The sequence below is a fragment of the Leucopleurus acutus genome (genome assembly GCF_964270905.1).
Source record: "Leucopleurus acutus genome assembly, chromosome: 5".
NCBI classification, from domain to species: domain Eukaryota; kingdom Metazoa; phylum Chordata; class Mammalia; order Artiodactyla; family Delphinidae; genus Leucopleurus; species Leucopleurus acutus.
Window position 1 is genome coordinate 103740275 of NC_139147.1, and position 144179 is coordinate 103884453.

Genomic DNA, 144179 nt, shown 5'->3' on the forward strand with positions numbered 1-144179 from the left:
GTTTTGAAGAGATGATCCAGTGGACAAAAGAGAGGAAATTGTGGGAGTTCCCAATTAACAATGAAGCAGGTTTTGATGATGATGTTTCAGAATTTCATGAACATATATTTCTGGATAAATACCTGGAGGATTTTCCAAAACAAGGACCAATTCGCTACTTCATGGAGTTGGTGACCTGTGGCCTTTCCAAAAGGCCACAGGTCACCAACTTTTTTTTTTTTTTAACAAACATTCAACACACTTTATTGATTTAGGGGCCAAACAGGCAGCATTTGGACAGTTAAGAAAGGCACCTCATTGAAAATAATATATCACAGTGCTGTTGAGTGATCCCAGTCACAGAATTTGAAGATGGAAAGGACAATCTCTAGATAATGTCGCTTAGGACACTTGCTCATTTATTAAAAAGAGTCCTTTCACATGACATGGATGGAGGAAGGCAAGAGTGTAGGACTATGGCATATGCTGGGTGGCTGTCGAGAGCTTACCCACGAGAGCCGGTGGGCTGGTACATCAGTGGTAAGTTGGGAAGGAGGTGAGACCAGCCTGCTCCACCTGCCCCATGACTCCAGTAAACCTGATTTGCTGAGCCACTACCCCCATGAACACACTCCACATCTCTTTCAAATGCGGAGATGACTTTTTGATCTCATGGTATGGGGAACCAGGGTTAGTGGTCAACTCCCGCCCTGCTCCAAGCTACACGACAGACAGGACAACAGTGTGATTTCCTGGCTGGCATGAGGTTCTGATAAAAGCTGAGGTCTTAGGGCACTGGCACTCTAGAGTTGGAGTATTAATTACTAGCTTATCAAGATTTTTAGATATTTAGATTTTTACTTAATTCTAAGTTTTACACTAGTGAGAAATCTCCTGGCAGGCATTTCAAAAATACCCATAAACTGTCACCAGGAGCTGTACTGGAATTAGACCATCTTCATGGAGCCATGGCACACCCCAGCCTCCCACTCATGAAAGGCTGAGCCCATAACCAGCTTTCTTCACCAACCAGGCAGGAGGCTAATTGGGCTGTACAGTTCCATCTCATGCCTGTGCTTGACAAACTGAAGAGCTCAGTTGTCGTGTCAAACCTACAACTTGATGACTTTGTGGAGCTGATATGAGGATCAATTTTGCTGCCTTGTCCTTCCTCTCAAGCTTACAATGAAATAATAAAGAGAATCTGCTCACGTCAAATTCCTGCTTAAAATCTTCCATTGACCTCAGAATAAAGTCCAACATCCCAGCATATCATAGAAGCTCCTTGGCTTTCCAGCTTTCTCTGGCCCCTTCTCCAACCCTAACTCCCAGTCTCATATCAAAATATTTGCACGCCCAACACTTTGCCATATTCTCATTTGGCCCAGTGCCTTTGCATATGCTGTCACCCTTCAAGCTTGACTCAGGACAAATCCTACCTGGAAAGTTCTCTGTGACCCATCATAGTCAGGTTAGGGGTCTCTCTGTGTTTCCTTCTTCTACAGTTAAATCTTACCTGTGTCAAAATTCTCTGTTGGGGGGCTTCCGGGAAGATGGCGGAAGAGTAAGACACAGAGATCACCTTCCTCCCCACAGATACACCAGAAATACATCTACACGTGGAACAACTCCTACAGAACACCTACTGAACGCTGGCAGAAGAACTCAGACCTCCCCAAAGGCAAGAACCCCCCCCCCCAGGTACCTGGGTAGGGCAAAAGAAAAAAGAATAAACAGAGACAAAAGGATAGGGACGGGACCTGCACCAGGGGAAGGGAGCTGTGAAGGAGGAAAGGTTTCCACACACTAGGAAGCCCCTTCACGGGTGGAGACTGCGGGTGGCAGAGGGGGAGAGCTTCGGAGCCACGGAGGAGAGCGCAGCCACAGGGGTGTGGAGGGCAAGCGGAGACATTCTCGCACAGAGGATCGGTGCCGACCAGCACTCACCAGCCCGAGAGGCTTGTCTGCTCATCCGCCGGGGCGGGCGGGGCTGGGAGTTGAGGCTCTGCCTTCGGTCGGAGCGCCGGGAGAGGACTGGGGTTGGTGGCGTGAACATAGCCTGAAGGGGTTAGTGCACCACGGCTAGACTGGAGGGAGTCCGGGGAAAAGTCTGGACCTGCCGAAAAGGCAAGAGACTTTTTCTTCCCTCTTTGTTTCCTGGTGCGCGAGGAGAGGCGATTAAGAGCGCTGCTTAAAGAAGCTCCAGAGACAGGCGCGAGACACTAAGGCTGCTGCTGCCACCACCAAGAAGCCTGTGTGTGAGCACAGGTTACTATCCACACCCCCCTTCCGGGGAGCCTGTCCAGACCGCCACTGCCAAGGTCCCGGGATCCAGGGACAACTTACCCGGGAGGACACACGGCGTGCCTCAGTATGGTGCAACGTCATGCTGGCCTCTGCCGCCACAGGCCCGCCCCACACTCCGTGCCCCTCCCTCGCCCCGGCCTGAGTGAGGCAGAGCCCCTGAATCAGTGGCTCCTTTAACCCCGTCCTGTCTGAGTGAAGAACAGACGCCCTCCGGCGACCTACATGCAGAGGCGGGGCAAATCCAAAGCTGAGCCCCTGGGAGCTGTGACAACAAAGAAGAAAAAGGGAAATCTTTCCCAGCAGCCTCAGAAGCATTGGATTAAAGCTCCACAAACAACTTGATGTCTGTGGAATACATAAATAGACAATGAATCATCCCAAATTGAGGAGGTGGACTTTAAGAGAAAGATTTATGCTGTATAGCTTTGCTTCCACCATTTGTCCTAGGGTTCTATCCGTCCATTTTTTTGTTTGTTTGTTCGTTTTGTTTTTCTTTTCTTCTTTTTAAATTTTTTTCTTAATACTTATTTTTTTATTTTAATAATTTTATTATATTTTATCTTACTTTATTTTATTTTACTTTATCTTCTTTCTTTCTTTTTATCCTTCCTTCCCTCCTTCCTTCCATCCTTCCTCCCTCCCTCTCTCCCTCCCTCCTTTCTTTCTTTCTTTCTTTCTTTCTACTTCTACTAATTCTTTCTTTCTACTTTTTCTCCCTTTTATTCTGAACCGTGTGGATGAAAGGCTCTTGGTGCTGCAGCCAGGAGTCAGTGCTGTGCCTCTGAGGTGGAAGAGCCAACTTCAGGACACTGGTCCACAAGAGACCTCCCAGCTCCACATAATATCAAACGGTGAAAATCTCCCAGAGATCTCCATCTCAACACCAGCACCCAGCTTCGCTCAACAACCAGCAAGCTATAGTGCTGGACATCCTATGCCAAACAACTAGCAAAACAGGAACACAACCCCACCCATTAGCAGAGAGGCTGCCGAAAATCATAATAAGTCCACAGACACCCCAAAACACACCAACAGATGTGGACCTGCCCACCAGAAAGACAAGATCCAGCCTCATCCACCAGAATGCAGGCACTAGTCCCCTCCACCAGGAAGCCTACACAACCCACTGAACCAACCTTAGCCACTGGGGACAGACATCAAAAACATGGGAACTACGAGCCTGCAGCCAGCAAAAAGGAGACGCAAAACACAGTAAGATAAGCAAAATGAGAAGACAGAAAAACACACAGCAGATGAAGGAGCAAGGTAAAAACCCACCAGACCTAACAAATGAAGAGGAAATAGGCAGTCTACCTGAAAAAGAATTCAGAATAATGATAGTAAGGATGATCTGAAATCTTGGAAATAGAACGGACAAAATGCAAGAAACAGTTAACAAGGACCTAGAAGAAATAAAGATGAAACAAGCAACGATGAACAACACAATAAGTGAAATTAAAAGTACTCTAGATGGGATCAATAGCAGAATAACTGAGGCAGAAGAACGGATAAGTGACCTGGAAGATAAAATAGTGGAAATAACTACTGCAGAGCAGAATAAAGAAAAAAGAATGAAAAGAACTAAGGACGGTCTCAGAGACCTCTGGGACAACATTAAACGCACCAACATTCGAATTATAGGGGTTCCAGAAGAAGAAGAGGAAAAGAAAGGGACTGAGAAAATATTTGAAGAGATTATAGTTGAAAACTTCCCTAATATGGGAAAGGAAATAGTATCAAGTCCAGGAAGCACAGAGAGTCCCACACAGGATAAATACAAGGAGAAATACGCCAAGACACATATTAATCAAACTGTCAAAAATTAAATACAAAGAAAGCATATTAAAAGCAGCAAGGGAAAAACAACACATAACACACAAGGGAATCCCCATAAGGTTAATAGCTGATCTCTCAGCAGAAAGCCTACAAGCCAGAAGGGAGTGGCAGGACATACTGAGAGTGATGAAGGAGAAAAACCTGCAGCCAAGACTACTCTACCCAGCAAGGATCTCATTCAGATTTGATGGAGAAATTAAAACCTTTACAGACAAGCAAAAGCTGAGAGAGTTCAGCACCACCAAACGAGCTTTACAACAACTGCTAAAGGAACTTCTCTAGGCAGGAAGCACAAGCGAAGGAAAAGACCTACAATAAAGAACCGAAAAAAATTAAGAAAATGTGAATAGGAACATACATATCGATAATTACCTTAAATGTAAATGGACTAAATGCTCCCACAAAAAGACACTGATTGGCTGAATGGATACACAAACAAGACCCATATATTTGCTGTCTACAAGAGACCCACTTCAGACCTAGAGACACATACAGACTCAAAGTAAGTGGATGGAAAAAGATATTTCATGCAAATGGAAACCAAAAGAAAGCTGGAGTAGCAATTCTCATATCAGACAAAATAGACTTTAAAATAAAGACTATTAGAAGAGACAAAGAAGGACACTACATAATGATCAAGGGATCGATCCAAGAAGAAGATATAACAATTGTAAATATTTATGCACCCAACATAGGAGCACCTCAATACATAAGGCAAATACTAACAGGCATAAAAGGGGAAATCAACAGTAACACATTCATAGTAAGGGACTTTAACACCCCACTTTCACCAATGGACAGATCATCCAAAATGAAAATAAATAAGGAAACACAAGCTTTAAATGATACATTAAACAACATGGACTTAATTGATATTTATAGGACATTCCATCCAAAAACAACAGAATACACATTTTTCTCAAGTGCTCATGGAACATTCTCCAGGATATATCGTATCTTGGGTCACAAGTCAAGCCTTGGTAAATTTAAGAAAATTGAAATTGTTTCAAGTATCTTTTCTGACCACAATGCTATGAGACTAGATATCAATTACAGGAAAAGATCTATAAAAAAATACAAACACATGGAGGCTAAACAATACACTACTTAATAACGAAGTGATCACTGAAGAAATCAAAGAGGAAATAAAAGAATACCTAGAAACAAATGACAATGGAGACACAACGACCCAAAATCTGTGGGATGCAGCAAAAGCCGTTCTAAGAGGGAAGTTTATAGCAATACAATCCTACCTTAAGAAACAGGAAACATCTCGAATAAACAACTAAACTTGCACCTAAAGCAATTAGAGAAACAAGAACAAAAAAACCCCTAAGTTAGCAGTAGGAAAGAAATCATAAAGATCAGATCAGAAATAGATGAAAAAGAAATGAAGGAAACAATAGCAAAGATCAATAAAACTAAAAGGTGTTTCTTTGAGAAGATAAACAAAATTGATAAACCATTAGCCAGACTCATCAAGAAAAAAAGGGAGAAGACTCAAATCAATAGAATTAGAAATGAAAAAGGAGAAGTAACAATTGACAGTGCAGAAATACAAAAGATCATGAGAGTTTACTACAAGCAACTCTATGCCAATAAAATGGAAAACCTGGAAGAAATGGACAAATTCTTAGAAATGCACCACCTGCCAATACTGAATCAGGAAGAAATAGAAAATATGAACAGACCAATCACAAGCACTGAAATTGAAACTGTGATTAAAAATCTTCCAACAAGGGCTTCCCTGGTGGCGCAGTGGTTGAGAGTCTGCCTGCTGATGCAGGGGACACAGGTTCGTGCCCCGGTCCAGGAAGATCCCACATGCTACGGAGTGGCTGGGCCCATGAGCCATGGCCGCTGAGCTTGCGCATCTGGAGCCTGTCGTCCGCAACAGGAAAGGCTGCAGCAGTGAGAGACCCACATACGGCCCAAAAAATAAATAAATAAATAAGCTTCCAACAAACAAAAGCCCAGGACCAGATGGCTTCACAGGCGAATTCTAGCAAACATTTAGAGAAGAGCTAACACCTATCCTTCTAAAACTCTTCCAAAATATAGCAGAGGGAGAAACACTCCCAAACTCATTCTCCAAGGCCACCATCACCTTGATACCAAAACCGGACAAGGATGTCACAAAGAAAGAAAACTACAGGCCAATATCACTGATGAACATAGATGCAAAAATCCTCAACCAAATACTAGCAAACAGAATCCAACAGCATATTAAAAGGATCATACACCATGATCACGTGGGTTTATTCCAGGAATGCAAGGATTCTTCAATATATGCAAAACAATCAATGTGATAAACCATATTAACAAGCTGAAGGAGAAAAACCATATGATCATCTCAATAGATGCAGAGAAAGCTTTCAACAAAATTCAACACCCATTTATGATAAAAACCCTGCAGAAAGTAGGCATAGAGGTAACTTTCCTCAACATAATAAAGGCCAATATATGACAAACCTACAGCCAACATCATCCTCAATGGTGAAAAACTGAAACCATTTCCACTAAGATCAGGAATAAGACAAGGTTGCCCACTCTCACCACTCCTATTCAACATAGTTTTGGAAGTTTTAGCCACAGCAATCAGAGAAGAAATCCAAATCGGAAAAGAAGAAGTAAAGCTGTCACTGTTTGCAGATGACATGATACTATACATAGAGAATTCTAAGGATGCTACCAGAAAACTACTAGAGCTAATCAATGAATTTGGTAAAGTTGCAGGATAGAAAATTAATGCACAGAAATTTCTGGCATTCCTATACACTAATGATGAAAAATCTGAAAGTGAAATCATGAAAACACTCCCATTTACCATTGCAACAAAAAGAATAAAATATCTAGGAATAAACCTATCTAAGGAGACAAAAGACCTGTATGCAGAAAATTATAAGACACTGATGAAAGAAATTAAAGATGATACAAATAGATGGAGAGATATACCATGTTCTTGGATTGGAAGAATCAACATTGTGAAAATGACTCTACTACCCAATGCAATCTACAGATTCAGTGCAATCCCTATTAAACTACCACTGGTATTTTTCACAAAACTAGAACAAAAAATTTCACAATTTGTATGGAAACACAAAAGACCCTGAATAGCCAAAGTAATCTTGAGAACGAAAAACGGAGCTGGAGGAATCAGGTTCCCTGACTTCAGACTATACTACAAAGCTACAGTAATCAAGACAGTATGGTACTGGCACAAAAACAGAAAGATAGGGCTTCCCTGGTGGCTCAGTGGTTGAGAGTCCACCTGCTGATGCAGGGGACACGGGTTCATGCCCCAGTCTGGGAAGATCCCACATGCCACAGAGTGGCTGGGCCCATGAGCCATGGCCGCTGAGCCTACGCGTCCGGGGCCTGTGCTCTGCAACGGGAGAGGCCACAACAGTGAGAGACCCGCATACCGTAGAAAAAAAAACAAAAAAGAAAGATAGATCAATGGAACAGGATAGAAAGCCCAGAGATAAACCCATGCACATATGGTCACCTTATCTTTGATAAAGGAGGCAAGAATATACAGTGGAGAAAGGACAGCCTCTTCAATAAGTGGTGCTGGGAAAACTGGACAGGTACATGTAAAAGTATGAGATTAGAACACTCCCTAACACCATACACAAAAATAAGCTCAAAATGGATTAAAGACCTAAACGTAAGACCAGAAACTATCAAACTCTTAGAGGAAAACATAGGCAGAACACTCTATGACATAAATCACAGCAAGATCCTTTTTGACCCACCTCCTACAGAAAGGGAAATAAAAACAAAAATAAACAAGTGGGACCTAATGAAACTTCAAAGCTTTTGCACAGTAAAGGAAACCATAAACAAGACCAAAAGACAGCCCTCAGAATGGGAGAAAATATTTGCAAATGAAGCAACTGACAAAGGATTAATCTCCAAAATTTATAAGCAGCTCATGCAGCTCAATAACAAAAAAACAAACAACCCAATCCAAAAATGGGCAGAAGACCTAAATAGACATTTCTCCAAAGAAGATATACAGACTGCCAACAAACACATGAAAGAGTGCTCAACTTCATTAATCATTAGAGAAATGCAAATCAAAACTACAACGAGATATCATCTCACACCAGTCAGAATGGCCATCATGAAAAAATCTAGAAACAATAAATGCTGGAGAGGGTGTGGAGAAAAGGGAACCCTCTTGCACTGTTGGTGGGAATGTCAATTGATACAGCCATTGTGGAGAACAGTATGGAGGTTCCTTAGAAAACTACAAATAGAACTACCATATGACCCAGCAATCCCACTACTGGGCATATACCCTGAGAAAACCATAATTCAAAAAGAGTCATGTACCAAAATGTTCATTGCAGCTCTATTTACAATAGCCCAGAGATGGAAACAACCTAAGTGTCCATCATCGGATGAATGGATAAAGAAGATGTGGCACATATATACAACAGAATATTACTCAGCCATAAAAAGAAACGAAATTGAGCTATTTGTAATGAGGTGGATAGACCTAGAGTCTGTCATACAGAGTGAAGTAAGTCAGAAAGAGAAAGACAAATACCGTATGCTAACACATATATATGGAATTTAAGGGGGAAAAATGTCATGAAGAACCTAGGGGTAAGACAGGAATAAAGACACAGACCTACTAGAGGATGGACTTGAGGATATGGGGAGGTGGAAGGGTAAGCTGTGACAAAGCGAGAGAGAGGCATGGACATATATACACTACCAAACGTAAGGTAGGTAGCTAGTGGGAAGCAGCTGCATAGCACAGGGAGATCAGCTAGGTGCTTTGTGACCACCTGGAGGGGTGGGATAGGGAGGGTGGGAGGGAGGGAGACGCAAGAGGGAAGAGATATGGGCACATATGTATAACTGATTCACTTTGTTATAAAGCAGAAACTAACACACCATTGTAAAGCAATTATACCCCAATAAAGATGTAAAAAAAAAAAAAAATTCTCTGTTGACTTGTCTTACTCCCTCATGAGACTAAAGATAAATTGTTCCAGCCGTGTAGTAGGCGCTCAACAAATGTTTCTTACATGAATACACTTATTTAATTCATGATAAGGGATATTTCTCAAACACCTGTTATGTGCCAGATACTGTTTTCTACGTGGAGATATAGCACTTTACAAGGCAGGCAAAACTCCTTCTTTCTTGAAGCTTATATTAAAATAAAGGAAGGAAACAATAAATAAGTGTATATTAAAGTTTCAGGTGTGATAAGGTATGTGAAGAAAATCAAAGCAGAGTGAATGGGTGAATGAATGAAGAACTCGGACCTAGGAATCAGGCCATTCAAACTGCTGCCATAGAAGCCAATCTTACTGCTATCCATGGATTTATTTTTTAATTTGTATACATTTTACAAATATTTATTGATTGTCTTCTAGATGCCAGCCATTGCTCTAGGTCTGGGATACAGCAGGGAACAGAGCAATTATTTAGTTAGTTAGTTAGTTTTGGCTGCATTGGGTCTTCGTTGCTGCTTGCGGACTTTTCTCTAGTTGCGGTGATTGGGGGCTACTCTTCGTTGTGGTGTGCAGGCTTGTCATTGCGGTGGCTTCTCTTTGTTTCTGAGCACGGGCTGCAGGCACACGGGTTTCAGTAGTTGTGGCACGTGGGCTCAGTAGTTGTGGCTCATGGGCTCTAGAGCACAGGCTCAGTAGTTATAGTGCACGGGCTTAGTTGCTCCGCAGCATGTGGGATCTTCCCAGACCAGGGATCGAATCTGTGTCCCCTGCATTGGCAGGCGGATTCTTAACCACCACGCCACCAGGGAAGTCCCCCAGAGCAATTTTTATTAGGAATTTTACTCCTGTCCTTGCAGAGCTTACATGTGAATGTTAGCAAGTAAATATATAATATTATCAGAGGCTGGGAAGTGCTTTGAGGAAAATAAAGCAAATTAAAAGGCAAAGAAATTCTTGAGTGTAAACTAGACTAAGAGCAGGCAGACCTGGGTGTGAGACCTGGGAACCTCACTTATGGTTGTATGGCTTTAACCAAGGTTTTAATCTCCTCAGGTCTCCGATTCTTCATTTGTACAATTAATGCCTCTCTGAAAGTATGGTCATGCTACTCCAGCAGGATGATGGACTCTATAAAGTATTACGAATATCACTTTTAACTATTTTCTCATATACCTTGTCTTCTAAGATTGCCAGGAAAGTTAACTAGATCATTAGTGATCTAGTTATGATGATCTAGTTATGATGAAGAAGCACTCATTATATCTAAATGCAACATGAAATTATAGAATTTTCAGATTCTTGTAGTATGTTCGCGTTATGTAACTATTTATATAATGTGACTTAATTAAGATGTTTTCAATCTTAGTATTTCTTAAAAGAGCTATCATTTCTGACCACTAACAGTATCTAGACTTCCTATATCATTCAGATTAAAGGTTTTTTGTTGCAATATGCATATATCCTTTGTCAAATTGACTTTAATTCCTGATTCTAGACATTAAACAGATTGTTCTTTTCATAATTTTATGATTTAAAAGAGCTCCTATCATTTTTAATTTAGATAAGCATAGTTCAAAGGAAGTTTAAATTCAAAGAGGCTGGGGTCCGAGCCTCCCGGATGTCTGGGACAGGCCCAACAGGGATACCTGTTTTTTGTTGGTGACTAAAACAATGGGGAGGATTTGATCTGGCGGGACAGTTACGCAAAAGGTGACTTAAGTTTTCACTATGATCCCTCACTGGAGTTTTATACTATATATTATTATAGACATATACGGATTACAATATAATTACATATACAAAACTACATTTGTGTATGTAATGGGTAATATAAAGCATTTTAAAGTGTAATTTTGTACTATACGAGTCTTTCAGGAAACAGTATAAGCATACATAAAAAAAACAATTCACAAGATTAGGCAGCATGTGACAACTGACATACAGGTGGCACAGACAATAGAGGATGGAAGGACTTCAGAGAAGGAAGGGTAGTTTACTAAATTCGACAATCAGGAAAGGCTTTGCAGATGGCTAGGGATTTGAGTTAAGGACATATGATTCAGAGATGGATGAAGAGGATGAAGACATTTCCAGGAAGGTATGGGAAAGGCCCTGAGATGGTACCCACGGAAGGATGTTTGAAATTAAAACAATGTAGCAGTAACTGAGGGCAGATCTGAAGTAAAGGCTTTATACAGGAACATATTTGGAATAATTTAGGTGGAAAGAAAAGTCAGGAAAGATGTGGAAGGCCTTGAATGATTTCATCCCTGATACACTGTTGGTGGGAGTAGTAAATTTATACAACTTTCTAGTGAGCAGTTTGGCAGTATTTCTCAAAATGCATATAACTTTGATTTAACAATCCCACTTCTAGGAATTTATTTTAAGGATATAATCAGAGAAGATCTCAAAAATATGCGTAAAAGGATGTTTACAGTAGCATTATTTATAATATAAAAATAAAACTAACTATCTCACATACCAAATTGGTAATAAATAACAGTGTCTCCACCTATGGAATCCAATGCAACAATGCAAGCTGGTTTTTCAGGATTACTAAGGAGATGGAAAGACAATGTAAATATGAAGTGAAGAAAGCAAATCACAAAATGTCTTTATACAATATGATTCTGCAGGGGCAGAAAACTTTTCCCTTCTTCCCTTCCAGTTTCTTTGCCTGGCCTAATAATTAAATTGACATAAGATAGATTAACAGGAGAAAAACAAATTTAATTTCGTAAGTACAGGAGCCCAATAAAATATATAAGACTCAAAGAAGTGACCAAAGCAGGCAGCTTTTATACCTGCTTGACAAAGAAACAATAAATTTGTAAAGAATTGACAAGACAAGGAGTTTGGGCCTGGAGTAGTAAATTAGTGAAGAAGTAACAAGGTTTGTTTATATAGCCGTCTCAGCCCTAAATTCCCTGTCTCTGGTGATAAGGATGCCTTCTAGCCTCCTGGTACCAGGAGGGTTCCTTTCACATAGGATATTTATTTCCTGCTTTCAGGGGTACAAAGGAGGGTCAGAGTGTTCTTGCACCAGCTGTTTCTTAGGTAACTTTAATCCAAAGTAATTGATACAACAAAATGGCATATTTGGGGGTAGCATATTCTACTTTCCTTCAATTCAAAATTTTTAAAGGTTGTATAAGGTGGGCAAGGAATACACCAAAATGTTAACTGTGGTAAATGGGTGCTTTTTTTTTTTTAAACAATCAATGTTTACCTGTCCTGTGCTCCATCCCCTCAGGGCCAATCTGATAAACTGTGATAAGTGGTGGAGGACACTCAGTGCGGTGCAGTATAGTGCGGACAGCTGCCTCTCCCAGGGACAATGGCTCTCTTACAAACAGAGGCTTCCTGAAACCAGTGCCTGAAGTCCAAGGCTCAGCAGAAGGCTTGCAGTGCAGACGTTTTAAAGGGAAGTAAGCTTTCAGTTTCTCAGATCACACCAAGTAAGAACAGGGGCTTCGGTTAGTGTTTACTTAGATGCCAGGCATTGTGCTAGTGTTTCTCATAGATGGTCTCATTTAAACCAACAGTCTAATAAGTTAGGTACCAGTATTCTCATTGTATATATGAAGAAACTGAGGTACAGAGAGGTTAAATAATTTCCTCAAGGACACACAACCAGCAAGAGATGGAACCAGGATCCAAATGTAGATAATGACTCCAGAGTCCATACTGACCACTACACTCACCCACCCATTTTAATGGAAGACAGAAAAAAAAAATCCATCCTATACAGCTCCTCATCCTAGGGTCACCTGCTGTAATGTCCTTGGTGGTGGAGTTAGGCAGCATATGATCCAATAGAAAAATTCTGGATGGGGCCTGTGGGAGCCCTCTGGTACTGGGTCTGGCACCTATGAGCTTTGTAACTTTGGGCAAGTCATAATGCCGCCAAGCCTTGACTTTCGTACGCATATAAGGCAAATAATATTCCTTGACCTGCAGGCCTCCCAGGATGGCTATGAAGATCAAAGGAGACAAAACACATGAAAGTCCTGTGAAAACTATCTAGTGCCATACAAGTAAAAGGTATTATTAGTCATAATACTAGCATGGAACTCTCAGAGTCTTAAGATTGGACACCAGATTGCTCTGAGAAGCTCCTCCAAGGGTCATTCTCAAGGAGTATACCATATGACAACACAGACATTTGCTCCAGCTGTGGCCTGACAATCGTGATGTGCTATTTGGAACAAAGCACCTGATTTGCACCACAGTGCAACGCACTGTGTAGTAACACCTACCCATGACTAATGGACAGAGGTGAGCTGAATAATGTCATTCACACAATCCAAGTCCTGGCCTGGAAAGCCATTCAGAGAACTTACTCTGAGATTCAGGCCTAGTAAGGTCTTTCTTGATTCACAAGGCAGAACATAAGAGGCAAACAATTGATGGTGCCCACCACAGACCAGGCCCCTGCCTGTGCTAGGCCCCTTAAAAACATCTTCTCTAAGCCTCAGAGCATACCTGCTATTATCTGCATTTTACAGTTAAGAAAGTTGAGGCTCAGAGAGGTTAATGGGCTTGCCTACCAGAGAGCTAAAGGGATAAAGAGAAAATTAAGGTATACTGACACAATTTTGTTCCTCCATTTCTGTTCCAGTAAAGATATCTAAACTCTTTTTTGGTTCAGTCCCTCCAAAATGAAGATAATTAATAAATCAAATTATCTCCTGGGTTTCTCTTGACATGTTAGGTGAGTAAAACTGACATTTATCCAAAATATTTTATTATAATATATATCAATATTTTGAGACCAATGTATGGCTGCCAGACTCTTATAAAAATCATGTGAATTTAATAGAAAGTAGTTTTGTCTAACTTTTTTCTCAAATAACAGGGAAAGGCTTTTGATTTTTAACTGAGAGAAATGAAAGGAATATTTACAACAAATATGGCCCATTCCTAATGTCAGTAATAAACTCATGTAATTCTATAAGTTTGTTTAACACATAAACAAATTGCCCCCAAAATGAGCAGACAGTTCACAAAGGAAGAAATATAAATTTTTATCAAACATATGGAAGCTCACTAATAATGAAGTAAATTCAAAGTAAAACAATGATATCCCACATTTTATATGTTGAATAAGTAGAGATTTTTAACTTTTTAATATGTAATGTTGGTAAGTGTGCATTCTCATGAACTGCTGGTAGAACTGCATATCAGCACCTTTTTGGAAAGTGACTTGGTAATGTGTATAAAGATCCTTCAACAATATGCTCTTTTTTAAAAAAAATTTTTTTTTATTTTTGGCTGCCTTGGGCCTTTGTTGCTGTGTGTGGTTTTCTCTAGTTGCAGCGAGTGGGGCCTACTCTTTTGCTGCGGTGAGCGGGCTTCTCATTGCAGTGGCTTCTCTTGTTGCAGAGCACGGGCTCTAGGTGCGCGGGCTTCAGTAGTTGTGGCACGTCGGCTCCACAGCGCAGGCTCAGGAGTTGTGGCGCTCGGGCTTAGTTGCTCCGTGGAATGTGGGATCTTCCCGGACTAGGGCTGGAACCCGTGTCCCCTGCGTTGGCAGGCAGATTCTTAACCACGGCGCCACCAGGGAAGTCCCCAATATGCTCTTTGACTATGGTAGATTAAATATGGCCACAAATTCCTTGTCACTTCCCCCGCCTCTGGAATCTGACCTGTGACTACTTTGACAGAGAGCGCATGGTGGAAGAGACTCTGTGCCAGTTCCAGGCCTAAACTTTAAGAGGACTGGCAGCTTCCACCTCCTCCCTCTCTGAACCCAGTGGAGACGCCCACCTTGGAGGGGAACTGAGGCCCCAGCCAACAGCCAGCACCAACTTGTCAGTCATGTGAAAGTTACCTCGGAAGTGGATCCTCTAGCCCCAGCCAAGCCACCCCAGCCAGCTAACACGTGGAGCAAAGACAAATTGTCCCCAGATTGCAAGCAAATGAATGATTGCTGTTTTAAGTTTTAAGTGACTAGGTTTTAAGTTTGGAGGACATGTTACACAGAATATTGACCTGATATTAATCCAATAATTTTGCTTCTAGAAATGTATCCTCAGGCACTAATCAGGAATGCAGACAAAGGCTTACACCCAAACATTTCTTGCAGAGAAGTTTCAAAGAATGTTAATGTCTAAATTAGGAAAAATGATCATGTAGGTCGCAGTATAACCAGTATGAAAGTAATTCAAATGTTAGCAATATGGTAGAGTACTTATGATAGACTTTTAGGTGGAAAAAGTCATAAAAAGAACTATGAATATAAAAAGGAAAAAATTAAAAGTTAATAGTGGTTATTTCTGGGCAATAGAATGATGAGTGATTTTATTCTGACCTTCACATTTTTGTGATAATTGCACAAAATAGAAAAAATAAATCTTAAAAATGAGAAAACTATCAACTTGTAAAATCTGTCCATAGATAAACAAATAAATAAAGCTCCCGTTTAACTATAGCTTCAAACTTTTTCATAAAACCATTTTACCAAGGCATTCAGCAATATTGATGTTGAATCATCTGCTATTTCTCATAATTGACAGGCTGATAGGCAGTTACACTGCAATTTTAAAAGTCAGCAGGAGGAATAAAGACGCAGACGTAGAGAATTGACTTGAGGACACAGGGAGGGGGAAGGGTAAGCTGGGACGAAATAAGAGAGTGGCATGGACATATATACACTACCAAATGTAAAATAGATAGCTAGTGGGAAGTAGCCACATAGCACAGGGAGACTAGCTCAGTGCTTTGTGTCCACCTAGAGGGGTGGGATAGGGAGGGTGGGAGGGAGACGCAAGATCAGGGAGACATGGGGATATATGTTTATGTATAGCTCATTCACTTTGTTATACAGCAGAAACTAACACACCATTGTAAAGCAATTATACTCCAATAAAGATGTTAAAAATAAATAAATAAATAAAAGTCAGCAGGAGACAGACTTATTAGCAAAGGGCTTTGATAATCCATAAACTGGATGTAAAAAATCCTGAATAATTAAGCAGTTCTAATGATGTGGCAGAAAGCAAAATAACTGAAGAAAAAGCTTCAAAAAATCAGATTAACATCATTGAAAATCTGTTACCTGCCAGGAAAGTTCTTAGAGCCATGCCACTTAATCCTCTCAACAGCCTTGTGAGGTAGGTGTTATTCCCATTGTACAGATGAGGACGCGGTGGCCTTGATGGAACTTCCTACAGCCTCCAAATGCAGAGCCGAGAGTTGGGTTCAACGCACATGTTTTTTCCACAGTACCGGGCCATTCCACTCCAAGGTCAGGGTTCAACATTCTTACAGGATGAAAAAAAAAATATTAAACATATAAGCTTTTTGAAAAAGCTTTTCTTTCATTCTAACACAATTCATTAAAATATATTTAACTGAACTTTGTGAGCTTCTTTTGCAGGATCATTTTCTTCTTGCATAACTTGAAGTAATCCTTAAAAAGTCAATGCCAATTCTGTAAAAAGCCTAGACTATTCTCGAGCAATTAGAAGGTGTTGCGGGGAGGAGGACAGGCTGACAAAGCGGAGGTACTTGTCCTCTCTCTCACAGCATCTCTGAGAAACCCTGTCTTTAGCGTGACTGAGTCTTTTAGTAAGTTGGAACCTGGCTGTGCTCGTTGGTTTTATTCACTCTTCATACCTGTTTTATTCTGTTTCCAATAGGCCATATCCATTTTGGGAGCCAAGATGGGAGGGATCAGTACCACAGAGAAGCCCCACAGGGCATCTGGCAGGATAATGTGGAGAGCCAGACTTCAACCAAGCCCAGGGGTTTTTGTTTGTTTTTAAAGACAGTGGTTTGTTTTTAAAGACAGTAGTTTGTTCTGTTTGTTGTTAAAGAAGAGTAACTAATGATAATAACATCTAAGATTTCCATAGTGTTTACATGCATCAGCTCTGTGCTGTGTACTTTGTTTGTGAACATTATCCTACTTAATCCTCACAACTCTAGGAGGTAGGCACTATTTTTACCTTCATTTTACAGATGAAGATGTGAGGTCTCAGATCCCAGATAGGTGGTGGTCAGGGTATGAATTGTTTGTCCCATCTCAGTCTATGCTCCTAACTGCCACATGAACTGTAGTAGTCAGGCTGGAGTTTCAAAGAGAAGCCTGCTTCTGTCCCTTTCTGTCAGTTCCTGAAGGAGCCCCGAGTATTAGCAAAAGGAGAAGGGCCATAGCCAGGAGAATGGAGAAATGGGAATCCTAGTCGCGCAAGGCCAAGCTGGAGGGTGGTTCTTCCCAGAGCCACCTAGTTCCAAACTTCTAAGGACTCTGAGTCTTCTTTTAAATGTACTTCTATTCATTCATCATTCCCTATATCTAAAGGGATATAAGGGAGTTTACAATGACAGACAAAATATAACATGAAGTAAGAAAGAAAAATAAGAGTGGTAAGTATTCAATGGCCGACATAAAATCATGATCAGTAATCATCACAGATCACAGTGTTCAGTAGATTGAAATAAACCAGTGGCTCAAGACAAGCACAACTAATGCCAATATTAAGATCAGTAAAATATTTCCTCCTGAAAGCAAAGGGGCACAGTGCAGTGTGATGAGCAGTGCCCCCTGCATCTCCAAATGATTAAACACCAGGCAGCAAAGCGCAGTGGTTGAGCACACAGACTCTGGAGCCAGACTGCCTGGGTTCCACCACTTTCTAGCTGAGTAATCTTGGGCAAGTTATTTAAGCTGTTTGTGCCTCAGTTTCTTCATCTATAAATCGGGACTGGGGAAATATGGAAGACTGAATGAGATAATGGATATAAAGCCTTCAGAACAGTGTGGGGCATGCGGGAAGCACTGTATCTGTGTGCTGTTATCATCAGTCTGGTTTGGAAAATAATAGACACTTCCTACCTCAGGACCCCTGTCCTCACTGCTCCCTCTGCCTGGGACAACTTTTGCCCCCATTATACAGATGGCTCACTCCTTTCTCTCCTTCAACCCTTTGGTCTAATGTCGCTTTCTCGGTGAGGCCTTTCCAGACAACACTATTTAAAACTGAAATGCCTTCCCTACTTGTCTCCATCAAACCAGCAAGCTACATCTCCTTCCCCAATTCAATTCTCTCCTTCTCATGAGCTCTTCTCATGCTCAGATAACCAATTACTTCACTTCCTCTGTTTTTTGTCTATCTTCCATCACTAAATGAGGGCAGGTTTCTGTTTTATTCACTGAACAATTACCAACACCTACAACAGAGCATGACAGAGAACAGACACCCAATAAACCCATGATGAACAAACTAACCAACACATTCATCATTGTACAACTGCAGGGTCCTTTTGAAACACCTGTAAGGGCAAGTCAGTCAGTCAAAAAGAGAACCTGTAAATTGTCTGGACTTTTCAATCTTCTGATAATAATTTGAGAAAGACTTTGAGAGGCTTACAAAATTTTATAGTGACAAAGGTTACTCCACTGAAATTTTAGGTGATGTGTACTGTTTTATACTCTTGGAGTGAGTTTAGAATTAGTGACTAAGAGTCACTTCCAGCAGAGGAACAGCTAGAGGGAATTGTCAAAATGCAGAGTAAGAATAAAGCATTACTGGAATTAAGTCATCACTCTGTCAGTTCTTAATGGAGCCAGTCCAAATAAATCATAGGTTTTACTATCCAGTTCTCTCCTGACAGCAAAGCAAGGACAGGAAAGCTGGTTATTAATGAGACATCGTATTTCATGCCTCAGAGGAACTCAAAATTCTGAATTTCCTAAGACAAAGGCAAGTGTTGAGTGCAGAACTTGGGGAGAGACATCAAGACATATGGGGCTCCCACTTAGTACTAAGACTTACATGACTGCACAGGCCTAAGTGGTGACTGGCCGTCTTTCAGTCACTGAAGGGCAATCTAGCAGAACGGAAAACATGCCACAGAAAGGGCAACAGAAGGCAACAAGGTGAGTCAAGCTCCAGGTGAAGCTGGGAAACTCTCCCAGTCCCAAAGGCAGATTGATCTATGTCATCCACATGTGGTAGAAAGCCAACCTCAAAGGAGCAGTCATTTCTATACACCACTCTTCGGTCAAACAAAAGAGTTTGGGCGTACTCTTAACTTTCCGATGGCTGAAGTACGAGAGCCAGGAATACTTCCATGAGATATTCTTCATAAGGTTTTCAGAAAAAGAAAGTTGATTGACTACGCTGCAATTCTGGCCATTCTGTTGTTGTCCTTACCTGTTGTCATGGAAATTGTGGCCTGAACACAGATCTCACTGAGGTTCCCAACTGAGAGAACTGTGTGGCATGGATTGCTGGCTGTGAATGAGGCTGTGCTTGTCTCTTGTTACCCTTTTTGGTTTAAAGTCTATTTTGTCTGATATAAGTATAATATACCCCTGCTCTCTTTTCTTTTCCACTTGCATGAAATGTTTTTTTCCATCTCTTCACTTTGAGCCTATGTGTGTCCTTAAGGCTGAAGTGAGTCTCTTATAGGCAGCATATAGTTGGGTCTTGTTTTTTAATCTATCCAGCCCCTCTGCCTTTTGATTGTTGAATTCAATCCATTTACATTTAGAGTAATTATTGACAATTAAGGACATACTAATGTCATCTTATTAATTGCTTTCTGGATGTTTTGTAGTTCCATTGTTCCCTTTTTCCTCTCTTTCTGCCTAACTTTGTGAATTGGTGATTTTCCATGGTGGTATACTCTGATTCCCCTCTCTTTATTTTTTGTGAATCTACTAAAGGTTTTTGCTTTTGGGGTTACCATGAGGCTTACATAAAACATCTTATAGCTAAAACAGTCCATTTTAAGTTGATAGCAACTTAACTCCAATCACATGTAAAAGCCCCACCCTTTTACTCCTCCCCCTTTTTTGTTTTTGATGTCACAATTACCTCTTTTTGTATTGTGTATTTGTTAACAAATTAAGGTACCTATAGTTACTTTTAATACTCTTGTTCTTTAACTTTTACACTACACTTAAGTGGCTAACACACCATCATATTACAGGTATTAGAGTATTCTGAATTTAACTATAAACTTACCTTTACCAGTATATTCTATACTTTCTTTTTTTTATTGAATTATAATTGACATACAATATTATGTTAGTTTCAGGTGTACAACATAGTGATTTGATGTTTAAATGATTACCATGATAAGTCTAGTTACCATCTGTCACCATACAGAGTTATTATAATATTTATTGACTATATTCCCTATGTTGTATATTATATCCCTATGATTTATTTATTTTCTAGCTGGAAGTTTGTACCTATTAATCTCCTTCACTTACTTCACTGCTCTTCCCCACCCGCTTCCCTCTGGCAGCCATCAGTTTGTTCTCTGTATCTATGAGTCTTTTTTTTTTTTGGCTATGCCACATGGCTTGCAGCATCTCAGTTCCCCAACCAGGGATTGCACCCGGGCCACAGCAGTGAAAGCCCAGAATCCTAACCACTAGGCCACCAGGGAACTCCCTCTATGAGTCTTTTTTGTTTTGCTTTGTTTGTTCATTTGTGTTGTTTTTTAAATTCTACATATGAGTGAAATTATATGGTATTTGTCTTTGTCTTACTTCACTTAGCATAATACCCTCTAGGTCCAACCATGTTGTCACAAATGGCAAGATTTCATTCTTTTTTATGGCAGAGTATATATAGATAGGTATATACCTATATATGAATATTGCTCATTAATAGACATATGGATATATATATATACCACATCTTCTTTTTCCATTCATCTATCAGTGAGAGTTTAGGTTGCTTCCATGTCTAGGCTGTTGTAAATAATGCCATAATGAACATAGAAGTTTATATAATTTTTTAAATTAGTGTTTTCATTTTCTGCAGATAAATACCCAGGAGTAGAATTGCTGGATTGTATGGTAGCAGGCATATTGTATGGTATGAATTTTTTGAGGAATCTCCATACAGTTTCCCATAGCGGCTGCACCAAATGTGTTTGTTGGCCATCTGCATGTCTTCTTTGGAAAAATGTTTATTCAGATCCTCTGCCCATTTTTAAAATTGTATTGTCTGTTTTTTTGATGTTGAGTTTTTTATATATTTCAGATACATATCAAATACATCATTTGCTAGTATCTTCTCCCATTCCATAGGTTGCCTTTTCATTTTGTTGATAGTTTCCTTACTATTACTGTAGCTTTGTAGTATAGTTTGAAATCAAGGAGGGTGATACCTCCAGCTTTGTTCTTCCTCAAGATATATTTGTCTGTTCAGGGCCTTTTATGTTTCCATATAAATTTTAGAATTGTTTGTTCTAATTCTGTGATTTTGTTCTAATTCTGGTATTTTGATAGGGATCACACTGAATCTGTAGATTGCCTTGGGTAGTATGGTAATTTTAACAATATTAATTCTTCCAATCCAGAAGCATGGGTTATCTTTCCATTTGTTTGTGTCATCTTCAATTTCTTTCATCAGTGTCTTACAGTTTTTTTGAGTATAGGCCTTTTACCTCCTTGGTTAGATTTATTACTAGGTATTTTATTCTTTTTGATGCAATTGTAAATGGGATTGTTCTCTTAATTTCTCTTTCTGATAGTGTTGTTAGTGCATAGAAATGCAACAGATTTCTGTATATTAATTTCATATCTTACAACTTTACTGAATACCTTGATGAGTTCTAATATCTTTGTGATGGCATCTTTAGGATTTTCTATGTATAGTATCATGTCATCTGCAAGCAGTGACAGTTTTATTTATTCCTTTCCAATTTGGATGCCCTTTCTTTCTTTTTCTCATCTGATTGCTGTGACTAGGACTTCCAATACTATGTTGAATAAAAGCGGCTAGAGTGGAATCTTTGCCTTGTTCCTGATTTTAGAAGAATGCTTTCAGCTTTTCACCTTTGAGTATGATGTTAGCTGTGGGTTTGTCAGATATGGCCTTTATTATGTTGAGGTATGTTCTCTCTATACCCACTTTGTTCAAAGTTTTTATCATAAATGGATGTTGAATTTTGTCAGAAGCTTTTTCTGCATCTATTGAGATAATCATAAGGTTTTATTCTTCAGTTTGTTAATGTGGTGTATCATATTTATTGATTTGCAGATATTAAACCATCCTTGCATCTCTGGGATAAACCCCACTTGATCATGGTTTATGATCCTTTTAATGTATGGTCAACTTCAGTTTGCTAGTATTTTGTTAAGAATTTTTGCATCTATGACCATCAGTGATATTGACCTGTAATTTTATTTTTTTATAGTGTCTTTGTCTAGTTTTGGTATCTGGGTGATGCTGGTCTTGTAAAATAAGTCTGGAAGCATTCCTTCCTCTGCAAGTTTTTGGAATAATTTGAAAAGGATAGATGTTAACTCTTTTTTAAATGTTTGGTAGAATTCACCCGTGAAGCAATCTAGTCCTGGACTTTTTTTTGTTGGGAGTTCTCATTGCGGTTTTGATTTGCATTTCCCTGATGATTAGTAATGTTGAGCATCTTTTTATGTGTTTGTTAACCATCTGTATGTCTTCTTTGGAAAAATATCTCTTCAGCTCCTCCGCCCATTTTTTAATCAGGTTGTTTCTTTTTTAGATATTGAGCTGTCTGAGCTCTTTATATATTTTGGATATCAACCCCTTACCAGATACATCATTTGCAAGTATCTTCTACCATTCAGTCAGCTGCCTTTTCATTTTATTGATGGTTTCCTTCACTGTGCAAAAGCTTTTTAGCTTGATGTAGTCCCACTTGTTTATTTTTGCTGTTCTTACACTTGCCTGTGGAGACATGCAAAAAAAAAAAAAAAATTGCTAAAACTGACGTCAAAGAGCTTATTGCCTTTGTTTTCTTCTAGGATTTTTGGTTTCAGGTCTTACATTTAAGTCTTTAATCTATTTTGAGTTTATTTTTTATATCATTTAAGAGTGTGTTGTATATTTTTTAGGTTACTAATTAGCATCCTTACATTTCTGCTGGAAGAACTCCTTTCAGCATTTCTTGTAAGGTATTTTTAGTAGTGTTGAACTCTCTCAGTTTTTGCTTTTCTGGGAAAGTCATTATCTCTCCTTCATTTCTAAAATATAACTTTGCCAGATACAGTATTCTTGGTTGGCAGTGTTTTTTCTCTTAGCACTTTGAACATATCATCCTACTCTCTTCTGATGTAAGGTTTACACTGAGAAATCCACTGGTAGCCTTATGTGGGTTCCCTTGTAATTTCCAAGCTTCTTTTCTCTTACTGCTTTTAAGATTCTCCCTTTGTCTTTAAATTTTAACAGTTTTAGTATAATGTGTCTTGAAGAGAATTTCTTAAAGCTGAGTTTGTTTGGTGACCTATGAGATCCATAAACTTGGATATCCAAATCTCTGTCCAAATTTGAGAAGTTCTCGGCTGTTATTTCCTTAAATAAGCTTTCTGCCCCTTTCTCTTCCTCTCTTGCTATTGGAACTCCAATAATTCACAAAGTTTTTTTTTTCATGGTATCCCATAAATCACATAGGCTTCCTTCATTCTTTTTCATTCTTTTTCCTTTGTTCTCTGACTGGATACCTTCAAAGTTCCTATCTTCTAACTCACAGATTTTTCCTTTGGCTTGATCCATTCTGATGTTGATGCTCTCCATTTCATTTTTCATTTCATTCCTTGTATTCTTCAGCTCCAGAATTTTTATTCACTTCTTTATGATTTCTGTCTCTTCGTTAAACTTTTCATTTTGTTTATGTATTGTTTTCCTGATTTTTTTGAACTGTATTTTCTTGTAGCTCATTAAGTTTCCTTAAAACAACTATTTTGAAATCTTTATCATGTAAAGTACAGATTTTCATGTCTTTGAGATCAGTTACTGGAAAATAATTATAATCCTTTGGTGATGTCCTGTTTCCTAGATTTTTTCATGTCCTTGAAGTTTCGTGTTGCCATCTTCTCATTTGAAGTAACAGTCTCTTCCTTTAGTCTTTATTAACCTCCTTTGAGAAAGAAATACCTTCCACCAGCCCTGCTAGTGATTCTGAGGCTTTCTACCTGCTCCATGCTTCTTGCTCCCTCTTGTGGAAGAATTCCTAATTTATAGGCATACATTGAAGATATCGCAGGTTCAGTTCTAAACCACCACAATAAAGTGAATACCGCAATAAAGTCACATGATGTTTTTGGTTTCCCAATGCATATAAAAGTTATGTCTACACTATACTGTAGTCTAGTAAGTGTCCAATAGCATTATGTCTAAAAAAATGTACATATCTTAATTAAAAAATACTTTGTTGCCAAAAAATACTAACCATCATCTGAGGCTTCAGCAAGTTGCAATTTTTTTTGCTGGTGGAGGGTCTTGCCTCGATGTTGATGGCTGCTGACTCGTCAGGCAGGTGGTTGCTGAAGTGTGGGGTGGCTGTGGCGATTTCCTAAAATAAGACAGGAATGAAGTTTGCCACATCAATTCCTGCTTTTACAAATGATTCTCTGTAGCACACAATGCTGTTTGATAGCATTTTACCCACAATAGAACTTTTTCTAAAATTGGAATCAATCCTCTCAAACCCTGCCGTTGCTTTATCAACTAAGTCTATGTAATATATGTAATATTCTAAATCCTTTGTTGTCATTTCAACAATCGATTAAGTTCACTATCTTATATGGGCACAGTTTGTGGCACCCCAAAACAATTACAATAGTAACATCAAAGATCACTGATCATAGATCACCATGACAAATATAATTATAATGAAAAAGTGTGAAATATTGTGAGAATTACCAAACTGTGACACAGAGACACAAAGTGAGCAAATGTGGTTGGAAAAATGGCACCAATAGACTTGCTCAACACAGGGTTGCCACAAACCTTCGATTTATAAAGAACACAATAACCTGCAAATTGCAGTAAAGCCATGCACAATAAAATAAGATATATATACACTACCAAACGTAAAACAGATAGCTAGTGGGAAGCAGCCGCATAGCACAGGGAGATCAGCTCAGTGCTTTGTGTCCACCTAGAGGGGTGGGGTAGGGAGGGTGGGAGGGAGACACAAGAGGGAGGAGATATGGGGATATGTGTATATGTATAGCTGACTCACTTTGTTATAAAGCAGAAACTAACACACCATTGTAAAGCAATTACACTCCAATAAAGATGTTTAAAAAAAAAAGATATGCCTGTATACCTTCTCTTGATTTTGCAACAAACCAGGCTGAGTACTGATGGCCTCCTTTTTGTTTTTACAGAAGTAGCACTAAAACTCAAGTTTGTAGGTTCTCCCTGGTCCGCAGATTCAGGTCGATTTTCTGTACCTGCTCACTAGCCATTTGCCAAAGCTCACTCTTGCTGCCACCAGTGGGAGCATGCACAGGGAGCCACCACAGTAGGCCGGGGGTGGGGGGGGAATGAAGCACACAGAACACTGGGGGTACCCATTGGCCAGTTGGGGGGATCTGCTGGCAAGGTGCCCCCAGCAGCTCATGGGCAAGCTTCTTGATGGAGTCTGTGACACAGGAGAATCTGTGTCCCTTTGACGCCCTCCAAGAGTCCAATCTGGTGCCCTCCCAGTCTTCCCCTGCACCTGCCCAGTCATGCAGCTCACAACTCAGTACCCTGGATGGGTGAGAGAAATGAGCCTCGAGAGTGTCCCACACAATGGGGAATCCAGGTGCTCATTCACACACTCTCATTTCCCCCACTGGAGAAATCACAGGCTGAGAAGATCTGTCTTGGCCCTAAGCAGTGCCGTCTTGGGGATGGGGTGATGCAGGTAGTCAAATTGTTCCTCTTACCCACTCCATTGCATCCAAACTCATACGTTTTTGTTTCAGTGGTGTGCTAGGATTTTTCCACTGGAAATTTTGACTTCCCCAAAGGCTCTCTTGCTCATGGATGACTAAGACAGTGTTTTCCAGGGGCTCCTGGACTGTAGCCAAGAGGGACTGGAGCCGGTTCACAGGTCATTGCAGGGTCCAGAGCCAGGACCAAGGTCCAGTTGCCTATTATCTGTCACATGAGTGGGCAAGACTCTTCCTGGACCCCTTGACCTATGAAGCTGGATCCCACAGCTCCCACAAAGGCACTTTTGTCCCTGGTTGGATGCCAAATTGTTGTTGTTGGGGGAAGGCCACAAATGAGTGATGTCTTATTCAGCCATATGGCTGACATCACTCCCCAAACAGCTCAGCCCTGTATCTTTCAGCAAACTGAGAAATTCATGAATGGAAAAATGTGGACATCCCAGCTTTATTTACCACAAAATTCTTGGATCCATCAACTACCTAACTCTTAACCTCCAGCTCCATTCCTATAATTCCCAGATTTATTCCTGTCCAAAATTGCCTCTAAACTTTGAACATTGTCCCCCACTGTCCATCCCATGCTTGTCCTTTGGATCTGAAATGGACTTGGCTTCTCTGATTTGATCCCCTCCTTATTTCCTGGCTCATCCATCCTGAATATCTACTCCAGGAGATCAAGCCTAGGCTCCCAGACCAAACTAGTCATTATCCAGAATCTTATCTGACATCTGCTTGGGAAGTAGTGGGAAACAGTACGTGATGGTTGGACATGCTACAATAATCATGAGTATAGTCAGGAGGGCACAATTCTGCCATGCTGTCTGCTTCTTCTACCACCACCAGCAGCAGCACTCTTCCATGTCCTGGGTGTGTGAGAAGGAGTGGTCTGGCTCAGCTCACCACCACCAGAAGCAACAACTGATTTATCACTAAACTGAGAGACCAAGGCATGAAAGTAGAGAAGACTATAAGCTCCCTAGAGGTAAGAATTATGTGTGTCTTATTCATAATTGCCTCTTCCGGGCATGCCAGTGTCTAATATGTGAGTAGGTTCTCAACAAATTTGTTGAAATAATTAATTAGGAAAAGAGTGGTACTGTCTTTGATCTCCATCTTATTGTCCTTTAAAGGAATTTAAGTCAATAAACATGTATTGTTCCAATCACGGTGCAAGACCTTGCAAATATATGAATAGATGAAATGAGTTACATGTAATCTTTTCTCTCAAGTTTACAGCTCCCTTTAAGCATAAAGGCAGACACATTTTAGACGCCTGTGTGTTGTTTCAGTAGAGTTACAGATAAATAACTACGAGCACAGATAGCACTTTATGGAGTAATTTATTCTGTTAAAGCTGGAAGACTACAGGGGAAAAAAAGTGACATTTGAGCTGGGCCTTGAAATAGGAAGCAGTACCTCAGGGGAACTTATAATGACAAGAATGAAATTGACCACACAGTGAGGACTCTGTGAAGAACAGCCCAGCCTGAGACCAGAGTGAGTTCAGGGCTGCTAGTGCCCCTCTGGCAGACAGAGCTAACTGTTTGACAGAAGTCTCTATCACAGGAAGCCTAGGACGTACTGGAGATGTCCTAGAAGAACCCTGAGGACATATATTGGGAACTTATGACAACCACATCTCTCCACCAAGATCAGCCAGTGGTCCATGCAGCTCAGCCTGGAAGATGCCTCAGGACTCTGGTCAGTTCTAAGGCTCCCTCAGAGGGTTTCTGGGTTCTTCTGGGCAGGCGCTGCAGATCCAAGTCTGATGAGGTGGGTCAGAGCCAAGATGGAGAAGTCTGGGACTCAAGAGACGACCTGGAACCACTCTAAGAGTATCGCTAGCTTTCTGTGCTCACTCCCAGCAGGAATCTCCTGTGCAATTTCCCCAGCTCCTGAGGTCATCAAAACACAGAGCCTCCCTGAAGACTCAGACTAGTCTGAACATATGGGTGTAGACATAAAATGGGGGATACCCTTTTACCTGCAGTCAACTATAGGAAATAGGCTGGAGCCCAGATACTGAAGCCCATGTGGGAAGAAAAAGTCCATGATCCGTAAAAATGATGTGGGGATGTATTAAAACCAGAAGTTTGTCTCTCTTGACTATTTAGAAGACAAAATAGCAACTTCATTGAGCAAGAAGCTAGTTACACAAAATTAGAGGAAGTGAGACCCCTAGTAGCACTGAATGCAGGTGACCTAAAGACCCTAAAGAAACACCCCAGGATGAATCAGGATATTCATATATTCCCCTGAAAGTCATCAGGGCTCCAGCTGCAGCACTGCTACTTATTGTTTGCCTGATGTTTCTGTTACTTAAATAAGTGTTATCAATAGAATGTTATAACAGAAAATACATTTGCTAAGGAAAAATGAGCCTCACTGAAATTATTTGCATTATGAACTAGATTAACGAGTAATGACAATATCTTAATTGGTACAGAGTTTCAGTTTTTAAGATACTTTCCCACTCATCATTGTATATGGTGCTAATAATCCCTGATGAAGTAGGCAGGTAAGACACTAACAGAGAGGTTAACTGCACCTCCCATGGTTCCACAGTAAAACAGGAGGCAAGCCCAAGGCGGCTAATTCCCAGTTCTGTGGTTTCCTAATCCTGGCCAAATATGGCCACCAGGAATACCACTGTGATCCACTCATTTTATTTAGCCATTTCCAGATTTCATCTGTCAGATGCTTTCCATGTGAGTTGCTCAGGTGACGAATTGCTCTGTAGCTGACTGTTCAGCATTCAGAGCACCTTAGTTCTTAATACCTATTACACACTTTACGAAAAGTGTTCATAGTAGTGTTTGAAACAAAATAATTCTCATCTATCTTTTCTTTATGATGCATGTTACCTTTGGCATGTAGTAAAAGGAATGTAAAACTAGCTTTGTATCAGGCTTTTAAATATCTAAAATCACAATTTGGATAACTATTTTAAGGTAGATAAGATGTGCTGCTAAGTTCTGAGGAAAATTTCATCACAACTGAGACTTTAAAGTCTCCACATATTCCCTTTATTTTGTTTTTAATTAATAATTAATTTATTTATTTATGGCTGCATCGGGTCTTCGTTGCTGCATGCAAGCTTTCTCTAGTTGCGGCGAGCAGGGGTTACTCTTCGTTGTGGTGCGTGGGCTTCTCACTGCAGTAGCTTCTCTTGTTGCGGAGCATGGGTTCTAGGCATGTGGGCTTCAGTAGTTGTGGCTAGCAGGCTCCAGAGCTCAGGCTCAGTAGTTGTGGCGCACAGGCGTCACTGCTCCCCGGCATGTGGGATCTTCCTGGACCAGGGCTTGAACCCGTGTCCCTGCATTGGCAGGTGGATTCTTAACCACTGCGCCACCAGGGAAGCCCCTCTCTTATTTTAAACTCTGAATTCAGGAACCAGGAAGGATGCCAGTGAAGTCTTTTACCTGTTTGCCATTGTATGGAAAGTGCCCAGGGCCCAACCCGGAGCAAGCAGGCACTCCCTCAGTGCACACCCACTGGTCCCCCGTCTTTCCCAGGCTGGTCCACTGCACCTCACCTCTAGTCACGCACATGCTACCACCTCAAGACAGGATATGCACCTGCTTCCCCATCCAGTGTTCCACTTGTAGATTTGCCTTGTCTGAGTTCCAGCTCTGGTCTCTCTTATTAATTAGCACAAGCTTGAAAAAGAGCATTGGCCCACATGTTGGATGGGTAATACATTTACACCAAACTCACAGAGGGACAAACAGACAGTCCAGTAAAAAAGCTTAATAAAACTTGACAGCAAGCATCAAATAAAAATGTCCTGCTCCTCATTTTAAATCTATTTTTGCTGATATTTGCTGTTGATATTACTCAGATTGCAGCTATAAACAAAGCCAAAGGACAGAGGAAGGAAACAGGGAAGGAAGGAAGGAAGGAAGGAAGGAAGGGAGGGAGGGAGGGAGGGAGGAAAAGAAGGAAGAAAGGAAGAAAGGAAGAAAGGAAGAAAAAGAAAGAAAGGAAGGAAGGAAGGAAGGAAGGAAGGAAGGAAGGAAGGAAGGAAGGAAGGAAGGAAGGAAGGAAGGAAGGAAGGAAGGAAGGAGAAAGATGGACAGGAGGGTCTAGCCTCACCTCTTTGCAGCTTTGCTCAAAACTACTAAGTAACTGATACTTGTCTGTCAATTAGTTTAATATGTTACTCTTCTAAGAATATATCTTTCTAACAGTTGAACCCAAAGAAAACTCAAAGGTCTGACACTTTATGGATAGAATTTAAGCGACTATGACAACTGAATGGAGAGATTCAGAGGTAGGAAGTTCCTTCTAAGACTTCTTATACCATGACACCCTTTTAGATTTCAAAACAAAGCTCAAACTTGGTAATGAGTTGCAGACAAAAAACGTTGCCTGCCATTCCAGTAAATACTGCCCGCCATCAAGCCCTCAGCCACAGCAGCCACCCCCACTGGTGTCCCCTGAGAGGGAATTCAGGATAGAGAAAAACAGGACACAGGTCCTAGATAAGATGCATATCTAAGGAATAGATATTCCTTAGAATATTATTCAGTGAGCCCAGACTCATGCACCTTCCCATACATAGGAAAGCACTGAAACCATTAACTTGAGATGTCTATTTTTTGTGATTAGCAGTAATCTTTTGATGTTTGACTACACTTTTTTCTTTCCGCAGCAAAAACTCCTATGTATCCTGGCTCCTCCCTTACCTCTTTGGAATAGTTCTTCAGAGCTATCTGAGGGCTGTCTCCCGGGCTACAGTCCTCAGTAAGCTCCCTGAATAAAACGTACGTCGCAATTTTTGGGTTGTACGTTTTCCTTCAGCCAACTAAGTTTTCAATAGAAGTTCTTGCAATACTCATCCTAAAAGAGAACCACAAGATTCCACCTGTCTTGTTCTGAGTATACCCTAGCCTGTTTCTCTTTGGTAATCTTATAAGCTTTTCTCTGAAGCCAGACTCCCCAGGTTAAAATCTGGGTTCTGCCACTGTATGACTTGGGGCAAAATACTGTCCCTTCTCCACCACTTACTAGCTGTGTAACCTTGAGTACACAATTTCACCTTTTTTTGCCTCAGTTTCCTCATCTGAATAAAGATAACACTATTACCTACCTCATAAAGTTTTTGTAAGGATTACATGAATTAATGTATTTACATAAGGCACTTAAAACAATGTCTGACTTGTAGTACACACTGTTTGCTATTATTTCTTCCTAAGAATAAAGACATTCTATAGGTCTCTAATCACAACTAGAGTTGGTTATGCAAATGACAACCACAAGCCCCAGGAAGAACAAAAGATAATGGGAAAACAAAGTAATACAAAGCAGTGCTAAATCACAGATTCCACACTCCATCTGGTAGTTTTAACTAGTGAGCTGCGATTTCATTTGCTTTCCCTCCCCTTGATCACCCTTTTGACCTAGAGATATAAGAAGGGTGATGAACTTGAAAGGCAAGCAACAAGAAGTAGGAATAGGGAAATAAGAAACTGGTGCATTTCAGACTGGACAGACAGCCCCTTACCAGGGGAATGCTTCACCTGCCCCAACGCTGCTCTGTCGCAGGGTTCGACCTCTTCCCTGCCTACTTACTCCCTGGTTATAGAAGCACAGAGGAATGGAGAGAAGTCTGTGCTAGGATTGGCCAACTTCCAGAGCTGTAAGATACAGAAGAAAGGGCATGGATCTGGGAATCAGGCCTCTCATCCTAGCTCTGGCCCAGGCCTCTGAGTGACCTACGATGAGTCACCTGAATTCTTTCTTCTCCTGTTTCATTTACAGAATGAGAATGCCTATCAGAGTTAGGTCCTAAGCTTAATTATAAACAGATTTTAAAGCTACAAGGACAAAAGTAAGTCCCAGGGGGTGAGGGAGAACTCTTGTTTTTACAGGACAGACTGTGCACTGCACACTATCTACTGTCCATGACATCTGGGCCAACTGGTGTGACAAGAACACTCCCACAAATTTATAATTTATAAAATGTCTCCTAGGGGGCAGTACCACTCTACTGAGAATCATGGCTAAAAGGCTTCAGAGAATCTTTAACATGATAATGTGAGCTGTACTGAGAAAAAAGTTTGCTTAACCACAGAACACCTTCCAAGTAGCTTCTGGAAAGATTATCATTTCACTAATCACACTTTGGGAAATACTGGCATTGATCATTTTTTAAAAGTGAATTCAATAGTGAAAACATGCTGAGTACCTGCCGCAAGTGAACAGCAGTAAGAAGGTTCTGGAGATATCAGGGATGGAAAGCCTGATGCTTGGCTGGGCCTCTCAATGTATTAGTAACATAGAAAAGATATGTCTCCTAAAGACAAGAGAGAGGGAGCTCACAGAAACTTTTCTAGGATGTTTGGAACCAGGCACAGAGCCTGAGTCATCAGTACCATTCAGAATAAATGGTATGAAAGTTTTATACTTGGAGTACAGATTGTTGCTTGGAAGTTACTCTCATGGTCCTTGGATATATTAATTAATATTTATTTTTCAAAGTCTACAAATTTCTCTATGCTTACTTCCCAAAAGGAAATGGTACTTGTAGATCAGTCCAGTGAATGAGGTGGATAATCATGCCTAATTTTTTCATTATCAATTCATTATATAAAATTAAAGCAATGCAGTGTTTATTTCCATGATTTTCCCAACCTGCAGGTTTTATACACGTTGAAAGATATGTTTAAATTAGAAAGTCTATATTTTAGGTTTCTCTTCTCCCAAACCTGGCTTTAACTCATAATCTAATGATTACTAGAAAAATAAAAGTCCCACTATTCATGGCCTAGTGAGGCTAAGAATGTCCTGATCTCTACCTCAAGTGAAAGAAATAGACTGTAGTACATAATTACAAAAGAAAGATATCTCACCCAACCCAGAGCCTCAGAAAGGGTTTCCTGAAGACTAATTAATAGGGAGCCAAAATTATCTCCATAATTACACTGTCAATACATTCTTATTTCAACAGATTTTAAGGTAAGTGTGAGAATAATGCTTCTGATTTTCATTAAGTACTTATCATGCACTGGTGCCATCTGGTGGACATTTTAAAACTAAAGCTAAAAGTATTATTTAAAAGAGTTTGGGGTTTTCTCCTCTAACTTAAATAAAAAGAAAGTAGAAAAATACCTTCTATTATTTTGCAACATACTTTATCTTATAGTTTCTATAACTTGGGGACCAATGCATTAATTCACTCCCACGAGGTTCTATTAACCTAATTCAGGTCACTTGCAACACAGCCACATCTCATCTTTATCCAGATTTATGAATGGGTTAAGTTACCACATTATATGTAAGAAGTACTTGCAGTGATGTTGCAAAGCAAATTCAGATGAAATGGGCAACAGCAGAGCATAGTGTTTGTCCATATCTTTAAATCTGCTTCAATTCATCCAACAGTTTTTAGTGAGAAGACTTTTATTTATTCAGAAAATCTAAATTATAGATATCAGTGGTCCTGCTTGAACAAGATCCAGAGAAGCACAAACCTTAAGGAGAAAGAATTTCTTGTTATAACTACATCAAAGTTAAATACTTCTGTTTAATGAAGGATATTATTTGCAAATTTAACAATTAATAAAATGAGTGAAGATATTTGCAATTTCTGAAACCAGTAAGTGCTATTATAAGACATTTCATCACATCAACACAAGACAGAAAAATCAAAGAAAGAAGAATATAAATAAGCACTGACCAAAAGGGATATGACTGGATATTCAGCATGTTATCAAATAAATATAATTAAAATGAGATATCACTTTACACCTATCAGGTTTGCGAAAAATTATTTAGAAACACCTGATACTAGCAAGTAAGTGCTAGTGAAAAGTGTGAGGAAACAAAAGCCTCAAGTATTGCTGACAAGAAAGAAATCTGACAGTACTTAAGTATGCATATATCCCACAGCCCCACAATCACATTTCTGGGTATATTAGTTACCTATTGCTGTGCAACAAATTACCCAAGATTATTATCTCAAAGTTTCTGTGGGTCAGAAATCCAGATGTGGTTTAGTCAGGTGCCTGAGTAGGGTCTCTCAAAAGGTCACAATCAAGAGTCAGCTGGGGCCGCAGTTACCTCAAGGGTAACTTGGGAAGCATCTGCTTCCAAGCTCACTCACAAAGCTGTTGCCAGATCTCAGAGGCTTGTTGGCTGTTGGTCAGAGACTTAAGTTCCCTGCTACATGGACCTCTCCACAGGGTGGTTCCTAACATAGCAACTTGCTTCCCCCAAAGAAGAGAGAATGAGAAATGGCAAGTAAGACAGAAGTCACAGGTCTTTAAAAATCTAATCTTGGAAGTGACATCTCATCACAATTGCCAGATGCTATTCACTAGAAGAGAATTGCTAGGGTCAGCCCACATGAAAGGGGAGGAGATTAAACAAGGTGTGAATATTAGGAGGCAGGGATCATTGGGAGCTATTTTTGAGGCTGCCTGCCACACTGGATATACACCGCAGAAACTCTCAACAGATCAATATAAAGTAAATAAAACAGGGATGAAGCTGCTCATTGCAGTATTGTATGCAAGATAACTGCAGGCAACTTAAATGCCCATCTATGGGAAAACAGATGAGAAGAGAAAGGGTGATAAATGTATATGGTAGAATATCATGCAACAAAAAAATAGTGAACCAAATTTATATACAGCAACATGGATCCATTTCAGAAACCTAATGCTAAGTGTAAAAAAGTAATAAAGAATAAAAATTTTAGCACAACAGCATTTATTTAAATTTAACCCATGGATAACATTACATATTGGGTGGGCCAAAAAGTGCCTTTGGTTTTTAAGTAAAAATAAAAGACACATTTTTCATTTTCACCAAGAACTTCATTGAACAACGTATTCACCCTTTTGTTCCACTACCATCTGCCATTTTTCAGGCAACTTCATAATTCCATCTTCCCAAAACTTTTTATCTTTTTGAGCAAAGAACTCTTCCAGGTGCCTTTTACAGTCTTCCAGGGAATTGACATTCTTTCCATTAAGAGAATTTTGTAAAGACCGAAATAAATGGAAATCCGAAGGTGCAATGTCTGGTGAATACGGCGGATGAATCAACTTCCCAGCCAAGCTGTAACAGTTTTTGCCTGGTCATCAAAGAAACATGTGGTCTTGCGTTATCCTGATGAAGATTATGCGTTTCCTGTTGACTAATTCCGGACGCTTTTCATTGAGTGCTGCTTTCAGTTGGTCTAACTGGGAGCAGTACTTGTTGGAATTAATTGTTTGATTTTCTGGAAGGAGCTCGTAATAGAGGACTGCCTTCCAATCCTACCATATACACAACATCACCTTCTTGGGATGAAGACCGGCCTTTGGTGTGGTTGGTGGTGGTTCATTTCGCTTGCCCCACGATCTCTTCCGTTCCACATTATTGTACAGTATCCACTTTTCATCGCCCGTCACAATTTATTTTAAAAACAGAACGTTTTCATTACGTTTAAGTAGAGAACCACATGCAGAAATACGGTCAAGGAGGTTTTCTTTGCTTAACTTACGTGGAACCCAAACATCAAAGTGATGAACATAACCAAGATGGTGCAAATGATTTTCAACGCTTGATTTGGATATTTTGAGTATGTCGGCTATCTCCCGCGTGGTATAACACTGATTGTTCTCAATTAATGTCTCGATTTGATCGCTATCAACTTCAACTGGTCTACCCGACCATGGAGCATCATCCAGCGGGAAATCTCCAGCACGAAACTTGGCAAACCACATTTGATATGTTCGATCAGTCACAGCACTGTCTCCGTACACTGCAGAACTCTTTTTTTGCGTTTCAGCTGCACTTTTACCTTTCTTGAAATAATAAAGCATAATATGCCAAAAATGTTGCTTTTTTCCATCTTCAGTATTAAAATGGCTACACAAAAATTCACCAATTTTGGTCTTTTTTTAAAGGCACGCTAATGATGACAGCTGTCGCATACAATCTAACAAAATTGTTTTGAATGAAGTTAAAGACAACTAAGTGCTACTAGAGCCATCTTACAGAAAAAAACCTAATGAACCTTTTCGCCAGCCCAATCTCTTTCAAGAATTTCAATATATCTATATAAAAGTATGGGAGGTAGACATACATGGCATAAGTGACAATGGGAAAAAGGAATGGCATGATGCACTGCATGAACAAAAATCAACATGCTATGAAATGAATAAAATCAACTTAATTCTGTAGATCTAAAGGCATTAAAAACAAAGCCCCAAAGACAAGGAATAAAATGAATGCATCCCTCCACTGCTGTGCTCAAGCCCCCAAGTTCTCCTTCCTAGAGACACAGTTACTGATTATAGAAGATATGTGCATATACACAGTCTTTGCACAGGTTAGTTACCTGTTATATTTCATCCCACCTACCCTTCTATATGCTATTCTGAACATCTGGGGCTGGGAAACATCAAACTATACTTCTAAGTTCTCTTGCCAGGTAGCTTCCTGTTAGGCACTGAAAGGAACTGAGGAAGCTGAAGAAAGAGAAAGGCCCTGGCTCCCAGTGTGTGACTGTTGCTGGCAGACACTCTTGCTGCTATGGAAATGGATTCCAAATGAGCAGCCAGGGCAGAAGCAGCAGCCTTTGGTTAAGTGACACCTCTTCAGCAGATCCAGGCCTGCCTCTGTGCCTTCAAGAGTACAGCAGCAGGTCAACACAAGGGCGGCAGCATCTGCACTTCTATCTCTGGGTATCATCCCTTCATCTTCCTTTTTACTGCTCCAGGCCCACTTGTTTTCCTTTTTGCACTTCCAGCCCCTTTATGTGAGTAGAGACAGTACAGACCATCTGAAAAATACTGCATTTCTATCACCCTCACAAGAATAGGACACCACAATTTTAAACAACAGAATTCCCATTTTACAGATAAGTAGATTGAGTCAAAGAAGGGAAGTACTTGCCTGAGGATCACAGCTGGGATCTGAACTCAGGACATTTGGCTCTTGAGCCTATGCACTTAACTATATTCTGCACTTCCTTTCACACACATATAAGTAGAGTAAAACTGTATTACCATATGATGTCATATAAAAAAAGAAAATGTGACTGTACGGTAAAGACAGCTGAGTACCACCTGTGCGCCTTTTATTTTGTATCCTCATACCTTAGAAAAAGGAAAATATGAAAAAGCAGTTATACAATAAAGGATATGACTGACCTCCCTTCCTTCTTGATACATTCATTCATAGGCTTGGGGTAAATATGGTTCCATATTTCATACTACAGGTCTGATGCTCAACTTTCCATGGTTTAGTCAGTGGGAAGTACCAGACTGGGTAAACATATTATCAGACCCATAACTCATGTTAGATTGTTTTGCATCATAAACTATTTTTTTTAAATAACTAAAAGAAGTACTAAGACAAATCATATCACAATCTTTAAAATTCTTTTTTAAAAAAAGCATTTCTATTTTTTTGCTTGCACTGGAAATTCTCAAATCACAGAACAATGGGGAAATTTGTATAGGACATTGGTGATGTTAACATCGCTGAATTAGATTAGAGTCCAAAGCTAGGGGCTGTTAGATGATTTTATTCTCAAACCAGTAAGCCTCAATCCAACTCCTGTGAACTTCAGTTTAGTCCCAAATATGTGACAGAAAGGGGTCATGTTACTGTGAACATTTACAGCTTTGAACATTCCTAATGGAAAGAAAACTGCTTTTAGTTTCCTAACACAAAGGTCTCCCTGGATTGCCAAAACTGAAAATTGCTAGTCCTCTGTCAGTTGCCTTCTGCCTCATAAAATGTAGACCCTCTCTTCTCTTTTCCCTTACTTAATATCCTCCTCTTTCCTTTTGCTAATATCAGCAATAACAATCGGTCCTTTTGTGGGACTCCTATAAATTCCACTTGACAGAACTGAATAAACACACACACATACACACATGCACCCTCTCTTCTGTCACATTAACTTTTCTCTAAGGAATATCTTAGATTATCAGAAATGAATAACTTGCCAATAAAATGTATCAATATTCACTTAAATTTCTTTCAAATAAATCATTTATTTATTATGATTATTTGATTTATTAAAGGAAAAATTTTTTCCTCTAATATTAGCTCTTACACATGGCAATGCCTTTAATTCCTTTAATTCCCCTTTTAATTCTGAAATAACAAATAAAAAAATGTACAGGGAGGTCCTGTGTATTCTCCACCTATCCTCCCACCAGGGTAACATCTTGCATAACTAGAATACAGGACCAAAACCAGGAAACTGACACTGAGACAATCCACAGAGCTTATTCAGATCTTATTAGTTTTACAAGCATGTGTATGTGTATCTGTCTGCCTGTCTGTGCAATTTTATCACCTGTGTAGTTTCATGTGATCATCACCACAGTCAAACCTCAGAACTGTTCCATCCTCAAAAACCTCCCTTGTGCTACCCGGTTATAGCCACACCCAACCTCCACACACACACCCATCCCTAAACCCTGGCAATCACTAAGCCATTTTCTATCTATAAATTTGTTGTTTCAAGAATGTTATATAAATGGAATGACACAATATATAACCTTTTGAGATTGACTCTTTTCACTCAGCATAATTCCCTTGAGATTCATCCAAGTTATGTGTATCAAGAGTTCATTCCTTTTTGATGAATAATATCCCATGGTATGAATGTACAAGTTTGTTTATAAGCAATTTTTAAATTTTCTAAAAAATACTTTTTTCCTAACAAAATCTTACATGAAAACCAAATACCTAAATAAAAGTGAAGCTGCTTGCCTGAAGCAGAGTTGGGAACAAATGGAGCTAGGTCTTCTTGGCCTCCCCCATCTGCCCAAGGTACCATTATTTAAACCAGTAAAGCCTATAATACAGACAGAAAGGAGAATGCATGGGAATGAACCCAATAAAATTTTTGTACTTGTTCATAACAGTGAAAGCAGCAGTAAACGCCAGGCTGCTTTAAGGGACTCTACAGGAGTATATCCACTATCATCTTAACTTTAACCCTATCCAGTGAATGGGGGAAGGGAGATTGGCTATTTCTACAATCAGAGGAGGTATCCACTGACAACTACTTAATGAATTTTAAAGATGAAGAGACTATCAGTTAGCTATTGCCAATGATACTACATAAGAAACCACCCCAAAACTCAAATCATTTATTCTTACACTCGGGGTTGTTTAGAGTGACACTGCTTCAAATGTTCCATTCTGAGCCCAGATGAGGCAGTGACTATCCAGGACATTTCTTCTCGTGGTGAAGGCAGAAAGACAGGAACACAAATGCAAATAAGCAAAGGCATTTTAATCTTCTTACCATATCCACTAACACCCCACTGCCAAAGCAAGTCACACAGCCAAATCCAAAGTTAAGGGACAAAGAAATACACTCCACCACCATAAGGACTGGGGCAATATAATAAGGCTATTGATTACTTACAGAGGAATTAAGAATTGTGACCAACAATTCAATCTACCACACTCAGAAGATTTGCTATCTCCCAAAATATATTTCCTCCATTTGAATGTGCCTTTGCTTAAGTCCCTAACAAAAATGAAAATACTCTCAGGAGTAACACTTTACTCCATAACTATTTATTCTATCCCTTACTATGAATATCAAACCATTTCCTATGAAAAGAAGAAAACGCAAACATGACTAGGGAAGGCAGAGTAAGGGACTGGGGGAACAACCCCAAACAAACTTTCTGCAAATTACAAATTTACCTAGGATCAGAGTCTATCTATTCTCACAAAATAAAAGGCAAAATGCCACAGAAATAGTCACAGATGTAGAAAACAAACTTATGGTTACCAGGAGGGAAGGCTGGGTGTAGGGGGGGGATAAATTGGGAAATTGGGACTGACATATACACACTACTATATATAAAACAGATAACTAATAAGGACCTACTGTATAGCACAGGGAACTCTACTCAATACTCTAATGGCATATATATATATATGAAAAGAATCTAAAAAAGAGTGGATATGTGTATATGTATAACTGATTCCCTTTGCTGTACAGCAGAAACTAACACAGCATTGTAAACCAACTATTCTCCAATAAAAATAAAAAGGAAAAATGCCAAAATGGAACTCTACAAACAGAACACAGATATTTTTAAGATCCTCTCAGAAACACAGAAGTCCACATTCCAGACTATTCAGAGTGTCACCAACCCAGTCTCGCAACACTCCGTGGAGACTTCTATAGCATTTGTTTATGCTGACACTCTAGAACCCAAATGAACACTGATTTATCTCAGCCTCTGTCAAGTAGTCAGCACATCAACATTATTCTGATCCAAATGCATAAACACAGGAAAACTACCAGACATATTTCATACTTCTTGAATACTGCCCAAGAGTTTATCGTTCTGATTACAAGCTACCTTCCCTGCATAGGTCATTTGTACTTCTCTGTCCACATGATCATTTACAAATACCATTTGTGCTATTATATACAATAAAGTACCCTAAAGTAAGAAAACTATTTACTGTGTGTTACATTGAACAGTTGGTGTTAATACTACAACATACGACTTCTGTGGTTAATTAATTATAATTAGCACTACTCACATAAAATTTACCAAGCTTAGAATTAGATGCAGGTTTTGTTTCTATTAAGTAAAATGAAGTCTTGACCAACATGAACAACATGAACAACTCTCCCTACAAATCCCACTTACTGCCTCTCTAAACGTCAGTAAGATCTGCTTGATTTCTTATTTCATGCCAGACTCGTAAGGAATTATTTAAAACAAAACCATACCCATTTTTCAAAATATTGACTTCAGTCAAATCATACTACTACCTATATATCTGAGGACTTATGCATTATATTTGTGTTGCCTTAAGGAAATGCAGTCTAGTTAGAGAGAAAGACAAATACACATAAAAATAGTAATGATAACTCAGGAGGCATATAAAAACTAACCAAGTAGAACAGACAGTAACTGCTACAGAAGTTCAGCAAACAGATCACTGTGGACTGGGCCTCACCTACTTAAGCAGAAAATATTAAGTGAAAAGAGAAACATGTCAATATCAAGAATAGTAAGACTGTAAAAGAGACACTCCTAAAAATTCTACCCCATGGAAAGCATCTTTCTGGAAAGGATTTTTGTAATGTGTCCTGAGATTCATACATGCTCTTTGACAGTAATTTCACTCCTAAGAAAATGAGCAAAATGGACAGATTTTTATAAGAAAAGGAAAAAAATGAAAAACACCTGGCAATGACCAACTTTAGAAATTGGATAATTAAATGCTGGCACATCAGTCTACCAATTGTCTAATGCCACAACAATGCTATGAGGTGAACACAAACCTTCAGGGGCATATAAGTTTACTACTCACGTGTCGGGTTAGTCAGGGGTCAGCTCAGCAGTTCTGCTGATCTTAGCTGGGCTTGCTCAATGTCTGAGGGTTGGCTGGCTTCATACAGGGCAATGGGGCAACTTGGTCTGTGCCACCTGTATCTCTTCCTCCAACACTCAACCAGGCATGTTTTCACAGTTAAGACAGAGGTGCAAGTCCTCCTGAGCCTTACACTCAGAACTTCCACCTCATTCTAATCACCAAAACCCAGAGAACAGTATAAGGGCACTACAAAGTTACATCTGGGGTCAACAAACTATAGGCTACAGGCAAAATGTGACCTACTAATTTTTTTTTGTTTGTTTGTTTTTTTTGCAGTACACGGGCCTCACCGTTGTGGCCTCTCTCATTGTGGAGCACAGGCTCCGGACACGCAGGCTCGGCGGCCATGGCTCATGGGCCCAGCCGCTCCACGGCATGTGGGATCTTCCCGGACCAGGGCATGAACCCGTGTCCCGAACCCGTGTCCCCTGCATCGGCAGGCAGACTCTCAACCACTGTGCCACCAGGGAAGCCCCTGCCTTTTTTTAAAATAAAGTTTTATTAGAATATAGACACTTCCTTTCATTTACATATTTTCTATGGATCTTTCAGGCTACAACAGCAGAATAGTTGTGACAGAGACCATATAACCTGAAAATCCTTAAATGTTTATTATTTAGTCTTATCGTAAAATTACAGTAAAGGGAATGGACACAGTGAAGAGTAAAGAATTGGGGCTATTTCTGCAATCTACCAGTGGAATATTGTTTTATTATTAAATACCTTTTAAAAAATTTAACGGTTTAGAGAAGGTTTATAAAATAATGTTAAAGAGAAAAGAAGGTACAAAAATAAACAGGCAGTATGATCTCACCTCTACATAATCATATATAAGTAAATGACATATATTATATATAAATAATTCATATACATATATTATTTTCATATATATTTTTAAAGGCAAGCTACAAATAAAGAATATATTTTCAAAACAGGTATCTGATAAAGGACCTGTACCCAAAATACACAAAGAACTCTTAAAACTCAATAAGGATATAATTAACACTGCTGTATGTTATATATGAAAGTTGTTAAGAGTAAATCCTAATCCTAAGAGTTCTCATCACAAGGAAAAATATTTTTTTTCTATTTCTTTAATTCTGTATCTCTATGAGATAATCGGTGTTCAATAAACTTATTGTGATAATCATTTCATGATGTATATCATTATGTTGTATACCTTAAATATATATGGTGCTGCATGTCAATTATATCTCAGTAAAACTGAAAGGAAAAAAACTCAATTTAAAAATGGGCCACCAGGGCTTCCCTGGTGGCACAGTGGTTAAGAATCTGCCTGCCAATGCAGGGGACACGGGTTCGAGCCCTGGTCCAGGAAGATCCCACATACCGTGGAGTAACAGCCCATGCGCCACAACTACTGAAGCCCGCACACCTAGAGCCCAAGCTCCGCAACAAGAGAAGCCACCACAGTGAGAAGCTCGCGCACCGCAACGAAGAGTAGCCCCCACTCCCCGCAACTAGAGAAAGCCGCGGACAGCAACAAAGACCCAATGCAGCCAAAAATAATTAATTTAAAAATGATAATAAAAAAAAATAAAAATGGGCTGCCAAAGACAAATATCATATGATATCCTTTATATGTAGAATCCAAAACAAAAATGATACAAGTGAACTTATATACAAAACAGAAATAGACCCACAGACATAGAAAACAAACATGGTTACCAAAGGGAATGGGGAGGGCATAAAATAGGAATTTGTTATTAACATATACACACACTACTATATATAAAATAGATAACCAACAAGGATCTACTGTATAGCACAGGGAACTATACTCAGTATTTTGTAATAACCTATAAGGGAAAAGAATCTGAAAAACATAAGTATATGTGTATGTGTAACTGAATCACTTTGCTGTACACCTGAAACTAACACAACATTGTAAATCAACTATACTTCAATTAAAAAAAAAAAGGCCAAAGATCTGAACAGGGCTTCCCTGGTGGCGCAGTGGTTGAGAGTCCGCCTGCCGATGCAGGGGACACAGGTTCATGCCCCGGTCCGGGAAGACCCCACATGCCGCAGAGCAGCTGGGCCAGTGAGCCATGGCTGCTGAGCCTGCGCATCCAAAGCCTGTGCTCCGCAACGGGAGAGGCCACAACAGTGAGGCCCGCGTACCGCAAAAAAAAAAAAAAAAAAAAGATCTGAACAGACACCTCATTATAGAACATATACAGATGGCAATTAAGTATATGAAAAGATGCTAATCATCCTTTGTCAACAGGGATTACAAATTACAACAATGAAATACCACTATGCACCTATTAGAATAGCTAAAATCAAAAAAGCTAACAATACCAAATGCTGGCAAGGATGCAAAGCAACAGGAACTCTTACACATTGCTGGTGGGAATGTAGAATGGCACAGCCACTTTGGAAGACAGTTTGATAGTCTCTTCCAAAGCTAAACATAGTGTTACCATAAAAGCCATCAACATGTCCCTAGGTATTCAACCAATTGATGTGAAAACCTTTATCAACACAAAAACCTGCATATGGAAGTTTATAACAGATTTATTCATCATCACCAAAAGCTTGAAATAACCAAGATATGTTTTGACACGTGAACGAATAAACAAAGTATGGTATACCTATACCATGGAATAGTACTCAACAATAAAAATAAATGCACTAACAAGCCACAAAAGATAGAATAACATTAAAGGCATATTGCTAAGTGAAAGAAGGCAGTATGAAAGGTTACATATCATATAATATGTATATATGATATGTATATCACATGTATGACACTCGAAAGGACTAAACTATAGAGATAGTAAAATGATTAGTGGTTGCCAAGGGTATGGGGTTCATGATGAATAGGTGAAGTACAGGGGACTTTTAGGACAGTAAAACTATTCTGTATGATACTGTAATGGTGAATACAAGACATGATGCATTTGTCAAAACCCATGTAACTTTATAGCACAAAATGAACCTTAACCTAATCCATGCAAATTAAAAAAAATCATTTAGGTTAGGGGATTAAATGCAGACTGTGACAAGAGATTCTAACTGTATTACAAATATATAAAAACCACCTCACTGAAGGAGGTGGGGCGGGTTTATTTAGGTCACTAAATAACTCTGGAAATGACTGCAGTCTATAAGACTAAAGGCAAAAGGAACTGCACATAAGCACTTACTGTAATAAATAATGTTGTAATGGGCAGAGGTTAACAATTCTGATACAGCTATACATGTATACCAGAATTGAATAATTAAGTAAATGAATGGCAGATGACAGGGACCAGGGTTTTTATTTATTTATTTATTTTACTACTGGAGTGGGAGTTTACAGATAAACGAGGGAAGTTAGACTGATCCATGACATAATGAATTAAGAGTTGGAGACAGTATGAACTCATGTTTAGCTTAATGTAGCTAGAGATGGTTACATAGAGAAATACTTATAAATATGTGTAAATACACAGGTTAGTATAAAAGCATTTTTTTCAGCCCATCAGCTAAGAGGTCCTAAAAGAAATGACACACAGGAGCAACAAGCATTCCTTGTGCCTAGACATTGGTTTCTAAAACCATTCTCCAATAAATGGAAGCAGAATTTCTTGGCAAAATGGCTGATTCTAAGGTAGTAAATATACAAAATGACTTTGTAGTGCCATAATTATGGTGGCAGAGAATAAGGAAATGCAAAGGTGAATGTGAAGGGAGAGGGAGACAAGCGGAGAGGAGGGGTGTAGGGAAGAGGGAAGGGTAAGAGAGGAGAGGGAAGGAGGAGGAAGAGGAGGAAAAGAAAAAAGAAAATCTACATACACAAGCCCAGTAGGGTTATGTCAAAGGAGCACAGGAGCCAACCAAAAGAGCTCCCAATGACCAAATCTAGAACAATTCAAAGAGCAAAGTAAAATAGTATTAGCTAATAACCCAAAATATAAAATAAGTACTCATGAGTCCATGTTGCTTTAAATAAATGATTGAACAAACTAGTACAGTTGTCCCTCAGAGTCTGCAGGGGATTAGTTCCAGGACCCTCCATAAGTACCAAAATCTGAGGATGCTCAAGCCCCTTATGTAAAAGGGCACAGTATTTGCATATTGGACACACCCCGCTATATACTTCAAATCATCTCTAGATTACTTAAAATACCTAATATAATATAAATGCTATGTAAATAGTTGCAAATACAATGTAAATAGTTGCTGGCATTTGGCAAATTCAAGTCTTGCTTTTTTTGGAACTTACTGGAACTTTTGTCCCAAATACTTCTTTTAAATTGAAGTATAGTTGATTTACAATGTTAATTTCTATTGTACAGCAACTGATTCAATTATACACGTATATACACTCTTTTTTTCCCCAAATATTTTTAATCTGAGGTTGGTTAAATCAGTGGATGCAGAACCCAAAGATATGGAGGGATGACTGCAAATGGGAAAAAAGAGACACATCTCCCATATAGAGGAATTCAAAATAATTTATGTAGATATCCCACCCTCAAGAAAAAGCAGCATGACTCACTACTTCGTAGGTGTGGAGTGTGCATAGTGACTTCCTTCCAAACTGTACATTATGCAAAGGGGAAAAATAAGAGTAACTCTACAGTGGAGAAACCTGACAAACACTATCTCAGTCAGGTGACCATGACCAACATCAACAGTGATAAATCATGCGAACAGTATATACCCTTGATATAATGTCATGGAAATAGCACTTTGCATGTGGTCTTCCTCCCAATAACCCATAATCCCATTCTTATCATGAGAAAAACATCAGACAAACCTCAATAGTGGGGCATCCTACAAAATCTGTGCCCAGTACTCCTCAAAACTGTTAAGTTCATCAAAAAAAAGAAATTCAGAGAAATTGCCCCTGCCAAGAGGAGCCTAAGGAAACAGGACAACCAAATGTAACATGGTATCCTGGATAGGATTTCAGAAAAGAACAAGTACATTACATAAGAACTAAGGAAATCAAATCAACTATGGACTTAGCTAATAACAATATATCAATATTGGTTTATTAAGCATAACAAAGTATATAAAATGTTAAAATATAAAATGTTAAAAACAGGAGAAGCTGGGTTTGATATACTCAGTACTATCTTCTCACTTTTTCTGAAGATCTGAAACTATTAAAAATTAATGTCTATTAAAAAAGAAAAAACAGCCAAGTGTTAAATGATAGATCTCTCTCTACTGGAAATATGGGCAATTTATGATTTGTCTTTATAGTTCTCTGTGCCATACACATTTTCTAGAATAAGCTCTATGTTGCTCTAAAACATATAAGCATACAAGATTTGTTTGCTCAACTTAAATACTAAACACTAGAACTGTGATTATAAATTTTAAAAGCAGATACTATTTATTGAATAATTACAACTTGTTGCATATTGATTGTGCTAAGAATTTTTTTTTTTTTTTTTTTTGCAGGACGCAGGCCTCTCACTGTTGTGGCCTCTCCCACTGCGGAGCACAGGCTCCGGACGCACAGGCTCAGCGGCCATGGCTAACGGGCCCAGCCACTCCACGGCATGTGGGATCTTCCCGGACCGGGGCACGAACCTGTGTCCCCTGCATTGCCAGGCAGACTCTCAACCACTGTGCCACCAGGGAAGCCCTGCTAAGAATTTTATCAATACTCTGTGAACACTACTATTCCGTTTTAAAAGAACACCACTGTGCCTTTTTAAAAGATAAGGAACTAGAGGTTCAGAAATTTTAGGCCACAGAGCTAACAGATGGCAGATAAGCTGACTTCAAACATGCTTTTATTTTTAGATAATATAGCTTCCCTAGAATTACTCGTTCACTAGTGCCATATATTATCTTAAAGTACTTCACAACAACACTATGAAGTCAGTTTTAAATAACCGTATTTATGTGAAACTGTGTTAGAAGAAAAATGTGACAGGCACCATTGCAGTGCCAACTCCACCAAAGACAAAACAAAACCTCCATCAGATAAAACAATGGGTTTAGGTCCTGATAAACACATCATAAATTGAAAATATCATTAAGTGGAAAATGCATTTAAATACACCTAACCTATCAAACATCACAGATTAGCCTAGCCTACCTTAATGTTCATAATACTTAATTAGCCTACAGTGGACAAAATCATCTAACACAAAGCCTATTTTATAATAAAGTGTTGAACATCTCATGTAATTTAATGAACACTGTACTGAAAGTGAAAAACAGAACCGTTATATGTGTACAGAATGACCATAAGTACCTTGACTGTTTACTCCCTCATGGCACTGGGAGCTATGCTCTCTGCCACTGACCAACATCACAAGAGAGTATCGTACTGCATATTCCTAGCCTGGGAAAAGATCAAAATTCAAGGACTGCCCTGGTGGTCCAGTGGTTAAGACCCCGTGTTTCCACTGCAGGGAGCGTGGGGTCAATCCCTGGTCGGCGAACTAAGATCCTGCTTGCCGCGTAGCACAGCCAAAGGAGGAAAAAAAGAAAGAGGAAAAAAAAGAGAGAGAAAAAAAAAAAGATAAAAATTCAAAGTATGGTTTCTATTGAATGCATATCATTTTCACACCATGGTAAAGGTGAAAAATCCTAAGTCAGTGAGCAACTGTCCAAGCAGCACTGCTACAGAAACACAGTGACTGCCAAACCTACTTCTAATAACTTTAAAATATTTAGATCTTGTTTTACCAGGAGGCATCCTCAAGCATGCCTCTTTCCTGGGCAATAAGGTGGTTCTTTCAAAATGTATCAAATCAATTATTCTCCTTACACTACTGTTAAGTTCAAAGAGATATTGAGACTGATTTCTTGCCTTCATCAAGGCTCACCACCCTACTGCTCAAGCTATTTTAACATGTGACAGAATTGATAAACTGAGAATGAATAGCCTATATCTGTGTTTCTTATGATGCTATTTCATGATTCCTTAATTCACAGGCTGACTCAACTAAGGCTGGCTTATTTTTAAGAAAATTGGTCTATTTTTAGGAAAATTGGTCCCATCATGAAAATAAGCCAAGAGGAGACTGCACACATGTCCTGAACAAGGGAAATCCAAAACCTACTCAAAGAGTTACATTATCAGCATCCATGAATAAACTCAAATATATGGAGAAGAACCTGGCAAAAGGACACAGGAGCCACATTGATGGGGCACCCATTAGCCAATTCTGGGATAATGTGAGCAACAAAAGAAAAGATTAACGAAAAGAAAACAAACAATCTGATTTTTAAAAGTAGGCAAAGGTTTTGAACGGCCATTTTACCAGTGAAGATATACGGATAACAAATAAGCATATGAAAAGATGCTCAACATGATAAGCCATTAGGGAAATGTAAATTAAAACCACAAAGGACACAACCAACCACCTATTAGGATGGTTTTAAAAAAATGACAACATCAAGTGGTGGTGAGGATGCACAGTTACTGAGATGCTGATACACTTCTGGTGGGAAAGCAAAAAGGCACAAACCACTTGGAAAACAGTTAAATATACAAATACTATAAGGATCCAACAATCGCATCCCTAGTTATTTATCCAAATAAAATGAAACCTGTATACAAATATTCAAAGCAGCTTTAGTCCTAATCATCAAAACCTGGAAATTCAAATGTGCCTCACCAGAGGAATGAATAAAATGTGGTACATCCATACAATGCAATATTATTCAAAATAAAAAGTAACAAACTCTTGATATATATCACACCTTAGATGAATCTCAAGTGTACCACGCTAAGTGAAAAAAAACACACTCAAATGGTCACATACTGTACGACTGCATTTACATATTTTGGAAAAAGCAAACCATAAGGTTAGAAAACAGATTGGAAGTTGGCAGGAATTAAGGATGGGTGAAGGGTTTGAAAACAAAGGGAATTTAAGGGGACTGGGGAGGATGATAGAATTTTTTTGTATTTTAATTGTAGTGGCGATTACATGAATATACACATGTTAAAATTCAAAGAACTGTAAATCAAAGCATAAGCTTCACCATCTATAAGTTAATGAATTTAAAAAGAAAAATCAAGTTAAAATAACAATTGCAAAGGATTAAATCCTTTAATCCCTTCAAACAGAAAACCAACTAATATAACCCAAAAACATCTGGGAACATCTGGACTAATTGACAGCATACGTCTCCTGATGCAATGCATTGAGAATTTAGCATTACGTCTGGGGAAGTCCTGCTAAAAGGGCTTAACATAAATTTAATCAAGAGGAAAGTCAGACAAGCTTAAGCTGAGGTCACTCTATAAAACAACTGGTTTGGACTCTTCAAAAATGTCAATTACGGGCTTCCCTGGTGGCGCAGCGGGTGAGAGTTCGCCTGGTGATGCAGGGGACAAGGGTTTGTGCCCCGGTCCGGGAAGATCCCACATGCCGCGTAGCGGCTGGGCCCGTGAGCCATGGCCGCTGAGCCTGCATGTCGGAGCCTGTGCTCCGCAGTGGGAGAGGCTACAACAGTGAGAGGCCTGCGTACTGTTAAAAAAAAAAAAAAAGTCAATTACATTAAAAAAAAATCAGGAATGGATCCAGATGAAAGAAGTCTAAAGACATAAGAGAACCCAATGCAACATACAATCTTAGATATTTATTTTTTCCATAAAAGACTTTATGGCTGGGATAACTGACAAAATCTCAATGTGGTCCATCAATTGGATAACAGTATTGTGTCAATGTTAATTTTCTGATTTTGATCATTACACTGTGATTATGTAAGAAAATTCCTTGTTTTGGAGGGGAAAACCCAAATATTTAGGGGGGTTACTCTTAAATGGCTCAGGAAAAAAATAATTAAAAAGAGGAAGAAAGAATATAAGGTTATGTTCACGTTTGGCAAATCCGAGTGAAGAGTATCAAGGAATTCTCCGTACTATTTTGCAACTTTTGTCTGAAATTATGTCAAAATTTAAAATAAATTACTTTTTAAAGTAAACGTCCTCTGGGCTAAAAATAACAGATCAAGTTATCTAAAGGATGGGAATTGGACTTCTCTGGTGGCATCCAGAGAAGAATCCACCTGCCAGGTTTGATCCCTGGTCCGGGAAGATCCCACATGTTGCGGAGCAGCTAAGCCCATGTGCCACAACTACTGAGCCTGAGCTCTAGAGCCCGGAAGCCACAATTACTGAGCCCGTGCATATAGAGCCCGTGCTCCACAACAAGAGAAGCCATCGCAATGAGAAGCCCACGCACCACAACGAAGAGCAGCCCCCGCTCACCGCCACTAGAGAAAGCCCACGTGCAGCAATGAACCCAACGCAGCCAAAAATAAGTAAAATAAATAAATAAACTTATTTAAAAAAAAGAAAGGATGGGACTCAACATAAACACATTTACTAAAATTTTAAGCGTCATGGGAAAGCTGGCACTTACTCAGGACTGATCAGAGAAGTGTGCTCTAGCACAAAGTCTGCAATTCTGGGTTCCACTGCGGCAAGGAATTAGCTTGATGCTGTTAAACATCTAACCACACAAGCAACTCTCTCCCCTCAACTGTTTCCTTGCTCATCAAGTGCCCCTTGCCAATAAAACAGCAGCTTCAAATGCAGATTTGGCCACAAAAAAATAATCAATCATACTGACTTAGAATATTTATAAATTGGGTTATAAATCAGGCTCCTGTTATTCTGATTAATACCAGCATCCTCAAGTTGTATCAACTCTGGGACATAAGCCTGGAAATTATCCTCTAAAATGGTAGATTTATCAAGGCTATATAACTGTGTGCACTCTTGGCTAACAGCTTTTCTTTTAGCTATACTCCCTCATCTTGTCACAGCCTTCTTTCAACCAACAGATTTCATTACTCATAAAGACACAACATGAAAACAAGAAAGACTAAATAAGGTTAGTGAGAAATTACATTTTTCAGTGGTAAAGTCATATGACAATACTTAAATAACATTAATTCTACTTCAGAAACCTGCATGAAATTTAAATATGACACCCACATAATCACTTCAAGGACACAAAAAAGGGGGAGAATGTTTTTATTTTCATGCTTTTTAAAGTCTTGACATAGAAGAGGTAAACACAGACCACAGGTAAAAACTTTAAATATGCAGACAGAAGCCACTTTAGAAAGCACAGGCCTTTATTCAAAACTTCAGAATTAGGGAGTCTGATCTTAAAAAAAGGAAAATGTTCCATTCAGCACTTACTCAATTTCCTTATATAGCGGTATGTATAGAATTTATGAATTAGCGCTTAGTAAGTCTGATCTTGCTTATAGAAATAGGATCTTAATACTTCATTTTCAGAACACTTTAAAACCCAAGCCAATGTTTATCCTTCAAGGATGTGGAAGGCATTCCTCATTCAAATCTGATTCGTGGTTTTATAAAGCATGAAGATCATTTTCATTACTTCATCAACTATATGCTGGATTCTAATATTCTTTTTGATAGTGATGTGTTCAGTGATAGAAACTTATAAAAAGAGAATTCCTTCTCAATTTGTAAACCAAAATTTTAAAAGTAAAATCCCTGAAGTTATAGGAAGACATTTTTATGACATAAGTAGCTACTTCACTAAGCTGCTGGCAAAAGCCAAAACAACAAAGGTACAAATTGTTATTTAACCTTTAAATACTGTTTGCTACAAATCTACAAATATTTTAAATATACTTTCTTCTTCAATGAAAATTAAGATAATCTCCAGCTTAACAGCTTTTGAAGATGTAAATATTACAAATAAAAAAGACAGCTTTCCTACTGAATGTCCAACGATAAACTGAACCCCAAGTTTTCTATCCCAAAGACATAAAAATGATCTAAAGTGGACTAAGTGCATGGCAAGTTCTTATTAAAAATGATTCTTCATATGCTCTTCTACTAAAGCAATCAATATAAAAAGAATATGAAAGCTTGTTTTCTGCTTGAAGATTTAGGTAACCTCCAAGGAATAAGAACTTGTGAGCTTTTAAACCCAGAGCTATCGTATGTGAAAATACTAGTGTCTGATAAAAAAGCAAACCAATAAAATTCCATATGTAAAATGGCCTAAATATCAGTAATAATTACATTCTGCATTTTTTAATCTAAAACTTCAAAGCCATCAACCTTTATCAGTGCTTCAAGTGAAAAATCAAAATAGTCATATTCAGGTTTAAAACTAAATTTCTCTTCTCTCAATATGAAGGCATAGACAGAATAGACAGTAAAAATTATTTTGTCCAACATCCTGAGCCTACGGATATGGAAACCATCTACAACATGATCTCATTATGTCATCATCGATTCACCTTCTTCACCAGTAGCATCTTGGGAAATGTGAAGGTCTTCAAGCATCTCAGCCAGACTAATTCGAGGTGCTCCTTCATCATCTGTGTCACCTTCCACAGGAATAGTTGAATCTAAGAAAAAATACAAAGAGGATTTCAAATACAACTATGGAAATATACAAATATATTTGTATAGGGGTCAGCAAATTAAGGAAGGGATCATGCTAGGATGCAAATGATATCAAATGTGGTATAGTAAACAACATTTTAATAAGTTTTACTGTTGTGCAAGTTTGGGATTTTTTTGGGGGGGGTAAATGTTTACAGTAGTTTTAAAGACACATGACAAAAGTCATTTATGGAATCAGAGTTTAAGATACCAAAATACTCATACTAGGTTAATATATTTATTTACAGAAGCTACAACTTAAATCAAATACTCCTAATTCACCAACCTCTATAAATGTTCACATTTTTTCTAATTGCCTCATCTTCTTCAAGATCTTCAAGGAAATCTTGGTATTGCCTATAGAAGGGTAAAGAAACATTTAAGTATTTCACCTTTACCAAGAAAGTATGAAGTTAATGTTTTCTTCATTTTCAGCATTATAAGTGTGTCCCAAGTATTAAAATCTTTAAAAATAGTAACTGAAGGTCAAGTATGGATGTTAATTAAATACTAACAGGTTTTTAAAAATTCTTTTCTTTCAAAATTACATTATTAAAAAAAACACACACCTGAATATAGGTGACATTAAATATAAGACAATAACAAGACCCCTTCATACTTTACCCTCCCCCCAAAAAAATGTATGGCCAAGTTAAAATACACACACTTTAAGACTATAGATGAAATAGTCAAATATATACTTACAATATCTACTTAACATTATATACTTATATATACATATTTTAAATTATACTATGAGACTATATTTTAGAAATATTGCTGTTTCCCACTCACATTTCATGACACAACTTTATTTAAACTTTTCGGTTTTTTATACATCAGTGTCATTAATGTCATCATTAAGGCCACTTTTCCAATCATCCAATAAACTTTTCTAGAACACAGTATCTTCATTTCTCCTTAAGTTGTATGAAAAACAGCATATTTGATATCAATGTGGTATTTTCTTTTTATACTAAATCATAAGTAATACTTTGCTATTTGTGATATCCACAAGGTAATTGCTCATTATATTTTCAAATGAATCATCAATAATAATACTGCAATTGTCAGGTCATAACCCAGGAAATAATAACTAAATCTGTGTTAAATGTCATTACATCTGTTCATACTGATCCAAACAACATATTGATAAGAACAGAAAATTAATATTGAGTGCAAGGAGCAAGTGTGTGGTGACTATTTCTTTATGATAAAAAAAAACCCATAAAGATTTATCATAAGAATTTCCTTTGAGACAACATATAAAATATAAAGAAAGTGGGACCTTTCATCATCTGTATCCATGTTTTCTCTATCTCTTGCAAGCTCTTTCAGTTTCCAGTTTCTACGACGCTGACGTTTGGTACGGTCATAGCTCTTCTTGATTAACACCTAAAAGTAAGAGAAATATTTGCAAAGTTACAAAAAATGGGAACTAGGTAACAGGACCTCAAAATCCAACAAAATTTTTAAAATGAAAGCTTATGGGAATGCCAGGAAGACGCTAAACTAATGACAGTGGTTATACCTTAAGGGAAAGGAGTAGGGATCAAGAAGTGGTGTCAAGAGAACTTTTAACATTTTTATTAATGTACTTAATATTTTATGAGAATTCATTTAGCCATTATTTGTATAACTGTTAAAATTTACTAACTGAAATTTTCCAGTGACTGAAAATTAAAATTTTTTATACCAAAAATTTCGTTTCTGGCGGTTTTTTTTCTTCCTTTATACCAAAGTTCCGTTTTCAGCTACCATTCACATAAATCACTCTGAAACATTATTACAGGCAGACATTTTTCTCCTTTTCACTCCTACTAATAAGCACTTATAGAATTATATATATATATTTTCACAACTGTATATCCTAGAACAATTTAATAAAGTGTGGAATAAATGAAAATAACTTTATAATACAAAATCTATGTAAGACCATTTGATCTTCTCTTATGAACTTTTTGAAAAATACCTATTTAGAATTACACCGAAACCATGCTATTTCCTAATTTATTAATTAATAAAAGCACAACTGGGTGGTGAGGAGGGGAGCCTTTCTTACACCATGACTTTATTTTTGCCCACAGCTAAAGAGATCAATGTTTATTTTAAAAGATTAAGTAAAGCAAACAGGAGATAGGGTCTTTCACATTTCACATTCACTGTTACTCAGGATTCTGATAAACTCATGTTAGAATTTAACAGATTTTTTTCAGAAGTAACATTCTTTCTCTAAGACCTAACACTGTGAAGATTATTTTCAACTACAATTATATTCAAACCTGAATATGGTTTTAACTCTAAATGCCTTCTTAACAATACATGGAATAAGCTGAGCCTAAAAGAATGAACAGGGATAAATTCTAAAGGTCATCATTTTTAGCTGCAAATTTATTTTTACTCTAAAGATACTATCAAGTATTTTGACAGAATGAAAATTTGATTATAAGAGCAACCAAAAAACTCAATAAATCTTGGATTTTATCCACTAAGAATAATTATCTTAAATGAAGGTTTTGCTATTATACCTTAACTGCAATTTCAAAAGAAACCTCTAAATTGATTACTTTCAAAAATGTGAACACATGCATCTTACTCATAAGAGTTACATCAATCGTCTTCAACACATGAAAAAGAGGAAAATCTAAAGCCTTACCACATCTGGGACTCTATCTGATTTCATTTTGTTGACATGCTCATCATTTAAGTTACAGTTGGCCAAATCAAACCTGAAATGAAAACAATGAAACACTTAATGACAAAAACACTTACTCTTTCCATGTAACTTTTTATTTTATAGATGATCACCTAACAGTTCCTCCTAAGATCAAACATTTAATACGCTTTCCCACTTTAGAAGTTTTGCAGTGTACTATACAGTGAACAGGCTTCTACAGACCTGGTAAAGATAATAATACACTCTATCTCTCAGTTTCACATGTCATCCATTATTGTCCACCTTACTATACGCTTGTAAAAGAAGCAAAACAGACTTATATATCAGTCTAACATTAGGATTCAGTTACATGGTTCCATTCAGTTTATAGACAACAAAAACAAAACACCCCTCATTCTCTAGTAAAAGGAACTGAAACCCTAAGAGCAAAAATAACGTTTAAGGCATGCTTATAAGCTCTGCATCAGAATGGACTATCCTATGCCTATAAAGACCCTTTACATATATAGCTGCCATATTTTAAAAGTGAAATATTTTAACAACAGCATATGCATAATAAAAAACTACCTGCTCCCCCCCAAAACTACAAACATAATCTAATCATACTACTTCAGGGTTCAATTACTCAAAATCTTGTAATAAATGACTCTTTAAGATGATGGCCAAAATGGAATAACTATGGGTTTCTGTCCAATCAATAATTTCATTTAGTTATCAATAATAAAGTGAGCTATATGGCTCCTAAGAACTCTTAAATTCTTTTTAAGATAAACTATTTTAGATAGCTTTGCTGGCTCCCAGAGAAAATCTGCAATGCTAGTCAGCAGTTTAAAATAATATAAAATAATACAAACCCCAACACCAGGTCTCCAGGATTTAGAAGATGTCCCAAATGAGTGCGACAAAAATACTGTTTATCTGTATTCATTTCAGATGTTTTCTGTACCCAGACTTCCCCGAGGGTATGCTTAACAGGAAAGAAAATGAACTCTTCAATAATCTAGGCATAACTTAAAAAGCATCTCATAGAATAGTTAAATACAATGTTGATTTTGGTTTTCTGATTTTCGTTTTAAAGACAGAAATTGTTTTATTTTCCAGATCTCTGAAACACTGTCAAAATTAACAGATTACTGAATTATGAGTACAGAAAAAGACTCATAAGTAATTCATAAAATAAATATTTTTGTTAAGATTTTATTCAAGGCTTTTATAAAACATTAACATTGTCACCTAAAAACAGACACATATGTAGAATTTTCAAAAGAAATGTTCTCACAGGGAGATGGGCCAACAGAGACTGAGCAAAAAGAATAACTAAAAAAGTAGGGGAATCTTAAATCCAGAAAATAACTTAAGCAACCCCTTGTTTTACACATAAGGTTAAAAAAAACAGCCTTCAGAGAAAATAATCTAGCAATCCCAGCAGCACCACTACCACCACAACAGAACCCAAATCTTCATCAGTTTTTTGAATGTCTACTATTTTGAGGTATAACTTTTTTTTTAACTATTTACTATGGAAACATCATCTCAAGTTTGAACTTTTAAAGCAGAAAACCATTAATGTCCCTTTCCAACATGGAATTTTACCAGCAATTGTAACTGACATTTCCAACTTCCCGGCTGAATGAAGTATAGCACATGCCAATACCTTTTACTAACAAAAACAGAACCAAGTAAAATGGGATCAAGAGCAAAATACTAAGAATTATAGATAGAATTAAGGAATCTCAAAGAGGTGAAAAGAAGAGGTAGAGAGAGGGGAAGAAACTGAAATAACAGACAGGTCCCAGATTTAGGAAAAAACTGGAAAAAAAAATCGAATTACCAGGGAAACACTAAATTCTAGCTAAATGCATTTTTGAAAGCAAAGAAAGTAGCTTGTTTTTTGGGGGGGTTTTTTGCAGTACGCAGGCCTCTCACTGTTGTGGCCTCTCCCGTTGCGGAGCACAGGCTCCGGATGTGCAGGCTCAGCGGCCATGGCTCACGGGCCCAGCCACTCTGCGGCATGTGGGATCTTCCCGGACCGGGGCACGAACCCATGTCCCCTGCATCGGCAGGCGGACTCTCAACCACTGTGCCACCAGGGAAGCCCAAGAAAGTAGTTTTATATATGCCTGAGGGGAAGTAGTGGTGCTTAAATGATAAACATTTCTCTTTTTTTTATAACTTTATTAATTTGTTTTTACTTTCGGCTGTATTGGGTCTTTGTTGCTGCTCATGGGCTTTCTCTAGTTGATGCAAGCGGACGCTACTCTTTGTTGCGGTACGCGGGCTTCTCACTGTCTTGGCTTCTCTTGCTGCAGAGCACAGGCTCTAGAGTGCAGGCTCAGTTGCTCCGCAGCATGTGGGGTCTTCCTGGGCCAGGGCTTGAACCCGTGTCCCCTGCATTGGCAGGCAGATTCTTAACCACTGTGCCACAGGGAAACCCTAAACGTTTGTTCTTAATCATATCATCAAATTTTTTATTTTAAAAATATGAAAAGTAATTCTTCCATTCCCATTGATTTTCTCAAGTTACTGGAAGTTATTTTTGTCTCAGGACACAATATTACCTCAATAGAAATAGCACTCAATAGAAATGAGCACTGCTACTATACAGTTTGGGGGGGCCTCTAAATACTATTTTATAGTAGAAGAAATCAGACTTACATCCTTGAAGAAACACCTGATTTCAGATATGGGGTAGGAATTATGTGATTTTGGAACACCGAAATGTTGTGGTGTTGTCCCACCAAGTAAGGATGCTTTCAAAGACTAGGAAAGTCATGTCAAAAGAACAAAGGAATAGACCTATATCTATTCAAGAAATTGAGTCAATAATTAGTAATCTTCCAAAATAGAAAGCACCAGGCCCTGATGGATTCACTGGTGAATTCTAGCAAACATTTAAGGTAGAAATTATACCATTCCTCTAGAATCTTTTCCCAAAGGCAGAAACAGAGGGAATACTTCCTAACTCATTTACAAGGTCAACATTACCTTATAACCAATACCAGACAAAGACATTACAAGGAAAGCAATCTACAGACCAATCTCTCATGAACACAGATTCAAAAATCCTCAACAAAACATAAAAGAACTGTACACCATTACCAAGTGGGATTTAACCCAGGTATGCAAGGCTGGTTCAACATGTGAAAATCAAATTAATGTAGCCCATTAATCAAATCAGCAGGTTAAAAAGGAAAAAAAAACCACATGATGATATCAATAAAGAAAAAGCATTTGACAAAATCCAACACCCATTCATGATTAAAAAAACCTCTCAGTAAACTAGAAATAGAGGGGAACTTCCACTACCTGATAAAGCATATCTTTATATTAAAAAAAACCTTAAACCTAACATTATACTTAATGGTGAGAAACTTGCAGCTTTCCCACTAAGATCAGGTACAAGGCAAGAATGTTCCCTCTCACTACTCATTTTCAATATCTTACTGGAAACCCTAGCTAATACAAAAGATAAGAAAAGGAAATGAAAGGTATATATAAATTGGAAAGGTAAAAATAAACTTATCTTTGCAGATGACACGGTCATCTACATAGAAAATGTAAACGGACCAAAGAGCTCCCAGAATATAGCAAGGTTATAGGATACAAGGTTATAAACGAAAGTCACTTTCCTATATACCAACATAAAAAAGTGGAATTTGAATTTTAAAAATACCATTTACATTAGCACCCCCCCAAAAATGAAATACTTAGGTGTATTTCATTAACAAAATATGTGTAAGATCTGTATGAGGAAAACTACAAAACTCTGATGAACAAAATCAAAGAACTAAAACAGAGAGATGGTCCATGTTCATGGACAGGAAAACTCAATATTATCAAGATGTAAGTTCTGCCCAACTTGACCTACAGATTCATGCAATTCCAATCAAAATCCCAACAAGTTTAGCCACAGAGGCATAATATACAGCATAAGGAATATGGTCAGTAATACTGTAGTAACTTTGTATAGAGACAGATGGTAACTAGACTTATCATGGTGATCATTTCATAATGCATGAAAATATCAAATCACTTGTATAGTACACCTGAAAATAACATACTGTTGTATGTCAACTATGTTTCAATTTAAAAAAATTTCCAATAAGGTATTCTGTGGATATCGACAACTGCTTTTAAAGTTATACCAAGACAAAAGATCCTGAACAGTCAACACAATTTTAAAGGAGAAGAACAAAGTTGTAGGACTGACACTACCCAACTTGAAGACTTACTATAATGCTACAGTAATCATGACAGTGTGGTACTGACAAAAGAATAAACAAATATTATACATCAGTGGAACAAAATAAGAGAGCCCAGAAATATACCCAAATAAATACAGTCAACTGATCTTTGACAAGGGACCCAAATAAATACAGTCAACTGATCTTTGACAAGGGACCCAAATAAATACAGTCAACTGATCTTTGACAATGGAACAAAGACAGTCTTTTCAACTAATGGTGCTAGAATAATTGGACATTGACATGCAAAAAAAAAAAGTCAATCTGGACACAAACCTTACACCCTTCATAAAAATTAACTCAAAATGGATCATAGACCTTAGTGTACAACACACAACTATGAGACTCCTAGAAGATAACAAAGGAGAAAATCTAGCTGACCTTGGGTTTGGCAATGACTTTTTCAATACAATAACAAAGGCAGGATCCATGAAAGAATAGTTGATAACGTGGACTTCATTAAAATTAGAAACTTCTGCTTTATGAAAGACAATGTCAAGAGAATAAGATGATAAACCACACTTGGAGAAAATATTTGCAAAAAACATATCTAACAAAGGACTTTTAACCAAAATACACAAATAACCCTTAAAACTCAAAAATAAGAAAACAACCTGATTAAAAAATGGGCCAAAGACCTTAACAGACACCTCACCAAAAAAGACATACAGATGGCAAATAAGCATGAGAAAATACTCATCACGTGTCATCAGGGAAATACAAATTAAAATGACAATGAGATACTACTATATACCTATTAGGAAGGCCCTAAACACTGACAAATCCAAAATCCTGACATCAAATGTTGGTGAAGATGTGGAGCAACAGGAACTCTCATACATTACTGGTGGGAATGCAAGATGATACCACCACTATGGAAGACAGTTTGGCAGTTTCTTACAAAACTAAACATACTCTTACCCAATGCTCCTTGGTGTTTACACAAAGCAGCTGAAAGCTCATGTCCACACAAAAAAATGCAAAAGAATGTTTATAGCAACTTTATTGATAACTGCCAAAACTTGGAAGCAACCAATATGTTCTTCAGTAGGTGAATGAGTAAACTGTGGTACATCAAAACAATATTTTTTGGCACTTAAAACAAAAAGAGCTATTAAGCCATGAAAATACATGGAGAAAATTTAAATGCACATTACTAAGTGAAAGAAGCCAATATGAAAAGACTGTATGAGCCCAATTATATGACATTCTGGAAAAGGCAAAACTATACAGACAGTATTAAAAAAAAAAAAAATCAGTGATTGCCAGGGGTTAGGAGTGAGGGAAGGATGAAAAGGCAGAGCACGGAGGATTTTAAGGGCAGTGAAAATATCCGGCATGATACTATAATGATGGATACATGTCACTATACATTTGTCCAAACCCATAGAAAGTACAATACCAAGAGGGAATCCTAATGTAAAATATGGACAATGGGTGATTATAATGTGTCAATGTAGATTCATCAACTGTAACAAATGTACCACTCTTTTGGCAGGAGAAGGGCATTTGATAATGGTGGAGGCTATGCGTGTGTGGAGGCAAGGAGTATACAGGAAAATCTTTTACCTCCTCTTAATTTTGCTGCGAACCTAAAAGTGCTCTAAAAAAAGTAAGTCATTAAAAAATATTTTTTTGAAGGAAATAGAAACTATTCTCAAGGGGCTCCTACTGGCTACATTTGAGGCCATCTGAGAGGGAGGGAGGGAGGAGGGAGGGAGGCAGGGTAGTAGCAAAGGGAAAAAATTCTTAAATTACAATGGAGACACCTGGCTATCAGATAAACAGCCAAACATTACTTGCCTCTTGATATATCATAAAAGGTACATAGCATCCCCTCTGAAATGTTCTGCCAAAAAAAAATTAACCTAAACGTAAATAGGACTTTAGATCCATTTTCCAGTTTAAAGGAAATACAAGAGAGTACGAAGCAAGTTAAATAACATCATGAGGGGCTTCCCTGGTGGCGCAGTGGTTGAAAATCTGCCTGCTAATGCAGGGGACATGGGTTCAAGCCCTGGTCTGGGAGGATCCCACATGCCGCGGAACAACTGGGCCCGTGAGCCACAACTACTGAGGCTGCGCATCTGGAGCTTGTGCTCCGCAATGAGAGAGGCCGCGGCAGTGACAGGCCCGCACACCACGATGAAGAGCGGCCCCCGCTCGCTGCAACTGGAGAAAGCCCTCGCACAGAAACAAAGACCCAACACAGCCAAAAATAAATAAATAATTTTTTTTTAAAAAATGACATCATGAGGAAACAATAACACTAGATCCACAAGATAAATAAATGCCCTAGTTGCATTAGGAAGTTGGTATCATAAAAAAATGAATGAGAAAAAAAGGGGGGGCTGTTATTAAATATTTAAAAGGTACAATATTCACATTCAATATACAGTCCCCAACTAGACACCGGTTTAAATGAACCATAAAAGGCACTTTGGGACAAATAAGGAAATCTGGCAAACTATGCAGTTTATATGTATGATAGCACTTTGATTATACAGAAAATGTTTCTATGTTTTAGAGATGATTATTGAAGTATTCAGTAATTAGTGATTATATATATATATTTAATTCAACATGTTTGAAATTTTTTAAAAAGCAAAAGAGGGTTAAGCTTGTCATTTGGTGCTTCTGTACAAAAGGAAAGGAAATGCTTTTTCATAATAATATTTTTTTAATTTTTCCAATATTAAAGAGGAAAAGTTAACTTACTAGATAGTATAAGTCTGACAGTTTTCACCACAATGACCACATGTTAAAAGCAAATGTTATACAAACACACAAAGCATTTTTAACTGAATGTGCTGTTAGCTTATTTGGAACCACATTTTGGAATTACCAACAAATTTTTAAAAACAAAGATACAAAAAAAAAGAGAGAGAGAGTGAAACTAAAATAGTAAGTTGGGGGCTAGGGGGAGGTAAGCAGGATGGAACTTACCTTTTTTGATATCATTCCAGCACCTGCATTGCGTTTTAGATCTCGGACTATGCTGCATTCCATAACAATAAACTCCTCTAGCTGTTTGGGATGGCATAAACTATTGAAAGGGTGACTCCAAAAAGTGTTGCCATCAATATCTGCAACTAAGAATAAACAAAGAACATTGAAGAACAAAAGAACTGAAGTATTTCAAAAGCCATTAAATGCAGTCCCGGGTGAACGACCAGAGCATCCGAGCCCGCCTCCAGGGTTTCAGCAGCAGCAAGGCAGCAGGCAGATTTCAGACACTCAGACTCCACCTATACTTTCATCTACAATGGCAGCCCCAAAAGCCATGTGGCTGACAGGGTCTTGGTGCTCTGGCCAGGTGTCAGGTCTGTGACTCTGAGGTAGAAGAGCCAGGTTCAGGACATTGGTCCAGCAGAAACCTCCCGACTCCACGTAATATCAAAAGGCTTTGAAAACTCTCCCAGAGGTCTCCATCTCAACGCTAAGACCCAGCTCGACTCAACGACCAGCAAGCTACAGTGCTGGACACCCTATGCCAAACAACTAGCAAGACAGGAACACAACCCCACCCATTAGCAGAGAGGCTGCCTAAAACCATAATAAGGTAACAGGTACCCCAAAACACACCCCACATGCAGTACTGCCCACCAGAAGGACAATACCCAGCCTCGTCCACCAGAACACAAGCACCAGTGCCCTGCACCAGGAAGCCTACACAACCCACTGGACCAACCTCAGCCACTGGGGGCAGACACCAAAAACCGGGAACTACAAACCTGCAGCTTGCGAAAAGGAGACCCCAAACACAGTAAGTTAAGCAAAATGAGAAGACAGAGAAACACACAGCAGATGAAGGAGCAAGGTAAAAACCCACCAGACCAAACAAATGAAGAGGAAATAGGCAGTCTACCTGAATAAAAAATTCAGAATAATGATAGTAATGATGATCCAAAATCTTGGAAACAGAATGAAGAAAATACAAGAAATGTTTAACAAGAACCTAGAAGAACTAAAGAGCAAACAAACAATGATGAACAACACAATAAATGAAATTAAAAATTCTCTACAAGGCATCAATAGCAGAAAAACTGAGGCATAAGAACAGATAAGTGACCTGGAAGATAAAATAGTGGAAATAACTACTGCAGAGCAGAATAAAGAAAAAAGAATGAAAAGAATTGAGGACAGGCTCAGAGACCTCTGGGACAACATTAAACACACCAACATTCAAATTATAGGGGTTCCAGAAGAAGAAGAGAAAAAGAAAGCGACTGAGAAAATATTTGAAGAGATTATAGTTGAAAACTTCCCTAATATGGGAAAAGAAATAGTTAATCAAGTCCAGAAAATGCAGAGGGTCCCATACAGGATAAATCCAAGGAGAGACACGCCAAGACACATATTAATCAAACTATCAAAAATTAAATACAAAGAAAAAACATTAAAAGCACCAAGGGAAAAACAACAAATAACATTCAAAATCCTCATAAGGTTAATAGCTGATCTTTCAGCAGAAACTCTGCAAGCCAGAAGGGAGTGGCAGGACATATTTAAAGTGATGAAAGGGAAAAACCTACAACCAAGATTACTATACCCAGGAAGGATCTCAGATTCGATGCAGAAATTAAAACCTTTACAGACAAGCAAAAGCTAAGAGAATTCAGCACCACCAAACCAGCTTTACAAAAAACGCTAAGGAACTTCTCTGCACAGGAAACACAAGAGAATGAAAAGACCTTCAATAACAAACCCAAAACAATTAAGAAAATGGCAATAGGAACATACATATCAATAATTAACTTAAACGTAAACGGATTAAATGCTCCAACCAAAAGACATACACTTGCTGAATGGATACAAAAACAAGACCAGTATATATGCTGTCTACAAGAGACCCACTTCAGACCTAGGGACACATACAGACTGAAAGTGAGAGGATGCAAAAAGATATTCCATGCAAATGGGAAACCAAAAGAAAGCTGGAGTAGCAATTCTTATATCACACAAAATAGACTTTAAAATAAAGACTATTACAAGAGACAAAGAAGGGCACTACATAATGATCAAGGGATCAATCCAAGAAGAAGATACAACAATTGTAAACATTTATGTACCCAATGAAGGAGCACCGCAATACATAAGGCAAATGCTAACAGCCATAAAAGGGGAAATTGACAGTAACACAATCATAGTAGGGGACTTTAAAACCTCGCTTTCACCAATGGACAACACACGCAAAATAAAAAAAAATAAGGAGACACAAGCTTTAAATAATACATGAAACAAGATGGATTTAATTGATATTTATAGGACATTCCATCCAAAACAACTGAATACACATTCGTCTCAAGTGCTCACAGAACATTCTCCAGGATAGATCATACCTTGGGTCACAAATCAAGCTTTGGTAAATTTAAGAAAATTGAAATTATATCAAGTATCTTTTCTGACCACAATGCTATGAGACTAGATGTCAATTACAGGAAAAAATCTGTAAAAAAATACAAACACATGGAAGCTAGACAATACACTACTTAATAACCAAGAGATCACTGAAGAAATCAAAGAGGAAATCAAAAAATACCTCCAAACAAATGACAATTAAAACATGACAGCCCAAAACCTATAGGATGCAGCAAAAGAAGTTCTAAGAGGGAAGTTTACAGCAATACAATCCTACCTTAAGAAACAAGAAACATCTCAAACAAACCAACATTACACTTAAAGCAATTAGAGAAAGAAGAACAAAAAACCCACAAAGTTAGCAGAAGGAACGAAATCATAAAGATCACATCAGAAATAAATGAAAAAGAAATGAGGGAAATGATAGCAAACATCAGCTGGTTCTTTGAAGAGATAAAGAAAACTGATAAACCATTACCCAGACACATCAAGAAAAAAAGGAAGAAGACTCAAACAACAGAATTAGAAATGAAAAAGGAGAAGTAACAACTGACACTGCAGAAATGCAAAGGATCATGAGAGATTACTACAAGCAACTATATGCCAATAAAATGGACAACCTGGAAGAAATGGACAAATTCTTAGAAATGCACAACCTTCCAAGACTGAACCAGGAAGAAACAGAAAATATGAACAGACCAATCACAAGCACTGAAATTGAAACTTGATTAAAAATCTTCCAACAAACAAAAGCCCAGGACCAGATGGCTTCACAGGCAAATTCTATCAAACATATAGAGAAGGGCTAACACCCATCCTTCTCAAACTCTTCCAAAATATAGCACAGGGAGGAACACACCAAACTCATTCTACGAGGCCAACAACACCCTGATACCAAAACCAGACAAAGGTGTCACAAAAGAAGAAAACTAGAGACCGATATCACTGATGAACACAGATGCAGAAATCTTCAACAAAATACTAGCAAACAGAACCCAACAGCACATAAAAAGGATCATACACCATGATCAAGTGGGGTTTATCCCAGGAATGCAAGGATTCTTCAGTATACGCAGACCAATCAATGTGATACACCATATTAACAAACTGAAGGATAAAAACCATATGATCATCTCAATCAATACAGAGAAAGCTTTCAACAAAATTCAACACCCATTTATGATAAAAACCCTGCAGAAAGTAGGCACAGAGGGAACTTTCCTCAACATAATAAAGGCCATATATGACAAACCCACAGCCAACATCGTGCTCAATGGTGAAAACCTGAAAGCATTTCCACTAAGATCAGGAACAAGACAAGGTTGCCCACTCTCACCACTATTATTCAACATACTTTTGGAAGTTTTAGCCATAGCAATCAGGGAAGAAAAAGAAACAAAAGGAATCCAAAAAGGAAAGAAGAAGTAAAGTTGTCACTCTTTGCAGATGACATGATACTATACATACAGAATCCTAAAGATACTACCAGAAAACTACTAGAGCTAGTCAATGAGTTTGGTAAAGTAGCAGGACACAAAATTAATGCACAGAAATCTCTGGCATTCCAATACACTAATGACAAAAAATCTGAAAGTGAAATTAAGAAAACACTCCCATTTACAATTGCAACAAAAAGAATAAAATATCTAGGAATAAACCTACCTAAGGAGACAAAAGACCTGTATGCAGAAAATTATAAGACACTGATGAAAGAAATTAAAGATGATACAAAGAGATGCAGAGATATACCATGTTCTTGGATTGGAAGAATCAACATTGTGAAAATGACTATACTACCCAAAGCAAACTACAGATTCAATGCAATCCCTATCAAACTATCACTGGCATTTTTCACAGAACTAGAACAAAAAATTTCACAATTTGTATGGAAATGCAAAAGACCCTGAATAGCCAAAGCAATCTTGAGAAAGAAAAATGGAGCTGGAGTTATCAGGCTTCCTGACTTCAGACTATACTACAAAGCTACAGTAATCAAGCCAGTATGGTACTGGCACAAAAACAGAAATATAGATCAATGGAACAGGATAGGAAGCCCAGAGATAAACCCACACACATATGGTCACCTTATCTTTGGTAAAGGCGGCAAGAATATACAATGGAGAAAAGACATCATCTTTAATAAGTGGTGCTGGGAAAACTGGACAGGTACATGTAAAAATATGAAATTAGAACACTGCCTAACACCATACACAAAAATAAACTCAAAATGGATTAAAGACCTAAATTTAAAGCCCGACACTATCAAACTCTTAGAGGAAAACATAGGCAGAACACTCTATGACATAAATCACAGCAAGATCCTTTTTGACCCACCTCCTACAGAAAGAGAAATAACAACAAAAATAAACAAATGGGACCTAATTAAACTTAAAAGCTTTTGCACAGCAAAGGAAACCATAAACAAGACCAAAAGATAACCCTCAGAATGGGAGAAAGTATTTGCCAACAAAGCAACTGACAAAGGATGAATCTCCAAAATATACATGCAGCTCATGCAGCTCATGCAGCTCAATATCAAAAAAAAAAAAAACAACCCAATCCAGAAATGGGCAGAAGACCTAAACAGACATTTCTCCAAAGAAGATATACAGATTGCCAACAAACACATTAAAGGATGCTCAACATCACTAATCATTAGCGAAATGCAAATCAAAACTACAGTGAGGTATCATTTCACACCGGTCAGAATGGCCATCATCAAAACATCTACAAACAATAAATGCTGGAGAGGGTGTGGAGAAAAGGGAACCCTCTTGCACTGTTGCTTGGAATGTAAATTGATAAAGCCACTATGGAGAACAGTATGGAGGTTCCTTAAAAAACTACAAATAGAACTACCATATGACCCAGCAATCCCACTACTGGGCATATACCCTGAGAAAACCAAAATTCAAAAAGAGTCATGTACCAAAATGTTCATTTCAGCACTCTTTACAATAGCCAGGACATGGAAGCAATCTTAGTGTCCATGAACAGATGAATGGATAAAGATGTGGCACATATATACAATGGAATATTACTCAGCCATAAAAAGAAACGAAATAGTTATTTGTAGTGAGGTGGATGGACCTAGAGACTCTCATACAGAGTGAAGTAAGTCAGAAAGAGAAAAACAAACACCGTATGCTAACACATATATATGGAATCTAAAAAAAAATGGTCCTGAAGAACCTAGAAGCAGGACAGGAATAAAGATGCAGACATAGAGAATGGACTTGAGGACACGGGGAGGGGGACGGTAAGCTGGGACGAAGTGAGAGAGTGCCATGGACATATATACACTACCAAATGTAAAACAGATAGCTAGTGGGAAGCAGCCGCATAGCACAGGGATATCAGCTCGGTGCTTTCTGACCACATAGAGGGGTGGGATAGGGAGGGTGTGAGGGAGATGCAAGAGGGAGGAGACACGGGGATATATGTATATGTATAGCTGATTCAGTTTGTTATAAAGCAGAAACTAACACACCATTGTAAAGCAATTATACTCTAAATGGAATACAACTAATAAAAATTTAAAAGTTCACAGAAATCTTTCTTCAAACAAAAAAATACAAGGATAACTTATTAAAAGCTTTAAAAATTCCAGTATTTTAAAACACCATACGGTAAAAATTTTAACCACTGTATAGTACTTTTTTAAAACAATGTTACTAAGAATGCTTGATAAAATTAACAACATTAACAAATTATTACTGCTTGCTGGAGAGAACTGTCAAGGCAAATAGCTTCGAAAACTTACCTTGTAGGGTATTTGGATCTATGAGATGGATGACGCTGGTTACTCGAATACACACACAAATCTGGTTCATGTTTCCCAGGCTTTGTGCCAGTTTTGGAGACAGACAAACAACATTATCCTAGGCATAAGAACTAACATTTAGTATGAAGGAAATCCTAAGTAACAGTCTCCAGTAAACAATCATCAATGTAAAGCTGATCCAAGCGCATTTGCCCAAACCAAAATGTCATTTTTAATTCTATGTATCAACAAAGGGCCTAAAAAAAAGAATCAGACCTTAAAGAAACAGAAAATAAGCTACACCTTCTTAAGATGGGAATATCTGTCTTAATAAAAATGCTTTAAAAAATATTTTCCAGATTCTTCACCAAACTATTAAGTTTGTTTCAATTTTATTAAAGTGTGAACGCCTGCTTTTTATTCTATGTTAACATAGTTTACATTCCAAGCAAAGTATTATAAACACCAGAAGGAGAGTGATTTTCTAATCTATTTGTGCCTTCATTTAATCTCTATAAAAATTAATTTCAGGGACTTCCCTGGTGGCGCAGTGGTTAAGAATCCACCTACCAATGCAGGCGACACGGGTTTGACCCCTAGTCCGCAAAGGTCCCACAGGCCGCGGAGCAACTAAGCCTGTGCACCACAACCTGTACTCTAGGGCCTGAGTTCCACAACTACAGAAGCCCGCGCCCAGAGCCCATGCTCTCCAACAAGAGAAGCCACTGCAATGAAAAGCCTATGCACCGCAACGAAGAGCAGCCCCCGTTCGCCTCAACTAGAGAAAGCCCTCATGCAGCAATGAGGACCCTACACAGCTAAAAATAATTTTTTAAAAAAACATAACCATTATTAAAAAAAAATTAATTTCAGAGGAGCCACATGTTCCTCCTTCTTGTCTACATGTACCAATATGAAATCAAAGATCTAATGCCCCCTTAAAAGTACATATGCCTATGTGTGCATCAGGAAGTATTACCACCAATGTGGTTTACTGTTTTTAAGCTGTTATTGAAATATAAAAAGGATCTGGGTTATATTTTAAGCTGTATCTATTCACAAGCCTCCCCCACTGAAGGAACATTCTGTGCCTCCCTAATGGCACCTAGTTCAGTCCTTTTCCTTTTTTTTTTTTTTAACTTAGTAAGAGTCTCCAAAGATTAATGAAAAAACTTCTTTACACTGTGTATTTATCCAGATACCTGTATGAGTCTCTCAAAGCACTTAATACACATGGCCTAAATATGCCCTCACACCTAGATTCATATTTCCCCAGTTTTGCACCAGGAAAATGTTCACTGCTTTAAACTAGGAGTCTGCAAATAAGATCCTCAGGCCAAATTTTTGTAAATAAAGATTTGCTGGAACACAGCCTCAGCCCTTCATTTACCTATTATCTATGGCTACTTTTGTGCAACAACAGCACAGTTGAGTAATTGCAAAACCGATTATATAGCCTAAAAGCTGAAAATATTTACTATCTGGCCCTTTACAGAAAAAATTTGCTGACTCGGTTTTAAGTCATCATTTCATCCCTGGTACTGTGCTACACCATAAATTAGTGATAACTTTAAAGCCTCAGAGTCACAGACCTAGACACAAATCCTGGCTTCATCATTTTGTAGTTATGTAACTTTGGGCAAGTCATCTAACCTCCCCAAGCTTCAACTTCCTCATCTTCAAATGATGATATGACTTACTCCCGTTGTTACGAGACTTGAAGAGGTGAAATTTACTTATAATAATAAGTATAAGAGATAATAACTTTATGTAGAATGCTCACAATAAATTATGGCATTTATTATTAGTGATTTAAACATGGACATGCAAGTTCCTACGTGGCAGAGACCTCTAGTACTTAATCCTTAACACACAGCCTTCTATACAATAGATCCTCAATAACTATTTGTTGAATTTTAATTCATTTATATTTTTGAAGCAGAGTTTTACCTTAGTACAATTAATGAAATGATAATCTATGTCTTAAGTGTTATTCAGATTATATTTTTAAAATCACAAGGATTTCCCTGGTGGTGAAGTGATTAAGAATCCACCTGCCAATGCAGGCAACATGGGTTCAAGCCCTGGTCCGGGAAGATCCCACATGCTGCGGAGCAACTAATCCCGTGTGCCACAACTACTGAAGCCTGCGTGCCTAGAGTCCATGCTCCACAACAAGAGAAGCCACCGCCATGAGAAGCTCGTGCACCACAACGAAGAGCAGCCTCCCGCTCACCGCAACTATAGAAAGCCTACGTGCAGCAATGGAGACCCAACACAACCAAAAATAAATAAATTAATTTGTTTAAATATCACAAAAATAATTCTGTGATCTCCTTTCCACAGTACTGTTTAATTTTATCATGCCAAAATCCAGTTTGCATATATTCCACAAAGTGGTTCACTAATAATTATTTTAAATTTCCTGTATTCAAAGTTTCACAGAACTGTCAAGTGTCCACTAGAACTGCAAAGTTTAAGGAATTCGCACCATAAAAACTGCAACCAGGCCTTTTAATTAGTGCACCAAAAATTTATAATTTTAAGCATGATTACTTTTAAACATCTTTTAAACATGCTGAAATGTGTCAGCAACCATTAAGAAGGAAGTTTTCTAAATGTTTAACCGATCCCAGAAGGAAACCAGGACCTAATAATTACATATAAACCAATTAAGAAGGACATGGATTAAGCTGGGCTTCCCTGGTGGCGCAGTGGTTGAGAGTCCGCCTGCCGATCCAGGGGACACGGGTTCGTGCCCCTGTCTGGGAAGATCCCACATGCTGCGGAGCGGCTGGGCCCATGAGCCATGGCTGCTGAGCTTGCGCGTCCGGAGCCTGTGCTCCGCAACAGGAGAGGCCACAACAGTGAGAGGCCCGCGTACCGCCAAAAAAAAAAAAAAAAGAAAGAAGGACATGGATTAATTAAATGAGAAAAAGTACCTTGCATATTGGAACAATTTCCACAGAAAATGTGCTTTTGTAATTGTATGTGTTACTATGGACATCCTGAGAGATCAGTCTCTGTGAGGCTTTGTATCTGTTAAGAGAAAAAGTTAATCATATAAAAAAACAAAGGTCCTTACTTGTAACAAGTCTCGAGAATATAAATTTTCATCAAAACAAATCATTACTGTCCAAGGTCTGAAACAGCAGATGCCTGCTATGGTGAATCCTCATTTTGTCCGCTTCATTTAAAAACCTTCACCAATCTGACTGCACCCTACCTATTTTCAACTTTACCTACTGAAAACCTCCAAAACATGCCCTTGGCTTAGACCAATCTAGTCTACATATAGCATCCATTAAAAGCCACACTAATGCCTGCCCAAAGTCATTGTTCACACTAATCTCACTTTTCAATACAAACTCTACTTTTGAAAATTCCCCCATTTTATGAGCTTAAGTTCTTCCTCTTCCATGAAGTTTCTCCCCAAAGTCCTCTACCCCCGTTTTTCTTCTCGCTTATTTAAACATATTCAATCAGTGGTTCAGTACTACAGTGCTTACTATTGTGGGGTGAGGTCTAGCTCCCCAAAGAGATTGTTAATGCTCTTTGGCTAATACTTCCCTTAAAATGGCTAATCCAATAAATACTTACTAACTGTGTAAGTATCCCTACTATAATTTAAATATTTTAAGATAGGATGCCAAAGCCTGAAGAATGGATGTGACCTAAGTTCATTCCCAGTTCCCTGGATTTAATCACATGTACATTCAAAACATACCTAGTGGGAACCGTACACTGAAGAAATTCTACCATCTTCTGAGCATGTTGTTTTGAGGAATAATAGAAATCCAGACCATCTTTTAAAGAAAAAAGCCATGTTAAAATAATACCACAAAGTAAGATTTTCCTTTGCTCACATGACTATACCAAAAATTCAATGCATATTAAACAATTACAATATTCTAGCCATAGCACAGCAGGAACACCGTTATCACTTAAAGGCTTGTTTGACAAAAGGATAGACAAATCCGATAAATACTAACAAAACAAGATGCCCAATTTAAATTTCAGACAAAATAAAATTAAGGTTAAAAGAAAACAATATTAAACAGAAGGATATTTTATGTAATAAATGGAACAATCTACCAAGAAGACAATAGGAATTCATCTAATAACACAGCACTGAGATGAAGAAAACAAAAACTATTAAAAAGAATAAAATTAACAAATGTTAATACACATGCAATCATTGTGGGAAACCAGTATAAGACTATCAAAACCAAAATGACCAAAATGACCAAAAATAGGGAGGATACATAGAACCTGAAAAACCAAGTATCAAGGTTGATTTAATTGACATTGTAGAACATGGTCCCAAGAAATACTATTATTTTCAAAAATTCATAGAATATTCGTAAAATAATCATATCTAAGAATAAAAAAATTCAATAAATTCCAAACAGCAGAAATTACTACAATGTTATCTGATCACAATACAGTACCATTAAAAATAAGCAGCAAAGAGATAACTAAAAGCAAACTACCTGCTAAGAAATGTTTAGAGATATTCTTCCAAACAACTCAGCTAACTAGGAAGGCTAAAATAACTTCGAATAGCCAAAACAATTTTGAAGGGGACCAAAGTTGTCAGGAATTTACACTTCCCAATTTCAAAACTCAATAACTTTAGGTAGTCAAGACAGTGAGGTACTAGTATATTAAGGATAGATTATATAGATCTATGGAACAGACTTGAGAATCCAGAAATAAACCCTTACATTTATAGTCAATAAATCTTTGACAGAGGATCCAAGGCAATTCATTGGGAAAAGAATAGTCTTTTCACTAGGAAAACAGGCTATCCACATGGGAAAAGATGAATTTAGACCCTTACACCATGCACAAATATTAACTCAAAAGGGTTAGACTTAAATATAAGAGCTAAAATTATAAAACATTTGAAAGAAACAGGAGAAAATCTTTCTGATATCAATTAGACAAGAGTTCTTAAACATGACACCAAAAGCATGCTATTTAAAAAATGATAAATTAGACTTCAAAATTTAGAAGTTTCACAATTCAAAAGACACCATTTCATGCAGGCATCACACATCCTAATTTCAAAATATATTACAAAGTTACAGTAATCAAAACAGTATGGTATCGACAAAAAGACAAGTCTATAGAATCAATCCACACATACACAGTTAACTGATCTTCCACAAGTGTGCCACAAATACATGGTGGGGAAATGATAGTCTCTTCACAAACGGCATTGGGAAAACTGGATGTCCACATGCAAAAGAATGAAATTGAACTCATCTTACAAAAATCAACTCAAAACAGATTAAAAAGACTCAAATGTAAGACCTGAAACTATAGAACTTCTATGAGAAAACATACAAAAAAAGCTTCATGACACTGGTCTTGGCAATGATTTCATGGCTGACACTAAAACAAAAACAAAAATAAACAACTGAGACTACATCAAACCCAAAAAGCTTCCACACAGCAAAAGAAACAATCACCACAGTGAAAGGACAACCTACAGAATTGGAGAAAATATTTGCAGACCATGTATCTGCAAAGGGGTTAATCTCCAAAATCTATTAGGAATTCCTACAGCTCAACAGCAAAAAAAACTAATAACCCAATTAAGCAACAGGCAGAGGAACAAGACATTTCTCCAAAGAAGATGTGCAAATGGCAAATAGGTATATGAAAAAAGCTCAATGTTGTTAATCGTCAGGGAAATGCAAATCCAAACCACAATGAGTTTACATTTCACACCTGTCAGGACGGCTATTACCAAAAAAACCCACTAAAGACAATTAGTACTGGCGAGAACATGGAGATACTGGAACCCTTGTACACTACTATGGGAGAATATAAAACTGTACAGCCACTACGGAAGATAGTCCAGATGTTCTTCAAAAAATTAAAAATAGAACTACCATATAATCCAGTAATCCTATGTCTAGGTATTTATCCAAAAGAAGCGAAATCAAGATCTCCCATGTTTACTGCAGCACTATTCACTACAGCCAAGATGATGGACATTTAGGTTGTTTCCACAACAGATGAATGGTTAAAATGTCATATATACCTCCAATGGAACATTATTCAGCCTTAAAAAGGAAGGAAATTCTACAATGTACAAAAACATGGACTAACCTTGAGGACATTATGCAAAGTGAAATAAGCCAGTCACAGAAAGACAAATACTGCATGATTCTACTCATATGAGGTATCTAAAATAGTCAAATTCATTGAATTAAACAGTGGAATGATGGTTGCCAGAGAGGAGGGGGAAATGAGGAGTGACTAGTTAATGGGCATAAAGTTTCAGTTAAGCAAGAGATTAAGCTCTAGAGATATGCTGTATAACACTGTACTTACAGTCAACTATAATGTATTATACACTTAAAAATTTAAGAGGGTAGATTTTATGTTAAGTGTTCTTATCACAATTTTAAAAAAAGACCCCATTAAGAAAATGAAAAGATAAACTAGGAGAAAATATTTACAAATCATATGTGATAAGGGGCTTGTATCCAGTGTATATTTTAATAACTCTTACAACTTCAGACAACCCAATCAAAAACTGGGCAAAATACTTAAACAGCTATTTCACCAAAAAAGATACAGAAATGGCTAATAAGCTCATGAAAGATAATCAACATCATTAGTCATTTGGGAAATGCAAATTAAAACCACAATGAGATACCACTTCAAATTATCCTCTAAAACGGCTATTTATAAAAAGAAACAATAGCAAGTGTTGATGAGGATATGCAGAAACTAGAACCCTCAAACACTGCTGATGGGAATATAAAATGATACAGCCACTTTGGAAACACTTTAGTAGTTTCTTAAAAAGATAAATATAAATTTACCATATGACTCAGCAATTCTACACCTAGGTATGTACTCAAGAGCATCAAATAGCTGAGATACTTGGTGAGAAAAAAAAGAAATATGCAATGGGTAGTGGAAAAAGACAGCTTTAAGTACCAGCTACAGAGCCAATATGATACTCAGAAAATTTATTAAGTCTACATATTAGAAATTGAAAATAAACTAAGCTTTCAATTAATTCAAACTAAAGAAAGTAGAAGGGAAAAAAATTGTATAACTATGTATGGTGATGTATGTTAACTAGACTTAATAGGGTGACCATTCAGCAATATACACAAATATTCAATCAATATATTGTATACCTGAAACTAATATAATGTTTTATGTCAATTCTACAATTCTATCTCAATTAAAAAAATTTTTAAATAGAAGGATTAGTAACAAAAGCAAAAATTAAGAAAAAGTAAGCCTTTCTTGATAAAACTAACTCTTTGAAAAAACTAGAATAGACAAAACTCTGGCAAACCTGATGGGAACGGGGAGAGAGAGGAAGTGAAGGGAGATGAAAAAAGACAACCAACATTAGCAAAAATAAAGAAGATACAATGATAGTTATGGATGAGTTTTAACACTATATATATATATATATATATATATATATATAGTGATATATATACCACGTTCAATTTTATGCCAAGTATGTGGAAAGCTAGACGAAATGGTGAATTTCCTTGGAAAATGCTATTAAAACTGATTCAAGAAGCAGTATAATACCTGAAAGACTAACGTCCTAATAAAAGGAGTTGAAAAGCCTTTACACCCTTCCCTCATACCAAACTGGATGGCTTACTGGGCAGGTTCTTACAAAACTTCAACATGTTGATTAACAGTATGCACAAAGAGGGGAAAACGCCAACTGTTTCAATGTCACTAACATAACTGATAGCATGATGGGACAGAACAGTTTAAATATAACTTTGTATGCATATGTATCAGATAGAAATCTCAACAAATATTCTATTTAGGGGTGAAACACAGAAAGATGGTAATGCCTGATACATTACCACTCAATGCTATTCTCCACTCCTAGCCAAAGGGGAAAAAAAGAGGGAATAATACTGCAAAGGAAGAAATAAAACTATCATTGTGTACAGACAATAATTTACCTAGTAAATTATCATGTATATGACACAAGAATATAATGTAAACTATTAGTGATTAAGAAATTTCAGAAAGATCAACATACAAAATCAACAGTTTTCCAAAATACTAGCAATAATCACTTAGAAAATATAATGAAAACAGTTGCCATCCACAATAATAAAAAGCATAGAATAGTCAAAAAAAAACTAGAAACATTCAAAATCTTCACGATGAAAACATAACATGTCACTGAAATACAGAAAAGAACTAAATAAACATGATTATGCACCAGGCACAGTTCTAAGTGCTTTACACAAATTATTTAATCCTCACTATAATCCTATGAGGTAGTGTTATTATCATCGTCTCTATTCTATTAATGGGAAAACTGAGGCTCAGAGAAGTTAAATAACTTGCCTAAGGTCACACAGCAAAAAACTGGTGGGACAGAGATTCAAATTCACAAAATCTGGTTCCAAAATCCATGCTCTTACTCACTATCAACTAAGGTTTACAAAAGAATTAATAAAAGGGCACATACTATAAAGTATAATTTACATACTGTAATAAAAGCAGTGGGACAAAATAAACCAGAACTGAGCCATGTATACAAAGGAATTTAGTATATATAAGAAAGGAGATATTTCAAATCAGTGGGGAAAGGACAGACGACTTGGTAGGTAAGTATTGAGACAATGCAAGTTAACTTTCTGGGAAAAACTCTTACCAGGTAAGATTAAAGATCCAAAAGTAAAACAGAAATTTATTTTCTAAAAATATCTTTGGAGTATAAAAAACCTTCCTATGTAAGACAGAAAGTCATAAGCCATAGCTATACAAAACTAAAAAATGAAAAATTTAGGGCTTCCCTGGTGGCACAGTGGTTGAGAGTCCGCCTGCTGATGCAGGGGACACGGCTTCGTGCCCCGGTCCAGGAAGATCCCACATGCCGCGGAGCGGCTAGGCCTGTAAGCCATGGCTGAGCCTGTGTGACTGGAGCCTGTGCTCCGCAACAGGAGAGGCCACAACAGTGAGAGGCCCGCGTACCACAAAAAAAAAAAAAAAAAGAAAAAAGAAAAATTTAGATGATAAAAGACATGAGACATTGTAAGAAAGTATCTGCTCTCTCAGGCTCACACTCAAACACATGCTCTGCATGCTCCTCTCTCTCTATATGTAATAATACACACACGTAATGAGATTGATATACTAAATAACAGACACAAAATACGTAAGGAAAAAACAGATATATGCAGAACAGACAATTCACATTAGATAAACATAAATGGCCAGTACATATGAAAATGTTAACCCTCATTAGTAATCAAGGAAATGAAAATAAAAACAAGATGCCTTTATTCTCTTCATCAGAACAGCAAAAATTAGAAAGTCCAATACAATCTTATGCAGTGTTGGCAAGTGTTTGGAAAAACAGAAATTCTCACAAGTGATTGGACTGTAAGCTGGCACCATTTTGGAAAACAATCTAGCAGCACATATATAAAATTTAACATTTGCATACTTTTGTCTAGTAATTTCAATTCCTGAACTCAGTCCCACAGAAAAACCACTATGGGGCTTCCCTGGTGGCGCAGTGGTTGAGAGTCCGCCTGCCGATGCAGGGGACACGGGTTCGTGCCCCGGTCTGGGAAGATCCCACATGCCGCGGAGCGGCTGGGCCCGTGAGCCATGGCCGCTGAGCCTGCACGTCCGGAGCCTGTGCTCCGCAATGGGAGAGGCCACAGCAGTGAGAGGCCCGCGTACCGCAAAAAAAAAAAAAACCCCTATGCACAAACATAAGGATGTTTATTACAGTACTGTTTGTAGCAGCAAAAAAAACTAGAGCATCTTGTAAACCAGTTAATAGGAAACAACTAAATAATTAAAAACATACTGATTAACAAATACACAACCATAGTGGTTAAAAATAATAAAATAGGATTATATGCAATGACGTGGAAACGTTTCTAAATATATTAAGATGGCAAGTCACAGAATATTACAGAAAAGTCTCATATATGAGGGAAAACCAATGCTATCACAATTCATATACAGAGTACACATTGTAATACCTTGTTTTAAGGGGCTACATCTGGGAATAACAAGTGGATAAATGGGACAGAGGTCCTTTATTCATATATACTTCTGTTTAAATTTTTACAATTGTTATGATTTTAAAAACAAAGTTACAAACAAACAAGCAAACAAACAAAAGATTCATTTACATCAAATCAAGAACCAGTAGGGGGAAAAAGAATAGATTAATTCCTCTGGATGAAAAAAAGGATTGTTAAACTTCCCGCATTTTTGATTTTTAAAGTGACTGCAAAGGTATGTACCAGAATGTATCCAAGTCTTTTGCTACAAAAAATTCTGTGTAAGGACACTTCTGCCCTGGTGATGAACGATAATCAGAGTTTTCTGCTTCCTTTGCTAGAATATTAGGATCCCCTAATCCCCAAAAGTTACTCAAAACAAAGTTACTGAGAACAAAGGTGTATTTTTGCCTGATGGCTAGCCACAAATATCCAGGCACCATGTTAAACAGGCTGCAAAGTACCTTCCCCACAATAAGTATTCAGTAAACTATGTTTTACAAATTTAGACTGTTAACCTTATAGTGGTAATGCACTCAAATCAGATACAAAGCTTAAAAGATTTTCTCCAGGTGACATACTGATATTCATTTCTTCCCATTTAAGGACCTAAAATCACACTTCTAATTACTTTCCTCAAGACATATGAGATAAATGACTAACAGATCAGTAAGTAACAGAGGAGCTTACACTTTTAAAGTAAGTAGTACAAGAATTTGGTCATTCCTTTAAGAATAGCTATCTCTAAACCTGTACTTTAACAACCAGGAAAATTATACACATGTCCTACAACTAAAAATATTAACTTTTAGCAAGAGACTTAAGAGTTTGCTAAAGAATATTTATTTTTTCTATTATTAAAGAAATATTTATCCATCAGCTAGTATATGAAAGTGTGCTACATCAATAGTAAGTGCTAAGACAGAACACGCTGTGAGGAGCCATTATGAAATTACACATTTTTAAATTCCATCTTCAAGAAATCTAATTATATCATTTGTATATCACTATTTATTATTACTGAGTTTAGTCTTTTGATTTAATGTATCCAGCACAAATGCCACTAGGCATATGAAAAACAAAAATATTACAACTCACAGATCTCAAAAATAATTTTCTTTCAATCAGAAAACTGACCTCTACATAAAATAAGTTTTTGATGAATTTCTATCATACCACTTTACATTCTATTAATGTAGTTACTGGTTTACTCATCTGGTAGCTATTTAGTGTAAATTTCAATTAAAATAGAAAAAAATTAAAAATTCAGCTCCCCAGTTGCACTAACCACATTTCAAATATTCAATAGCTACATATGGCTAGAGGCTACCATACTGGTTGGACAGTGCAGATAAAGAGCTAAGATTTTTTTCTTCCTAACAGAAATTTCTTTTGGACAGTACTATTCTAGATACTATCAGTAAAGATAAAAGACTCCTTAGGATAGCTGCAATAAAATTCTGACATCATTTCAAATGCTTTAAATTTTAACTCACCATGAATGTCTTTGATACGAAGTGTATTCTGGTACATGCCATATTTCAAAATCAACTGTTCCAGATAGTAGAAAGTTTTTTTGTGCAAAGTCTAAACATAAATGCATTATTGGATTAATAAATGAAATGCAAAAAAAAAAGCCATCTACAGATATAGGACACTGATTTTTAAAACAAAAACAACCTTTAAAGATTATCTAAAATGTGGCAGTGATCTCTTTCTAAAGGTGAATGCCCCAGAGACCTGGAATATCCCTACTGCCTGAACGATTTGGAAAGAGGGGAAAGGAGAAAGTTTTACTCGCTATTTATATAACCGACAAAGATGAAATACAAGATGGAGGATTCACACATCATCTTTCTCTCATTACCTTTTGCCTGACTTGAACCACAGCCTTCCAGAAATCCTTAGCTTCCACTCTGTGGCAATCTCCACACATCTGGGGCTGAACAACATAATCCACCACAAACACTTGCTGAAGGATAGCACCATTCATCACCTGACAAAGAAAACAATCACACTCCTTCATTCTTTCCTTTCTGTTTAATAACATAGTTTTCTTAAAAGAAGATACTTCAATATTTAACTTAAAATCTTCTTCCATGAATGCTTTGAGGAAATCAACAACAAATGAGTTACATTTAAAATCGTTAAGTCATACTATTTCAAGAAAGATATATAGGTTTAATTCATAGGATTTATTAGATTAACATTTCAAATTTACCTTTAGTTGAAGTGTTGTAAGGATATTTTTTGAAGAATTTTAATAGCTATATATTCATGTACATGCGTGTGTGTGTATAAAGTTCTTCCTTAGGAGACCAAGAAAACTCTCAAAAAAGAAGACATTCCTTAATTTAATTGTCCCCAACATAGGCAATCATCAGAAATCACCTGGGAAGCTTTAATAGATTACTGGATCTTACATCCAATTGAATCCAGTTTGATTCAGTCACTGTGAGTCAAATGATCAGCCAAGTTTGAGAAGCACTGCCTTAGCTCATGTTTTTACTTCAATCTTATTCCAAATAAAAATGACTTTGAGAAGATTAACTTAGCCCACTATCATGAACAATGGCTGCTTACTATCAACCTGATCATCTGTGCAGATGATCCAAAAGAAAACAAAGGGTTAAAATTAAGAGTGCATTTGTTTCCTTTTAAGCTGTTCAAGTCATAACATAATTTACCAATAGCCCCTCATTTTCCTACCTATACTTTTTTTTTTTTACATCTTTATTGGAGTATAATTGCTTTACAATAGTGTGCTAGTTTCTGCTTTATAACAAAGTGAATCAGTTACACATATACATATGTTCCCATATTTCTTCCCTCTTGCGTCTCCCTCCCTCCCACCCTCCCTAACCCACCCTTCCAGGGGGTCACAAAGCACCGAGGTGATCTCCCTGTGCTATGCGGCTGCTTCCCACTAGCTACCTTACATTTGGTAGTGTATACATGTCCATGCCGCTCTCTCGCTTTGTCACAGCTTACCCTTCCCGCTCCCCATATCCTCAAGTCCATTCTCTAGTAGGTATGTGTCTTTATTCCTGTCTTACCCCTAGGTTCTTCATGACATTTTTTTTCCTTAAATTCCATATATATGCGTTAGCATACGGTATTTGTCTTTCTCTTTCTGACTTACTTAACTCTGTATGACAGACTCTAGGTCTATCCACCTCATTACAAATAGCTCAATTTCGTTTCTTTTTATGGCTGAGTAATATTCCATTGTATGTATGTGCCACATCTTCTTTATCCATTCATCCGATGATGGACACTTAGGTCGCTTCCATCTCCGGGCTATTGTAAATAGAGCTGCAATGAACATTTTGGTACATGACTCTTTTTGAATTTTGGTTTTCTCAGGGTATATGCCCAGTAGTGGGATTGCTGGGTCATATGGTAGTTCTATTTGTAGTTTTTTAAGGAACCTCCATACTGTTCTCCATAGTGGCTGTACTAATTCACATTCCCACCAGCAGTACAAGAGTGTTCCCTTTTCTCCACGCCCTCTCCAGCATTTATTGTTTCTAGATTTTTTGATGATAGCCATTCTGACTGGTGTGAGGTGATACTTCATTGTAGTTTTGATTTGCATTTCTCTAATGATTAATGATGTTGAGCATTCTTTCACGTGTTTGTTGGCAGTCTGTATACCTTCTTTGGAGAAATGTCTATTTAGGTCTTCTGCCCATTTTTGGATTGGGTTGTTTGTTTTTTGTTATTGAGCTGCATGAGCTGCTTATAAATTTTGGACATTAATCCTTTGTCAGTTGCTTCATTTGCAAATATTTTCTCCCATTCTGAGGGCTGTCTTTTGGTCTTGTTTATGGTTTCCTTTGCTGTGCAAAACCTCTGAAGTTTCATTAGGTCCCATTTGTTTATTTTTGTTTTTATTTCCATTTCTCTAGGAGGTGGGTCAAAAAGGATCTTTCTGTGATTCATGTCATAGAGTGTTCTGCCTATGTTTTCCTCTAAGAGTTTGATAGTTTCTGGCCTTACATTTAGGTCTTTAATCCATTTTGAGCTTATTTTTGTGTATGGTGTTAGGGAGTGATCTAATCTCATGCTTTTACATGTACCTGTCCAGTTTTCCCCGCACCACTTACTGAAGAGGCAGTACATTCACTATACAATCCACTGTACATTCCTGCCTCCTTTATCAAAGATAAAGTGACCATATGTGCGTCGGTTTATCTCTGGGTTTTCTATCCTGTTCCATTGATCTATCTTTCTGTTTTTGTGCCAGTACCATACTGTCTTGATTACTGTAGCTTTGTAGTATAGTCTGAAGTCAGGGAGCCTGATTACTCCAGCTCCATTTTTCATTCTCAAGATTGCTTTGGCTATTCGGGGTCTTTTGCATTTCCATACAAATTGTGAAATTTTTTGTTCTAGCTCTGTGAAAAATGCCAGTGGTAGTTTGATAGGGATTGCATTGAATCTGTAGATTGCTTTGGGTAGTAGAGTCATTTTCACTATGTTGATTCTTCCAATCCAGGAACATGGTATATCTCTGCATCTATTTGTATCATCTTTAATTTCTTTCATCAGTGTCTTATAATTTTCTGCATACAGGTCTTTTGTCTCCTTATCCTACCTATACTTTAAATCATGCTGAGAAAATTATGTATAGCTTACCTCTTTCTGAATAGTTAGTTTAACCTTAAGTCTCTTAGAATGGGGCTCAGTCCAAACAAAGCTTGCATCTACAAGCCGTACCTTAACAAAACACAAACAAAAAGAAACGTAAGTTCCCCTCTGAGGAGAAAAGAAATGAGAGAATAACTCATTAATAAACAGATTTCATAGATGCTTAAGGAATCCATGATTAATCTACCCAACATCACCAGTTTAAAAAAAAAAAGTTATCATCAGAGGTATGGCAACAAAAACAGCAAATAAAGGGAAAATCTAATGACTATATTAATGAAACTGGTATAATTCAAGCAAAAATTAAAATACTTGCATAGAAAAAAACTCCTTTCCCCTAAAAACAGTATAGAAGAAAACAAAGACCTGATGACCTCATCATCTACTAGAAATCTCATGAACAAAGGTTTCTACTTTTATTATTCTCACTATAATATGTATGTGGCTTAAAAAAAAAAAAAAAGAACATTCATTACAAGGAGTCTCATGCACTGAATACTGAATCCACAATGGTAACTCACTGCTAAATCAGCAGAGGCCAGAAACAGTTTGCCATATGTGACAAATTGAATGTAGCTCAATATGGCTAAAATGGGTGTTCTGAGGAAGGGGGTGGGAGAACAAAAATGGAGGTTGTTTCAATAATTTGGGCAGGAGTTGTAGCTGACCTGAACTGAGGGGTCAGAAATAACAGCAGCAGAAAGATCCAAGCCAAGAGCTATTTAGGAGATAAAATCTATAGGATTTAATAATAACTGGATATGGGAAGGAAGAAAAGAAGATTCTAGAATGATGGTCAAGTATCCAGCTTGGGTATCTAGGTAACACTATTTTTCTGACACAAATAAAAAACCGATTAAATGGGGAGGGATGTGCTATATTTGGTTTCAGACATTTAAGTTTAAGAGGATTTATCTAAGATATCCAAGTGAAGCTGTTCAGTGGATAGTGAGATATCTATTTGGTCTGGAGCTCTATGGAGAAATCTGAGCTGTAGATAACAGATTTGGGAGACATGAGCAGGCAGATAATTTTATCAAGACCTTTCTGGTGAGAACTAGATAAGCTAGTATAGGTACAGCCGTCCAGAGTAAAACCCTCCTCATTCGACTGGTTCCCTAAAGCAAAGCCTAGTAGTCAACAAGCGACACCACGTACAGAGGGTGACAGAGAGCTTCTTACTCCCTCAGCCTCCATCTGCATTCCCCATTCCTCAGCCTCACCACACCATCTGTCCTCAGACAACCAGGAATAATCCATCTTATCGAGCCCTTTAATTCTTCTTTACCATTACCTCAGTCACTCCCTCATCTCCCACACTCCGATCTCCATATGGTTCCACATATGCCCTTTTCTTTTTTTTTTTTTTGCGGTACGCGGGCCTCACTGTTGTGGTCTCTCCCATTGCGGAGCACAGGCTCCGGACGGGCAGGCTCAGTGGCCATGGCTCACGGGCCCAGCCGCTATGTGGCATGTGCGATCTTCCCAGACCGGGGCACAAACCCGTGTCCCCTGCATCAGCAGGCGGACTCTCAACCACTGCACCACCAGGTAAGCCCACATATGCCCTTTTCTATCCCATCTAACACTCCTCCCCAAATCCTGAAAACCTTTTACTGGCCTCTGGAATTCAACATTCACTAACAACAAAACCTCCAAAATCCTCAATCTCTTTCCTGAACATTCCCTTCACCTTCTAGATCTCCTGATTATATATATTGCTCTCCCTGCAGCTAATTAGAAGTAATGACTAATTTTTTTTCTCATCTTCTCAAACTTTTATCATTAAAGGATCCCAGGATTCAGTCCTGAAATTTCTCCCTTTCTCTAAACTCTCTAGGAAATCTCATCTAATATTATAGCTTTAAATACCATCACACCCCAAATTTATTATCTCTGGTCTGGACCACTCCCTTGCTCATTTATCCAGTTCCCCACTATTTCTACTTCCATGTCTAATGGACATCTAAGCACCACTTTGAGATGAGCTTTGATCTCTCCTGCCTGACCTGCTCCTCTTTTTTTTTTTTAATTTTATTTATTTATTTATTATTTATTTTGGCTGTGCCAGGTCTTAGTTGTGGCATGCGGACTCTTAGCTGCTGCACACATGCGGGACCTAGTTCCCCAACCAGGGATTCAACCTGGGCCCCTTGCATTGGGAACAAGGAGTCTTACCCACTGGACCACCAGGGAAGTCCCCTGACCTGCTCCTCTTAAAGTCTTTCCTACTTCACTATCAGTAACTCCCTCCTCTGGTTGATCAAGTTAAGAACCATGGAAGTCACCCTTGACTATTCCAACTCATAAACATACATCCAGCTTCATGAGTAAATCCTACTGACTACCTTCAAAATACAGCCAGAAGCTGTCCACTTCTCACTTCCTCTACTACTGATCCAAATATCATTTCTCATGACTACTACAATCGCTTCCTAAAGGTGCCCATGCCCCTCACATCTATTCTAAACACAGCCAGAAGGAAGCTGATAAACTGTAAATCATTCAACTCACTATTCTGCCCTATACCCTGTATACCAGCGGTCCCCAACCTTCCAACCTTTTTGGCACCAGGTACCGGTTTCACAGAAGGCAATTTTTCCACAGACGGGGGTGGGGGGTGGGGCGGTTGTTCAGGCGGTAATGCCAGCAATGGGGAGCAACGGGGAGCAGATGAAGCTTTGCTCACTCACCCACCCCCGCTGCTCACCTCCTGCTATGCGGCTCAGTTCCTAACAGGCCACCGACCAGTACCTGTCCGCGACCTGAGGGATGGGGACCCCTGCTCTATACCCACTATACTCAGAGTAAAAACCAGGCCTCAAAAGGGCCTACAAGGCCTGACCTACTGACTTTCCATGCCTTCCCTGGCTTCATCCCCAATTACTTTTCCCTCCCCACTCCACTCTAACCATACAGGTATTCTCCTGCCTTTGGCCTCTACACTTGTTTTGTCTACCCATAATGCTCTTCTCCTCCAGATTGTGGCTCCCTCCCCTACTGCCTTTAATGTTTATTCAAGTATCACCTTATCAACGAGGCCTCCCCTAACCATTCTATTTTAAATTGCAACTCTTCCCTGCACAGTTCTGGCTTTTTCCTCCACAGAATTTATACCTCTTAATATACCTATTTATTTTGTTCATTGACTACTCTACACCCTCCCCTTCAACTAAAATAAAAGCTCTCTAAGACAGGGATTTCGTCTCTCTCATTCACTTCCATATCCCTAACACCAAAAGCAGATTGGCACAGAGTTGAGTTAATAAACATCTGTTGAATGCTAATGAATTATTAATGAACATCTGACAAAAGCCTGAAGTATGAAAAACAAAAGACCAAATTACACAAAAACTGACTCCAGGAAAAAAAAAAAAAAAACTAAGACAAATCAGGGAACAGAAGGAAAGTAAAAAACAATAACAGCATATTATTAAACCTTCAGAAATATTCAACAGACTGTATCAAGAACATTAAAAACTCTAAACTTAAAATATTACTACTGAAAGAAAATTAATACAAAAACTGGAAGATAAAAGAAACTGTCAGGAACACAGGGAAAAAAAGATTAAAAACAATACAAGGGCAAAAAGGCAAAGTTTTCAGCTAGTAGGGCCAATATTTGACTGATACAAATTCCAGGGAGAAAAAACAAGGAAAATAAAGGGAGAAACTTCAAAGAACTCTTACATGTAATTTTATCAGAGTTTTAAGAGAATCTGAAGCTCGTCAAACCAAAAGAGCCATTTCAATTACAAATACACCTGATGGAAATAAGTCATAAAGTTTAGCATAAAGAAAACTGAAAATGTTATGGAGAGAGCCTAACTACACTAACAAACCCTATTTGTTTTCTGAAGATGTTTATACCCTGACTTTAAGTAATAGGCACAAATATTTTCTTTGCAGAGCAGTAACGAAAAATTTTTTAAAACCGAATACCATAGCCCTAATACTATAGCCTCCAAATTATGTTTCGCAATGGCTTTATATAAACATTTTCAGTAACGATTATTGCACATAAGAGGTTCTCAAATAATGAATGAAAAAAAAATTGACTCTAAAGCAAAAAGATTTTCATTTCCATTAAAAAAGAATATATACAACTTTAAAAATGAAAACAGCATTTGTAGTAGTGTGCTTACCAACAGTAGCATTTAATAGTTATTTTGGAAAATCTACTCAAACAAGGATTATCTGAAAATGAGAGATTAAACACACACACACACACACACACACACACACACACACACACACACACACAGAACCCCCCACAAAAACTGATTTTAGCTATTTGACCTACCTTACTCAGAGGGGCTTTGATTTTTTTCAAACATAAAGCAAGAAGTTCCCTAGATTCTAATGCACATTGTACCCAAGTTCCTGGTGGCTGGAAATATCTGAGAGAAAATATATTGAAATTCAGGATCTCTCAGAAAAAAAAAAAAATTTCCACGTGAATATGCAGACGTAACAATGATTATTAAATTAATAATACCCAAGGTTGATCTGAGGCACTTAACCAAAATATATTTTAGAAGTTCCAGAAAACTTTCGGTTAGACAAGTAATTTAGTTAAAAAGATAAAATTCTGAGTATTTGAGAAAGTCAATCAGAAATAACTTATTAAAAGGTCTTATTACTTCAAGCACCAATAAGCATTCCAGTGAGGATGACAAAATGCCCCAGTGTTCCTTGAAGCTATACTTTGAAACACAGGTGAAAAAATCACCTCCAAATAGCATTAAAATGGTTTATAATGTACATCTAAAATGCTTAAGAACTGCTTATTTCTCACACACAAAAAAGGTAAATTAGTACCTAATACTATGTATCAATAATACCTCAGACTATTTATCTACTTCAAAGTCCCTTTTCAAATTTTAAATTGTAAAATTTAAAATCTTATATAAAACCTGACTAAATTAAAATTGAAATCCCTTATGTATGTACTTAAAGTTTTTTAGCCCAGTCAGCTCAGGACTTAGGACAGTGCCTAGCATACAGCAAATGCTCAATAAATTAATACTTCTAAATGTATTATGTGAATGCTTTTTTTTCCTTACTTGTTAAGTAAATAGTCTGATTTTCACTTTTAAAGTTTCACTGAAAAAAATTATTTATATAGGTCCCTTTTATAAGCATGTTTTTGGAGTTAGAAAGGGCTTCGTATATCATCTAATAAAGCCCCTTCATTCTGATGAGGAAATTAAGGCTTAGAGAGGTGAAGTGGCCAAGAGTATCAAAGAGCTAGTTTGTCAGAAATTCAAGATAAATTGGGTCTCCTGATTCTTTGTCCAGTGTTTTTTTTTCCACCGATGCTCTTAAGAATAGCGAATATTTATTATAGATTAAGCCTCACACCTGCCAAGCTTACAAACTATAAACTCCCTGAAACAGTACACAAGTTTCATGTCTTTGTTTTATGTATTTTTCTGGGAAGATGCAGTTTTTAAATTCTTAAAGGGATTCATGAACCCCTCCCTCCCAAAAAAGTTAAGAGCCACTAGAGTCCTAACCCATTTGGGAAATCACAGGCATATAATTTTATGGGTAGTTTCAATGGGTAGTTTTGTATTACTCAATGGCCTCCTAGACATAAGCTGTTCATGCCAACGACTAAAGAAAACATAAAAGGAATAAAACATTAACTTTCAGAAGAAGTCTGCCTTCAAATCCAGTCTTCATTTCAGACCATCCTAGATATGATATACTGAGCTGTTTTTCCATCAGCTATAGTCATTTTAGTTACATGGGAACATTAATACATGATTTTTAATTTAAAACACACCACTAAATTACTTAAAAAATAAGGTGCTTTTTATCATACATGGCTTCTAAGTGACTGAAGCGGAAAACAAAAGCTTCATGGTAATTAATAGTAATATGTCTTTAAAATCTGCTCTCACCCTTAAAAACATAAACTTGTATCTATTAATTGTATACATCAAACCTATTAATCTCTTAACAGAAAAAGAACAGATTCAAATACCTTTGCACTAACTTTACCAAATTAGCAGAGAAAAATAGAAAAGAACACTACAAAATTGCCAATTCTAAAATCTCTAACTAGGCCAACATAAATAAAACTTAAATCTCAATTACATGCACTTTATTACATATATCTTATCGCATGTTATTTTTAAAGGATGGAAAGAGTATCATGTCTAGTGATTCACTATTATGGGAGTGTCATAACCCTAGGTGTACTGGGAACACAAAATGTTTAAGAATCATTGCCGTTATCCAAAATGAAAGTTCTATAACCTCTGATGTCCACTATGGTAACCACCAGGCACATGTGACTACTGAGGACTTGAAATGTGGCTAGCAGACAGAACTGAATACTTAATTTTATTACATTTTAATTACTTTAAACTTAAAAAGCCACATATGGCCAATGGCTGATGCCAATTTACAAGAATGTACAGTGAATATCTTAACACTCTTAAAATATTGTCAGTATATCCTGGTGGCTCTCCCACATACAAATTTCAACTTTAAGCAGGATAAAATAGTACCACACCGTACCTTTGGCACTGTTTGCAGAAAGATACAGAGACTTGTTTCGGAATGCCTTGGCTGATATCTACTTTACTTCGCAGACAAGCCACACAAATATTGGCAGGATTTGGACTGATCGGGACACCGCAATCGCAGCACAAGCTTAAATAAACAAAGCATACGTTTTTCAAATTAGATTTCATAAGTGCACAGGTTAAATTAAAAAACTATCAAACAGGGAGTAGCAGATACAAACTATAATACTATATATAAAAGAGATAAACAACAAGGTCCCACTGTATAGCATAGGTAACTATATTCAATAACCTGTAATAAACAATAATGGAAAAGAATATAAAAAATATATATAACTGAATCACATTGCTGTACACCAGAAACTAACACAACACTGAAAAATTAACTATACTTCAACAAAAAATAATAATAAAAAAACAAACAAACCAAAGCCTTCAAGTTAGGCCGTAATATCTTTGCCCTTTTTAAAAAACTGACTTCAAAGATGCAGTAGATTAAAAACCCTTGGATTATTGAGGCGAAAAAAAACCAAGGATGGCCGCAATTCCAAAAAGCCTCAAAATATGGCCGATGTACAAAGGGTCTAGAGAGGCGAAATAACTGCTAATAGTAATCATCAGACAGCTTTATAGTCCAAAGGCAAATTTTTTTTTAAGCCTCAGTATAGCACAGGGACTGCCAAAATGTAAACATTAACCCAAAGGAGAAAAATTTTTAGAGGATAGAAAGAGTATCATGTCTAGTGACTCACTATGACGGGAGTGTCATAACCCTAGGTGTACTGGGAACACAAAATGTTTAAGAATCATCGACGTTACCCAGAATGAAAAGTTCTATAACCTCTGATGTCCACTATGGTAACCACCAGGCAAATGTGAATACTGAGGACTTGAAATGTGGGTAGTAGAACAAATGAATACATAATTTTATTACATTTTAATTACCTTAAATTTAAAAGTCAATGGCTGATGCCAACATAGAAGAATGTACAGTGAATATTTTAACATTCTTAAACCAGTATTTACTACCACAAACTTCCCAGCGAAAAATGAACTCGTTTTTCTCAGGAAACAAGGCTTTTCATTTTTCCCACTTAAGACAAAAGAATCCCCCCGACCCCACCCCGCAAAGAAAAGCTTTCCCCACAGTAAGTTTCAAAGAGTCACTTTTAACATTTTTAAACTTAAGAGGGATGGGGGAAAAGGGACGCGACTCACATGTGTCCAGGTGTGTGCTTCGCGGGTTCTGTCATATACTCCATTTTTCTGTATATCCTGATTTTAAAAAGAGAGAGAATAGTAAGATTTAAGACATCTGTTACTCATCTTCCTTCTGCCTCTCTGAATAAGGCAGCCAAACCTCGTAAAGCCGCAAATAAGAAAAACCAATTCCACCTGGAACCTTTGGAAGAAGTAATTTCTTTAACAACACAAAGAAGCGAATTCCGGAGGTTCCCGTCTGCAAGACCCTCGAGCCACTAAACTGCGCGCTGACCTCAGGCGGCACCTCGGCGCCAACCCCGGCGAACCCAAGGAGGGGCCAGAGGGGGCCGGGGCCGCACCGGACACCCCACGCCCTCACCGCTGCCGCGGGCGTGCCTCGAACCTCACTGTAAGAGTCCGCGGGCGGTGTCACCGCACCTGCGGGCCACCCACCCACCCCACTCCGACCCCGCACCTCGCGGGTGAGACCTCACGCGGGCTCCCGCCGGCGGCACACACGCTGCGCGCACGCGGCCCGAGGTAGCCCGAGCCCTGGGAGTCCGTCCCCCTCTCTCCTTAGGGACCCCGCACGACTGCAAGCCGGGTCTCGGCCCCCAGAACCTACTTAGCGCCTCTGGGCCAGACCCAGATGTGCCGAAAAACCGCAGCAGGACCAGCTCCTACCGCCTAGTCAGCGGCCACCACAGCTGACTCCAGTACACTGAAGGTCTCGCGAGAGAATAGCTCGAAATCTCGCGGGCCGACAGCGCGAATCACAGCGGCGTGTGGGGGACCGAGAAAGGGGAGGGTGCCGGCGAGCGGAGGGCGGAGAGGGCGGGGCGGGGCGGAGGCCAGGCTGGTGGAAAAGATAAGGGAGAGAAGGCAGCGGGCTCTCTGGCTCTCTCGTCCTATGGCGCCTGAGACTCGCACAGACTTTACAACTCTTCTATTTGGTTATCGTCCTTCCCGATCTTCTTGGCCAGAGTTCACTCAGAGCCACTTTTTAGATACCCCTATTGGGAGCTTGCTTCTTGTTTAAATGATTATATAAAAGTTATCTATAAACGGTACCACATTGGACAAAAATTACAGTAACCTCCATCGAGGGCAGTGCCTTTGTCTATTTTGTTCACCGTTATATGCCTAATGCCTGCCACATCCTAACTGCTCCAAGGAATATTTGTTGAATAGATGAAAGAAATGTAAGAAATAACTATTTGTGAAGAAGTCTATGTTATTTTCAGACCACTCTAATTATTAGAATGTGTTTCCCCATAGTGCACTTAATATTTCCTTATGACTTTATACCTTGATCCTAGAGCAGCTCAGAAAGAGTCTAATCACTTTCTTATGACAGAATTTCAAATATTTGAAGAGTGCAACCATATTCTTTTTCTGTCTTCTCGCCCCAAATTTCAAGAAATAAGCAAGGTCGCCTTATAGAAGGTCATTAAAGAAGGCCTCCCATTTCTTGCGTAGGGTACTTAAGTAGTCTCCCATTCCTTCTCCTTATTTCCACACTCCAATCCATCCTTCTAAAATGCAAATTTGATTTTGTTACTCTCCCCTGCTTTTAATCCTTCAATGGTCTCCACTCTGGATTATTTCCAGTTTCTCTGCATAGAAAAAGGACCCTTCAGGATCTGACCCTGACGTAACCTGTCACATTCCTAAGCACACAGCCTTTCAAACCAACTGGCAGGTCCTACAGGAAATAATCTTCCTTTGCTGGCCTACCTGTGAGTACTGGCCAGCTTCGGAATGTCAAGGGCTGTTCCTTTTTTCTTTCTCAATACACTCCTTCCATACCCTGTTTGATTTGGCAGCAAGTGCCACAGTGCCGGTCTTGTTAGGCACTGCATCAACACAAGACATGGTCCCTGCCCTTATGGAGCTTATGTTTTACAGATGAGGCTGATATTCCAAAAAACTAGGTAATTTGCTGAGAGTTCTGTAGCAAGTAAGTGGCAGAACCAGGACCTGAACAACAGTCTGTCTAACTCTGTGTACATGTACCACCATACCAGGCTGCCAGCCTTCTGAGGCTCAGGTCAGCTATTCCTATTCGTGGGCTTTTTTTCGTTGTTTTTTTTTTTTTTAAGAAACTTTATTTTCCATCGACCTTATTTCCATCTTCTGTTTAAGAGTCTGTGGAAGGGCTTACCTGGTGACGCAGTGGTTGAGAGTCCGCCTGCCGATGCAGGGCACACGGGTTCGTGCCCCGGTCCGGGAGGATCCCACATGCCGCGGAGCGGCTGGGCCCGTGAGCCATGGCCGCTGAGCCTGCGCGTCCGGACCCTGTGCTCCGCAAAGGAAGAGGCCACAACAGTGAGAGGCCCGCGTACCAAAAAAAAAAAAAAAAAAAGAGTCTGTGGAAGAGCAGCTTTCAGACCACTCTGGTTGTCTCTCCCCATTTAGTGGTCTGAGCAGCGGCGGCAGACCGGCCTTCAGAGGCTGACTGCGCGCCGCGGTCCTTCCGGAGGAGCTGCTAGAAGGTGCTGAAGCCACCTGCGCCTTCAGACCCGTCTGCAACTTCGGGTTGAGTAGCAATAAGTTCGGAACCTGGAGCGACTCATTCACCCCGAAATTCCTCCGGGGTCTCAGCCTTTTCAGCAGCCGCCTGCTCTTCCTTTTCAGTCTCTTCACGATCCCTCTAGAAGCAGAGACACGACCTGACTTCCCACGAGCGCGCACCGGAGATGGAGCCGCGCAGGCGCACAATCCCCAGGCGAGCACCACCACATCAGACCCGCCGGGAGCTCCCCTCGTGCTGAAGGGATGGCAGCGTCCACACAGCGCAGGGGCCATAAGACGCCTCTGTGAGGCTGGTGGTCACCCCTGATAACCGCACAACACACAGCGGAAGGCTGCCTGGATCCGGTTAATGAAGCTGCCAGGAGTGGATGGAGCACCTGCAATAGAGAGGCTCCCGTGGCAGCAGCAAACTTCAGCACAGATCGTTGGCCCGCATTCCTGGAGGGTATGACACTGGCGTCTGCTGGGTTTTCAATGTCGACAATGGCACGAGCTGCTGGCAGAAGCTTCTCCCGGGTTCTCTTCAGATTTATGAGGTAACGCCATCACTTTTCCTTTTGTAGATGTCCTGTTCCATTTGGAAGTCAGGTTGGTGCCACCTAAGTGGGCTCCGCTGTGAGGGATTTGAGGACACGCTCCTCCTTCATTTGCAGGACATCAAGGGCTCCGGTTATTGTGAAATTTTCCCTGTAAGTTACAAGGGGGAGCCAAGAACAAGGCCTCCATATGGACCCCTCTCTGGTTAATGCAGAAAGACCACAGGCTTTTTTTTCTTTTTGGAGTATAGTTGATTCACAGGCTTTTGATAAATGAAATACGTACCTATATCTCTCCTCCCACTTCCCACCCCTCAGTACTAAGATCTCCAGATGTGAGAAGTAAGTGCTTGCTGTTAAACGTCTGCCACAAACCAGGATGACCTTGCTAGGACTGGTCTCACAGTGGGATAATATAGGCAAATTACACCTGAGAGAAACTCATTTTGCACTTTTTATTTAATCCTCAAATCTCACCTTGAAAAAATGTGTTCTCTTGTACCATAGTCCTTACATTCAGGATATCTGTCCTTATTTGAATGTTAGCTTTCATTTGTTTTTACAAACTTAAATTCAGACCTCCTAGGAAGTTACAGTTTCACCAGATTCATCATGCACAAACTCATTAAAAAAAAAGTTTAGATCAGAATCCATAAAATCTCTTTCTCAACCAATTAAGGTAAATATAAATATTGATTTTCATCTGTTTTGTTTTAGATTACAACATAACTTTCTTGGAGACAGACTGAATAAGTGTTTTAAAAGTAGAGTTTTATTAATTTTAAATATCTTCAATACCTAGCAAGTAGTAAATGCTCCATTCATATCTGTTAATCACTGAAATTCTACACAGAACTTTCAGATGCAGTGTGGTTTTTTTCACACCATCAAATGTGATAGCACGTGTGGGATATCAAGATCTCATTGGTTGGAGATTAGCGCAGGAGAGGTTTATTAGGGAGTACACTTAGAATCAACACCTGTGCAAAGGAAGGAGCGGAACCAAAAGTGGGTAGAGAGAGAAGCCGAGGTGCCTTGCAGTCTGATGGAGGCCTCAGCAACCATAATGCCAGAAGTTCTGAAGCTGAGATGACTTGAGAGTTTTCTTGAGGGGGCTGGGCCATTGTTCATTGATGAGTCATTGGATGTGACCGCTCAAGGAAGGAGGCGTAACCTCAGGTGAGGTTTCCTTCTTCAGCCAAGGCAGTCCCAGAAGTGGGTGAGACTCAGAGCTTTCTGCCAGCAGCAGGAATAAGGAATAAGCCATTCAGAGGAATAAGTCCTTCATTTCTGAAAGGGGATCTGGGATGCACCACACAAAAGCAGTTTATCTATAGAATTGATACTAGACCTGGACTCTCAGGGCCTTGCTTCATGTCCATAACTTGCGACTTATAGACCCTCTGCCCCCAAGGGGTTGCTTCACCTCTCTGAGCCTTAGTTTCCTTCTTTTTTTTTTTTAATTTTTATTGAAATATATTGTAGTTGATTTACAATTTTGTGTTAGTTTCATTTGGACAGCAAACTGATTCAGTTATTCATATATAAACATATATATATATTCTTTTTCAGATTCTTTTCCATTATAGGTTATTAAAAGATACTGAGTATAGTTCCCTGTGCTATACAGTAGGCCCTTGTTGGTTCCTTCTTTCTAAAACTATGTGATAATCTGTCCCTCATAAAGTATTGTGAGAAATGATTGAGATGAGGTATGTAGAAATGTTAGTAAGCTGCAAAAAGAAGTGCTTAGTAAACTATAAAAAGCTGTTATGGACAGTTCTGTCATTCTCAGGTGAAGCTCCTTAACAGCAATTGAGTTAAATGGCAAGGAATGGTTAGTATTTGATACATCCAATGTATAGAATTTGAAACATCACACTTGTGATCTTGCTTCACTCTTAATTTACAGATAAAGAAATTATAAACAAAATAAAATTTGAGTTTTCATTTTGTGAAATTCATTCACCTATAACATCCGTGCATATGTCTGCGTGTGTATTATACTTAACAAAAAGTTTTAAAAATACAAATAAACTCTCACATAGAATCCCAGTAAATAAAACAGAAAAAATAAAATAATAAAATTACTATAATAGTACTTGAGAAATTTCCCCACTTTTGCAAATTGCAAAATATTGGAGATTAAATTTGTAATGTTCTATAGTTTTTCAAAGATGTAATCACGGACTTCTTGCTTTAGATATTAATGATGGGAGAGAACTACTATAGTAGTAGATGAGGAAATATTTTACAAAAATAAATTTTATAGGTATTATAAAAGAGAACATGAACAAAGAAAAAAACATGAACAAATTTAGATGCACCAAATTAACTTTCAACAATAAAACTACTATATATAAAATAGATAACTAATAAGGACTACTGTATAGCACAGTACAGTTCAGTACTCTATAATGACCTATACGGAAAAGAATCTAAATAAGAGTTGATATATGCATATGTATAACTGATTCACTTTGCTGTACAGCAGAAAGTAACACAACACTGTAAATCAACTATACTCCAATAAAAATTTTAAAAATAAAACTTTATATGTACTGGGTCCTAATGAACTAAGAATTGGGGGATATGAAACTGACATTTTTGCTCTGATCCTTCTTTTCAGTACTTGCTACCATGTCAGTGTCTCATTGGTCTAAAAGCCTGCTCACCTCTTCCTCTCAGATGATCTCAAAGATACTTGGTGCTCTGTTTTTTATTTCACTCCTGTAGCAAGAATGGGGAAGATACACAAAACTGTACTTGTCTGGAGGTGATGGGGAGAATTTTCCTGCCAAAACTGTTTAGAAATAAACTTACTTTGCCTACGTCAGCATTTTATAACATCTGAAGTTGAGTTTCAGGGGAGTTGCCAAGGATGTACAGGGAGTGTATGTAAGCAAATTTGGATGTCAGAAAAAAGCACTTTCTAAAATGTCCGGCTCTGTAGCTGATTTACTTTAGGATACTTTTCAGTTAGTTGAACCATGACCTCCTAACAAACTTCCCAAATTATTATAAAAATTATTATTATTGAAGAAATAATACAAGAAATATTTTTGCAGAACATAAGGACAAGAATGTACAGATTAAAAGAATCCACCGTATTCTCATCAAAATGGAAAAAATTGGTACACACCAGAGATCATTGTCATGAGGCTTAGAACACTAGTGATGAAAACATCCTTGAAGTTTCCAAGTAGAAAAAAACAGGTCACATACAGAGGATCAAGATCAGAATACCTTCAGACTTCTCAACAGCAACAACAGAAACAAGAAGGTAATGAAGATATACTTTGAAAACTTTGAAGAAAAATTATTTCCAACCTTGAATTCTATCCTAGACCAAACTGTCAATAAAGTGTGAGGATTGAATAAAGATATTCTTAGTTTCACCCTTCTGAGGAAGTTCCTGACAGATGTAAACCAAGAAAAAGGAAGATACAGGACTCAGGAAACATGAGAAAAGTTAAGCAAAATCCCAAAGGGATAGTTATATGCTACACAAAGGGAGCTTCATCTGGATTGGAGCAATCAGATGGCTCTGAGAGAGATCTCTACAAGAAACTAAAAATCGATGACATATACAATGTTTCTGAATATCTTGAAGAGTTAGACATCTGGGAAATAGTTGGATATTGATAAGGGAATACTATGAAAAAATTTCCACGCAAAAATTTGAAAACTTAGGTATAATAGACCAATTCCTCAAAAAGCACAAACTACCACAACTCACACAAAATGAAGTAGATAGTTTGAATAACCTGATAACTACTAAGAAAATTGAATTTGTAGTAATTTTTTTCACAATGCTTCAACACTTTTTTCTTCATCGTCAGTTGGCTGACTTAACCCCAACCATATTCCCCTTCTCCCCAGTCTCTTTACCACTAGGAGCAACCACGAGACACAGTTTTGGCCAGCAGGTTACAAGGAGAAATCTATTGGGCAATCTTCCAGAAAACTGTAGCTATCTTAATAAAAAGGCACAGACTCAATGGAAGCCATTTTGCCCTCACTCTTTGCTCCTTTGCCCTTTTGTCTGCCTCTTGTCTGGAATGCAAATGTGATGCCTGGAGGCACAGCAGCCATCTCCTGTCCATAAGGCAAAGAGCAATAAGGGCGAGTATGGTGAGGCAGAAGAGAGCTAGAAAGAGCCTGTGTCTTGGCTGTGTTATTATGTGGTGGCACCAACCCTGGAGTTCTTTCTCTTGAAGGATAAAAAAAACAAAACACTTTATTTGTGTAAGCCACCATTGGCCAGGTTTTCTATTGTTTGTAACCAAACACACTTCTAACAGATTCCTTACTCAGGAGATTCTCATCAGGGCTGATACACTTCACCTATTATAAGACTATTATAAGGATGAAAAACAGGATAGCTGCTTTATATTCTCTGTGTGTTTCAGAAACCAAATTGCTGATACTGCCTTTTCCTTTCTTCTTTCTCTACAATATTTTATGTTTCTTATTCTCCTCAGCTTGGGCTAAATTTGTATTATAAACAGACCCTTGCCAGTCACTCTCCTAATTGAATTGGACTTTTGTTGTAGCTCAGACAGCTCAGAATTTTTTAATAGTCTTCCTAAACCATCCCAGTCCAAGGCAGTTGCTCCCTTCTTTGACCTCATAGCACTTACTGTCTGCACCTCCCAACTGCCAATTCATCATGCACTGCCCCATGACACTTCTCATACAGCTGTCATAGAATAATCGATGTTTAGAGCTGGACATGACATTAAAAATCATCTTCTCCAGCCACCTCACTGCATGTGAATTGTGGCTTAAATCTTGGATTTTTCTTTACCTCTTCAGGGGTTTACAGCTTATCATCCCAACTAGATCTTAAGCTCCTAGAGAAAAGAAAAATGAGTAAGTGTTTAAGTTACCTCCTATAAGCCAGACACCTGACACTCACTGTTTAATTTGCACAACAATCCTATGAAATGGAGACCTGATTGAAATAAGAAGGTGTTCATTTGGGGTTTCTTAGGACTGCATCCCATGAGACACAGATCCAAGAAGCACTTGAATTGTGTTCTACCAGTCTACAAAATGGGAGAGGCGTATAAAGGCAAAAACCACAAGGTAACAGTTAATTACATGAGTTGTTTATCAAGAATTATAATTGGAGCTGGCAAGAAGTAAGGGTGATTGTTAGGTAAGGAATGGTTGGGGTCTGAAATGGTTTCATAGTTATAAGGGGAGACCTTGAGAACATAAAGTTGCACTTGGCAGGTATTGTTCTGAATACAGCTGGTTGTGTCCTTGGATCTGGTACAGTTTAAAGAATGTTCAGTTCTCAGTGGTTCAGGGACACGTCTGAGACCAGAACCTCCATGGCCGCCCAACCCCATTTTTGCATACCTGAACTGTGATCACTCCACTATAATTTCAATTTGTCATCAGTACAATACCTAGAAAGAGAAGAAGCCCATTCTGACTCAGGTCTTAAGATATTTAAGTGTCTTTAACCTCCTCCTAGGCTGCTAAGCCACTTGATTGGATTTTGCCTTTGGGGGTTCTTCAACCTTTAAACCTCAAGAAATTCTGCATTTTCTTCATAGGCTTTCTAGTAAGAGATTTAAAATATATCTGTGATTTATAATAAGAAATATACATTTGGTCTTCATCTCCAATCCCTGACCCAGGGCTTCTAAAACCCTTGTAAATTCCTAAGTGGTAAGAGCACTAGAAGCATCTTTCATTCCATTCAGGAGACTCTGGGTAGGCTTCTGGCTGGCTTCTGCATGAAGGGTGGTCATCTGAAAGACCAAGCCATGATTAGAATTTTGGAATTTTCAGCCTCACCACCCATCCTCCAGAGAGGGGAAAGGGACTGGAAATGGAGTTAATAATTGACCATCCCTATGTGAGGAAGCCTCCATAAAATCCCAATAGTTAGGGGTTCACAAAGCTTCCAGGTGGGTGAACATCCACATACCATACCAGAGGTTGACACACCCCACTTCATGGGGACAGAAGCTCCTGTGCTCAGGACCTTCCCAGGTTTCACCCTATGTATCTTCATCTGGCTGTTCACCTATATCCTCTATTATAGCTTTAATAAACTGGTAAACGTGTTTCCTTGAGTTCTGTGAGCCACTTTTGCAAATTAATAATACCCAAAGAGGGAGCTGTGAGAACCTCCTATTTGTAGCCAAGTCAGATAGACATCGGTAACCTAGGGACCTAGTACTTGAAACTGACATCTGAAGTGGGACGGGAGCAGTTTTGTGGGATTGAACCCCTTAACCTGTGGAATCTGACTCTATCTCCAGGTAGACAGTGCCAGAATTCAATTAAATCATAAACCCAGCTGGCTTCCTGGAGAATTGCTTGGCGTGGGGCAAAAAAACGCAAACATTTGGTGACCGGAAGTGTCAGAAGTGTTATGAGTGTGGCAGTAGTGTGAGAGTAAAGAAGAAACACAGAACTGTAGGTTTTTCCAACTCAATATCTAATAGCCAAGTAAGATAATGGTTCTTTGTATTTAATGTTAACATTTTTAAGATGCAGTGCTAATGGAACAAAAATATTTTACTGTTTTGTCTTAATGGAAAAACTATTAGTTATCCATCATGATAAAATCTTGTAACAAATATACATATATTGTTAAGTTAATGCAGAACAGTTTTTGTTCTTTCTGAACAGCAGCAAACAAAAGTGCTTTGTAGAGAATAACTTTGTAAGCTATTTGAGATAACTCACACCACTAAGAAAAAATAATGGAAATATTTAAATAAATGAAATTGAGTAGTTCCAAGGTTCAGAGAAATGTCAGCAATTTTTATTCCATTCAGTAATCCAATTGTATCTTTATTTTTCATCTGCAACATTCCATAATTTAATCTGGGCCTAGCAGATTTTTAATTTGGAGTTTGGAAGTCTTTCGGTTGCATTACCTTTTTGCAGAACTAGCTTAACGCTAGATTGGCAATTAAAATGCAGGTGTGGGCTTCCCTGGTGGTGCAGTGGTTGAGAGTCCGCCTGCCGATGCAGGTTTGTGCCCCGGTCCGGGAAGATCCCACATGCCGCGGAGCGGCTGGGCCCGTGAGCCATGGCCGCTGAGCCTGCGCGTCCAGAGTCTGTGCTCCGCAACGGGAGAGGCCACAGCAGTGAGAGGCCCGCGTACCACCAAAGGAAAAAAAAAAAAAATGCAGGTGTAATTTTCTTCTAATGCCATTGCTATTGTTTAGGTAACAAGAAAAATCTTAGGTAATTGGCTTTGATGAGTGCAATCCTATAGCTGTCATCCGTCTCTGATATAAGCCACATTTGATTTTTAAAGTGTATAGATAATCTCTTCACTTTTTAAAAAAAGGGTAGGGCCTCCCTGGTGGCGCAGTGGTTGAGAGTCCGCTTGCCGATGCAGGGGACACGGGTTCGTGCCCCGGTCTGGGAAGATCCCACATGCCGCGGAGTGGCTAGGCACGTGAGCCAAGGCCGCTGAGCCTGCGCATCCGGAGCCTTTGCGTTCGGAACCTGTGCTCTGCAATGGGAGAGGCCACAACAGTGAGAGGCCCGCATACCGCAAAATTTAAAAAAGTGTAATTTTACATTTCTGCATTTTAAAAAGAGCTCGGTCACAATTTTAGATGCCTGCTTTTAATAATGTACTTGTACGTGTCACCTTTGGGAACATACCTTTGCCTGTATAATCCGAGTTCATTTATAACTTTTCTGATTATATACTGCTTAAATCTGTAAATTCAAGATATGCAATGAATATCAATTTCAAAAAACACCACAAGTTATGGTAATTGGCTGTACATGCTTAAAATGTTAACCAAAAATAAATAAGCTAAAAAAAATTATATATATATATATATATATATATATATATGTCTAATAGGTGCCTGTATGTCACAAGGCCACACAGGTCTCTAGTCATGTGGATGTTTCTACCTATTAACCATAAGCCTCAACAGAAAAGGACTATACCTTGTAGGCCTTTATATCCATCAGGTCTAATATAGGAGAGTCTAATAAACATTTGAAAGATGAATGAATGAATGAATGAGTGAATGAATGAGTTTCCTTGAAGGGCAGTCAGGTGATTCATACTTCTTTGAGTTTCTTCAGATTGCTAGCACAATGTTTTGCCCAAAGTAAACAACATTTACTAATTGGCATGTGTTAAAAGAAGGAAAGAGAAAAGCCTCCTTTGTCTTTCTCACCAGGCTACCCCATTGTTCTAAACATTACGGAATATGCATTTTCCTGTCAGCATGGTATGTCAAGGACTCAGGCAAACTAGATGTGCCCTATGACCCAGCCATTTTCCCCCTCACCTTTGCCTTTTCTTTGATCCTATAAGTTTGTTAAAGAATTACTTTATAATTATTACTCTGTTAAAAATACTGTTTTAAAAAGATAGGATGATGTATTACTTTGATAATGAGGGGAAAAATGAAGAAACCCAACTTGTATGAATTCTCTTCATATTTTCTCTTCTCCCACTTTATTTATGAAGAAGCTTACAATTTATTTATTTAGCCATACCATGTGGCTTGTGGGATCTTAGTTCCCTGACCAGGGATTGAACCCGGGCCATGGCAGTGACAGAGCGGAGTCCAAACCACTGGGCCGCCCGGGAATTCCCAGGAGCTTATAATTTAGAAGGGAGGACTCAAGGTGGTGTACTACAGCAAATCCAATGCATGGGAATTTTTGACAATGTCTAACATTGGCTTTTAAAAAATTGAATGAATTGCTTTATCGTATAATATTCTTAAATACAAGCATGAGAAACTGACTGTGGCTTAGTTAGCAGAAAGGAATTTGTGACATGCTCTTGGTAGGCTTCAGAATCCAAAGGAAGGAGGAAGACAAGACTCAGAGTCATGCAGCCAGGAACACCACTCAAAATCACACAACTCATCCAGTCAAAACCACACAGACATCACTCCCACAGGATACACACTGCAGCCTGCCCTGCAGACACAGCTACTGCTGCTAGAACCTCAGTCCCTGCTTCCCTAGGAACTCTGTGTGGCTACCATAAGGCTTCCTGCCGTCCTGATTCTTTGCATCATTAACTCAGAAGTTCAGAGCTGGCACCTGTAATCAGCAGAACCTAGATCATGTGGGCAGATGAAGGAGATGGGGCAGTAACTAGAGGCTGAGTCAGAGTTTGAGCCACTGACCACTACAGTCCAGTCCCTTTCTTGCTAATTTTCAAAGAACTACCTCCTACGCCCCAACCTTTGCCCCTTCCAAGTTTAGAATCCCTAAACAAGCTTAGCAATTTGCACATTCATTGCCAAAATTAACATAGCTGGATGCGTTAAGAAGTCTAATAGCCAGATGTTCTTGGTAAATGTTTATTGGGCTATTTTTAGACAGTGGTGATGCATTCAATTAATATTTATAAATGTAAAACAGAAAGCCCTAAATGGTCATGATTGCACTCCTTCAATATTCTTTTAAAATTCAGAATTAGCTCCTGAATAGAGTCTGCAGGTGCCTTGAGAAACCAATTAAAATCTTAATCCCTGTATGGCATGATTTTCCTTCTCTTCATTACTGTGCAGACTTATTGCTTCCTGGCCCATCAGCAGCACTGTCAACCTCGGCCCCTCTCTAATAACCTTTAATCCGTCTAAAAGACTGAGCAATCAAACAGCTCAGTGAAAATTTACTTGAGTTCAACAAATTCTTGGTTACACTTACTAATTTTCTGAAAAAGCTTCCAAGAGGGTAAGTGGTGGCTCAGAATATGATATTGATTCGTGAGTTGCTTGGCATGTAGTCGCAAGACTTAAGTTCACATACAAGGAAATGCTTTTAGCTGCAAGCACTTTAATGTCTGTTCAGAGCTCAACAAACTCATCCTCTAAAATCCTAGCAATTATTTTATTGCTGAAATTTAGCGACTTTTCAGTAAAACCCATGCATGTCAGTAAAAATTATAGACAATAAAGAATTTTTACACGTGAGATATTTCAAATACTGAACTGTCAGATTTAGACTCAGTTTATATTTATTGAGCATAGACTGTCAAGCACCATTCAAAGCAAGGTTACAAACATTCTCTGAACTGTCGCTACAAACTCATGAGGTAGATTAAATCCCACTTCACTGATGAGGAAAGCAAAGCTCGAGGTCTATGGGACTTACTGAAGATCACAAGCCTAGTAGATGGTAAAGCCAGGGTTTGAGCCTGGCTCCTGATCTAAATCAGCTCTCTGCCTCAGCAGAATGATCCAGGGTGAGTAAGGGTTTCAGCATGACGGAGCAGTTAAGGTATATTAAGCTTTAGGCAGAGACGTGTAACATCTAGTAATTCTTCCCTAATGAAAATGTCATGGATTAAGCCCAAATTGCAGGGATTTCATTGCGACGCTGCAATTTGGCATCCTATCATTCAAAATTGAGTTGGAAGGAAGGACACCATCCAAAGCAAAAGGGTGTTTCACCTGTTGAAAGGATGCCCCCAGATGATGAAGGATGGCTAGATAGAAACCTTCTCATATCTCAATGCATAGGTTTAGAAGGCAAAAACAAATAAGCAAAATAAAAACACATGTAAAACATTATGACGTAGAAAAGTTGTCTTACAATGCTTAGTGACTCCATAATTGGACCGTCTATGGTTGGGGCATATATTTTGCAGTCTTTTTTTCCTTCTTCAATCTCATGATTCCTTGTCAACATAAGTCTTGACTTGTAGATTAGATCCTAAAACTGGTCCAAGGGTACATTAGCATGACTCCCAGGGCCATATGGGTGACAGATCCTTACTCTAGCTCCATGGCATGGAATTCAGGATTATATCCAGCCCGGTGGAGCCCTATGTACTCCTGCAAACCTGGGGTGTGTACTATGACTCCCTGATAGATGCAGTACACCTGGCCAGGGTGCAGTTGTCTCCAGTGTGTACCCAGGCAAGACCAAGACCACATCTTGGACTGCTTTAGCACCATGTATGCAAGACTAGGTCTGAAGGAGGCAGCTGATCTTTGCAAGGTCTGATGTGAGCCTCATTTGCTCAAACTTAGCACCCCCAACTGTGTATCTGCTGGTGTGGCCCCTTTGAGGGGTCCTCAAGTGAAAGGACTTCTGTCCATTAATAGGAAATGAGAGCTGATCTCTCTACTGCACGGCCTACCTGTTCTGACATCATGCTGCACCTTTAAATATGTAAACCTTGTTTGATTTACCCAAATGTTGTCTTCTTCTGGTTGTCCAGTCAGTCTGAGCCTATTATTCACATTTGTCAAGTCGGTGTGTGTGCAGAGCCAAATGTCTAGAATAATTCTAAGATCTTTGCTGATTATAGACTCTTTTCAAAGGAGATGGGTAGATTTATGGTGAAACTGATGCTCTAGTGATGGTTCTTATCCTTGAACAAAATGTAAGGCTCACAGGAACGAACCTTCAAGAAAGGATCTCTTTCTATCACATCCATCTAAAATGATTACTCTTTTAGACATATCACATATTCTTAAACTAAGTTCTGCTAAGTAACTCACATAGAAAGGAAAGTCTAGGGCAAAACAGACATGAAAATTTATGAAATGTGAAATGTGCTATAGCAGTAAAACTTCTAGAAGGAGGGTCTTTATGTAGCAACAGAGTGTAATGTCTTTTTGTATGTAATTTTTTTTGCGGTACGCGGGCCTCTCACTGTTGTGGCCTCTCCCGTTGAGGAGCACAGGCTCCGGACGCGCAGGCTCAGCGGCCATGGCTCACAGGCCCAGCCGCTCTGCGGCATGTGGGATCTTCCCAGACGGGGGCACGAACCCATGTCCCCTGCATCGGCAGGTGGACTCTCAACCACTGCGCCACCAGGGAAGCCCCCTGTATGTAATATTTTGATATGCTATATATGGAAGGAGAAAACCTTCAAAAGTAATTTGATAATAATTTGAAGATTTAGGTATAGAACTATAGGGATTAATAATCTCTGGCAAGCATATTTATCTGCAACATATAATGTTAAATTAACTTGTACTCAGCAGAGAGCTGCTCCTTGCCTTCCACTGGGTTTATGGCTGATAGAGCCCTCACTCCATTTCCAATATTCATTTAACCATTTACCCGTATCTTTTACTGGGAAGTACTCCTTTTTTATTTTATTAGATTGCAGCTGTTTTCTCTCTGTGGATCCAGGCCAAAGGAAAAAAATGAACAAGGTTATTATATCTTTGAAAACCCTTTAAAAGGCTATACACTCTCAACATTAGAGTCATATTTTTAAGGACAATGTAGATTTTTTTCAGATATAGTACTCTCTGACATAATCCAGCTTCATAAAGAGTTTAACTTTTTTTTGTTTTTTTGCGGTACGCGGGCCTCTCACTGTTGTGGCCTCTCCCGTTGCGGAGCACAGGCTCCAGATGCACAGGCTCAGCGGCCATGGCTCACGGGCCCAGCCACTCCGCGGAATGTGGGATCCTCCCTGACCGGGGCACGAACCCGTGTCCCCTGCATTGGCAGGCGGACTCTCAACCACTGCGCCACCAGGGAGAGTTTAACTATTTTTAAGATTAGTATAGAGATTTGGTAATCTCTGTCTTTCAGTAATTTTCTGGTTTTTGTAATTCACTGCTGTTTTGTAGTAGAAAAGGTTGAGTAACAAAAGGAATAAAAATCGTTTCACAGGGTCTCATGGTGAGACAATGGGACTCCATGACTTAACCTTCTGGTTTCTACTCCCCTACTCCTTTAGTTATGGATAATTAAATTAGCCAACTTAATTTTACCTTGGAATTTTCAGTTAGGTCAGTTTCACTTTTTTAAATCTAGGGAGTGGGTTTTAAAAAATGTTTTAAACTCTGAAATGCAACATCCACAGAAAATCACACAGATCTTAAGCTGTACAGTTTAATGAATTTTCACAAACCGGACACACCTGTGGAAACAGTGCCAGCTGAGAAAAAGAACATAACCAGAACCCCAGTTGTCTCCCTGTGCCCTGACCCCAAGAGGTAGCCACTCTCCTGATTTGACACTGTAGACTACTTTTGTCTGTTTTGAACTTTATATAAGTGGAAACAAACAGCATGTATACCTTTGGGTCTGGCTTATTTCACTCAACATTACATTTATGAAATTCATCCATGCTGGCACATGTAACAATAATCTGTTCATTCTCATTGAATATAGTATGATTTGCTTATCTGCACTACTGTTGATGACCTTTGGGGTTGCTTTTTGTTCAGGGCTACAATGAATAGTACTGCTGTGAACATTCTTGTACATGTCTTTGGTGAACATATGTGTTCATTTCTGTTGAGGATATATCTAGGAATTGTCAGGTCATAGGCCCTCATGTGGTATTGGCTATCTTTTCATTCTGGTAGGTGCAAAGGTGAACCTACCTTATGTTCACCTTTGTTGGAGTTGGCTTAGATCGGCTCTCAGGGGCCAAAGGTTAAATTTGTAGTAATTTTGAGAGCTCGTTATTAAACACAACCATTATTTAAAAAATTAACTTACATAAATATAAATGTTATATTAAAACAAAATAATAAGTATTCAAAATTCACCACCTCTTAATTATTTTACTACATTTGACTATCATCTATGCTATTAAGGTTATTTACAGTAATTGTATCTGTATGGTGGAAATACTATATAGTGCATAATACTATATGCATCTCTTCAGCGATATCCTCTAGGTAGTTTGAAATTGTCCACAGTGGAGTATTTACACTATGGAAACTGGGAAGTGCTACTAATCAGAGCTTGATTTATTGTTCTGATGATTTATACAGACTTAAGACAGGGATGGGGGAAACGTTAATAATGCAGATTAAACTTAAAAGTGTCATGTTTGTAGTTGATATCTTGTGAATAGCTAAAAAACTTATCGAAGCATGGTTGAATTACAACTGTAGATAAGGATACAGAAGTTCATCAAAAATCAACAGAAGCATTCTGTTGGCTATATGGAATTTACAATGAAGAGTATATATTATGTTGTATATTTTATTTTTATTTGTCAATTTGTGATACACACACATACACACTTTTTTGACCCTCTGGAAAGCCAATTGTCTAATATTTACCAGGATACCGTTAGTTATAGTGCTGTCACACTGTGATTTAAGTTTTCTTTCCCTGATGACTAAGAAAGTTGAACACATTTTCATAAGTTTATCAATCAATAGAATGTCTTTTTTTATAAAGTCCCTATTAAGTCTTTTGGTCATTTTTCTACTGTGTTCTCATTTTCTTATTGATTTGTAGGAATTCTTTACGTATTCTTTTTTTTTAATATTTATTTATTTGGTTGCACCGGGTCTTAGTTGCAGCAGGCAGGCTCCTTAGTTGCAGCGTGTGGGCTCCTTAGTTGCAGTATGTGAACTCTTAGTTGCGGCATGCATGTGGGATCTAGTTCCCTGACCAGGGATCGAACCCGGGCCCCCTGCATTGGGAGCGCGGAGTCTTAACCACTGCGCCACCAGGGAAGTCCCTTCTTTACGTATTCTTGATAAAAGTCCTTTATTGACTATATGTATTGCAAAGGTCTTCTAGTGGTGTTTTTTATGTAGAGAAGTTCTTTTTTTAATTTATTTATTTGATTTATTTATTTTTGGCTGCATTGGGTCTTTGTTGCTGCGCACGGGCTTTCTCTAGTTGTGGCGAGCAGGAGCTACTCTTTGTTGTGGTGCGCGGGCTTTTCATTGCGGTGGCTTCTCTTGTTGCGGAGCACGGGCTCTAGGCACATGGACTTCAGTAGTTGTGGCACATGGGCTCAGTAGTTTTGGCTCAGGGGCTCTAGAGCACAGGCCCAGTAGTTGTGGCACATGGGCTTCATTGCTCTGCAGCATGTGGGATCTTCCTGGACCAGGGCTTGAACCCATGTCCCCTGCCTTGGCAGGCAGATTCTTACCACTGCACCACCAGGGAAGCCCTATGTAGAGAAGTACTTATTTTCAGTTAGTACAACCTATCAACCTTTTCCTTTGTGGTTAGTGCTGTTCATGTCCAGTTTGAGAAATATTTGCTGTCCCTGAGGTGCCTGTGTTTTCTTCTAGAAGCTTTGCTGTTTTACCTTTCTCATTTAGATCTGCAATCCACTTGGAATTGATTTTTCTTTATGGTGTGAGGTAGAAGCTAAGATTCATTTTTTTTGTCCAGATGGCTATCCAATAGGCCCAGAACCATTCGTTGAAAAGACCATCTTTCCACCATTGTATTTCAGTATTTCTTTTGTCAAAACCAAGGGAATGTCAACATGTAAGTCTTACAGGACAGTTTTAGATAAATGAAACAATGGATGTTTGCATTTTACAGGTATTTTACCACCGCAATCATCTTAGCAATTCATCCAGAAGAGATTTTATTTCAGTTGGTTAGGGAACAACTTTTCTCACCTCCAATCAACAATGTTTATTTATTTCCACTGTGAACAAGACCCTGGGCTGGACTCTGAGAGTATAATCTCCTGCCCACCACCCCCACCAGCTCTGCACACTCAGTCCCTTCATTCTTTTCTCTTTCTCAAGCACCTTGACACTGAAAGTCATAAAATAAGCATTTCTGTCAACATCTTATTTTTCTAGATATTTATTATTAGATCTTTTGATAACTTTGCAAACTATTCTCTCTCAAATATTAATTTTATAAAATTAAAGCAAATTTTGATAACACATTCAGATTATCTATTGAACAAGTCAATATTTATTTGTATAAACTTGTGAGAAAGAGTAGATTTATTTGTCAATACAGAGTGACTAACCCTTTTATTCAAAATAGAAAACAACAGATTTCCTGGACCATGACAATTTGGCTATTCCTATTTACAGGATAATGCACCCTAAAAGTAATTAAAATAAATAAAATTCATTCAGGAAGAACATATGGGACTTCCCTGGTGGCACAGTGGTTAAGAATCCACCTGCCAGTGCAGGGGACACGGGTTCAAGCCCTGATCCACAAAGATCCCACATGATGCAGAACAACTAAGCCCGTGCACCACAACTACTGAAGCCCACGTGCCTAAAGCCTGTGCTCTGCAACAAGAGAAGCCATCACAATGAGAAGCCCGCGCACCGCAACAAAGAGTATGTCCTGCTGTGGCAACTAGAGAAAGCCTGCATGCAGCAACGAAGACCCAACACAGCCAAAAATAAATTAATTAATTAATTAAATTTATTTTAAAAAAGAACATATGAATGAGAATTAATTTCTTACACAAGGAAATTAATTTCTTAATTCTGTTATTGATTCTATTGTTCAGAAAGAAAGCAAAATCTCCACATCGCAATTGCAATGTTAACTGTGGATAGATTTTCTGTTCTTTCAGTTTGATTGTAGAAAGGACCTAACCTTCCACTAGAGGGTGTCTTTACTCCATTTGGTCTTTTGTAAAAATGAACAACAGCAACTAATACTTTGCTTAATGTTGTCATATTACCTTTTAACTACTCCTGACCCTAAACAGAAAGTTGTGAATGATCCTCATATTAAAAGAACTCTTAGAAACACGCACACTATCTTTTTCATTAACAGTTCTAGCATTAATAACTGTTACTATTATGAAATTACCTTTGGAACTAATTGTCATTCTTCTTTATCCTCCTCTTTTCCACAAAAAAAGCCCTTTTCAAACAAATTTCCCTCTACCCTTCTAAGTTCTGTGATAAGACCCCCAGTAATAAAAGACAGATTAATAAGTGAAAAACACACAGAAGTTTATTAACACAAATACCTCATGTATACATGGGAGATATCCAGGAAAACTGAGTAAAAAGCCCCGAAATGGCCCAACCCATCACTTTAAATACTATCTTCAGCTAAAGACGAAAGAAAGATATTGGGGAGTAGAGGTTATCAGGAAAGACACAGTAAACAGGGTAAGGTCGTTATGCAGATTTAAGTTATCAGGAAAGACACAGTAAACAGGGTAAGGTTGTTATGCAGATTTAAGCCAGCACCTTCTTCATGGATGAGTCTTTTGTGATTTAGAGTCATTCTTCTCTTCCTGGTACAGAGAGGGAGACATCCTAACCAATGGAGATTTCCCTTAAAAAAGGGTAAATTCAACTCTGTTTTTGGAGCTTCTCCTGTGTCTGCTTTTTTAAAAAAAATAATCAGCTCAAAATAAACCTTATGCCAAAGAGGTATATTTTAGTGTGGCATATTCTGCTATTTTTCATTCCTGCCTTTGAAGCTTCCCTGCTAAGTTTCACAGCCCTTGTGAAGTTGGTAGATTCCTCCATCTTACTGAACCAGTCTCTTAGTACTGAGAATAGGTCAGTTCGGTTAAAGAGTTGTGTCTCATTTCAGGAGGTGGTGTAAGGGAGGAAAAATAATTTCTCCTCTACCCTTCTAGGTTCTTGGCTGAGACCCACCTGTAATAAAAAGATTAATAGGAGATAAACAAATGTAATTATATGGGAGCCCCACAAAGAAGTAAACAAAGCAGGATGGCTTTATACATTTTAGACAAAGAAACAATAAATTTGTGAAGATTGACAAGACAAGAGGGTTTGGGCTTGGGTTAGTAAAATGATGAAGTAGCAACGTTTGTTTACACAGCCTTCTTGGCCCTAAATTCCCTATCTCTGTTGATAAGGATGCCTTCTCCCCTCCTGGTACAGGGAGGGTAACTTTCATGGGAGATTTATCTCCTACTTTTAGGGGGACAAAGGAGGGTCAGAGTGTCCTTCTTGTACCAGTTGTTTCTCAAGTAACGTTAGTTCAAAATAATCAATATACTAACATGGCATATTTGGGGGTGACAAATTCTGAACCCCTATAGCAGTGATACAGGTGGGCTCCCAAAGTTAGGCTTATATGGTTCAAGCAATCAGGTATTTAATAAGAGGTATTTCTATGGAAACAAAATAAAAACAAAGGTTAATGATTAGAGCAGACTGTGAGTCCAGTTTCTGAGTTCTGAGGGCAGCCAGTGATTTCAAGATGTTGGGCTTGCAGAATATTTTGTGGTTTGAATCTCTCTGGTGATGTCATCAGGTGTTCCAGGGAACCTTATGCGTGGCCCACACAGCAGTAGGCATAAAGGTGGTCCACACGTGAGCTGTTGCAGTGATTTCTCTGAAGTTTATATCAAGTTGTCCAGCTTCAGTTTGCTGAGAAAAGGGCAGCCTTTGTTCTTAGTGACTTCAAGTCAGAAGGATGGAAGAAATTAGAAGTTAGTTTGGAGCCAGATACTTGGGGAAATTAGAAGAATTCAGGATACAGCCCAGTTTACAGGTATATAACAAAACCTCAAACAATTAACAGGACTAGATTCTGATATCCACCAAAGGTGTGCTACTGCACATAATTCTTCTCACAGGTTGCTTATTGGTAACAAGAGAAAAAAAAAAAAAAAAAAAACACGGCTAACTATGTGAACAACACTTTGACCAGAAGATGAAAACTAACACCACAAATGAGGGTCAGATGGCACACACATTGTATGCCTCCAGGTGTGGTCTCCTGAGGATGCAACGCCATTAATGTACTATTCTAGCCAGGATGCATAATCTGAAACTAATGATGAGACAATATTAGACAAGCTCAAAATAAGACGTATTCTACTTTTTTTAAAAAACGGACTATTTTTTCCCAAAATGTCAGTGTCATAAAAGACAATGAAAAGCCAAGGAAATGTTCCGTATTAAAGGAGACTAAAGAGACAACTAAGTACAGTTGACCCTCGAACAACGAGGGAGTTAGCGGAGCAACGTTCCCCACAGTCGAAGATCTGCGTATAACTTTACAGTGGGCCGTGCATATCCGCAGTTCAGGATCCTCGGATTCAACCAACTGCGGATCATGTAGTACTGTAGTACAGGGGTCCCTGACCCCCGGGCCACGTACAGACTGGTACCCGTCCACGGCCTGTTAGGAACCGGGCCGCACAGCAGGAGGTGAGTGGCAGGCGAGCGAGCCAGCGAAGCTTCACCTGTATTTACAGCTACTCTCCATTGCTCGCATTACCGCCTGAGCTCCACCTCCTGTCAGATCAGCAGCGGCATTAGATTCTCATCGGAGGGTGAACCCTACTGTGAACTGCATGTGCAAGGGATCTAGATTGCGTGCTTCTTATGAGAATCTGATGCCTGATGATCTGAGGTAGAGCTGAGGCGGTGATGCTAGTGCTGGGGAGTGGCTGCAAATACAGATTATCATTAGCAGAGAGGTTTGAATGCACAGAGACCATAATAAATCAATTGCTTGCAGACTCATATCAAAAGCCCATCAGTGAGTGAAAACAGGCTCAGGGCTCCCACTGATTTTGCATTATGGTGAGTTGTATAATTATTTCATTATATGTTACAATGTAATAATAATAAAAATAAAGTGCACAATAAATGTAATGTGCTTGAATCATCCCGAAACCATCCCCCACCCTCCTGTCTGTCTTCCACAAAACCAGTCTCTGGTGCCAAAGAGATTGGGGACCATTGCTGTGTAGGTATTTAGTGAAAGAAATCCCTGTATAAGTGGGCCCATGCAGTTCAAACCCATGTTATTCAAGGGTCTGCTATATGATACCTGATCCTAGATTGGATCCTCTGCTGGAAAGGATAAAATTGCTATAAATACATTATTGGGTCAATTAACAAAATTGGAATGTGAATGGTAGATTTAGGAAATATAATTATATCAGTGTTAAGTGTACTAAAGTTGATAACAGTAATGTGGTTATGTAAGCGGGATACCCCTCTTCTTTGTAAAGTTAAATTAATTAAACAAGGAAGCCATTAGACTGAAGGGGTTTGCCTGTATAAGCAAACCAAAACCTAAGCCTGTAAATGCTTCAAGGTGAAGAAATCAAAACAAAAGGACAACCAATCACCAAAGCAAAGTAGGCTTTTCCAAATAAGGCAAACTTAAGTTCTAGCCAATCAAGTAATTTCCTTGCTTTGTTTCTGCCTTTTCTCTATAAAAGCTTTCCCTGAGCTCCTGCTGGTGGAAAGCTCCTTACCACTTGGAGTTTGGTGCTGCCTAAATAGATTGGAATAGATTTTTGCTCAAATAATCTCTTTAAATTTTTAATATGCCTCAGTTTGTCCTTTAATAGTTCATACAGGGCTTCCCTGGTGGCACAATGGTTGAGAATCTGCCTGCCAATGCAGGGGACACAGGTTCGAGCCCTGGTCTGGAAAGATCCCACATGCTGTGGAGCAACTAAGCCCGTGAACCACAGCCCGTGAACTACTGAGCCTGCGCTCTAGAGCCTGTGAGACACAACTACTGAGCCCTCATGCCACAACTACTGAAGGTTGCACGCCACAACTACTGAAGCCCGTGCGCCTAAAGCCTGTGCTCTGCAACACGAGAAGCCACCGCAATGAGAAGCCCACGCACCACAACGAAGAGTAGCCCCTGCTCACCACAACTAGAGAAAGCCCGCGTGCAGCAACAAAGACTCAACACAGCCGAAAATTAAATAAATAGTTCATACAAACTGAAGTATTAGGGGCAAATGTGGTGGAAAAAATTGGTTCAGAAAATATACACATTTGATGAGTTTATATCAATATATCTAAATTGATATTGATATAGATATATAGAGAGATGAAGGGACTAATAACCCATCAGAATGGCATTAAGATAACTTTAAATGAGAAACATTTGCGCAAAAGATGCATAAAGAAATCTTATCTGAACTGCCCTTATCTGACTAAAGCAGAGCCCCCCAACCCCCAGATACAGCAACCATTAACATCCCTCCAAGGGAGTTGCATGTTTGGGAGAAAATGGAATCCCAGCACCGGGAGGTGAGAATTCAGCTGCCATAAATTCCCCTCCAGGGGAGTTTCCAGCCAGGAAGGAGGCTGCCCATTAGCACCAGGATGAAAAAGCCCAGTGGAACCTTTTGTACTTTCCCATTGAAGCCCTTAACCACCCCCAACCTTTTCCTCTATTAAGCTGCTCTACAAACTGTTATGAGTGGTCCCACATGTTTGTAAATAAGCCTTGTCTTTCCTCCTGTGAATCTGGCTATTGTCAATTAATTCACAGGCCTCCACCACCCCACTCTGAGGTGGTGGAGGAACAGTTTTTCCCCCGACAAAGAGCAAACGATAAAGCAAATGAGGCAAGATCTAAATAATAGGTGAATCTGGTGGAGGGTATATGGGTTTTCTTTGTACTATTCTTGCAAATTTTCTGTGAGTTTGAAATCATATCAAAAAGAAAGTTTTAGAAAAACAAAAAACAGAGCTATTCGTTGAAAAATTATCTATAATAGCAAAAAAAGGAAAGGGAAAAATTATTAAGTACATTTTTATGGATCCATTCAATGTTGTCATCAAAACTGATGTTTTAAAAAATGTTCCTTTACATGGGAGAATGTTACATATATATTCTTTTAAAAAAAAAAAGAAGGTAGAAATGAAAAAAATCTATACAGCATGATCCCAATTAGGTCAAACATTAAATGGTTTAGGTATTTATCCCAGATGTTAAAGTAAGAAGAGCCTAATAAAATTGATTCCAACTTCATAACTGGAAACCCAGAGTTACTCTGAACAGCTCTAGGAGTTAAGATATGTTTGGGGGGTGAGGAGCGGGAAGGGAAAGAAGAGGAGCAGTACTACATTTCTCCTTGTCTTCTCTGGCTCCAAACTTCTGCTCCTGAGAACTTATTTCTGTGTAAGGATCCCATCTCTATTCTCTACAGCATGGTCCCCAATATAGGTCACATCTTCTTTTTCTTGACTTGCTTCTAAAGCATAAAATAAGTCATTTGCATGTATTGGGGAAGTAAAAGTCCTACCAATAAACAGAGACCCCTCCACATCATGCAGAAAAGAAAACTGCTTTAGTACTTGAGATATTGTGATTTATAAGAAATATATATTTGGCCATTCAGATGACCAAAATATATTTATCATATCTATTTGGTCTTCATCCACAATTCCTGACTCACAGCTCCCAAAACCCTTAGAATTTCATCAGTGTGGAAAGTGATACATGTGTCTTTTATGTTAATGAGGTGACAATGGAGCCAACCATGAGATTAGAGTGTTGGAACTTTTAATCCCACCCCCTGACCTCCAGGGAGGGGAGAAGGGCTGGAGGTTGAATCAGTGACCAATGACCAGTGATTTAATCAATCATGCCCATGTAATGAAGCCTCCATATGAACCCAAAAGGATGGGGTTTGGAGAGCTTCCAAGTTGATGAGCACAGTGATTGGGGAGAGTGGTGAGTCTGGAGAGGGCACAGAACCTCTGAGCGCTTTCCCCACACTGTGCCCTATGCATCTCTTCCATCTGGCTGTTCCCGAGTTATATCCTTTTCTAACAAACCAGTAATCTAGGAAGTAAAATGTCTCTCTGAGTTCTGTGAGCTACTCTAGCAAATTAGTTGAACTGAAGGAGGATGTTGTGGGAACCTCTGATTTATAGCCAGTTGGTCAGAAGCTCAGGTACCAGCCTGGACTTGTGACTGGCATCTGAAGTGTGTGTGTCTGGGAAAGGGTGGGGCGGGGCGAGGATGGACTGTCTTGTAGAACTTGTTAAAACACAAAATTCAACGGAGTAAATTTAAAGATTTAATTGGCTGTATTCAGTGATTCATGCATCATGCAGCATCCCATCTAGCAGACAGAAAGGAGCTCCGAGGAGCTGTACAAAATGTAAGGCTTTTATAGGCAGAAGGGGGCTGGAAGCAGAAGTTTCCAGCAAAGAGTGGATTATTTCAGGCAAGGTCACCTTCCTTTGTGGGAAGGTGGGGTCTATCAGGCAGATTACCTCACTAGTGCTGTCCAGGTACAGGCATACCTCAGAGATTACAATTTGGTTCCAGACCACGGCAATAAAAGGAGTCACACGAATTTTCTGGTTTCCCAGTGCATATAAAAGTTATGTTTACACTATACTGTAATCTATTAAGTGTGCGATAGCATTATGTCTAAAAAAACAGTATACATACTGACAAATGAAACTTGGCCACTGTGCACCGGTGCCAAATCAAATCTCAGAGACAGAGTTTTGGGTGAAGTAGAAAAGAATAGCTTTATTGCTTTGCCAGGCAAAGGGGGACACAGTGGGCTTGTGCCCTCAAAAACTGTGTGTCCTGGGACTTCCCTGGTGGTCCAGTGGTTAAGACTCTGCATTTCCACTGCAGGGGGAACAGGTTCAATTCCTGGTTGGGGAACTAAGATCCCACATGCTGCATGGTGTGGCCAAAAAAAAAAAAAAAAAAATATATATATATATATATATATATATGTATGTATGTATATACATATATATATAAAACAAAAAACAAAACTGTTTCCCCACCCAGGGGGGTTTGGTGAGTTTTATAGCAGTGGTTCAAATGTGGGGTTGCTAATAAGGATAAGGGTGTGTGCAGGGTCTGCATTCCTTTAATCTGGTTCTTGAGGTTATAAACTGTGACGTCTCTCTGGAATGAAGAATGCTTCATCAAGTAGTTAACATCTTCCATTTGTTGGGGGTTTTAGTTCTGCAGAAGAGCTCAAAGATATTGATATGTGTATCACTGGAGGTGGAGCCAGGACCCTGCCCCAAGGCTGCACTATTGTTTCATGACTGCTCCTCCCTTGTCTCTGCATCCTCTCCCCTCCCTGGTTAACAACTGTTTGAACCTGCCTTTTGGAACTCAGGGAGGGTTGTGGAGACTGGAGTCTATTCTCTACCAACAAGAAATGGGAGACAGAATGGTTTCTGTGCCCAGGAGCCCCACAGGGTCCTGCTCAGTTTCAATACCTTAATTAAAAAGTACTTTACTACTAAAAAAAAACACTAACCATCATCTGAGCCTTCAGTGAGTCTTAATATGTTTGCTGGTTGAGGGTTTGAAGTATTGGGAGAACTAACAGAATGTGACAAACAGACACCAAGGGAGCAAATGCTGTTGGAAAAAAGGTGCCTATAGACTTGCTCAATGCAGGGTTGCCACTAATCTTCAATTTATAAAAAATTCAATATCTGTGAAGCACAATAAAGCGAAGCACAGTAAAATGGAGTATGCCTATAATTCCAAATTGGTTAAAGTCACATTCCTGGGAGAGGCTGAAACTGCAGTTAGGTTAGGGGTTAAGTCTTGGTTTGGTGATGTGAATCTTAGCACAAATGATCTCATTTTGGGCCTGTTTCTTTTATTAACAGAGTGAACCCTTAAGCTGTGGAATCTGATGCTCTATCTGGGTAGATAGTGTCAGAAGTGAATTGAATTCTCACACTACTGGTGTCTGAGAATTGCTTGGTGTTGTGTGGGAAACCCTCCACGCAAACACACACATGTTAGAATTGGGTCCAGGAACCTAATTTAGTACTGATACTGCACAGGGCCCTATGGGGCTCCTGGGCACAAAGCATTTCTGTGACCGCCATTTCTTTGATTATAGGAAACAGCCTTCATTCAGCCTCCATGACCTTCCCTGAGTTCCAATAGGCAGATTCAAGCAGTTGTTAATTAGGGAAGGGAGGGGATATGAGACTGGGGGAAACAAACAGTCAAGAGCAGCCTTGGGGCAAGGTTCTGTTTCCCCTTCAATGGATACACACAGTATCTTTGAGCTATTTTGCAGATACTGAAACCTCCTCCAGACAGGAGAAGTTAACGGATTAATGATGGTATGCTGCCCACAAGCATGTAGACCTCAGACCAGCTGGACCTGAGGGTTGATTATGCTGACTCCTACTTACCTCACAACCAACTCATCAGAAGAATGTCCATGAGCTGATCACGCCCTCTTTGAACAATAACTATAAAACATCTCACTATCTTCTGCAAGTTGGGACACACAGTTTTTCAAGGCAGGAGCCTGCTTTGCCTGGCAAAGTAATAAAGCTATCCTTTTCTGCTTCACCTAAAACTCTGTCTCCAAGATTTGATTTGGCACCAATGTACAGAGAAGCTGAGCTTTCGGCATCAGTACTGAGTAAGCACAACAGAGTAGTACACGTACATAGGTAGTCTGTGAGTAACTATGAAGTCAGCATGGAGTTTCACACAATTGAGTAAAGCAGAAGAAAGAATATTTAAACTTCTCTTGTCTCCTTGAGAGATAAGTAGTTACTCAAAACAGCCTGCTAGGTTAACTCGAGAATTGTGTGTGGACATTTCTAGGCGGTATGAAGCCCAGACCTTGGAGACAACTCTGCATAAGGAAACAGGACACGGGGCTTATTTATTTAGCCCTGGAGAAATCTGCCCACATTCCAAAAAGTTAAAGTAGGGACTCAAGGACTATTCTGTTTCTAAAGAGACCCTTTCAAAAGCGAAGGAAGAGAGAACGTTCTTCCTCTCCTTTACAAGCAGAGAAAAATCATTTTTATTTATCCTCACACATGTGCAGCAGCTTTTTGGACTTTTGGGATGCTGTGTATGAAGGGTGGGACTACATGATAGCGACAACTGGCGAACAACTGAAAGCTGAGCTTTCTATTTATATATTCTGGTTGTTAGCCTTCTGGCAGGCACGGTTACTGGAATTTTGCCTGGAGCACCTCTATCTCAGCAGACTCTGGCCTCCTGCCATGTTTTCTTATTCCCTTTCTGACTCCATATTCCCTGCCTCTCCCTCTACAGGCTCCTTCCTCCCCTAGGTTTCCCCAAGAAACTCTATTATTATGCAGAGTAATTTTGTTTTCCATCCACTACTAGTCTCTGGAGCATCAAAGACATTTCTATTCCCCAATGCTTTAACAACTCAGGCATCAACTCCAGATCTCACTCCTTATCTGCAGAGAAAAATGGTCAGAGGCTTTGCAACTTCAGTCTTTTCCCTTCTTTTTTCCCACCAGTGTTTGAAGGGAAGGAAGAGAGAAGTAGAGATGTGTTGCCCAACTGCTGATATGAATTATGCCATCCTTCTCCTCGATACCCGCCTCAGAAGGCAGCCACGGCTACACTCAGGTTTAGTTTTAAATTATTATTTTCCTCTGATTTTTTCAAATTTCTTTGCTGTAAGATATCTATTTCTATTCATGTCATCTAAAAATTGAGATATATCTTACATATATGCCATCAAGTGATAAGATACCACTTTTATGTATAAAATTAGTAAAGATTTTTGGTTTTGTAGGATCAGAGGTTTTAAAAATATATTGTCAGTAGGAAGCTGAGTAGTAAGTTGGCATTGAAAATCATATTCAAGGTTCAGTTTTAACCTAAGTTTGGTGTCCTAATGTTCTTAAATTGTCTTCAAACATTGTGCACCCAAAGTATGCAGAGATAGAGGTACAGAAAGTATACACCTTGTGAAGTAAATATTAGCCACTGAGGAATGACCACAGATAAGTCTGTCTTACTGTTACTAATACAAGTGCAAAATGACTGCCTGTCACATGTCAGGACATGCTGTCAAAGCCTGGAGAAATTATCAGAGCTTTTGGGATAGATCACAGAATGCTCAAGGCTAGGAGAAGTTGGTGTAACTGATCAATGCTTCAAAGACTCTCAGGAAGATGTTGACCATCAACTTGTCAAAAGCCTTCTGCTGACTTTTAGGAGAAGCTATTTCTCTTCCTTCAAAATACAATTCATTCAGGAACGCAACAAAACCTATGAGTTTAGCCAAATAGGTAACAATCAAAATGCTGAAATTCCTTGATAAGCCTCAAGATAGAACTGTCTGCAACTGTCTGCCCAAAGGTTACGAGAGAACTCACAATCAGGGGCACATTCTGGACATTATCATGTCTCCATGATGATCTGCAGGGAATCTTCGTATTCAAAATGCGGGAAAGTCCTGGACTCGGCTTGCCATTGCAATACTGAAAAGCGGTAATTAGGCATATAACACTGTATTAGTCTGCTCAGGCTGCCATAACAAAATACCACAGACTGGATGGCTTAAGCAACAGAAATTTATTTTCTCCCAGTTCTGGAGGCTGGAAGTCCACGATCAAGGCATTGGCACGTTTGATTTCTCCTATGGCCTCTCACCTTGTTTGCAGATGGTTGCCATCTTGCTGTGTCCTCAAATGGTCTTTACTCTGCGTGTGTTCACCTCTGGTGTCTCTCCGTGTGTCCAAATGTCCTCTTCAAGAGGACACCAGTCATATTGGATTAGGGTCTTCACTCTACCCCCGTTGAACTTAATCACCTAGTTAAAGGCCCTATCTTCAAAAGCATGGCAAGGCCCACCTTAAACCATATGTTAGAAAACCTCATAAAAACCCTGCCTGTGCCCTCCGCACTCTGAAACACTAAGACCTTTCAAGGTAGCCTTCTCCTTTACCATTGTGAGCAATAAATAAGCAAACTCATCTTTGTTTTATCAACAGATTATTTTGGTGGCATTTTCAGGGAGTCAGCTCTCAAAATTTAGAAGACTCTTGAGAAGTTGTCGAGTCCTACTGTACATCATACTTGAGTCCCTCATATATTATCCCTAACAAGTAATATTCTGTTTTCTACTCAGATACTTCCAGGGCCTGGGATCTCACTATCTCTAAGTCATTGCCCTTTAGACAGTGACATCTTTGGAGTTGTTCAGGTATTTAACAGGAGGTAACAATATGATGGTAATAAATGTCATCTGAGCGAGTGAAAGGATAGATGGTACATGTCAGGCTTCATTGGTACTCCTTCTAGTTAGCTGAGAAAACAATGATTAAAAATTTTATTTACCTCCTTTCAATCTCCTTTCTTTTTCTGTTTTATTTCTTCCCTACTCCATCATTATAAAACAATTTTTAAATGATTTGTGTGTGTGTGCTTAAAATATTCTATGTGTAGAACATAGTTGGAAACTTTAAAAAGAAGTAAAGAGGAAAATAAATCTTTGGAAACTGAAAAAAAAGCTTAGGTAATAAATGAAATTTTAGAAAATATGTTTACTTACAGAGTTTTAGAATTATTTTCTGTAGATTTCTGATTTCTTTGTTATACACTTTCGGAATTCACTTTGAATTAATGAAGACATATTCTGAAATAATATTAATTTTAAAAATGAATAGGGCTTCCCTGGTGGCACAGTGATTAAGAATCCGCCTGCCAATGCAGGCGACACGGGTTCGAGCCCTGGTCCAGGAAGATCCCACATGCCACGGAGCAACTAAGCCCGTGCGCCACAACTACTGAGCCCACGTGCCACAACTACTGAAGCCCATGCGCCTAGAGCCCATCCTTGGCAACAAGAGAAGTCACTACAATGAGAAGCCCGCTTACCACAACGAAGAGTAGCCTCTGCTCACTGCAACTAAAGAAAGTCTGCGCGCAGCAACAAAGACCCAGTACAGCCATAAATAAATAATAAATTTATTTTAAAAAATAAAAATTAATAAAACTAGCTTGTGAAAAAAGAAACGGAAAAAATATGAGTAGCTCCCCAAAATCTATTAATTAGGAAAAATGTAAACTGCTGACATATCAGCAAGGAGAATACCATTGCTGATTATCGTTTTGACGCAGAAAAACAGACACATTTGCCAAAAGTTCCTGCCAGTAAACCAACTGAAAAGAAAATCGAAAATCTTTCTGAAGTTCTACTTAATATTCTAATTATTTCAAGGAGGGGAGAAATGTAAGAATCAGTCTGAATTAATAAGATGTTAGTAATCAGTATATAGAGAAAAGATGTGTATGCATGTCTGGAGTGTTTTTCAACACCAAGAGCCAATTCTCTGATTCTCTGGACACCAACTGGGTATCCTATAATTCAATTTTTATATGAAATACTAATTCTAATACTCGGAATTAGCATAGATCCTACAGGTTTAGGACTCAGTCCTCCATAAGATTACCCCCACTTCAGATGTCAATCCCCAGTCTGGCCACCCATACTTGTAACCTACTGCTATAAATTGTAGGTTCCCGTGATCCCCTCCTAAAGTTTGCTGATTTGCTAGAATGGCCCACAGAACTCAGGGAAACACTTTACTTACATTTATCAGTTTATTATAAAGGATATAACTCAGGAACAGTCCAATGGAAGAGGTATGTAGGGCAAGGTCCAGGGTTGGGGCAGGCATGGAACTTCCATGCCGTCTCCTGACTTGCCTCCCTCCCAGCACTTCATATGTTCACCAACCCAGAAGCTCGTTAAATCTCATCATTCAAGAGTTTTTATAGACTTAACTCTCCAGACCCAGCTTCTATCCCTGGAGGTTGATGGGTAGGACTAAAAGTTCCAACCCTCTGATCACTTGGTCTTTCTGGTGACCAGCCCCTCCTGAGGCTATCTAGGAGCCCCCACCCAAAGTCATCTCATTAGTATAAATTCAGGTGTATCTAAAGGTGCTCATTATGAATAACAAAAATACTCCTATCACTCAGGAAATTGCAAGGGTTTTCAGAACTCTGTCCTCCACTTCCACCCTCTACCACACATGGTGTGCCTGAGACCTACTCCTCTGGTTCAGTTTCTCCAAGATATAAGCTTGTGATTGCTGCCTGGGGATAGTCACTAGGCACATAGGAGGGGAACTGGGGGTCTAGCAATACCATACCTTAACCCGTGGTATCTCCAATATGTGAATCCTTCAGGGATTCTCTAGGGCAAACCGACTCACTTCTTGACTCTCATCTAGTCTTTAGCGTGTTTTGACCAATACAGTATGGTAGAAGTGATGCTGTGTGACTTCTGAGCCTCAACCTCAAAAGATGTTGCAGCTTCTGCTCTTATCCTCTTGGAACCCTGCCCTGACACTACCATGGAAGAGGCCTGGTATGACCTGCTGAAGACTGAGAGGCCACATGGAGAACTGAGGCCACAGTCAGCTGCCAGACATGTGAATGAGGCGATCGAGAACCAGCTATTTCTCAGCCAACCTGCCAACTGAGCACAAATGTATGCCTGAGCCCAGACAAACCCACATGGAGCAGAGAAAAATCACTACAGCCAGGTCCTACTCAAAGTTCCAACCCACAGAATCCTAAACAAATAAATGATTATTTTAAAATACTAGGTAATTTGTTCCCTAGCAAAAATTAAACTGATACAGTGGTAAAGTATCATGATGTTTGCAACTTACTTCCAAATGTTTCAGAAAAAAAGTATATATATATATATATATATATATATATATATATATATATATATACATATATATATACACACACACATATACATTCAAATATCTATAAAAATACATATTTGAGAAATGTAAAGCAAATATGTCAACATATTAGCAATTATTAAATCTAGGTGAAAGGTATGTGATATTCACTGTACTATCCTTTCCATCTTTATGTACATTTGAAATTATTCAAATTAAAAGTTGAAGGGAAATAAAATTTAAAATACAGAGGAAAACAATATTGGCAAAATATTGGTAATTGTTGAAGGCAAGTAATGGATATGTGGGGATTCACAATACCAATTTTTGTTTATGTTTGATGTTTTCACAATAACAAGTTTTAAAATATATAGCAGGTGTCATGAAGAACCTAGGGGTAAGACAGGAATAAAGACACAGACCTACTAGAGAATGGACTTGAGGATATGCGGAGGGGAAGGGTAGCTGTGACAAAGCGAGAGAGAGGCATGGACATATATACACTACCAAACGTAAAATAGATAGCTAGTGGGAAGCAGCCACATAGCACAGGGAGATCAGCTCACACGGAGATCAGCTCACACGGATATCAGCTCGGTGCTTTGTGACCACCTGGAAGGGTGGGATAGGGAGGGTGGGAGGGAGGGAGACGCAAGAGGGAAGAGATATGGGAACATATGTATATGTATAACTGATTTACTTTGTTATAGAGCAGAAACTAACACATCATTGTAAAGCAATTATACTCCAATAAAGATGTAAAAAAAAAAACAAAACATAGCCCTACCTCAAAAAATAAAAAATATATATATATAGCAGGAATGATTACCAGACAGGAAGTTAAAATTTAGCTCCTAGTCTGTTTCAACAGACATGCTTCTGTTGCCCCAACTAGGCTTTATCAATTTTTCTAAAGTTACAGGCTCTCTAGGTTGCCTACCTACCTTGCAACCCTCTTCTTCCTTCCTGGCAGAATTTGTTTCCTACTAAAGAAACTGAAAATGGCAAACTATCACCTCCCTAGCTCAGCTGCACTTAGGACATGGGCACGTGACCCCATTCTGGACCCATTCCTCTGAAAAGTGTTGATTTTTGTTGTTGTTGTTTTACTAGGCAGTTTACTTGGGTGGAACCAAACCCCAAACTTTGTCTTCCCTGTGGTGGGTGTACATCTGAAATCACTATCATTATGCGGTTCTTTTATCCTTAGCTGGGCTGTTTAGAGCCTTCCCCGTGCACGTGTGCTTTAGAGTCCAACCAGAGGTTTAGGCAGAGTTTATATGCAGAATTTGGGGTGCCCCTCTCTGACTCCTTTCTAGGATGTTCCCCTTTATTTTCCTGCTGTTGTGGTCCCTCTGACCTCTATCCCTGGTACTTTAAGCCAGTAAATTTGTGTATTTCTGTGCACAGGGGTTTAACTCCCCTCCTAGGACTTGTCCTCAAGCTAAAAGTCTTTAAAAATAGGGAAACTCACCCAGTTCATTTTTCCTTTTCCAATCGCAGACCCAGTTTCTACCTGTTTTTAGTCTCTGATGCCTTCAGGGAATTGTTTATTTTTGCCCAGAGTTTATGGTTGTCATATGCAGGAGGGCAGAAGCTACATCACACTTACCTCACAATTCCCTTTCAGAAGACAAAAGAAATATGACAATGGACTCATCGTTTTTAGGTATTCAACCTTACAGAATACATAGTATGAAGAGAATTAGAATCTCTGTAGAGACTGCTTAATCTTGCTTTTTACAAAATATCCCAATTCTTTGAAGAACTGCTAATATTAAATGCCTTCATTTTTTAAATAAAGAAAAATGTCCACTGTCTTAATATTTTAAACAGATAAAACTATTGATTTTTCATTCTTATATATAAAAGGAAATATTGTTAGTGATCATTTGACTTCCACTTGGATTGACTTGACTAATTTAGGGTCTTGCTCAACATTTTATAATCAATAGCAGTCTGGGAAAGTATGGGCACTTAATAAGTTGTTAAAATAAAATTTATACAATGAGTAACGTATACAATTAATGGAGCCATTCTCTTTGCAGCTTTAATTGGGAAAGAGTATATTCCAGGTCAAAATTTAGAATGCAATAAATTTGACCCAACAGACTATCAGAAAAACAAAGTATTCTGTATTACTTTTTTCAGTAGCCAGAAATCAATAGGGTCCAAAATAGTAGCTGTAATAAAAACAATACATATGATAGAAATAACGGAATGTGAACCAATCTGCAAGACGCTAAAGATGTCATCTTCCCTCATTTTCCAACAATTCCAAAGGTTTCTCCTGCTATGTAATTATGCATTTATAATATTCCTGAGATTATGATTAAGGACAACAGACTCAGATTTTATGTGCACAGTAGTGATAAACCTTGTGAAAGTGAAAAGAGTAAGGGTTAAAATAGAGCACACTTATTTTGGACCCTCCAAATTGCTGACATAACTGAAGTGACTGTGATAGAATCCCAGCTTTCCTGACCCTTATGATGGTGAAAGAGTTAGCCAACTGACTGATGACCTTTTCAACACTGGCTTCCATTTACTGTTTTTGCAGCTGGTTAAACAGCAATGTCATAACGTAGACCTCTGTGAATCCACAAGGAAGTGATTACAGACACAAGGGAAATTTCTTTCTTGGAAATTTTAACTAGTTTATGAATGAGCACCCTTGATGAGAAGACTTTAAACACTATATTTGTCTGATGATGCAGTGTCAGTGCTGTCCTCTTCATAGAAACCATGCATTATTTATCCAACACTTGCGAATGCACAAAACACAAGCTTCTGAAGCTTTCTTCCAATAGATACAGGCTTTGTTCACAAAACAACTTTTCAGGCCATTCACTCAGCTTCTCTCTCACTTCTTGGTACCTGGGAAAAGACTCTAGTTTACAGATGTATTTTGCTTGATCTACAAGTATTTTTAGAAAATAAAACAGTATTTTAAAATATGTAGAGTCTTCTCTCAAACAATTTTTAAAAAGCATAAACAAAAATCCAGATTTCCATTTTCTCTTGAAATTTGGAGAATGTGGCAACCCAGCATTCAAATTCCTACATGAGAACACTGGGGCAAGCTGAGTATTTGCAGCTCCTAAGGGGCCTGTGCCCTCAGCTCACTCTATCCATTTTCCTTACCTGCTCATCCCTAAAGGAATTGAGTTTGAGATCTAGGCCTTCTATGATTAAAATACTATCTTATAAGCATTATTCACCAGTGTATGTAAAGATTCATCTTGTTACTGATAAGGCCCAGTGGTCTTTGAAAACCAGGCCCAAATATAGGAGATTATAGGAGTAACCACTCTAATCAAACCCCTACAGAGAATATACAGGGTTTGATTAAGTGACCTTTCAGCATACAAGCCAAACACTATTTTTTCTGCATTAATCTATATATACAGGTTTTTAGAGAGTTGTTGAGTACTTTTTCAATTTAATTTCATGTTATTTTTATTATAAGATCTAAAAATTCACTATTTCTGCCAAACATATATTTCCAATTTGAAGTAAAAGTAAAAATGTCTATAACCTCTTACTTAAGAAAGATTGGAGAATTTGGAGAAACCGAAAACATGACCTAAAAATTATCAAAACATCAACAAATTGAACTCATCAACAGAATAAGTACCATCCATGTAAAAGAAGTAACTTCCTGACCAAAGTTCTGATAAACCAAACTAATAATGATAATATGTATTTAACACTTGCTCTCACTCATCAAGATAATCTTACAATATAGCTTGTATTCATTATCTATTACTGCACAAAAAATTACCCCAAAACTTAGAAGCTTGAAACAACAGATATTTATTGCTTAATTAAGCCTAAATAAGGCTTAGGAAAACCTATATGATTATAAAACTAAAATGCTGATATGTACTTTCCTTTCCATTTATTCAGATGATGGTTTGTACAAAAATGCTCTTCAATATATACATACCCATGAAAAAATATATATATAAGTTTTCGAACAGTAACATTATAGTAGAAATAGAAATGTTTTCCACGTGAACAGCTTCTCCTACCCCCTACCTGTTCTCACAGTGGCTGTGGACCCTTGGCAAGCTGACAGCATCACTGTTCAGTTTCCTTCCCTTCTTTCCCTTGCTTTACTTTTTTTCTCTACTTCCCTCATTCCCTCTTCAAACAAAACTACTTTTAAAATATTGCTTGAACTTTATGAGCCCAATCTTGCTCTTGGGACATTCTACCTGAATTAGAAAATAAAATGTATCCTTTTTTTTTCTTTTTTAAGGGAGGTGCAATTTTAATTAATTAATTTATTATTTATTTATGGCTGTGTTGGGTCTTCGTATCTGTGCGAGGGCTTTCTCTAGTTGTGGCAAGCGGGGGCCACTCTTCATCGCGGTGTGCGAGCCTCTCACTATCGCGGCCTCTCTTGTTGTGGAGCACAGGCTCCAGAGGCACAGGCTCCAGATGCACAGGCTCAGTAGTTGTGGCTCACGGGCCCAGTTGCTCCGCGGCACGTGGGATCTTCCCAGACCAGGGCTCGAACTCGTGTCCCCTGCATTAGCAGGCAGATTCTCAACCACTGCACCACTAGGGTAGCCCTGTATCCTTTCTTTAATGGTAACATTTTGGAGGAAATTAAAAGCACACTGTAACAGAAAAAAAAAACCTGATAAATTGCTATTATAGGCTCTTCCATAATGCAAATTAGTTGACTGCAGTACACATAGAACATCTGTTAACCCAAATTAAAATGAACAAGGAACTAAATTAGAATTGCTTTTTCCATCTAATCATATAGAAGACTAAACATATTATGAGCCAGATAGTCTCAATGTTTTAAGGCATTACCTATTAGTGAGCTTAGTACAGTAAATTAAAGCAATAACTAAATAGTATCCAGGAGATCTTCACTGAAGGAGTTAATGACTGTGGCTGCCTCAGTGCTTAATTAACAGCTGGGTAGAGTCACCAGGCAAGTCTAATTTAGTAATAACAACAAAAGGTACAAATTTGTTCTAAATCCCAAGCCAATATTGGCCATAGTCCTTTTTTTCTTGAGTTGACCTATTTTATGCTCTCTTGCTTTAATTACTTTTTATCAAATTTATTATCTCGGTATGCATATATTATAAAACAGTAGAAAACAGAAAATATTTTTTTAAAACATCTCATTGTCAAAATTTTGAAAATGATCACTTGAAAGTCTGCCAGAAAGATACAAAATATAATGCCCATTTCTCTAAGAACAACCTGACTTCTTTCCTTTCAACTTTTTTTCACCATTAAAGAAAAAACAATATCCTGCTCCTTTCAGTAGCACATACATCAAAATTGGAGCAAATCCCCAAAATGGGATTAGCAGGACCCCATCTCCAAATGACATGAAACCTACTGAAGTACTCCATGTTTTTTACATTGCTAAAAATTAAATGAATGGTCTGTAACGTAGGAATTACTTTCTTTTGTTTTGTTTTTCTTTATTTTTTATACAGCAGATTCTTATTAGTCATCCATTTTATACATATTAGTGTATACATGTCAATCCCAATCTCCCGATTCATCCCACCACCCCCCCACTTTCCCCCCTTGGTGTCCATACATTTGTTCTCTATATCTGTGTCCTACTTCTGCCTTGCAAACCAGTTCATCTGTACCATTTTTCTAGATTCCACATATATGTGTTAATATACGATATTTGTTTTTCTCTTTCTGACTTACTTCACTCTGTATTACAGTCTCTAGATTCATCCACGTCTCTACAAATGACCCAATTTCGTTCCTTTTTGTGGCTGAGTAATATTCCATTGTATATATGTACCACATCTTCTTTATCCATTCATCTGTCGATGGGCATTTAGGTTGCTTCCATAAACTGGCTATTGTAAATAGTGCTGCAATGAACATTGGGGTGCATGTGTCTTTTTGAATTATGGTTTTCTCTGGGTATATGCCCAATAGTGGGATTGCTGGGTCATATGGTAGTTCTACTTTTAGTTTTTTAAGGAGCTTCCATACTGTTCTCCATAGTGGCTGTATAAATTTACATTCCCACCAACAGTGCAAGAGGGTTCCCTTTTCTCCACACCTTCTCCAGCATTTGTTGTTTGTAGATTTTCTGATGATGCCCATTCTAACAAGTGTGAGGTGATACCTCATTGCAGTAGGAATTACTTTCAATTGTACATAACAATAAACTTAGCTAAACACTTTTTTAAACAAATTATGGTAGTTATTTTCATTGATTCTTCAAAGGAGCTGTCAAAGACCCAGTTAGCTTTCTGCTCTAGCATTAGTAGTGTTTAGCTTTCATCCTTGTGAACACCTCTTGATACCAAGATAGCTCTTCTTTCACCTTGCACTTATGTTCCAGGAATGAGAAGGAAGAAAGACAAATTCATGTGCCCACTTAGACCCTTTAAAGACAGGTTTTCTAAATATTCCACGTGGTAGACATATCTCCTTGGCCAGATTTGTACCATATGTCATATGTCCACCCTTAGCTTGAAGAAAGCCCAGTAAATCAAGTTTTTAAGCTACTGACATTTATATATATATATATATATATATATATATATATACAGCCATCAAAAACAAAATGGAGTTCTATTAGTGAGGAAGAAGAGAGAAACTACTTGATCATGAAACCCAACCAACCAATAAATGAATCAAGATTAAGAAATAAAACTAAATAAAATAAACCTCAGAATTTGACAAGCCATGGTAAAAGAACTGGTGGTATTCTTTGAATCTAGTTAAGCATGAAATAAAGGGTCAACAAGTTGGGGAGTAAAGGAATATAAGCAAAAGGATCAGGAAAAAGGGATAGGGCACCAGCAATAAGAGGTATTGGGTTGGCCAAAAGGTTTCTTCAGTTTTTAGGTGAAAATAAAAGACACATTTTTCATTTTCACCAAGAACTTTGAACAATGTATTCACTGTTTTGTTCCACTACCTTCTGCCATTTTTCAGGCAGCTTCATAATTCCATCTTCCCAAAACTTTTTATCATTTTGAGCAAAGAACTGGTCCAGGTGCCTTTTACAGTCTTCCAGGGAATTGACATTCTTTTCATTAAGAGAATTTCATAAAGACCAAAATAAATGGAAATCTGAAGGTGCACTGTCTGGTGAATACAGTAGATGAATCAGAACTTCCCAGCCAAGCTGTAGCAGTTTTTGCCTGGTCATCAAAGAAACACGTGGTCTTGCGTTATCCTGATGGAAGATTATGTGTTTTCTGTTGATAAATTCTGGACGCTTTTCATTGAGTGCTGTTTTCAGTTGGTCTAATTGGGAGCAGTACTTGTTGGAATTAATCATTTGGTTTTTTGGAAGGAGCTCATAATAAGAGAACTCCGGATCCCACCATATATACAACATCACCTTCTTGGGATGAAGACCAGCCTTTGGTGTGGTTGGTGGTGGTTCATTTCACTTGCCCCACAATCTCTTCTGTTCCACATTATTGTACAATATTCACTTTTCATCGCTCATCACAATTTGTTTTAAAAACGGAACGTTTTCATTGTATCTCAGTAGAGAATCACATGTGGAAATACTGTCAAGAAGGTTTTTTTCGCTGAACTTATGTGGAACCCAAACGTCAAAATGATGAACATAACCAAGCTGGTGCAAATGATTTTCAATGCTTGATTTGGGTATTTTTAGTATGTCAGCTATCTCCTGCATGGTATAACGTTATTGTTCTCAATTAACGTCTCGATTGAATCGCTATTAACTTCAACTGGCCTACCCAACCGTGGAGCATTGTCCAGCAAGAAATCTCCAGCACAAAACTTCACAAACCACTTTTGACATATTCAGTCAGTCACAGCACCCTTCTCCATACACAGCACAATTTTTTTTTTTTTTTGCATTTCAGTTGCATTTTACTTTTCTTGAAATAATGAAGCATAATATGCCAAAAATGTTGTTTTCTTCCATCTTCAATATTAAAATGGTATACAAAAATTCACCAATTTTGATAACTTTTTAAAAAATGCATGCTGATATGACAGCTGTCACAATACAATTTAACAAAATTGTTTCAAATGAAGTTAAAGACAACTAAGTGCTGTTAGAGCCATCTTACAGAAAAAACCAAACAAACTTTTTTGCCAACCCAATAGTATGTTCTTAGTACTTACTCAACTCTAGATACTGTTGTGAGTGCTTTCCATATAGTAACTCATTTTGCAGAGAAAATAGAGGCAAAAAATAAGTTATTTGCCCCGATAAATAGGTAGTAAGTTGAAGAGTCAAGTCTCAAATATAGGTTTAAACAACAGTCTTAGCTTTTATGCCACAATGCCTCTCACTTAGGTGGCCAACAATCCTGGACTTAGCACTGCCCATCCAGAGTTCCAGGATACCCCTCAGTCCCAGGCAAACTGGGACGGTTGGTCACCCTATCTTCCCAGTGTTAATCCTGTTATCTTTCATAGCAGGAAAGCATTCAGTGCTAAAATGAAAGCATAACTTTAAAAAACAACAACAACATCATGACTACAAATCCTTAATGGTTTTCATAACCTTTTGTCTTAACCTTAGGGAATATAAGACATAATGGTGAATGGTGAAGAAACACTTATCCAAAGTCATAATTCTTTAAGTTTCACTTCAGTTTTTTTTTTCATCTTGCATGAATGTGAGTTTCTTTATGATCACAAAAAAGACAATTTAGAGGTTACTTTGGTTTTTAAAGTTAATAATCAACTTATTAATTCACAGACTCTACTTTAATTCTTCCTTAAGCATTTAAGTTCAGTTTACAAATCTCATTACTCCATTGTAGGCCTAGCAAATTTGAACTGTCGCTTTTAATGGCCTTCAATTAATATTTGGTTACATTTTCAAATTTAGTTAATAAACTCTTTTAAATGTTTTAAACTGGCTTATAAATTTAATATATTGTCTTTAAGTCCTTCAATTGTCTGAATGACAAACCTTCCCAAGTAATTAAGCCATTCTTAGGAATTAAAGTAGTTAAACTCAAAAATATGGTGATCTTTAAAATCTATTAAATATTCTAATACTATATATAGTAAAATTTCTACCTAAAGTCATAAGTTTAAATCAATTACTCAATTCTGCATTTTAAATTAAAACTACCTTGTTAATCTAATAAGTCAAATTATTGTTAACATTACAAGTCTATCATGCTATATATACACAGATTCTTTAGCAAAAGAAAATATTAATAAGGCATATTTGGGCCCCTTCACTGTCTCTGTTATTAATTCTATAAGTCTTAATGGGTACTAAAATGATATCTGGTTTGAATTTTGAATCTCTCTCTCTGGATTTTTATGACTATTTTAGTCATAACTTTCAAAGACATTCTACTCGTTCTTGGTTTAATTCAAGTAAAATTAAGCACTTTTTAATAGGTTCTGATTTTGTGAGGTTACTTCTCTCTCCCTTTCCCACATGAGTAGTTGTGTGTATTTGTATGTGTGTGTGTGTGTGTGTGTGTGATTGTATGCTGTGTGTTTGTGTGTGTATCTGGATGTATTTGTATGTACTTTTGTGTGTGCCATGTGTATGTACACACAAACATGCAGGTGGTAGTGGGAGAGAAAGACTCCCAGTATTTTCAAAGAGAGTTAATAGGAATAATGCTCACCAAAAATAATACTGGTTATTTTAAGATAGTAGGATTCAGGGACGTTTGCTGCTTTTTACTTTAAATCTTTCTCTATTGCTTGAATAAGCAAGTGTCACTTTTTAGAGAAAAAAAAAATCTCTTCTTTAACATAATATTTTTTAGAGGGTAACTTTTCTTGTACTGACATGGAAATATGTCTAGACCATATTATTAAGTCAAGGAGTTTCAAAATAATAAATATAGTAGTATCCCATTTTTGGAAAAAAATTTGGGTAAAAATTTAATGTGGTATGAATATAGGTGGGTCCCAAAAGATACATACTAAATATTAAGATTGTTTATCTCTGGGGTTTGGGCTGGAATTGGGTATTGGAAGTATGTCATACACAACTGCCTAGAACACTGAAGTAAACAAGAAAGGGGGTTATTTTTGCTCACATAAGTCCAGAGGTAGGCTGTCTCGGGTAGGGGTGGAGGGAGCCTCAAAGTTCTAGGCTCTTTCTAGCTTTGGTCCCACCGTCTTTTGGGTGTGTCTTCTACACTCACAGTTAAGGGATTGTTGCTCCAGCTCTAGGCATTGTCTACAAATTCCAGTCAGGAAGAAGATGGAAAGATAGAAAAAAGATGTGTGCCAGATGAGTTTACCTCTTTTTCTCAGGGAAAAAAACAGCTTTCCCAGAAGCCTTTCCCAATAGACTTAAACTTATATCTCATTAGCCAAAACTATGTCATGTGGCCACATGTGACTGCAAGGAAGCCTGGGAAACCTAGCTTTTCAGTTGTCACACTGTTACCCCAAACATAATCAGAATTTTTTTACATTAAGGGAGAAAATATATATTCTATATATATTTCTCTCTCTCTCTGTGTGTGTGTGTGTGTGTGTGTGTGTGTGTGTTAAATTTAGGAAGAATCCATGTATACAGTAAGTGAAGGGAGGACATTCCAGATAGAGAAAATAGTCTGATTGATTTAAAATATCTAAATAGGTGGAAAGTATTTCTAATATAATTGTATGTAATTGTGTATAGTTTTCATTAAAAAAATGAATTGCTAAAATGACCCAAGCTGTTAAAATAGATTTCTTATGCAACATAATTCACTATGTTCAAGATACAATGTTTACAATAAGCTAAGAGCTGGAGAGAATCCTGCACCTGTGTAACTGAAAAAAAACCCTCCAGATTTGCACTTTATATTCAAATTACTCTAAAAAAATTGTTTGTAAATCAAAGCTTGAAAACAAAAAAGCTTACCTTCAATTACTCTATGACTATTTTTAATTTTGAAACATTCCTGTCTTTCTAGTCTTTATCCTTATGTGTACATATTTTACTTACCTCTAATATCAAATGACTTTCCACTTTGTAAACTGGAAACCAATTATTACAGAGAAGAATTAATGCAAACGTTTTTCTCATTTGCATAAACAAAGAGATGACATACAAAGCAGTGAGATCTGAGAGAATAAATAGTGCAAGGTACTATCTTCTCAGTGAACTTTTTTTTTGGTTTTCCAAAACTCTGTATTTGAGTGTAGGTGATTCAGGGTTTCTTTGTATTTTTAAAAATTATTGTCTTTTTGATGAAATGTGCTTCCCAGGCATTAGAAGAAAGGTTTCAGAAGGTGAAGCTCCCCAAACAGATTGTGGGCTCTGGTTAGAAGAAAGCAGCTGCCTGAGGAGAAGAAACAGCAGCAGCTCTGGATGAGCCTGGGCGCCGTGGGGAAGGGCCAGAGCCCAGAGCCGACAGGATGACAAGGTATTGAGGAAAATTCGGTAGTACTACACAAATAAGTAGATCAATGAAACAGAATGGAATCCAGAAATAGACCCACATATATTGAATTTAATATGAGAATATCATATAACAATATTAATATGAAAGTATTATAAAAGTTGTATTTCAAAAATTAGTGGAGAAGAGAATTGTTCAGTAGATGGAGTTGAGACAATCTCATTCCTTTTCCCAAAATAAACTTAAGATAGATCAACTATCTCAATGAAAAAAATTCCGTAAGTTATACCAAGGGGATTTTCCTGGCGTGTTTTCCAAGATTTCATTCAAGGTATGATTTGGGAGGAAGCCTTTCCTGGGAATGTACAACTTTTGGAGCTGACTATGCTGAGTGCAGATTTGGGGCTGGGATTATTTTAAGGATTGAAGTTCATAAGCTGTTGCTTTAAAAAATTTTTGGCTTGTGATTACTCCAAAACTTAGTAGACTTCTGGTCTACTGTGAGAACCACAGCCAAAAATTTATCCAGGCATAATTTTAATGTACACGCTTATCAGTTACTTACTGGCCTCTCCATTCTGCATCCCTCTCATCCATAGGTAGCTTCAGACCATTTGGAAGATAGCACTCTTACTCTGAGCTTTGCTAATAAGTTTGTTTCTATTTTCTAGATGAAGATTCCGAGGAGATGATACTGGAAAAGGGTTGAAGCACAGTCTTCCGTTAAGGCTACTGCTTTACAGTCACCAAATATTTAAAACAGCTCTAGTGTGGGACATAGAAGCAGTTGGCTTTTTCAAGCTGCAAAACAGAGTGGTCAGGACTTGGATTGCAGGCTGCAACAAAAAGCACTTCCTGTATCTCCAGGCTGAGTTACATTCACCTTTGATTATTACTATTAAGGCGGGGAGGAATATTACTTTATAGGTGGTGTTGTGTTCTTCCAGGCACAAAGTATCTGTTTACCTGTCTTCTTCTGAAACTAACAGCCATTGGGGTTCAATGCTTAGATTCAATAATTCATTAGAGACTGTCAAAAAATGCTGATATTCAAATTCTATTCTTTCTTCTTTAGTTTCTTTGATTGACCACTTCCATAAAGACCAACCTCGCGTCATCTACTATTTGGTTACCTAGTGTTACAGTTTATACAGGAAAGGCAGAATAAATGCTTGATTGTTTTCTTTTATTTACCAGTTTTCAAAATAAAGAGAGGGAATTCCCTGGCAGTCAAGTAGCTAGGACTTGGCGCATTCAGAGCTAGGGCTTGGGTTCAATCCCTGGCTGGGGAACTAACATCCTGCAAGCTGCGAGGTATGGCAAAAAAAAAAAAAGATAATTCCTTAGCATCCTCCAGGGATGACCAGTTTTTTGCAATAGGATGAAATCATGGTTTAAAATATATTTGATGTGTTTCGATCCACTGAAGTTATTATTTTCAGTGATACTCAAAATTTTTTTAACATCTTTATTGGAGTATAATTGCTTTACAATGGTGTGTTAGTTTCTGCTTTATAACAAAGTGAATCAGTTATACATATACATATATCCCCATATCTCTTCTCTCTTGCATCTCCCTCCCTCCCACCCTCCCTATCCCACCCCTCCAGGTGGTCACAAAGCACCGAGCTGATCTCCCTGTGCTATGCGGCTGCTTCCCACTAGCTATCTATTTTACATTTGGTAGTGTACATATGTCCATGCCACTCTCTCACTTTGTGCCAGCTTACCCTTCCCCCTCCCCATATCCTCAAGTCCATTCTCTAGTAGGTCTGCATCTTTAATCCAGTCTTACTCCTAGGTTCTTCATGACCATTTTTTGTTTGTTTTAGATTCCATATATATGTGTTAGCATATGGTATTTGTTTTTCTCTTTCTAACTTACTTAACTCTGTATGACAGTCTCTAGGTCCAGCCACCTCACTACAAATAACTCAATTTCGTTTCTTTTTATAGCTGAGTAATATTCCATTGTATATATGCGCCACATCTTCTTTATCCATTCATCTGTTGATGGACACTTAGGTTGCTTCCATGTCCTGGTTATTGTAAATAGAGCTGCAATGAACATTTTGGTACATGACTCTTTTTGATTATGGTTTTCTCACGGCATATGCCCAGTAGTGGGATTGCTGAGTTGCACGGTAGTTCTATTTTTAGTTTTTAAAAGAACCTCTATACTGTTCTCCATAGTGGCTGTATCAGTTTACATTCCCACCAACAGTGCAAGAGGGTTCCCTTTTCTCCACACCATCTCCAGCATTTATTGTTTGTAGATTTTTTGACGATGGCCATTCTGACGGGTGTGAGAAGATATCTCACTGTAGTTTTGATTTGCATTTCTCTAATAATTAATGATGTTGAGCATTCTTTCATGTGTTTGTTGGCAATCTGTATATCTTCTTTGGAGAAATGTCTATTTAGGTCTTCTGCCCATTTTTGGACTGGGTTGGTTTTTTTTTGATATTGAGCTGCATGAGCTGCTTGTATATTTTGGAAATTAATCCTTTGTCAGTTACTTCATTTGCAAATATTTTCTCCCTTCTGAGCATTCTCTTTTTGTCTTGTTTATGGTTTCCTTTGCTGTGCAAAAGCTTTGAAGTTTCATTAGGATCCATTTGTTTGGTTTTATTTCCATTTCTCTAGGAGGTGGGTCACAAAGGATCTTGCTGTGATTTATATCATAGAGTGTTCTGCCTATGTTTTCCTCTAAGAGTTTGATGGTGTCTGGCCTTACATTTAGGTCTTTAATCCATTTTGAGTTTATTTTTGTGTATGGTGTTAGGGAGCCTTCTAATTTCATTCTTTTACATGTAGCTGTCCAGTTTTCCCAGCACCACTTATTGAAGAGGCTGTCTTTTCTCCACTGTATATTCTTGCCTAATTTATCAAAGATAAGGTGACCATATGTGTGTGGGTTTATCTCTGGGCTTTCTATCTTGTTCCACTGATCTATATTTCTGTTTTTGTGCCAGCAACATACTGTCTTGATTACTATAGCTTTGTAGTATAGTCTGAAGTTAAGGAGCCTGATTCCTCCAGCTCCGTTTCTTTCCCTCAAGACTGCTTTGGCTACTCGGGGTCTTTTGTGTCTCCATACAAATTTTAAGATTTTTTGTTCTAGTTCCATAAAAAATGCCATTGGTAATTTGATAGGGATTGCATTGAATCTGTAGAATGCTTTGGGTAGTATAGTCATTTTCACAATGTTGATTCTTCCAATCCAAGAACATGGTGTATCTCTCCATCTGTTTGTATCATCTTTAATTTCTTTCATCAGTGCCTTATAATTTTCTGCATACAGATATTTTGTCTCCTTAGGTAGGTTTATTCCTAGATTTTATTGTTTTTGTTGCAGTGGTAAATGGGAGTGCTTTTTTCATTTCACTTTCAGATTTTTCATCATTAGTGTATACAAATGCAAGAGATTTCTGTGCATTAATTTTGTATCCTGCTACTTTACCAAATTCATTGATTAGCTCTAGTAGTTTTCTGCTACCATCTTTAGGATTCTCTATGTGTAGTATGATGTCATCTGCAAACAATAACAGCTTTACTTCTTCTTTTCCGATTTAGATTCCTTTTATTTCTTTTTCTTCTCTGATTGCTGTGGTTAAAACTTCCAAAACTATGTTGAATAATAGTGGTGAGAGTGGGCAACCTGTCTTGTTCCTTATCTTACTGGAAATGGTTTCGGTTTTTCAACATTGAGGACGATATTGGCTGTGGGTTTGTCATCTGTGGCTGTCTGGTTTTGGTGTCAGGGTGATCGTGGCCTCTTAGAATGAGTTTGGGAGTGTTCCTCCCTCTGCTATATTTTGGAAGAGTTTGAGAAGGATAGGTGTTAGCTCTTCTCTAAATGTTTCATAGAATTTGCCTGTGAAGCCATCTGGTCCTGGGGTTTTGTTTGTTGGAAGATTTTTAATCACAGTTTCAATTTCAGTGCCTCTGATTGGTCTGCTCATATTTTCTATTTCTTCATGGTTCATTCTCAGAAGGTTGTGCATTTCTAAGAATTTGTCCATTTCTTCCAGGTTGTCCATTTTATTGGCATATAGTTGCTTGTAGTAATCTCTAATGATCCTTTGTATTTCTGCAGTGTCAGTTGTTACTTCTCCTTTTTCATTTCTATTTCTGTTCATCTGAGTCTTTTCCCTTTTTTTTTTTTGATGAGTCTGGCTAATGGTTTATCAATTTTGTTTATCTTCTCAAAGGACCAGCTTTTAGTTTTATTGATCTTTGTAATCGTTTCCTTCATTTCTTTTTCATTTATTTCTGATCTGATTTTTATTTCTTTCCTTCTGCTAACTTTGGGTTTTTTTTGTTCTTCTTTCTCTAATTGCTTTAGGTGTAAGGTTAGGTTGTTTATTTGTGATGTTTCTTGTTTCTTAAGGTAGGATTGTATTGCTATAAACTTCCCTCTTAGAACTCCTTTTGCTGCATTCCATAGGTTTTGGGTCATGGTGTTCTCATTATCATTTGTTTCTAGGTATTTTTTGATTCCCTCTTTGATTTCTTCAGTGATCTCTTGGTTATTAAGTAGTGTATTGTTTAGCCTCCACGTGTTTGTATTTTTTACAGATTTTTTTCCTATAATTGATATCTAGTCTCATAGGGTTGTGGTCGGAAAAGATACTTGATACGATTTCCATTTTCTTAAACTTACCAAGGCTTGATTTCTGACCCAAGATAAGATCTATCCTGGAGAATGTTCTATGAGCACTTGAGAAGAAAGTGTATTCTGTTGTTTTTGGATGGCGTGTCCTATAAATATCAATTAAGTCCATCTTGTTTAATGTATCATTTAAAGCTTGTGTTTCCTTATGTATTTTCATTTTGGATGATCTGTCCATTGGTGAAAGTGGGGTGTTAAAGTCCCCTACTATGATTGTGTTACTGTCGATTTCCCCTTTTATGGCTGTTAGCATTTGCCTTATGTATTGCGGTGCTCCTATATTGGCTGCATAAATATTTACAATTGTTATATCTTCTTGGATTGAGCCCTTGATCATTATGTAGTGTCCTTCTTTGTCTTTTGTAATAGTCTTTATTTTAAAGTCTATTTTGTCAGATATGAGAATTGCTACTCCAGCTTTCTTTTGATTTCCATTTACATGGAATATCTTTTTCCATCCCCTCCCTTTCATTCTGTATGTGTCCCTCGGTCTGAAGTGGGTCTCTTGTAGACAGCATATATACGGGTCTTGTTTTGGTATCCATTCAGCCAGTCTCTGTCTTTTGGTTGGAGCACTTAATTCGTTTACATTTAAGGTAATTATTGATACGTATGTTCGTATTATCATTGTCTTAATTGTTTTGGGTTTGTTATTGTAGGTCTTTTCCTTCTCTTGTGTTTCCTGCCTAGAGAAGTTCCTTTAGCATTTGTAGTAAAGCTGGTTTGGTGTTGCTGAATTCTCTTAGCTTTTGCTTGTCTGTAAAAGTTTTAATTTCTCTGTCAAATCTGAATGAGATCCTTTCTGGGTAGAGTAATCTTGGTTGTAGGTTATTCCGTTTCATCACTTTAAATATGTCCTGCCACTCTCTTCTGGTTTGCAGAGTTTCTGCTGAAAGATCAGCTGTTAACCTTATGGGGATTCCCTTGTGTGTTATTTGTTGTTTTTCCCTTGGTGCTATTAGTATTTTTTCTTTGTATTTAATTTTTGATAGTTTGATTAATATGTGTCTTGGCGTGTTTCTCCCTGGATTTATCTTGTATGGGACTTTATGTGCTTCCTGGACTTGATTAACTATTTCCTTTCCCAAATTAGGGAAGTTTTCAACTATAATCTCTTCAAATATTTTCTCAGTCCATTTCTTTTTCTCTTCTTCTTCTGGGACCCCTATAATTCGAATGTTGGTGCATTTAGTGTTGTCCCAGGGGTATCTGAGACTGTCCTAAATTCTTTTTATTCTTTTTTCTTTATTCTGCTCTGCAGTAGTTATTTCCATTATTTTATCTTTCAGGTCACTTATCCATTCTTCTGCCTCAGTTATTCTGCTATTGATCCCTTCTAGAGATTTTTTTTTTTTTTTTTTTTTTGTGGTACGTGGGCCTTTCACTGTTGTGGCCTCTCCTGTTGCGGAGCACAGACTCCAGACGTGCAGGCTCAGCGGTCATGGCTCACGGGCCCAGCCACTCCGCGGCATGTGGGATCTTCCCGGACCGGGGCACGAACCTGTGTCCCCTGCATCAGCAGGCGGACTCTCAACTGCTGCGCCACCAGGGCAGCACCCTTCTAGAGAATTTTTAATTTTATTTATTGTATTGTTCATCACCGTTTGTTTGCTCTTTAGTTCTTCTAGGTCCTTGTTAAATGTTTCTTATATTTTCTCCATTCTAGTTCCAAGATTTTGGATCATTTTTACTATCATTATTCTGAATTCTTTTTCAGGTAAACTGCCTATTTCCTCTTCATTTGTTAGGTCTGGTGGGTTTTTACCTTGCTCCTTCATCTGCTGTCTGTTTCTCTGTCTTCTCATTTTGCTTAGCTTTCTGTGTTTGGGGTCTCCTTTTCGCAGGCTGCAGGTTCACAGTTCCTATTGTTTTTGGTGCCTGCCCCCAGTGGCTAAGGTTGGTTAAGTGGGTTGTGTAGGCTTCCTGGTGGAGGGGACTAGTGCCTGTGTTGTGGTGGATGAGGCTGGATCTTGTCTTTCTGGTGGGCAGATCCATGCCTGGTGGTGTGTTTTGGGGTGTCTGTGGCCTTATTATGATTTTAGGCAGCCTCTCTGCTAATGGGTGGGGTTGTGTCCCTTTTTTGTTAGTTGTTTGGCATAGGGTGTCCAGCACTGTAGCTTGCTGGTCATTGAGTGGAGCTGGGTCTTGGCATTGAGATGGAGATTTCTGGGAGATTTTTGCCATTTGATATTATGTGCAGCTGGGAGGTCTCTTGTGGACCAGTGTCCTGAACTTGGCTCTCCCACCTCAGAGGCACAGCCCAGGCACCTGGCTGGAGCACCAAAAGCCTGTCATCCACACGACTCAGAAGAAAAGGGAGAAAAAAATGAGAAAGAAAGGAAGAAAGAAGAAGATAAAATAAATAAGTTATTAAAATAAAAAAATATTTAAAAATTTTATTAAGTTATAAAAAAAACAAGAAGAGAGCAACCAAACGAAAAAACAAATCCGCCAATGATAATAAGCGCTAAAAACTATAATAAAAAAAGAAAAACCAAAAAGAAAAAATGGAGAGACAGAACCCTAGGAGAAATGGTAAAAGCAAAGCTCTACAGACAAAATCACACAGAGAAACATACACATACACTCTCACAAAAAGAGAAACAGGGGAAAAAAAATATATATATCATTGCTCCCAAAGCTCACCTCCTCAATTTGGCATGATGCTTTGTCTATTCAGGTATTCCACAGATGCAGGGTACATCATGTTGATTGTGGAGATTTAATCCGCTGGCCTGACGCTGCTGGGAGAAACTTCCCTTTCTCTTCTTTGTTCACACAGCTCCTGGGGTTCAGCTTTGGATCTGGCCCCACCTCTGCATGTAGGTCGCCAGAGGGCGTCTGTTCTTCACTCAGACAGGACGGGGTTACAGGAGCAGCTGATTCGGGGGCTCTGGCTCACTCAGGCTGGGGGGAGGGAGGGGTACGGAATGCAGGGAGAGCCTGCAGTGGCAAAGCCCAGCGTGACGTTGCACCAGCCTGAGGCGCGCTGTGCGTTCTCCCGGGGAAGTTGTCCCTGGATCATGGGACCCTGGCAGTGGCAGGCTGTACAGGCTCCCGGGAGGGGAGGTGTGGACAGTGACCTGTGCTTGCACACAGGCTTCTTGGTGGGGGCAACAGCAGGCTTAGCGTCTCATGCCCATCTCTGGGGTCCGCACTGATAGCCGCAGTTCGAGCCCGTCTCTGGAGCTCCTTTAAGCGGCGCTCTTAATCCCCTCTCCTTGCGCACCAGGTAACAGAGACAAGAAAGTCTCTTGCCTCTTTGGCAGGTCCAGACTTTCTCCCGGACTCCCTCCCGGCTAGCCATGGTGCACTAGCCCCTTCAGGCTGTGTTCACACCGCCAACCCCAGTCCTCTCCCTGGGATCCAACCAAAGCCCGAGCCTCAGCTCCCAGCCCCGCCTGCCCTGGCGGGTGAGCAGACAAGCCGCTTGGGCTGGTGAGTGCTGGTCAGCACCGATCCTCTGTGCGGGAATCTCTCCACTTTGCCCTCCGCACTCCTGTGGCTGCGCTCTCCTCCATGGCTCCGAAGTTTCCCCCCTCCGCCACCCTCAGGCTCCACCCATGAAGGGGCTGCCTAGTGTGTGGAAACCTTTCCTCCTTCACAGCTCCCTCTCACTGGTGCAAGTCCTGTCCCTACTCTTTTGTCTCTGTTTTTTCTTTTTTCTTTTGCCCTACCCAGGTACGTGGGAAGTTTCTTGCCTTTTGGGAGGTCTGAGGTCTTCTGCCAGCATTCAGTAGGTGTTCTGTAGGAGTTCTTCCACATGTAGATGTATTTCTGATGTATTAGTGGGGAGGAAGGTGATCTCCATGTCTTAATCCTCCACCATCTTGAAGCTCCTCCTCTTTAATTTTTATTTATTTATTTATGGCTGCGTTGGGTCTTCATTGCTGCACACGGCCTTTCTCTAGTTGTGGCGAGTGGGGGCTGCTCTTGTTGTGGAGCTCAGGTTCTAGGTGCATAGGCTTCAGTAGTTGCAGCACACGGGCTCAGTAGTTGCAGCACATGGGCTTAGATGCTCCACCGCATGTGGGATTTTCCCCGACCAGGGCTCGAACCCATGTCTCCTGCATTGGCAGGCAGATTCTTAACCACTGTGCCACCAGGGAAATCCCCATACTCAAATTCTTCCATCTATAGTCGGTAGGAGCCAATAACAATACCACCAATGTGATTATTGGAAAGAGTT

At 38.5% G+C, this 144179-nt stretch overlaps 1 protein-coding gene across 1 annotated transcript; it reads right to left on the reverse strand.

Annotated features, from left to right (window-relative positions):
- Window positions 1-24353: 24353 nt before the first annotated feature.
- On the reverse strand, window positions 24354-91728 carry NMD3 (NMD3 ribosome export adaptor). Its single transcript, XM_082839901.1, has 17 exons — window positions 91650-91728; window positions 91036-91092; window positions 89810-89944; window positions 87582-87678; window positions 83267-83347; window positions 80493-80621; window positions 80122-80212; window positions 72307-72385; window positions 71522-71618; window positions 68580-68697; window positions 62402-62547; window positions 56066-56178; window positions 55191-55263; window positions 53823-53929; window positions 52821-52891; window positions 52387-52497; window positions 24354-24410 (listed from the first exon to the last, which is right to left on the reverse strand). Exons 2-17 carry the CDS (start codon window positions 91077-91079, stop codon window positions 24367-24369), a joined length of 1536 nt encoding a protein of 511 aa, XP_082696027.1. The 5' UTR covers window positions 91080-91092; window positions 91650-91728; the 3' UTR covers window positions 24354-24366.
- Between the last annotated feature and the right edge of the window lie 52451 nt (window positions 91729-144179).

Excerpts from the sequence above, each read along its gene's own strand:
- NMD3 (XM_082839901.1), bottom strand. The coding sequence starts at position 91,079 with ATGGAGTATATGACAGAACCCGCGAAGCACACACCTGGACACAT. Across the intron at positions 80,213-80,492 it reads TGGTTCAAGTCAGGCAAAAG|ACTTTGCACAAAAAAACTTT; the intron begins GTAATGAGAGAA and ends ATTTATGTTTAG. Across the intron at positions 55,264-56,065 it reads CCTGGAGACCTGGTGTTGGG|GTTTGATTTGGCCAACTGTA; the intron begins GTTTGTATTATT and ends TTTTCATTTCAG.